Source organism: Dermacentor andersoni, chromosome 9 (genome assembly GCF_023375885.2).
Source record: "Dermacentor andersoni chromosome 9, qqDerAnde1_hic_scaffold, whole genome shotgun sequence".
Classification (NCBI taxonomy): Eukaryota; Metazoa; Arthropoda; class Arachnida; order Ixodida; family Ixodidae; genus Dermacentor; species Dermacentor andersoni.
Genome location: NC_092822.1, coordinates 98,910,176 through 99,052,130, shown reverse-complemented (window position 1 = coordinate 99,052,130; position 141,955 = coordinate 98,910,176). Strand labels below are relative to the sequence as shown.

The 141,955-nt window shown below is 43.9% G+C and overlaps 3 protein-coding genes and 1 pseudogene across 5 annotated transcripts; 3 read left to right on the top strand and 1 right to left on the bottom strand.

Annotated features, from left to right (window-relative positions):
- Nucleotides 1–10,794: 10,794 nt before the first annotated feature.
- On the top strand, nt 10,795–23,865 carry LOC126528435 (uncharacterized). Of its 2 annotated transcripts, none has more exons than XM_055069324.2 (4): nt 10,795–13,320; nt 13,647–13,719; nt 19,275–19,423; nt 22,245–23,865. In XM_055069324.2, exons 1-4 carry the CDS (start codon nt 13,282–13,284, stop codon nt 22,542–22,544), a joined length of 561 nt encoding a protein of 186 aa, XP_054925299.2. In that variant the 5' UTR covers nt 10,795–13,281; the 3' UTR covers nt 22,545–23,865. The 2 variants fall into 2 exon arrangements, with proteins under 2 accessions (XP_054925299.2, XP_050032282.3); XM_050176325.3 differs by having other exon boundaries at nt 10,797–12,571.
- A 26,397-nt stretch (nt 23,866–50,262) lies between these two features.
- Nucleotides 50,263–107,527, top strand: LOC126527884 (uncharacterized). Of its 2 annotated transcripts, XM_050175730.3 has the most exons (4): nt 50,263–52,975; nt 63,139–63,422; nt 72,737–73,100; nt 94,017–107,527. In XM_050175730.3, the coding sequence occupies exons 1-4, from the start codon at nt 52,648–52,650 to the stop codon at nt 94,061–94,063; spliced, it is 1,023 nt and encodes a 340-aa protein (XP_050031687.3). In that variant the 5' UTR covers nt 50,263–52,647; the 3' UTR covers nt 94,064–107,527. The 2 variants fall into 2 exon arrangements, with proteins under 2 accessions (XP_050031687.3, XP_054925298.2); XM_055069323.2 differs by lacking the exon at nt 94,017–107,527 and having other exon boundaries at nt 72,737–73,490.
- Nucleotides 107,528–108,851: 1,324 nt separating this feature from the next.
- On the top strand, nt 108,852–124,961 carry LOC126528432 (uncharacterized). The gene is made up of 3 exons (XM_050176320.3): nt 108,852–115,185; nt 118,026–118,115; nt 119,931–124,961. The coding sequence occupies exons 1-3, from the start codon at nt 115,050–115,052 to the stop codon at nt 120,689–120,691; spliced, it is 987 nt and encodes a 328-aa protein (XP_050032277.2). The 5' UTR covers nt 108,852–115,049; the 3' UTR covers nt 120,692–124,961.
- Nucleotides 110,409–110,590, bottom strand: LOC126528658 (U2 spliceosomal RNA; annotated as a pseudogene).
- Nucleotides 124,962–141,955: the final 16,994 nt, after the last annotated feature.

Here is a 141,955-nt window from a genome sequence, read left to right as displayed (position 1 = left end):
GCTTGTTACACGCGATCTGAGCACCCAGGAAGCAGTTAAATGAGGGAACACAATCAGCAGCTGGATGAAGGAAGGTGGCGGGGAGGTGCACTGGCCTACCCGCCATTATAATTTTCTCACAACAGCTCTGCCATATCTATGTTCTGATTTTTTTTACGCAACCTGGTTATAACAAGTATCGGTTATAACAATAGAATTTTTGTGGCAATTTAATATAACTGGGTTTGGCTGTATTCTAATGTGAATGAAATGACATGCCTACTTTCATTTTTGCGTGTTATTAGGACATGACAGCTGGTTTATGGTTTCCATTGATGTAATTTGTTCTTATCTTTTTTATAAGGATTCGGCTGTCTTTTGACAATGTCTTGCAATGAGTCTTGAAATTTTTAGCATTAAGTTTACTTGGCTGATTTTCAAAGAGTTAAAAGTTTGTCATAATTAGTTGGTGCTAAAAAAATGCATGATGAAGAGAGTTATGCTAAAAATTTCTGCCGGTTCTTTTTTTTTCGATCAGCTTTAGCATTGCTGAGGTGCTCTGAAGTAGTGGTTGCCGCAATCATGGTGGCTGCAGCTCAGGGCAGGCAGGCTCCTAAACTCACTGTTGCCAATAAGAGTCTGAAGGTACACCTTAGCAATTATATTTTTTTAATCATATAGATTAGAAACCTTTCTGTTTGGCTGAATATAAGTGGGACATAAAGACAGCAGGCAGCTTCCACGTGTCGAATGCATTTCAGTATTATGTTATTTTGTGCCAAGGCGATGCTATGAATTAATGGGAAAAACCTGAAAAAGAACTAAACAAGGCATATTTCATTCAAGAACGAAGAAAGTTTATTATGTAAATGGAAAACGCTGAAAGTATGTACAGGGTGGATGCACTGGGGACAGAAAAGGGTGAGCTAACAGCTAGGTGATGCAACAGTTGTTTCAAGACTAGATGCATATTCAGGCTTCCACCAAATCCCTCTCTCCCTGACAAACCAAGAGCTGATGGCCTTCATAACATCAACTGGGCGCTTGCACTTCACGATTCTCCCATTTGATCGGCATAATGGCAGCACCTGAAATACTTCGGAAAAGCACATGCCCGAAATCCTGAGCAAACTAACAGGAGTCGTCTCACAGGACTAACAGGAGTTGTCGACTAATTCTCGTCTTTATGCGCAATGAAGCCGAGCACGACAGAAGTGTTGACACGATGCTCAAGTAGCTGTCTCCTCAAGCCTCCCAGCTCGTTGCTCTTCAACAGTAATGACTACATGATTCGTCGACAGTCTCCACACCACTGTCCGATGACTGCATCCGACAGACATCCAGCTTGGTGGTGTTCATCAACTCATCCACATCACCTTTGCTGCAGAACATGATCAATGCACGCTGCTTCAGCTGTTTAAAGTATTGCACTTCATCGATACAACTGTGAAGGAAGTAGGGAAAGGAGGAGGCAAAGGTCGAGCAGGGAGATTACTGCGGTCAGCAGGCTTTGGTTCCGCCACTCACAAATTGTACTTTAGGGATGCACGGCATGATTGCGACAGTCATTTCCTTGCAGAAATTTGGACGATATCTTAAGAACTTCTTGTGACAGGGGTTTTCTTTCAAGTAGCTTGGCAGCAGCATTCCTGTCTGTTACTCCTTGAGCAAAATTTTAAAAAAGCAGCTTGTTAAACTTCCTGGCAATTAACAGCAGCAGCTCTTCTGCATTTGAGACCTAATCTATAGTAACAATTTCGCCATCATTAACAGGCATCACTTGTGGCGCAGCAAATGCATTGTACACAAAGACACAGTATTACGAGAATTAGTCGGACATTGAGGATGCAACTGGCAAGTGATAGTGCACCTGACACAAGATACGTTGGAAAGCAACAGTAGTCCCACAGGGAAATTGCTCACAGCTGAGGACGATAAGTCATAGTTCGCAACACGAGTATTTTTTATGATTTCTTCTCTCTGGACAGCTGGAAACAAATTTTCTGGATTCTTCTACTTTGTATTTTGTGATGGCATCAGGCATCAAGTGCAATACAATACTATAAGTGTTTTGGCCTAGACAATTTTATATGGACGTGTAATGCATTGTAGGAACGCCCAACTGATAACTGACCAGCCTTACAGGCCTAAACTTGAAGATGCCTTGCCACCTGCATAGCATAACAGTCATAGGGTGGCACGCATCACTCAAGCGACCTTTAAATCATGATTCCTTTACTGGAGCAGCTCAAGTATTGGAAGCAACAGCAAGCCTTGAGCAAATGGATATACATACCAGATCCTGCACTAAGCCAACCAGCAGCAATCAGCACTTGCTGCTAATCGTTGTCAATGATGCACAGATAGCAGAAGCTGTAAAGACAGTTATAGCACAGTAAAACAAATTAGACAAATGAGGGTATCGCACATCCAGGGATAGGAGCCTAGAACACTTCAGTACGTAACTGTCACAAAATGAAACGTGCTCCTCGCGCAACCGGGGGAAAATGTTCTTATATTGTAAACATCACGAGTGTGTAGAGCTCGTCTGGGTAGTTTGTTTTTTTTTTTTTTATTGCGATAGAGGCTTGCCCTTAAGGCATAATTCTTGGAGCGTATATGTGTATTATATGTGTGCTGTGAGGCCTGTGTTGTGTATGAATTGAAGCAGTGTTTTGTGGAATCTGTTGTCATGTATCCAGCGGTCATAGCTGGTTGTCACACTGTAGCGGAGGCCGGCTTGCAGTAGGAGACGCGAGCGTTCCGATTGTAAACCCGTACATGTCCATATTAGGTGGTATGCATCTGATTCCACCACAGGAATGGAGCAGTATGGACACGTAGCACCCAATGGTAAATGCGACCAGTTCCACCTTGAGACAACAGCCGGTGTAAGGGCCACCCCGGCCCGAAGCCTCCTAAGCACAACTTCCTCCGCCCTAGTAAGATGAAGGGGGAGGGAGCAGACACACGGTGGGATAAGAGCGCGTGTGTCCTGCCGGAGAACATTTTTACGGGCTCGCAGCGAGTTACGGGGTTGGGGTGGGAGGGGAATAGGTGGAGGATCAGGATTAGGAGGGCAGTGTGCCTGCTGGTCAGCAGCAATGTTGTGAGGGTTTGCTGAATGGCCTTGAATCCAGTGTACCTTGACGCAAGTAGCTGTCTTACTATTCATAGTGTGTATTCTCTCGCAGATTTCCATCGCCTTATCAACCTTCTTGAGTTCCTGAATAGCCGCTAAAGAGTCAGTGAAGATATCTAGTTACTTGATGGTAGGCAGCTTAGATGTCGCATCTTGCACAGCGTCATGGATGGCTTGAAGTTCCATTACTAGAGCGCTGGCTTCCGTAGATAAATAGCGGTGGTGGCCGCTGATGAAATTATGCGTAGTACTCAGGAATGATGTCCTTCCGCCGTCCGGGAGAATGGCAGCATCCGTATAGACTTTGCAGGTGTTAACGCATGATGCATCGACGTTGTTGTGTTCGTCAATAATACCTGTTGTATCGCTGCGTCGTAACTTCGTTGTCTTATTAGTTGTGAAGCTGGTGAATTCCCAGGGAGGCATTGGACAGGGCTGATTGTCAATCCGAGAGCCGCGGTGAAAATGAGCATGCAACGCAGCGACAGCCGGAATAAGTTGCTTTTTTATTTCACGTGCTTTTTCACGTTGCAAAATTAGCTCTGCAATTGTGTTGAGCTGGGCATGTTCCTGTAAGGTTGGTATCGGAGTGATGCGGGGCAGTGCTGTGATTGTGCGCATAGCATCGCGATTAATCGTCTCCAACTGTGCCAGCTGTGCCAAAGTCAGCCGTTGAAATTGTGCTTGATATAAAATTCGTGGCTGCAAGACTGCACGCACCAACCGTCGAGCTACGTCAGTACGAGCTCCAGCTGCTTTTGCTGCAATGCGACGAATAAGGTGAAGTGTTTTTGTCGAACTCTGTCTGGTTTTACGGAGCCAGTGGGCACCACTGCCGGATTGGTGAATATCGAGACCTAGTATACGGACCTCAGAAGCCTCAGGGATTGTCACTGCGCCGAGTCTAAATGTGAAGGGGTGCTGCGTGATTCTTGTGCGTCCTTTCTTGTTGGCCACCACAACATAGCTTGATTTTAGGGCGGAAATGTCCAATCCTGCTTTCCGAGCGTAGTTGTTCAGCACATCAAGGGCTTCTTGAAGCTGTTGAGTTTGTCTAGATATATCTTAATGCACGGACCACAAAGTGACGTCATCCGCATAGATTAAGAACCTCACATCCGGAATCCGATGTAGTTGCCAGGCTAGAGGTATTAAAGCAACGTTGAAGAGAAGAGGAGCCAGAACCGAACCTTGTGGGACTCCTCTGTTCGATGTGAAATATCCTTCTTGCCTTCCATCTACTCTAATCGCAAATGTGCGATTCTGAAGGAATGAGTAGATGAATCTTATCACCCGCGGTGGAAGTCCCAGGTCGATGAGGTTAGATATAATGATTTCATGGTCGATATTGTCATAAGCTTTCGTTATGTCTGTTGCTACTACCGTGCGCACAGCATGACTGTGTGGAGAAACCTGTAAAACATCGTCTGATAACATAGAAAGGCCGTCTTCAGTTCCCAAGTAAGAACGGAATCCAATTTGAGCAGGATGATATTTATCGTGGCGTTCAAGCCACCAGGAAACTCGTGTGGCCAGCATCTTTTCAGCGAGTTTGCAGACAGTTGAGGTTAGTGAAATTGGGCGTAAAGACTGCAGGCTATTTGGAGACTTTCCTGGTTTCGGAATCGCGACAACAAGTGAATGCTTCCAATCAGGTGGAACGTTTCCAGTCTCCCATACTTTATTAATAGCCTGAAGAAGTGCGTCGAGAGCTGCTCCTTCCATGTTCTTGAAAACCTCATAAGGAATACCATCGGGACCAGGTGTTGTTCGTTGCTTCGAAGTTTCAATCGCCGCTATTAGTTCGGCCATGCTGAAAGGGCTGGATATTTCGGATTTGGAGGTTGTGGCAGACTCATCAATATCGGGGCAGTTTATAGGTGACGCTTGATCGTATTTCGGGAAAAACGCTCTAGCAGCGTGTTCTGCAAATTGATGTGGCGAACTCTGCATCGCTAACCTAACGCTCGCTGCAGGGTCAGGTTGCTTATGACCGCGTTCCATTGACCGGAACGTACGCCAAAGTGCTCTGTTTCCAATGCCCGATCCAAGATTCTCGCACCACTCATACCATCGTCGTCGAGAAAGTTGCTTTTCGTGCTGACGCGCCTTCGCCGCTATATGGTTAGCACGTGCACGGCTACCTGGTGCATCGGGATTCCTCGACGCATACAATTCTGCCTGACGTCGCTTTGCCCAAAGTTGCAAAAGGGTGAGGTCCGGTTGAGGTTGTTCCTCGTCAACTGTGGTCACAGTGGTGTTCCTCCGTAGCAGTTCTTGCAAAGCGGGAAGAATTTCTGAGGGCTCTGAGGGTACTTCATCAATCGATGATTCCCGAAACTTATCCCAATGCGTGACTGTTACTCGTCGTCGAATTTTCTTTATGCACGTTCTGTGCAAACCAATCATTATTGGCATATGATCACTGCCCCATGTGTCTGGTTCCACCCGCCACTGCGGCATTCCAGGACCCAACCACCACGTGAGGTCTGGAGCGTGTGTTCTAGATACTGCGGGTACAGCACAGGTAGCCACAGCGTGATGGTTCAGCAGTGTAAAAGTGGCATCGCTCATGATGTTTTTAACTTGGTATCCTCTTCGGGAGTTGTACTTGTACCCCCATTCTGTATGTGGGGCATTGAAGTCTCCACCCACGAGAATAGGAATTCCCGGGTACGTAGACCGGAGATGGGCTATCCACCCCAAGTTCAAACGTGTGCGCTGCGGTCTGGCGTAGAATGACACTAGAATGACAGGAGTCTTCACTGGTCGTGTTAGGACCCCGACAACTTCTTGATTACCACTACACCATGGCTCCAGGTCAATCACTGTGTGAGCAATATGCGATGATATATAAACTGCAGCTTTTCCCGGAGCTGAAGCCATTGTAGTAGCACGTCTATCTCTAATAGATGGGTTATGATACCCATTGAAATTGGATAGGGAGCATAGCTTATTATGCTCTTGAATAAGCAGTGCCCATACATGTAGCTTATTGTATTGAAGCTTGGTTTTAATTTCTCCTAACTTGGAGTTTAGGCCCCGACAATTCCACTGTAGAATTCCATCCTGTGACAGCTGCTGCAGAGAATTAGCCATGATGCAGGCAATTCTGAATGAGCAACGTTAGTTGAGCAAGTTGATCTAAAACTGCTGTCCAAACAGCTTGGTTGACCTGTGGTGCCGGACGGGATCCAGGCGTAACGGTGGCATTTGCAGTGGTTGATGCGTCACGTGTCGGTCCTATTTTCTGACGACGCAGAATTACCAATTCTTTATGTTTGCGTAGTCGCTCAATCTCTCTGGCCAGTGCGTCTATCCGAGCGTCAATGTCATCATGGTCATCATCTGACTGATGCAGAGGTTCCGGTAATTTCTGTTTCTTTGTCTGCGACTGCTTGCCACGTTTAAGAACAGAAGAATACAGTTGTGTTTCTGGGGCTTTTTCCTCTTCTGCCAAGAGCATCTCTGGCTCTTCTGCAAGAACCTCATAACGATTGTGTGTTGTTACTATAGTCGTTTTTGGTACAGCCTTTCGTATCCGCATTGTGGCCTTCTGTTTAGTCGGACAATTTGTGCTTGTCATATCGTGCTCATCAGATTTACATAAGCCACATCGATATCGTGGTTGGCCTTCTGGTGTGAGCTTTTCTGGATCAATAGTACGCTGTGGGCAAAATGCCTGCATGTGTCCACGTTGAAAGCAGCGGTAGCAGAATATTGCTCGAGGGAGGTAGGGTTTAGGTCGCAATATGCAACCATAGTAATAAAACCGTTCTGGGATACATTGAGGGCCCTGTACCGTCACTAAGCATGTACGGTTTTTGCCCATGAATCTAGCTGCGAGCACCATGTGTGTCGTGGAGGTCAATTCACGACATATTATCTCAGGGGTGTCTTCTGGGTCAATGCCATAGACAACACACCTCTGTATATTAGGGCCCGATGCAAAGTAGCACTGCACAGGCAGGTGTTGACCTTCTGACAGCGGGATAGATGTTAAAGTGCACATTTTCTGCACATCACTGAGAGATGCCAAGTGCACAGTGATCGAGTTGGTAGATTTGTATGCTGCGAACCCTTTGTATCCGGTGGTTTCAAGAGATTGGTCGATGACCCTTTGGACATATTTTGTGGCTACTGAAGTTATGTCGTAGCATGAAAGGGGCCGTATATGAACTCGATATGATTGAGAAGGGGTGGGCGTTGGGTAAGACTGAGGGGAGCGGGCGTAGGGGAGGCCGTGGAGGAATTGTCTGGGGTGGCCCTTACCTTTTTTGCCGGTTGCTGCGATGCAATGGCGTCTTGTTGAAGCACGTTGATAGGGGGACCTCGCTTGGCTGCATTCGTCGAACCGCCAAATGGCTGCACGTCCATAGGGTCACCAGTGTCCGTCGGCACGACTGCGGATAGGTTCACATGCACATCACGAAGAGGACCGTCCTTCGGTGTGGCATCTTGGGTATTCGAGCTATCGGTTGCACACTTCGGCTGCATAGTTGGCATGGATGTTGTCACGCGCAGCAGTCCAGTGGAAGGTACAGATGAGGAGCTCACATCTGGCACAAACACTTCTTCTTCGTCGGGCGAGCGCGGCGGCTCGGCCGCACTAAGCCTAAGCGCCAGCCGTGCTTGTTTTGAGTCTATCAGACGAGCAGGATCCGTAGGACAAGGCAAAGAAGGGTCCTCACCAGAGTCCACAGGTCCCCATAGGCTTCCGATGAGCTTCGTATCCGGATAAGGGCGAGATTTTCTTTGCTGCCGAGCAATTTCCAAGGAACACAAGGAAACCACGTCTGCGTGGAAACGTCGTCCGTCTGGGTAGTTCGTTACCCGTAACGTAACGCCGAGCAACCAGTTGCCACAACTTGGCGTGCGGACCTCTATTTTCTCTCTCGCGCCCGCTCTTACTCGCGCCTGCGCACAAACGGTTGGCGATCCCTCAAATGAACATCTAGTTGGGGTCATCATCATCATCATCATCAGCCTGGTTACGCCCACTGCAGGGTAAAGGCCTCCCCCATACTTCTCCAACTAACCCGGTCATGTACTAATTGTGGCCATATTGTTCCTGCAAACTTCTTAATCTCATCCGCCCACCTAACTTTCTGCCGCCCCCTGCTACGCTTCCCTTCCCTTGGAATCCAGTCCGTAACCCTTAATGACCATCGGTTATCTTCCCTCCTCATTACATGTCCAGCCCATGCCCATTTCTTTTGCTTGATTTCAACTAAGATGTAATTTACCCGCGTTTGTTCCCTCACCCAATCTGCTCTTTTCTTATCCCTTAAAGTTACACCCATCATTCTTCTTTCCATAGCTCGTTGCGTCGTGCTCAATTTAAGTAGAACCCTTTTCGTAAGCCTCCAGGTTTCTGCCCCATACGTGAGTACTGGTAAGACACAGCTGTTATACACTTTTCTCTTGAGGGATAATAGCAACCTGCTGTTCATGATTTGAGAATGCCTGCCAAACGCCCCCCAGCCCATTCTTATTCTTCTGGTTATTTCAGTCTCATGATCCGGATCCGTGGTCACTACCTGCCCCAAGTATATGTATTCCATTACCACTTCCAGTGCCTCGCTACCTATCGTAAACTGCTGTTCTTTTCCGAGACTGTTAAACATTACTTTAGTTTTCTGCACATTAATTTTCAGACCCACCTTTCTGCTTTGCCTCTCCAGGTCAGTGAGCATGCATTGCAGTTGGTCTCCTGAGTTACTAAGCAAGGCAATATCATCAGCGGATCTCAAGTTGCTAAGGTATTCTCCATCAACTTTTATCCCCAATTCTTGCCAGTCCAGGTCTCTGAATACCTCCTGTAAACAGGCTGTGAATAGCATTGGAGAGATCGTATCTCCCTGTCTGACGCCTTTCTTTATTGGGATTTTGTTGCTTTCTTTATGGAGGACTTAACTCTTCTAAAGGACTACGGTGGCTGTGGAGCCACTATAGATATCTTCCAGTATTTTTACATATGGCTCATCTACACCCTGATTCCGTAATGCCTCCATGACTGCTGAGGTTTCGACTGAATCAAACGCTTTTTCGTAATCAATGAAGGCTATATATAAGGGTTGGTTATATTCTGCACATTTCTCTATCACCTGATTGATAGTGTGAATGTGGTCAATTGTTGAGTAGCCTTTACGGAATCCTGCCTGGTCCTTTGGTTGACAGAAGTCTAAGGTGTTCCTGGTTCTATTTGAGATTACCTTAGTAAATACTTTGTAGGCAACGGACAGTAAGCTGATCGGTCTATAATTTTTCATGTCTTTGGTGTCCCCTTTCTTATGGATGAGGATTATGTTAGCGTTCTTCCAAGATTCCGGTATGTTCGAGGTCATGAGGCATTGTGTATATAGGGTGACCAGTCTTTATAGGACAATGTTCCCACCATCCTTCAACAAATCTGCTGTTACCTGATCCTCCCCAGCTGCCTTCCCCCTTTGCATAGCTCCCAAGGCGTTCTTTACTTCTTCCGGCGTTACTTGTGGGATTTCAAGTTCCTCTAGACTATTCTCGCTCACATTATCGTCGTGGGTGTTACTGGTACTGTATAAATCTCTATAGAACTCCTCAGCCACTTGAACTATCTCATCCATCCATATTAGTAACGATATTGCCGGCTTTGTCTCTTAACGCATACATCTGATTCTTGCCTATTCCTAGTTTATTCTTCACTGCTTTTAGGCTCCCTCCGTTCCTGAGAGCATGTTCAATTCTATCCATATTATACTTCCTTATGTCAGCTGTCTTACGCTTGTTGATTAACTTCGAAAGTTCTGCCAGTTCTATTCTAGCTGTAGGGTTAGAGGCTTTCATACATTGGCGTTTCTTGATCAGATCTTTCGTCTCCTGCGATAGCTTACTGGTTTCCTGTCTAACGGCGTTACCACCGACTTCTACTGCGCACTCCTTAATGATACCCATAAGATTATCGTTCATTGCTTCAACACTAAGGTCCTCTTCATGAGTTAAAGCCGAATACCTGTTCTGTAGCTTGATCCGCAATTCCTCTAGTTTCCCTCTTGCCGCTAACTCAGTTGTTGGCTTCTTATGTACCAGTTTCTTCCGTTCCCTCATCAAGTTCAGGCTAATTCGAGTTCTTGCCATCCTATGGTCCCTGCAGCGCACCTTGCCGAGAATGTCTACATCTTGCATGATGCCAGGGTTCGCGCAGAGTATGAAGTCAATTTCATTTCTAGTCTCACCATTCGGGCTCCTCCACGTCCACTTTCGTCTAATCCGCTTGCGGAAAAAGGTATTCATCATCCGCATATTATTCTGTTCTGCCAACTTTACTAATAACTCTCCCCTGCTATTCCTAGAGCCTATGCCATATTCCCCCACTGAGTTGTCTCCAGCCTGCTTCTTGCCTACCCTGGCATTGAAGTCGCCCATCAGTATAGTGTATTTTGTTTTGACTTTACGCAGCGCCGATTCCACGTCTTCATAGAAGCTTTCGACTTCCTGGTCATCATGACTGGATGTAGGGGCGTAGGCCTGTACTAGCTTCAATTTGTACCTCTTATTAAGTTTCACAACAAGACCTGCCACCCTCTCGTTAATGCTATAGAATTCCTGTATGTTACCAGCTATATCCTTATTAATCAGGAATCCGACTCATATCCGACTCTCCGCTAAGCCCCGATAGCACAGTACGTGCCCGCTTTTTAGCACTGTATATGCTTCTTTTGTCCTCCTAACCTCACTGAGCCCTATTATATCCCATTTACTACCCTCTAATTCCTCCAATAACACTGCTAGACTCGCCTCACTAGATAACGTTCTAACGTTAAACGTTGCCAGGTTCAGATTCCAATGGTGGCCTGTCCGGAGCCAGGTATTCTTAGCACCCTCTGCTGCGTCACAGATCTGACCGCCGCCGTGGTCAGTTGCTTCGCGGCTGCTGGGGACTGAGGTCCGGGGTTTGATTGTTGTGTTCATATAGGAGGTTGTGGCCAAGTACTGCACCAGGGTGGCCAATCCTGCTCTGGTGAGAGAGTGCGTTACCGGTTCTGGTCACCGGGATCAGGCCGCACTCCAGGCCTGTTTGTGCAATTTTCTCAACACACGGTTTTTTTTTCCGGTGGAGAATCGCGCGGCACCGGTATTCGAACCACGGTCCTCTTGCACGCGAGGCGGATACTCTACCGCCCGCACAGGAGTTGTACGCCTCATTTAACCTACAGTGGGATAAATTAACCTATTTTGATCAGTCAAGGTGGACCAATCTGAGCTCGGTTATACCGCACGGATGGCACTCAACTAGAGAACCTGGTATTTATGACCTGCACATGTGTGGCCATACATAATAGAGATTTTTTTCCCTTTTTTTTTAGGAGGGTCCCTGTACAGTGATAAACTAAAAGAAAAGACATATTAAAAAGGGGGGAAGAAAAAAAGGGGAAAAAAACAAAAAAAACAAAAAAAGGCTACGTGAATTTAGGATGGGGAGCGTGGCCACCCTAGCGTGGCGCCGCCAACTGCCGCCAACTTGTATGCTCAGTGTTGCCGTTCGTAATTGCTATCCTAAAACAGCAGAAAAAATTAAGGCAGACACACTACCTGTGTAATCTACCGTATTAGTGTTATTACAATGTCGATAACGGATGCAAAGTTACGCACATATGACATATTGTTAAAGGCGGGAGCATTCTATTTAGAGTGCTCGACACTAAAGCACTGAATGGAGCGAGGCCGCCAGCCCAAAAGCAAGGTCCTCCTCTTCCCCCGCCCCTTTTCTTCTTCGTGTGTACAAGGTGCCGTTCAAACATGAACAAAGAAAGCAGCGGACGTAGGCATAATGAGCCGACTCGTGCGCTCGTCCATGCTTACCTTTGAAGGTATTGCCAAGCGACAGTAGCAGGGAAGTGAGTTTGTCTACCTGCTCGCTCACCACGCACACATAGCATGACACAACTTCACAGCTCACAAAGCGTTGCAGTTGCCATGACGCTCATAGCAAAAAAAAAAAAAAAAAAAATCAATAGCTTTTGCATATGTGGTTCTATCTTTTCAAACTACATAACAATAAAGCGAAGTGATGCAATTATGTGTAGATATAAAATGTGCCTTTGGCTATTTGAGTTTTCAGCATCTTATATATTTATTTGGTCGCTTCATTTATTTTTTCTTGCACTGAAACTGCAAACCAAAACCGCGGGGCTGCGAGCGCATGGTGAACGCAACGGTAAAAATAGAAAAGACGCAATAATTCCTTTCCCATTTCTTTTTTTTTTTGTCTTTTGTGTGCGCGAGTGCGTGTTGCGTTTATCCTGCGCTACAAACATCGCAGATCGCGCGCTAACGCCCTCCAGATTCAGCATTCCGAAACTGAAGCAACATAACAGACCGCATCCCACATACATTCCTCACTCAAATTTGGCCAGACACATCGCTTGTCGCATCACGCGTCCTAATGGCTGCGCCCATGCAGTTTCTCTCGTGCGTTGTTTTGCCTCTGTGATGTGGTTTATTCCGAGCAATTTTCTTCGTTCATCGACATTGTCTTGCCTGTTCCAATGTTTTCGACAGTAACGACAACATCAGCGCGTCTGTAGTGCCCATAATTTTGTCTTGCCGGTGACAAATCGCTGCAAATTATCGAAAGGATGTGTGTGGTCTGCTGTTGTGCGCTCGGTGTTTGATCGCTGCAAGGAATACTGTGATCCCTTCCACTTGTCGCAGTTGCTTTTGGTCATGAATATGAATGCTTTTTTTTACTTTTCTTGCGAGTAGCTTGAAGTCAACGAAGTGTTGACACTATCTTGCTGCATTTGTCGGCACGCGACTGGCAGCTGAAGAACCCCTGTGAACTGTCTCATATGTGTTTTATTTCTTTTTGTTCTGTGACTTTCCCTTACATACAATTCTGCTTGCCGACTAGGAAAAATGCATAAGTGGCTTTTTCATAAAGAAACCAGCCCTGTGACGAGACAACCAAGATCTTATTTCTAGTCCGTATGAAAGCTCGGCACGGGAGCGTTGGCATCAGTTCACTTGTGACTAAAAACAACTCTTTAATGAGGTTTGATTTGATAGTGAGGTTTTAGTAAGTAAGTTGTTCTATTCTCATAAATGGCGATCGTGCATTCTGTTAAGTCGCCGTTAGCGTAGTTCGCTAATTTTCGAAGTTTTCTCACATCTGTGGCCAAATGCTACCTATGCGGGCGTCTCCAATTGTTACCTTTAAGGTATGAAGAGCTTCTTAATTTGTGCATATAGGTTGCTTTGTGACGAGTTGTCCGAGATCACGAGGCCTCCTTTCATTTTGTTTTAAGAAGTGAATATTTGGGGAGCGTTAACGTTCTGTAATCTGCCCTTTAAACCGTATCCTTCTCATGTCTTTGGGCAGAAAGAACGTGCATTAAAAAAAAATCCTCTGTATAGTAAAGTGCACTGCTGTTTACACAGAAAACTTGGCAAAGTGTGGTCATTAAACTTATAGGATGGACCAGACATTTTGAAACTGCTGAGCGTGCTTGTCATCCCTAATGTCTGTACCTTCTTTGTTTTTCAGGTAATGGCATGTGACTTGCTACGAGCCTACAGGAATGCTGAAAATTTCATTTGGTGCTGCTCTACTGCCCTTCGTATGTGTCTAGTTTCAGGAAAACACTTGGAAAACAAGGCATTCTGGACTGTGACAAATGGAATCTACGGGCCTGTCCTTATAAATAGATATTAAGAACGCTTATGCTTGCGAAAAGGCAACTAGTTGCTTGTTATAGGACACGCTGATGCTTTGGCATTTTCTCGTCTGAACTTTTTGGCTTTAACCCTCTGACTCTACTTTACCTTTAAACCTTACTCAAAGAGATGCAAAAATGTTGCCCAATTTTCGTTTAGTTCCCCGAGGAACTAAATGAAACATGAGAAACTTAAAGAAAAAAACATAGAACATGAAACTAAAGAAGCAATAAGCATACTCATTGAAAAAGTATTAAGTGTATGGGCTGCACCTTTTTCTCAATAAAGACATGAATAACAAGCCTTCTTTTGAGAAAGACAGATTTTTTTTTTTTTTTTTGCTATACATAAAATTCTTCAGTAGTATGCGTTCAACATTTGACAACAAGTGCAAACTGCAAAATGACCTGCACAAGTGCCCAATTCCAGCACCAGGCAGTGGAGCTCGTCCTTAGAATATTGCTGCAAACTGACAGGACGAGCGCCGCTATGAATTAGGGGTGAAAGTGATGGACACTTCATAATTCGCACCAACTGCTTGTTTAGAATGTAGACAACCTCAAAGCGACTAAGAAAGAGACGTTAGTTACTAAGATAGGTCATAGGTGGATTCGAGGGGATTGGATGTGGGTACCTGAGCATATAACTTTCCAGGCAAAACTAGGCAGGATTCTTCACTCTGTTACTTTAAAAAAAAAATAGTTCTTACCTTTTCTCCTGTGCCTTATGAGTCCACCCTGCAGTGTACACATTCTATGTCATGTTAATGTCATTGCAGTGAGTCAATGACACTTTGGTGCTGATGCTTTACTGATAACCTCCGAAAATCAAGACCATGACAAAAACGATATTATAACATTGAAGCGATCACTTACCATGTCCAGTATTGTTTTTATCATCATCATGTTGTCATCTACATCCTGCAGTCTCCACTTATGTGTTTTTGTCATAACCATAATTTATACCACAGCCATGAAAAGTCCTGGTAATAGATTGTTATGTAATTGATTTCGTTCCACATGCTTATTCTTATTTGCACTGCAATAGGTGGCTGATGGTAATCAGAGTTTACAGCAATGACGGCAATGTGCAGGAGCTGTTGTGCGACGCAAGTGAACACACCTAATCATAAAAGAAGCATGACTCCTCACTTACGTATCAATCATGTTTTACGAAAATGTATGTTTGTGTATTTATGTGGCAGCTCTTTGTACAATGTGTTGTGTAGATATGGGAGATGTTAACGGCGGCTCTCCGTCTCGTCTCCTCACCTGTCCATGCTCAAACATTGTATGTAACTTGCATTTCTCAATACATTTTTATATCATGTTTAGGTAAGGTACCTGTGAAAATTTGAATGCAGAACCAGGGATGCGGACAACACACAAAAGCATTTCTACATCATCTACAATTCTGAGTGTGTCACTGCCTGCTTGCGTGTTCAGCTTTTACTATGCTGAACCAACTTGCCATATTGGCTGCTCTACTGCAGAACGCACCTGACCTGCCTGTTTCGTCCAAAATAAATTAAAAGTATGCTTGCAGCAGCTATGCTGCACAGAAAGCGTAAATGTTCTTAGAGGAAGGAACAGTGACACCTTCTATCTCTGCTGCACTGAAATTGCTGCGCTCCATGTTTTAACGTAGCAGAGATCTATGATTGATAAGCCTTCCTTTTGGGCATGAGATAACATGTCAGTGTAAAGGTGCATGTGGATGAATAGAATTTTACTTGGCAGTATTGTTTACTGCTTCGCAGCTTTTAATGGGCCCCTAAACTGTTAATAATTTTTTAAAGATGAACAGATTTTTCGGTCCCTTCACACATGACACCAACAGATTCATGTACAGGCATGGCCACTGCTAGCAGAAACATGGGGACCTGTGGCATCGCTCCCCAGAAGGCACCGGAGCCTTGTGAAGTCTCGTGGCACAGGCACGTTCAAAGCAATTGGTGAAAAGCTCGGTGAGCTGTCCGCTATGGTGTGATGCATGTCAAGGGGCTTCACGGGGCGCCGGTGGTGGCGCCATGCAAAGCCCTGCTGTGGTCTCCCGTGTTCCCTCTAGCAGTGGTTGTGCCTCTACGTTACATCACCAGGATAAATTAGTATAGATTTCCAATGCTTAGCAGGAAAGAAAATAAAACAGAAAGCAACGGGGTGGAAGGAACGCTATGCTTCAAATGACCTTGGCTTGAGAAAAACATTACAGCCTATAATGACAGGCAGGGGTACACCCAGTGCACATGCCCGTCACAACTTGTAGGGAATGTGTAACACGCAGCCGCTGACAAAGACGATAAAACATTTTATTTGACAGTGCAAGCAATGCTGTCCTCACACAGCCACCACCTTCTTCTTGAACGTAAATTATAGATCACCAGGGTAAATGCTCTCGACTGCTCCTTATACAAGAAACATCACTTCTGATCCACCTGCTAGCACACGTTTGCCGCACAGTCGCACACCCGATGTTTCTCGTCGTCTCACTTGACTTTTGTTGTGCGCAGTCGACTAAGTTCACATTGTGCAGTGTGTTTGGTACTGTGCATGCTTTGGTGGCAACAGCATATAGCTGAGAAGTGCACAGTCCTGACAAGCCAATTAAAGTTGATCGTGCTTCAAGAAAAATTTGCCCACAGGACTTTAGGTACTCGCATACTGTTCATACATCTCTTACAGAAGTATGTGGCAAGGAGAAGATAGCACTTATGGGGAGAGTGGCGAAGGCTCACTCATCTTTGAGCTCCGAGTGGTTTATTGCCTCTTTAAGGCTTTGTACTGCCTTTCGAGTAGATGGCCCAATTACTGTCCGAAGTGCAGGGTGCAAGGCCTCAGTATTGTTAAGCTAGCTCATCATAGCTTTATGAAATGTGAACAAGTTTTTTTTTTTTTTTTTCCTCCTTTTTTTCTCAAGAACCATCGAATAGCTCCTTTGCTGGTGTCTCATTGTAGCATGCACTTCTCCACTATTCAGAATGTATTCTTGCATACAGAGGTGGTATAAGTAGTTACAACTCAAAAGTAGTTCATTGCATTGTTAAAACAATAACCAGTGAGAATCATTCTGGAAATTGAAAAAGCAATTCCAATACAATGGTGCTTCATTTTAACACCGAGCACCTCTGTAGGGACAAGACTTCTTAACACTAAATCAGTTTAAAATTCGTAGGTATTTTTGCAAGGTTTGTTTTTGTTTATTCAGAAGGAAAACGTTGATTGTTAACGAATAAAATAAAAGCCAAAGGGTCCCTCCCTCATTGAATCTCTCTTGCAAACTGCTGCATCAGTGTGACATGGATTTCCAAATATTCTTGCATGTCTTGGTTGTTATTGTTTGTAGAAAGTTAACAAAACTCGCTGGTTTCAGTGCTTGATTTTCTTATAAAGCAATGTTATTCTTTTTTTGTCAATGAAATGCTGGCTATAGTACATTACAGTCCAAGAACACAGTGCCTAGTACGCCACTGCACAACTCAAACAGAATTTGCATTGTTTCACCATCCATTTGCATTCTCTCATTTTCGAGATGTAAACTCAGAAGTGAAAATTTTTCAGTAGTGATGCCCCAGAAATTTTATTTGCAAGTGTAAGCTAACGTTGCTTTTAATAGACCTTACCGACTACATGCTCCATGCGTAGTAAAGCCAGCCAACTTGCCTTATTGTTATTTAATTATTTAATTGTTTATAGATATATTTATTTATTTATTCAGTTTACCCTACAGGCTTGGAGGAGCATGGGTTGGGGGTGGGGGGGGGTTACAGAATAATGACAAATATTTAAGGCATAAAAGGGAACTACATAGTAGGAGAAACAAATAAGTTTGTGCATTGGAAAGAAAGGAACACTGGTAAACATTGGGAAAGATACATACAAAGTCAAGGGAATACAATGCAAAACAAAGGCGAATACAATACAAAGTCGTACGACATAGTCGAGCGAACATGTCAAGTTCCAAAAGTTCACGAAATTTGGCAGGATCTTTTATTGAAACAATATTATTTGGAAGGCTATTCCATAGTGCAATGGCACCTGGTAATGCAGGGTTATTAGATGACTGTGTGTGGCCAAAAATGCACCTGGAACAGATGGTTATGAAGTCAAGTAGATGTGGGAGAAGAAATTTCAAGCGACAAATGGCTGGACCATGAGTTATAGTAGTAACTAGTAACTATAGTAGTATTTATGAAAGAGGCATACAAGGGCAACAGAGCGGTGGGAATCCAAGTCCGGAAGGGGAACATCTCGTTTAATTTAAGTTATGCTAGACTGACGACTGTAATTAGAAGTTAATAAGTGGGCAGCACGATTTTGGTTGGATTCCAATTTATTTATTGGGTATTGTTGATGAGGACACGAGATCGATAAAGCATATTCAAGTTGAAGGCGTACAAAAGTTTGGGAGGCCTGTTGGCGGATGGTAGATGGTGAAAGGTGCAGAGGACAATGTAAAAACCCTAAAGTTCTGTTAGCTTCAGTGCATATCTTCTCGATGTGAGAGCTCCAGGCAAGATTACTACAACAATAAACGCCAGGATATTTGTAAGCAGAGTCACGAGGAACTTCCACCGAACAGATTTTGTAAGGAAACTTGGGATATGATTTCATATGAGTGAAGGAAAGAACACAGCACTTAGATGTGTCAAGTGTCATTTGCCAATGGTCGTACCACTGATTAACTAGGTGAAGGTCATTTTGCAAAGTTAGATGTTCATCATGACAGTTAATCGTTCTGTAATTTACACAATTATCCTTGAAAAGTGATATGCAGGAGGAAATGTTGCTCTGCAAATCATTGATAAAAATTGGGAAAAGAAGAGGGCCTAACACACTACCTTGGGGTACACCTGATGTTACAACAGATGTGGAGGAGCTAAAGTTATTCACAGATACAAACTGTTGCCGATTAGATAAGAAATTGCAAAGCCAGGATAATGTTAATGAGTCAATCCTAAGAGCAGATACTGCAATCTTATACAATATCTCTGAAGAGTGGTACAAATACAGTAATAAGTGTTGATAAGTTTTGCTAAGCACAATGTAGGAAAAAGAATTAAGCAAAAAAGAGGAAAGTACTTGTGGAAAAACGACACAATAAGAAGCTGCATTTAATAACACGTTAAAGATTGCTGTGTAGTGATATGTTCCGAGAGGTTACTCGAGTCTATTATTGTTCATGGAAAATAAGAATATTCAGAGCAATTGTTACACAGGGCGAGTGGGATAATTGACAGGGAGTACTTGCTTCTTGAAACCTTGAAAAGTATTCGTGAGACATCATTGTCACAACAATCGTATAAAAGCTGAAAAAATAATTTTAGGCACTCGCCTACTTTTTTACCTGTCACATCGCAGTTCACATATTGAAGTATGACCATAAATATTGCAAATAGATCCAACAACTTTTTCCACATCTTTGTAATTTGTTTACATTTTCGTGAACAATCCGCCTACAGACGCAGATGCGCCACAAGCTGCAGACACCTTGTCGCCGGTCGAGCATTCCAGTAGCCACTTGGATCCCTGGCAGTTGCTGGACGCCAACGGTCCGAACGAAGAGATGCGGGTGGTGCATGCGAGTGCCTCTGTGCTAGAAGAACCAAAGGTGAGCATCAGTTTCTCATCATCAGTTTTGTCAGTTTCCCTGCCTAAGAATGAATGACGTAGCAGCGAGGAACTCGCTGCCTGTAGCTGAACTTTCCTTTCCTCATCTCAACTTCTCACACCTAGCACATCACAGCACAACGTAGCCATGGGTACGGGCATGCAACGAGATAGCCAAAAGTACAGGTCCCTACTTTTTGCTAGGCTAGTTAGTTCGTACTTATTATACTGTGTTAATTAAGCATAGTTGAACAACATTTAGTTCCTACAAGCATACAAGAAAGGTGGCTTTGTCGTGTTGGCCACACCAGGTGTTCAGTGAAAAATCTGTGCAAGCAATCCCCAAGAACTACGTCCAAGGAAAGAGCTTTGTCAACAAGGTAAAGGTCGAGGCAATCTCACTGAGTAAAGACCTCCAACTTGCGAAATTATTCAATGCCATTAGTGCCCTTAAAAATGTCTCCTTGTTGGCGATTAACAAAAAGATTAGTTGTTATTAATGTTCTTACCTGTCCTTATTGTACTTCGCTGTGTACTGTGTAAACACGTCATAATAACCAATAATATGTGATAGGGACTTACCTGATTAGGCAATTCTGATGTCCCTCGTGTGTAAATGAAGTCAAAAATAAAGGGAATGCCCTCACCACCAAGGTATTGCAGGTGTGAAGGCCAATTTAAGATAAGGTAGTGTGGGATGTTTTAACCCAAAAGTATCCTTTAAGCTATAAGCCAATCATGAGAAAAAGAAATTGGTGTAAATGTCATAAAAATAGGGGCAGGAGCAGCTGTCAACAAGGTTCTTGGCATGAAAAGGTGATGTTTGTGTGGTGGCAGGGGAGTTTCTGACAAATAAGTCCATTACTTTAGCTTATTTCACTGATGTTTGATGTCTATTTACATATGAAGGGAAAGAAAATGAAGATGCAATGAATGTCAAGGACAGATTCATGGTTATGTTGGTGAGAGGACGAGAGGTCCAACAGCACCTGGTAAGGTGTGAGAGAGATAAGAGAGATGTTGCAACACACCAACTCAAGTGAGACTTGAAAAGTGACAGCAGAAGAGAAATATAAACCAGGCAGATGGGTTGAGGAAGAAAAGCAGGAGAAGTGAGAAGAAAAAAAATATGGGACACAGGTGATTCTTTTATCTAAAAGATAGGAGATGTTATCTGCCATTGTAGGCATATAAAAACAGAGATTGTACGCCCCCCTTATGTTCTTGATAGCTTTATATATTCTTCATAGCTGCAAAAAATTGCTGCCAGGAAGGAGATTTCACTTTCTTTCAGTGTATGTGTATGAACAAGGTTTGCTTTTTGTCCTCCTTGAAGCCTGGCCTTTGGCACCTTTTAAATCCTTGAACGGTCCTTGAGTTTTGAGTCAAATATTCTGTACGAACCCTGTACACAAGTCCCTTCTGCACAAGAAGCCTGTGAAAAAGAGATGGAGAAATATGAAAAAAAATAATAATAACTACGGCAGTTCTTGACAGCTCCTGACAGACTGGGGCCGCTATTTCATATCAACGGTTGTCCAGGACGTCTTCTACTCCTGCACTACAAAACACAAGTTGACAACGGTGGACCGCCTTCAGACCAACAGCCTCACAGTCATAATAATAGAACTATCAAAGACATGCTTGCTATCATGATTGGGATGCTGCTCTACCCATTGTAACATTTACCTATAATTCCTCCTGACAAAACTCTGCTGGTTTTTTCTCCATTTTCTCTCTTGCACGGAAGAAAGCCCACGCCGCCATTTGACACGCTTCTCTTCCCACCGTTCCTGACACGTCGTCAGAGCATGCCTCTGATGCCATCTTCAGAGCTGTAGAGGCATGCAAAATTGCCTGCCCGTGCCTTACCGCTTTACAGGAAAAGCAATGACAATTCTATGATGCCCACCACCGTGATGCCCACTTCAACCCCAGTGATATGGTCCTTCTTTGGACAACGTCACGGCGAGTTTGTCTTTGCGAAAAGTTGATTTTGCCTTACTCTGGCCTGTACTGTGTCTTGCGCGAAGTGACCGAAGTCACGTATGAAACCTCGTCTCTCGATTCCACCGTGTCTCGACCTTCCACAGATGTTTTCCACGTCACCTGCCTCAAGCGATGCCAATCGGGACGATCTAGCAAGCGCTGAGGCGGCACCTTCGCTGCCAAAGGTCTTGTTACCAACCGCTACCAGAGACGAAACTGAGGACAGTACAGATTACGATGGCGCTCGCTGGTGTCACGTGAACTGTCTTCCATCTTCAATGCCAGTGAAGGCGTTGTAAATACCCTCTAAATATATTTTAAACCCCTCTTCTCCCCGTAACAATATCCTTGGGACATCCATAGTAGGATATCAAAAAAGTGGATGTCCGGCAGAGGTCCCATTTGTCTCCAAAATGGTGCATGGACATTGAGACATGATTCAGATGTCTTTCAGACGAAGTGTCTTTGCTAGGTGGGAAGCAATCCATAGTAAGCAGTAAGGTAGAAAGATAGGCGAGTTGGAAAGGATGCGTACTTATTAATCAGCGTGAAAACAATGAGTGCTCGTTTTGTGTTCTTCCAACTCTGTGTCTTTCATTGTTTGCACTGATTAATAAGTATGCATAGTAAGCAGTGCATAAACAGACAAGGACAACTAAGGAAAAAACAGGTAAAAAGTTTCTGCATTTCACATGTTTTCCAAAACAAGAAATAGAGGTGCTCGAGCTCAATGTTTCTCACGATAACGATTTTCATGCTACACATGGGAGTGCATCGAGAGTTATGCCATTAGTATGTTAATAAGGTGCTGTGACCTTTGCCCCCCTTTGCAGCCTGTGGCCAGCAGGAGTAACCGCAGCACGGCAGCCATCCTCTCGGCGCGTCCTTTTCAGTGCCACTACTGTCCGATGGGCTTCGCCAGCGAGTCTGACCTGGCTCGACACGAACGCACACACACGGGAGAGCGGCCCTTCCGTTGCACACACTGCTCGGTGTCATTTTCACGCAAGGACCACCTGGGTGTGCACATGCGCAGCCATACGGGTGAGCGGCCCTTCAGGTGCGACCGCTGCACCAAGGCTTTCACTAGGACAGACCACCTTCGGCGACATGTCCAGATGCACCACCCTTGACTCACTGCTTTCTTCCAGTCACAAGGATGGTTTAAATGACCTGCACAGTGACCCAAAGTGGAGTGCCGACATTCTCCACGGAAGTTCTTGTGTGTGATGTACACCCGGCCACAAAATATTACGAACCGTGAAACCTGAGAAAAAGCCGAATATCTCGGCAACATCACAACGCAGCCTGGTATTTGCATTTCGGCCCTCGACTAGAATGTGCTAACAACATTGTCGTATACAGTTTTTCAGGCTACTGCTGCAGGCTGCTCGGAAATGGAACCTTTTCTAAGATCCCGTGGCCCGTAATCTTTTGTGGCCGGGTACACATGCTTGCGTGATATGGTGACAGAGTGCGAGTCTCATGCCCACGTGGTGCCTCAAGCACTGACATCGAGTTTGCTAGACATCTTGCTCTGCTCAATTGGCCAAATCTACTCTTCTAGAGTGCAGAATCAATCACTGGTAATTGTGTATGCAGTAACTTTGCGCCATCCATTGAACTACATTGAACGGTGTTTTTATTCCCACTTTTAAATCTAAATCAGCCTCTGGTTTCTGAATTTCCACAAGTGCAGTCTGCAGAAACTGAACTGCCTTTACCTCACTGTTTCGAACCAGCAAACAGCGTACAAGCTACTGGAACGAGCTCTGCGTTAGGTTGTCTGTACCTTGATGTTGCTGAAGCAGGAACTTCGGTCCCATTGTGGATACGGTATGGCAACACATGGCCAGAATCACGTCCACACATGTGCTGTAACACTGTAGTGTGGTGCCACATATACTGCGCCGAACAGTCCAGGACCTCGTGCAAAGGTAACTCAACGTCATGCCTCAGACAATTAGGTGCCGCAGTGCTGGGAAAACAGGGACCACTTGCTAATGAGACGCCATGTTAGGGTGGTGCTCTAGAGCCTACCTGAAGTCTATTCTTGCTGTCTTAATCACTGCCATGATCGCACTCTACCAGACGGTCTACATGGAAGTGAAGTACAGGGCTTGTAGTGATTGACTGCCCGCGCATTACACTCTTCTCCGTGCACTACAAACTGGGTTTAACTTCACCATGCAGCGTACTGCTTGAACCAACATGTTAATTTTTTTTATTGCAATATCACTCATCCTGGTGCCACTAGCACAGATTGGTTTGGATGCCATTTGTTCTCACAGGCATTGCACAGGCGCAATGTTCAAACAAAATGTTTATTTGTAAACTTACAGAGTGTCATATTATGCCTTTAGTATCCGTTTTTGAAGGTGTACAGATATGAAAATTGTGTGTTGCACATTTACAAAAGAAAAGAACAAATAAAAAGGAGTAACCTGTCCTGTAGTTGCTAAAATGGTCAGCACACTTATGCTCTGACAGGCTTCAATTTTGGTCAAGCTAAATTAAGCTTGCCACGGGGCTCCAGTCATAAAAATACAACAAACAAGCCAACAAATAAGGACTGTTGTCAAGTGACAAAATAAAGTCAAATACCTAGAAGGTGCAGATTATATTATACAGAACACATGTCCGTCAATTACAAAACTGTAAATTCATTGTCTCAAAATTCGCTCTACCTGCCATGGTTGCTCAGTGGCTATGGTGGCCACATTTCGATAAAGGTGAAATGCGAAAACACCCGTGCACTTAGATTTAGGTGCACAATAAAGAATCCCAGGTGGTCAAAATTTCTGGAGTCCTCCACCACAGCGTGCCTCGTAATCAGAAAGTGGTTTTGGCACGTAAAACCCCATAATCTAATTTTCTTTTTCAAAATTCGCTCTCATTCAGAAAGCGCCTAGTCATTGTGTAGGCTGCAATTTTCAAGGGGAACATGCAGCTCACGATTACCAGAAACCAACACCAACCTCCCAGAGCTTGCCACTTTCAGGTCGTTACCAAGTCAGCCAAGGCATTACTACTTCCTTCAAATCAGTTTTGCTACCACTGCGCAGCATTGATTGACTGGGAAGTAGAAGCTCTCACATTCTTAATAAAAAAAAATTGAATTGGCAGTAGTTATTACAGTGCACGAGTGCTGAGGTCACGCCCACAGACAAGCATGAAGACACCATAAGTACCTATGGTGTTTTCACTCTTGTCTGACATGCTACGCTTAAAGGGCCGTTTACCAGATTTGGCCATTTTTAGCAAACAAGTGTAGTGTATACATAAAGTGCCGACTATCGCGTCTGCATATTTTTACGACACTGCATGCCACAAGAACAGCGGAAATTTCAAACCGAATGCTGCACTCTTTCCCTCTCGAGGATGCCCACTTCACGCTAAAGGGTCATCGTCACATGCACAGAGGCCTTTCCGCTGTGCATGTTTCATCACTCAGCATGACTAATCATCCAATGTGGAAGGCGCAACGCCACAAGAAAGGAGGCGGGTTTGCTAAAGCAGCTAAAGGTGTAGGGAGAGAGTGCAGTAACGCTTGCCTCCTGTCAGAATGGTAATTGGGCAGCTCAATGTCTTCTATCTCTTCTAATAATGAACTGATCTAAAAAGTTATTTCGGTAAAATTCTTCTTAGATGGACTGCTTCCTGTCTCTAACCAAAATTTGCAGTGGGGCCTGGTGAGGAGCCCACATTTAAAGGTGTACTGTCAAGACATTTCCAACGTTTTATTTTTTAATGTTTTAGCATTCTCAGGGTATTTCACGCACTTTCCTGGAGCTAGGTTTGTATGTATCTATGGATGTATCTGTCTTCCCGCCTACCTGAGTCACCGGGTAGCCCATGGTTGAATTGGCGGCACATTGGCCCGCTGTGCTGAGGGAACAGGGTTCAAGACCAACCATCAGACCAGCTTGGGTGACTGAGCATGTGGCAATGTGTACATATGTTCCGTTCTTCAACGAATCTCTTTCACGCTGACGTGGATCACTGTAGATGCCGGACTGGATAGGTACCATTGTTCAGTTAAACTCTTTGACACAGACTTGGAGCACCGGGTATTTGGCACTGGGTCTGTGCTCGTCTTCAGTGAACCTTTTGACAAGAAGTTGGGTCACTAGGTATGTGCTAGTAGGTGTGTGGCACTATTCAATGAACATCTTTGATGCCAACATGGGTACCAGGTACGTGCGACTTGGAATGTTCCACTCTACAATGATAAAAATGATCCCTTAGAGGGGCCCTGAACCACCCCTTAGGCTTGATGAAATAACATAGTCCACAGGTAGCATACGCTGTTGTAAACATATCAGCCAAGTTTTGCTCTCATACACGGTGCATGGAGCTCGCAGGCGGAGCACAAAGTCTGCTTTCTCTCAAACGCTCTCTTTTCAAGCAAAAGCCTGCTCTTCACTCTCTTCTGTATGCTTTATTTTGTAATAGAGCAGATTCCCATATGCAGCTGCTATTGGTAGCTGGGATCGGCTATGCAGCATAGATACCGCGGTTGTGGCAGGGTGCCGCCACAAGTCCACTGGCTAAGCGCACGGCAGCTCGCCGAGGATAACTGCAATTTGCTTATGTTCAGCACGTTGTAGGCATAAAAATGGGAAGTTGTGACATTACGTTAACATTCAAAATTTAATTTTAACTGTGCGCCACGGTGACATTTAGAAGACTGAGCGTTATGGGCACGCCCCCCTCCACCGAGCCTTCGCAGTGCAAGACATTGAAGAAGGAACGGGAGCATAGCGGAGGCCGTGTTGATTGCCAATAACTCTGCTTCTGCTGAACACATTGAAGTGTTTTTTGTGGCAAAGTATTTCTGAAATAGCCTATTTTTATTTCAAATGCCTTTCTCCACTTCGATAAAAAGTGGTTCGGGGCCCCTTTAAATTTCTCGTTTCTCCTATGCTAAGCAGAATCAAACGCTTGCCACAAGGGTTCCTAGGACTGCAACACAATGCATTAGCTGGCTACACCACAAGTACACTGGGTATGTGCCGCTTTTCAAAGAACGCTTTTAACACCAACAATTTCTAGCGAGCTGCGCCATGAATGCACTGCGTATTTGCCGCACTTCTGAACCTCTCACCAACTTGGGTCACTGTATATGTGCCACTGGGTGTGCAGCAAGCGAGGGAACAATTCTCAGCATTCTCAGACACTGGTGCCCCATGTTTCTCATCTTGAAGGCCACGTGCAGACTTCTTGGCAGCGCCACTAGGTGGCGCAATGTGTCCAGAAGTGCAAGATAGGAGTTGGTTGTTGCGTAACGTGTTTCTCGGCGTTTGAATGCATCGTCACACTGTGCATTTCGGGGGCCACATGCAGGCTTCGCAGCACAACACTAGATGGCGCAGAATCTTCTTAGAGAAGCGTGAAAGGGGAGTCACGCCTTATACATAACTTGTTTGATGTTGGCAATGCATTGTGCCATTATATTGATTCAGTGCTAATTAACACATTACCGTCGACAGTCATCGTGACATGGGTTCTGCCACAATATTTGGAGTAGTCGCGCTGAGCTTCCACATCCATCAAACACTGTCAACAACTAGGCACAATAAACTTCTGGTGTTCTTTTTTGTATTTGTATTCAAATAAAACATGTTAGTTTCTTTTGTGCATGTGTGTGCACATGAGTGAGCTCAGTGTCATATTTTAGGCCAACGATGAGGTTTATTTAAGGTGTTTAGCTCGTTCTGGCAACTAATATATGTGCGATATGCGTGCAATGCATGTGTCACGTATTTACCCACTAGGCAACAGAGTATCGGATAATACTCCGTGGGTAAATACGTGGCACAAGTAATGACGACGGATGACAATGGATGATGACGACAAGAACAATATGGGATTGCGACTATGGTGTGACTTCAAGTGGATGACTAATCCGAAACAATCGGATGGCGTAATCACAACAGCTTTATGATAAAAGCATCATCGGTATGTGGAAAATGGGATTACGATGACGCAATGATGACAATTAATGCATGGGATGACGATTCTGAAATATCGAGTAGTAAAATGGCATCAGTCAAAAAACGTCAATGGGTCCAACTGGTCATACCATTTGTTAGCAATGGGACTCGTGGAATGAACTGGAAACCAATTGTAACATTACACTTCAATGGTATAGTCATATTGGACAGTTCCAAATGATCATGCCGAATTGGTTCACACTTTTCCGTTGTGAATCACAATTGAATAACGACAGCATAATTACGAAGGAGTGACGAAGGCAGTAATGAGATCACATGTCTTAAACGATGACGATATGGTACGACGACGGCATGACGGAGGTGCAACGACCGCGTGCTTATACATATTTCTCTGAGCTAGTAGATGTCTGGGGTCACCGAGTCGGTGTAAGAGCAGCAGTAAGAGGCTAAATAGACACAGAGGCAATGAATGATAGTCACATTAAAATGTGAAATCGAAATTCACAGGTGCTGCAAAGCCGCAGCGGCAGATGCATCGCGGGCTCCAAGCCATAGATTCCAAACATCAAAATAAAAACCGCAACCACGCCAGAACGCCAACATGGCGGCTGTGTCCAGTCGTCGTCGTTGAGCGTGATTAGTGTGCGCTGCTGTCGGCCCACCGTTTACAAAAATATTGCATCTGTGTGCGTGACAAGTTCTACTCGCCTGAGGCCATTCGTGTTGAAGGGTTCTTACTGCGAAACAGTTGGCTACAAATGAATGCTAACGTTGTGGTGCGACAAGTGTCTGCTTGGTCCAACGTTTATAGTTCTGTAAACGTTGGCTTGGTCATCGGGTCGCTGACGAAGTGTATTCCTCCGGGACGTCCCAAGTGTCGTGCGAGTCGGACCAACCAGTATTTGTTATTACTACATCGTGTTTCTTGTTACGTTGTGTTGGAAATAGAGTATCGCTGGAGACCAGTGAGGTCGGCGCGTATCTCGTCCGAGTCCTGCAACGCGTCGGTCTCGGATTCGGCAGAACGCAAGTACCGGCGTCTTGCTTTTGTGATGGCTCTGCCGTGGCATTGATAATTATGCGTCAGGAGCAGCTCGCTGGTGCCCTCGATGTTCACTTTCTCGGCTGGGTTTAAGTGCAGGCCTTGTCGCACGCATCGTGTGCGTACTTGACTGCGTTCGAGCTGTACCACGCAGACTGTTGGAGTCTCGACGTCGGCGTCAAGAAGCTGCCGAAAGCCGCGCGCCGAGGTAGCGGGGCATACATTCCCTTCAACCTTGTACAACATTTGAAAACAAACGAGTGGGCGGTTTACAACCTTTCTCCCTATCTCAGTTCCTCGGAAAAGCGTTCCGAGGGTCGATCGTGCGATGCTAGTTGTAACATTATTCGCGTCGCATGTTTGGCCAGCTGAAAATTTACGCTTGGTAGGAACGTTAAGTCTATAACCGCTTGTTTCAATAGCATTTTTGTGTTCACACTAATGCGTGACTATAGCAATTAAAATAGTCGCTGGCTTGTGCCACATCTCGCTGTGTGACGTTTCAGTTCTAATCTAAAGCATCTAAAACAAATCTTAATTTAGCAATATATGTTGCAGTTACGCTAACGTTTCCTCCGTCTGTAGCGTGCGACCGGTGAAGTTTTCTATGAAGCTTTCCCAGGTAATAAACATTAAAAGTGCATAAACATCCGGCCTGTCAGGTTTCATGATATATACTGCGCTTATAAAGCGTTGTAAAGCCTGAATTTCTCGCACGGTTTCTACAACGGGCACCATTCGGGCCTCGTATGTATGGCAGGTTCAACAGTGTTGTGCTTTATGGCTATTTAGAGATGGGATTACATGGAGTGTTATTGTGGACTTACAAGTACCACTTTATGAGCTTTCAGGTCTGCACATCATACTAGCAGCATGCCTGCTCTATTTGCTCAAGTTTCACATAAATTGGCATAACTTGGCATTCTTTTTGGAACCCCTGTTTCTGTTTGTTGCAGTAAACCACACCTAGTTTAGCTGTATAACCCTGAAGTGAAACAAACTTTAGCAGAGTATTTACTAAATATTTGGCCTCTAGTGCCACCTCGCATGCTCAAGTAATCACTTTTACAACTCGATTGACTTCTGTCATGTTTATGGACTCCTGATAAGCCAGAGGGCCCTGTTATTGAACTTTGCCTGAAGCTTGCGTGGGATGCTAGGTAAAAAGTTTTTGCCTTCTTACATTGTTGCACATGCCAAAGCATCATTTTTCGCTCTCCTAGGGGTTCACTGAATGCGTTTACAGAGTTGGACAAGAATAGCAGATAACAGAAGAAGAAAAAAGGAAGCTTTGATGAAGCCTTTTCGTCTAGTGATCTGGCTAGAAAGGAGCCAGCAGATGCCTATTTGAAATGCTACCTGGTGTCAAGGTTGCAGCTGCCGCTGTTTCCATAAATGTATGTGTTGGGCCGAAAGCATTGTCTCGAACTGAAACCACTAAAATGAAGGGTGTAGAAAAGTGTCAGCGCTGGTCTAATCGAAATCACTATATCATAAATGTAAGAAAAAGAAAGGCATGAAGTAATATCAAATTTGTACTTATAGAAGGCACAGGTAAAAAAATAGCAACAGCATGTATGTGAGAGCCTATGGTAAACAGGTGCTGCAAATGAATGCATTGCAGTATACATAGGTTGCACGTGACGTCAGTTCTCGTCTTCCGAGGGAACATGTTCACGACACTACAGGGAAAAGAGCTTTTCAGGATTCTGTTCAGGATTCTGTCTGACATTCGTGTACTTTCTTCGATATACATGAACTTGGCAGCCAGTGGGCACAGAACAAAAGTGACATATCAGGCAGTTTGGGCTGGGCGATTGAATGATTAACCTTCTTATTAATCAATGAAAGCTTTAATTGTGACAAATCTTTTTATTGCAATTATTCGGTTAAGCTCGCGTGTCTAAAATCAGGCAAGCGCTGGCATTGTCGCCCGCACTTCTCTTGCTCAACCGCAAGGTAGAAAAAGAGTTCTAAATGTACCCGCCGTGTTGGCTTATGGTGTTTTGGTGCTAAGCACAAAGTAGCGGGTTCAATTCCCGACTGTTGCAGCTGCATTTTTAAGGAGGAAAAATGGAAAAACATTGATGTATTGTGCATTGGGTGCGCAGTAAAAGAACCCCAGGTGGTTGACATTAATCCAGAGTCGCCTGGTGCAGCATGCCTCGTAATCATGTTTTGTCTGAAGAAAACGAGTAACAGCGCTGAACGAGAGGACGTGATTGAGAAAGACAAAGCGCTGAAGTCACATTCCGTTGTTCATTGCTGTTACTCGTTTTCTTCAGACATGTACCAACCAACCCAAGTTAACACGTCATTGCAGGGGTTTTGGCACTTCAAACCTCAGGATAACACCTTACTTTTCTTCGGTGCTTCAATGAGGTAGGAGGTGTGGCTCATTGCGCAGAGTGGGCTCAATTTCTGCGCTGTCGTTCAAGTAATAATAAAGGCAACTTTCTATTCAAATAATGAGTTTTTTTTTTCTTTCCGGTAGGGGTATGTATTGTAGTAAATCACTGGGCATTGTTTTCTTTCTTTTTTTTTGTTTATGTACGCAAATGGGATTAATCAGGCTTAAATATAAATTGATGCCCAGCCCTATTGACAGTACTCACCAGGGTTAGGGACATGACAGGTTAAAGGGAGTGTTGACATGGTATTCCCTACTAAAATATTTTTTTATGTTAGACAACGCACTTAGACCTCTAAACCGCAGAAAAAAGGTATACTACAAGCATCAAAGTACCCTAAATAATTCAAGATAATACTTCTACAGGCAGTTTCAGATTAGTTTCCCAGAAGGTTACTGTGTCGTGATACCAAAACACAGATGGTGGTCATGGGAAGTGGGCGGGGGTCAGGTTGTTTTGGCACTCACTGCTGCTTGCTCAGTTAGTTGCCTCTCGTGCTGCTTCTTGTGAGACCTGATATAGCGACATTGCAGTGTCCTGCTTCCATCTGACCACCTTCTACACCATGACGTCATGGCACAGCAGAAACGAAAGTGAAACTGGCTGTAGAAAGGCTCTATGATTAATTATGTAGGGCGCTTTTAGGCTTACAATTATTTACAAATTCTTTACGGCTTACGATTACAGTTCAGAGGACACCACTGTTATTTAACGCAAAAACATGAAGAGTAAGAAATATGTCAGTTTATGTGGTCTTGTTGTAAGTGTTCATGCATGCTGACATTATGAATTGCCTTGTGCCACATACCCATTACCTGTCATTTCAGCACTGCACTTTACATGCAGTTAATTTTCCAGAGAATGAGTAGAAGGAGCTGTACTGCATAGAAGTTGTCATCTAGTAGGCCATTGTGGTTATCCAGGTTAAATATAGCGGCCATTAAACCGAATAAAAACTAAAGAGAGACTGGACTGACAGAAGGAAATAGATCAAGCACTTTCCTTCTCTCTCTCCTGTCTGCTGCGTCCTCATTCGATTTAAGTTCATCATGTACCGACCAGCCCAAGTTTGCATTTCGTTGTAGTGCCCATTGCGGAGGTAGCAGTAGCAGCCAACTTTGCCACAGATTACCTACACCCTGCATCTGTGGCCCAGGAACGTGTCTTGCCACAGTTGGAAGTTTGTTGGGTCAAAAAGCTTTGTTGGGTCAAAAAGCATGGCGGGCCATTTATGAGGCAAGGTATGCCAAATTTTGAAAACTGCTTCAGTATTACACAAATCTGTGCATATCAGCTATGCGGTACGATATGTTGATGAAATGTGGAGAGTTGGAAATGGCCCGCTGGGATGGATTGATGCCCACAGATGCGAATGTTGCCCAGTCATTAGGTTCTTTCTATAAATCCATAAGCCAAGAGCTACATTTGGTGTTTTGGCACAGGTCTGCCATTGCTATCAGCAAACATTGCATTCCTGTGTTTGACATGACCTTTTTATATACGTGAGCATTTCTATGCCTACCCAACAAGAAATATGTCCGTTTGTCACGTAATATGAATGCAATGGCTCATACCCTCCCTGAACAATGGCTCATACTCCAGTAAGCAAGCAAACAAACAGTGCAATGGCTCATACCCACGTAACGCAGAGGCTACAAGCGCTCAGCAAAGTGAAGCGAACAGTGCATACAGTCATTGAAATCACCCATACAACACACAGAACAACATATGTTTCAATAAAGAACAAGCTCAAAACAAGCACCCAAACCATCAATAAAGCATTGAATATCCCCCCTCAGCATTGTAGTCGTCGTTTTGCAACAGCTTTGCTGAATGTCCAGGTTGATAATGACTAGATCATGTTCAATATGGTTGATAAGGAGTGATGAGTGTTGATAATGGTTTATGCTGGTTGAGTCGAGTTTTATAACACTGACAATGAAATCGGGCTGCGTGGAAATGAGTAGGTGGCACAACGCTTACCCATACTGAAACAACTTCCAGAAGAGTTTATGCATGAATTTTTTACTTGCATTTCTCAATCAGCATCAAAATTCTTTACTAATGGCTGTTTTGGCACCATTTGTAATTTCACTAACATTGTCAACTGCTACGTTGCCTCACATCGATGTCTGTGGTAATGGCAACATTGCATCTCAAGAGTTTCATGCTGTGACATCCGTGCAATCTATGTATATGATGTCACTCTTGTGCTTTTGATATTTTAATACAGTTACTATTTAGCATCCCATTTCTAATACACTGTTTCATGTGAAAAAAAATTTATGTATCTTTTATATCATTCATCCAAGGAAGACGGGAAAAGCAGCTATGATGGTTAGAAGCTGCTACGTAAGTTTGTGCAATGTGTCACACATCTTGCCTATGCTCCAACCTGTAAGTGCATTATAAATATACCCATTTACACGTGTGCTTTCACAGCAAAGCCAAACTAAAATGCCTCCACCATAATGCCCTTGCCATAACTGTTTATGAAGGCATGATCAAGGTTGCATTTGCCAACACATTTTCAGCACTGCTTTTCATATGGTTTTGTTTGCGGTGTCTAGGGGTTCCCGGACTTAGGTGCAGCCTTTAAGAAAACCGCCGAGACCATGCCAAGAATCTGGATGAGGTTGAACGCCCTGCCGGCGTAGCCAGGCTAGCTCTGACCGCTGGGCATTTGGTGCATGCGTGCATCTGAGCCCGGACTGACCTGAACCATGTGCAGTAGCTACTTCAGCAACTGTTTAGACATGCCCCACACATGATACCAACTATCCCACCTACATGTACACCCAGCAAATTTTTTTTTGCTCTAAATCGGGAAAGCTTCCTACTTTTGTCATGCTTGCGCATCATTCTTTTGCATTTAAGTAGATCTAAGAGTTGTTTCCGATACCTGGATGGAAAAGGTGCAAAGAATTTTGTTAGAAAAGATTGTTGCAAGGTTGTATCACAATTCTGAACAAGTTTTTAAGGGATGCTGCAGTCCTTATGTAGTTAATAAAACGTAATTTTCAACAAAATTTACAGGTCTATATACAGGCATGGAATAACTATGCAGTTTTAATTCCTAACAAAACATTTGAAGCATGTGGTAAATTGCAGTTTGCCTGGTAGTCAACTGGGGAAACCACACCATGCAAATTCCAATTAATGTTTTTTTTTTGCAAGCTCCAGAAATTCAGTGTAATCACTTTGCAGCTTAAAAGGGCCCTGAACCATTTTTTATTGAAATTGAGAAATGCATTTGAAGTTAAGATAGGCTATTTTGGAAACACTTTGCTGCAAAAAGTACTTCAATGTGTACGGCGGAAGCTGAGTTATTGGCAGTTGAAGGTAAGGTCCCTTTCACAGTGGTCCCGCTTCGTCTTCAAAGCCTTGCACTGTAAAGGCTATGGCAGTGCGGGACGTGTCCACAGCGCTCCGCCTACTGAGCGTCACCGTGGCGCACAGTTAAAATTTGATTTTGGGTGGTCACACAGACGCCACTGTTTCTGATTTTGGCGCCTACGCTACGCCAAGTGCAGTTGATCTGAGCAAGCCACAGTGTGCTCAGCGAGTGGATTCGCCACGGCACCCTGCAGTGACTGCGGCAGCTACACTGCAGCTACATGCATGGAAGGGCCTGAGTGCGCGCTTGCTCTTGTATTCTCCAATCTGGCTGTGCTATGTGGTGCGGACTGGCTTTGCCCTACACCAGCTTCAGCGATGTAAAGTGGCCACATTCAACTTGTGCAACTTGAAGTGCTGTCAACAGCTCAATACAAAGTGAAATCTGCCAAGAGTGGCCAGGAGTGAGCACGGGCTGGCAAGCATGTGTCTGGTCAAGTTTCACGTGGTTCAAGGCTAGTTGAGCATTCAAAACTAATCGAAATCAGTGAGACCCGATGGCTATGACACTAGTGAGCTGTCTGGCCCAAGTTTAGTTCCTTTGCGAACTGCCGCAGCTAAGCTTGAGCATACGATAGTTGACTAGCAGCGTACAGTAGCAGCAATAGTTGGTCACCGCAGCATATGCTATCTACTAACAGCATTTTTTTTTCACCAAGCCCGAGGGATGGTTCAGGACCCCTTTAAAGAGAGGGCAAAAAGGAATGTTATGCTGTATTGATAAATTACTTTCTAAGAATAACAAACATTTTTACAATGACCGAAGTCTTGGTAACCTGGAAAGATGCAAAAACGAAAAAGGGCAGGAGTTCCCACTGTGACTCCTTGTGACGGCAATGTTTCGACAACAACTGCTCAGGGTTATATTTCTTGGTGGCCAAAATCGCAACCTAACATAGCCAAGAAACCTAACATAGTGAGTTTTACTCAATGCTTGCAAATAAAAGCTGCCCTACACATGTCGGAACACATTCAAATAATGATGGACATAATAATTTACTGATTTTTGGACACAATATTAAAAAAGGGTGAATTTGACCTTTATTTCAAGGCAAACAACCAACATTCTTTCACCGAATAAATGTAGGTTGAGCCTCGTAAGAAATACTCCACTAAACCAAACTTATGGTTCGTTTGGCGGTCTTGTACTGCACTTAACCTTTTTTGGAAGGATGCTGAGCCCCTTGTAGATTAGAGAAAAAAAAAGCCTTCTCAAAACGGTGTGTCTAGCCATAGTCTCCTGTATATTTTAATGCCTGCCCAGTCACGCCAAATGCATGGGAGCCAGTAGTCAATTTTGGTGGCACCCCATTCCCAGTCGTTGTATACCTGTTGTTGCTAGAGCATGGGAAACTCAAGGTGGGCATTGCTGTCACTCCATTTTTGCTCTTCAGTTTCTGCATGAGGTGCGATATAGGATAGTTGATGATGTGACCCTAACCATGCCTTATAAACTGCTGACCAACTACTGGAAAAATGGTGCCCTGTCAGTGAGCCCTGGATCTGGCGTCACTTGACTGTCATTGAAAAATAAGCAGGAGGTTATGGTCTATTTGCTCCCACGGCTGAGTAGCCATCAGTAAGGGAAGGGGCAGCCGGACCCCCCAAAATTTATCTCTCCCCTCCTTCTTCCATGCTCCTCTCTCAGCTACATGGAGTGCCCTCTTGCACCCCCATTTAAAGTGTAGAATTATGCTCGGTAACCCTCCCCCCCCAGCTCTCCAACCCCAGCAGAAACATGGGACCAGAATTCTTTACAATCCTGGTTGTTCTCCCTGTTTGAACGTGAGCGTACCTTCAAGCACTCTGAGATAGAGCTCAATGCTTGCAATAGATCTGGCAAATATGTTCTGAGTTCTTGATTTTAAAGAGCCGAGTGTATAATAAGTGGGCTGTCAGAGCAACCAAACTAACCACTCGAATGTACTATTAGAGCTGCACTTTAGCGTCCTTTCAACGATTTAGCCAGCCATCTGGTGAGTGTTGACACATTTTTTTATGGCGTTGGCTGTAACACATTCTTTCAGTTTAGGGCCACACTGCAAAGCTAGCTACCTCTCACTGAAAAAAAAAAGAGAGAGAGAGAAAGGATTACTGTGCATAGGCCCTGTCTATTTATTGACTTGCCTATACTTCTCATAGGGGGGTGTTGAAAGTTACCCTATGCCAGCATTGACTGCCACCCTTGACTGTTTCTCTACTGTTATCTTTTGGAATATCCATATGAAGGGGGGTGGGGGGGGGGGGGCACGCATACAGGAAGGTATGCAATGCCATTAGAAAATTCATTTATGGCTCCCGCCGGCTAAATTGTAAGTGTTATTGTTTTTATCAGTTGCTTTTCATTTTGGTAGTTGGTTTCTTTTATTAAAGCACATAAACGACACTATCTGCTTGCCTGACTGTTCAGTCATGCTGCCTATATTATGTTGTGCTTCATTATTCTTTTATTAAAGCACATCAACGACACTATCTGCTTGCCTGACTGTTCAATCATGCTGCCTATATTATGTTGTGCTTCATTTCATTTATTAAGCTCTAGAGGAATGCAAAAGAGAAATGCCAAATCTGTTTAGATGCTTAAGGTATTCTTTCTAAGCATGGGGTTTGAGTACTAGAAGAAAAGATGAAGGCCAATTGTATTTTCTTTTTATTTCATGGAAAAATTTGAGCGCCATTATGCTGGACATCATATATCTCAAATGTATTTTCTCATACTTCCGTAGGTTGGACCATAGTAAGAGGCCCCAAAACTTGCGAAGTTCTGTCTTTGGCCAGTTTTGAGTACAGTGTAGTTGACTTCTAATAAATCACTGGCTTCGAGCCGATAACCTCAAAATCTATGACATCACGGTATGTGGGAACTTCAAGGTGGCATTGCCACTTGTCTTTCATTTTCGCATATTTTCTGGATTTTGTCAAACCTTTCTGTTATGGTAAGTAAGGCTTTTCGTGGCACTGGAGACGTGTAATTTACTTATGCAGCCAATCCTATATTTTCTCTCTGGTGTTCCTTTAAAAGTTGTGAGATTTTTGGCTACCTGCCATGGTAGCATAGTGGCTTTGGCATTTGGCTACTAACTCCAAAGGCGCGGATTCCCGGCCACAATGGTCGCCTTTCGATGGGGGCAAAATGCAATAACACCCGTGTACCGTGCAATGGGTGCACATTAAAAAAGGCGTGGTGTTCAAAATTAATCTGAAGCCTTCCATTATGGCGTGCCTCACAATCACATTGTGGTTTTGGCATGTGAAACCCCACACTGTTATGAATAATATTTTCGTCTACTCATTCCTTTTTTGTGTGTGTGTGTGTGTGACTAAATGAATGTCCTAGATCTCTAAATCATAGAAAAAATGCTGGCACACCTGAGAGCAGCCACGAGATGGTTAGGTGGGATGCTTTAGGCCACAGGGACGGGTCTCAATGAGCTTATTGAACTTGTGTTATGCAGATTGCATTGGCATTCATATATTCATGGTGTCGCCAGGAGCCAACAGCAACTAAATGGTACACAACCACAACAACACCTTTAAAATTATATTCAATAACTAATGCGTTTTTACCTGCACCATTCCTCCTAAGTGCATATGCAGGATAGTTTGAGGTCATTGTCATGTCTGTGCGAGTTCATCCTGCTCATTTGCGATGTGCAAAAGTTCCGGTGCAGTGACATGAGCGCACTCTTGGTGAGCATGGCGTGCTTTTTGCTTTTGCAGCTTGCAAGGCTACGGTGCAAGTTGGCTCGAAAAAGTGGACAGTGCATTTTCTGTGCATAATGTTTGCAGTAGCCCATTTTGTTTGTCAACCTTGTGGCTGCGCTCGTGCTGCAAGACTCGCCTCCTTGTGGACATTGTGATCTGCTGTACGAACGTTGTCAAGCAACAGCTTTGCCACGCTTCCGGAGAACCTTTCAACCGAGTTCAACCTATCAAGCAAACTTTTCCTGTGTGTTGTGATAAGACCAAGTTTTGCAGGCCTGTGTGTGTTCATAGAGTATTTCTACTCTCTTTGATGTGCCTCTGTTGTTTAATGGTTACTACACCTTGTTTCATGCTTAGCAGGCAATGTTGCGGAAGCTGTAAAAATATGGCGAATCTTTCCAGAAGCTCATGCAGGTTGCCTCATAGCTTTTGGCTACTTCTAACAGATAAGAAATTTTCCCTTTCATGGAAGTAGTACAGTCTCACTCTGTCCATATTGCAGTGCAGTTGTATTTGGTCTGCGATGCTTTCTATGGCATAACATTGTTGCACATTACAACTACACTCAAAACATTGATGTGTGTAGCTTTTTGGACATGCCTGAGCTTTTGGTGGGTAGCATGTGCTTCCTGCACCAACAATTTAGTAAATATTGAGGTGTCTGCAGAGCGCAAGAGACGAGGACGGAAGAAAGGACACAATACAGGCGTTTGTCTGTGTTGTCTTCTGGCTTCGTATGGTTGTTACTACATATAGAGCCCCATGGTTGTATATATATATATATTAATTCATTGGTTTTAAATTTCCTTACAGACCTCCTTTCTTCTTTCCTCATCTTTTGCACTGTGTAGACACGTTGATATTGCATCACCAACTCGCCCAAGCTTCCACTTCATCAAAATATGGCAAAGTGTTGTTGGTACTTTTTTTCTGTAGCCTTGCTGTAGCACTTCGCAACTGCAGGTACTCATAATTAGTTTTACACCTTGTGGCCATACTTCTTATAGTGGTTCCATAGTGCAGTGTGCTTGCCTGCAAATTGTTCATTGTGATGTTTCTCACTTCTGTTTTTTTTTTTTTGACTGTGTTGCACTTATATGGACAGCTAGCGTAATTCTTTCCATTGTACCTCTCTGAACTACATCATATACAGTGATGGTTTTTATTCTGAACAAAGAGAAAATGAAGATCTTGTGCTTAAAGCTGCTCTACCTTGTTTTTGCTCAGATTTCGCAACAAGATTGCATTTCGTGGCCTGAATCACCCAGTAAAATAGTTAGCATTCTTCTTGGCCTGACTTGTCCTGACATTTAAGTTGCCAGCAGTTGGGAAACCAGTCTTTGTCATTGTACAAGCTGGTTCAGTTCGCCTGCAACTGTTGCTTTCGAAGGTTCTGCTTGATGAATCCGGGAAGCATTGATACCAAGGGTTTGGAATTTAATGATCAGAAGGAAAGAAAGTGATTGTGCAGCAAAATTTGAGCAATAACAAACTAGTGGTAATTGCAAAATCTTGTTTTGTAAGGTTGCCAGAATAAAAAATGTTGGTCATTGCATGTTTACACAAATTTATGCACGCTGAGCACACCTGTACTTGTGGTCAATTTTCCATAGCGATGAAGGTGCAAGCTGCGGGGTAGGAGCACCTGCACAGAAATCGATTTACCAATAACCTAAAACAAAAGTTCTTGCCCTTCAGGGCGTTTCTTGTCCCCAAACAATTGTCATCTATATCCAGCCTTCCTTTCCTTTCTTTAACACTAAACGATCAGTACTTTCGGTGTGATGGCTGTCCCTCTTGTCAGTTTTGGTGGATGGTTAAGCACATGTGCTAAACCTAGCTCGGGGGATGTTTGCTTTTTATTAAGAATATGAAGCTTAGCATTACTTCAGCCCTTACTTCATAGTTACTTCTACTGTTAAAAAAGAAAGTGTTTTCTCCCTGTTCTTTTATTTTGCTTCATTGTCTTCTGGCTTCGTATGGTTGTTACTAAATATTGAGCCCCATGGCATTATGTATTTATTGATTTCAGATTTCCTTACACACCTCATACGCGGCATTGAATTCTCATTCCTAACTGGCCAGCAAGCACTAAAATTTGTAATTTAATCTTGAACAGTAAGAGAGAGTAAACTTTATTGCCAAAGCCCCAGCTCAGGTTCACCCACTTTGTATCGGTTGTTGTCTGCCAAGCTGGGCTGTTTGATCAGCTCAGTCGTGGCTTGTATGTATTTGGAGGAGGAGTCTATCAGCCACTTCTCAAGAGTTGCAGGCCAACGGGTGGGCATAAGTGGTTGAGGCTAGGTGAGAGAAAGCGAAAGCCCTTTTTCACCGCTCTTCTGGGTAGAGATGAAGTCATTATTGGAACGTCTTCAATTCTGAACGGAGCCAAATGGGTGCTGCTATGTTCCCGCCTCCTATTGATTGTGGTGGGCATGCTGTTTTCCCACAAAAATATAAATAGCAATGAATATATATATATTTTTTTCCAAACAGCATGCTAATGACATTTAACAAAAACCTCCGTTATGTGCAAAACAGTAATCGAATCTTAAGACCACACTTGGGTGTACTGTCACACACGTGCCTCTGTCCTGCAGCTTTGAAAGTCTAAAAGTGCTTCCATGAAAAGTTGTCCACGAATTCAGGAGACAGCAAGTATACTCTGTCGACCAATCTTTTGTGACAAAAGTCACGGTTTTGCCCAAAAGGCGAAGTGTTGATTGCGATAGCAAATATAGCAAATTAGTAGACTGCGGTACGAAGTACGGATAGTAGTTTTATCGGCCATATAAACCTAGAAACATTCGCTTACTGACTGAATTAACAAGCATAGTGTCAGCACGCACACGCAAACATGAACACATCACACTTGATGAGCGCAGACACTCCCTATAAAACGCTGGACGCTGGTGGGAGCAAGTGCGGCAGTAGCAGCAAGCGAAGTGACCTTCGTGCGGTCTATTGCTTCAATGCAAGAGCGGCGAGAACACAGCGCGCACAAAGGTATGAGCCGTCTGCAGATCCCTTTCAAGTTAGGCGTGCACGACCACGTATGGCCATGCAAAGTACGCACTTGTTGGTGGAGTCGAAGCCGACGCCCCCCCCCCCCCCTTTCTACGCTGCCTCCACATTTTCCTCCATATATGGGGCGCGAGATTGAGCCATGATCATCGGTTCCCCTAGCGCCCGGTCGCGAAATGCGCAGTTGCTGCCGAAGCGTGACACCACCCCCACTCCCTCCCTCCCATCCCACCACGTCCTTTCACGCAACAGAGACTGCACATTTGCTCTCCGCTTTCTCCATGCCCGCCAGATTGAGCCGCGGTCGTCGGCTTCCCCTGCATACTTTCACTCGCACATGCAGCATATGATGTGCAGCGACGGTGTTATCGCCCTTGTACTTTATGATATAATTGCTATCGCAATACAACAAACATTTAGCAGGAAGTTACAGTATTGTTGCTTTGTTTGCCTTTGTGGCAGTTGTTGCTAAATGATTCTCTTTACGATATTACCTGTGCCACATACCTAATTGTACAATGTTGAGTATCTGGCTTGTTTGCTGTAGCACCTAAAGGGAACTGTGGCGAGTACCTGAGACCCTTTTCTTTAATGTCACAGGCAAAAACTTCTGCTTAAACCCTTTTGCTCACAGCTGAGAAGGACCAGTTTATGCAGACCTCTCTTATTTCTGATGCATTGCTTGCAGATGGCGGCGAGCTTCAGTCCCTGAAGGAAATGACCTTCAACCTACCGTCATCACGTCACACGACCACGTACATACGTAGCCGCCTGGCCACAACAGTGGTCCGCGCACCAGAGACGTTGAGGCGCATCAACAGCCCCTTCAGGCGAGAGCTTCAGCGCATCAGGGCGGCGGCTCGCTACGGCCCCGCACCAGTGTCATCCAGCGGAGGAATGGCTGTGCCGGAGCGTACCACGGCTGCGTCCGTGTTGAAGCCTTTCCATTGCCACCTCTGCCCGAAGAGGTTTGCCCGTAAGCACGTGCTCGAGAACCACATCCGGACGCACACAGGCGAGCGGCCATTCAAATGTCCATCGTGTCTGAAGGACTTTGCGCGCAAGGACTACCTCAACTACCACGTGCGGACGTGCCGATGCAGGCGTTAGCGTGCCGTGCTGGCAGGGAAAAACATTGCGTGGTAGCCTCTCTGCAGTGAGGTTTGAGCTGAGCTGAGAAGTGCACATTTGTCCGTAACCATTGTACAATAGGTGTAATGGGAAGTATTTGAAGATTTACTAGCAGGCATCCCTGGAAAGACTGAGGCTTTAAATATAAACATAGTGAAAGCATGGATCGCACTGGTTTTTGGATTTTAATGAACGAGATTTGACAAATCCTTGTTCGGTGTGCTAAATTATTCAAGCTGCCGAGAGGGACGCTGCATGATGCGAGTTTGAGACTCGTGTGTCAAAAGCAAAAGGAAAGGAGTCTCTGGGAGCCTTGATTGCTTGCATACTTGTGGACAGTATCTTTGAAAGCCACAGCCTGGCTTATTATCTTTAATAACAGATGAGGCCGATAAAGATAACCCTACACGAATATTGTTTTCCAATGCATTTTCAAATTAGAACACACTCATTAGAACTTGGTGCAGGCGAAAACTAAAAAAATTTTCGGTGTGGATAAATTCAGTGTTCTAAATGCTGTGTGAATTTACACATTTTGCCGCATTTTAGTAGAATTCTCTGCTAGTGGAAACCGATGTCTTTAATTAGGCTTAGTCTGGTGAACTCATCCCGATTGTGCCTGCCTTGTGTATTTTGTAAGTTGCAGTGCATTGTGCCACTCAAAACAACCTATTGCTTTTGAAAGCTGAAACGTTGGAAGAATGCTAAGTCTTTCCAGCTGTGTAAATATATATATATATATATATTTTCTTTTTATGTTCAACACAGCATATTAAGTTGACTTAAAGAAAGTGCTATTGAGATCGTCATATAGCACACGTAGTACAAGAGTCACTACAGGGTTTTGGATGAGTGTTGACACAGCATGGGGGGGGGGGGTTACGCCTTTAAAAACTTTTTGAGTTAGATGAAGTTCTAATCTCTCTGAACCGTGGGACAAAAAATGCAAACCAATTTGATGCCTTCCATTATGGTGTACCTTACCGACTATGCATAAAGACCTCTAGGACGTAAAACTGTATTGCCTGCTTTGTGGGACTGTGTTACAGATGTTCATGCCTTGGGAAAGTTGCTTGCATTTTGAAGTGCACTAACATCATCGTTTCTTGTAAGGTCTCCGAGGTCAGTGATGAAAATCTAGCGCTGTATTCTAATCGTCAGCTCCAACTCTTGGGCGTTCATTTACATAGTCTTCCTCAGAACATGGCTACATTGGCGCTTCGTATACCCACCGCGTTGGGTCACTGACTATGGCATTCTGCTGCTGACCACAAGGTTGCAGGTTTGATTTCCAACTGCAGCAGATGCATTTCAATGTGGTGCAAAATGACTGAAAAAAAAAAAAAAAACACTCCTGTATTTGCTAGGTGTCCAAAACATAAATGTGCAGAGGAAATGGGGGTCCTAAAATTAGAGGTTTTACTTTGGCAGTGCAATGATCACTACATTAGATGCTCAAAATGTCCACCACCGGCTTGAGGACATGTCTGCACACAACAGTGCATATTTCTGAGCCCTCAGAGGGGGGTTGCTGCAGTTATCTGTGCAGTGTGTTTTGTAATGGCTGTGTTACTCCTGCAATCTGTGAAGATTTTTATTGTGCACCCATTGTTTGAGTTCTCCCCGCAGACGTTATCAGACGAACTACAGGTTTTGCGCTATGACATAGCAAGCGAAGATACAGAGCGATTCACATTTATTACATTTTGTTTATTTCCTCATACATAGTCACTTTTCAGACACCCAGTGGAGTTAAGTGCATGTTAAGGAATGCCCGGTGGTTGAAAGTTAAATTGGGAGTCCTGCACTATGACTTCTCTCGCATACCTAGTGTCATTTTGGATTTCTAAACTCCATGAATAAATTATAAATCAACCAATCAATTTGCACTGCATGTCCCTTTTAGCCTTTGTCCTCACCCCCATCTGGTTAAGGTGAAACAGCAAAACAATGCAGTAAACTCAGTACAGTTCTTTTAGGGTACCATAGAGTTTTGTGGTAAACTACCTTGAGAGAAATCCGGTGACACTGTCTGTACAAGATCCTTAATAAGTGCTGCGACTATGGAAATGCTGGGATATAGAAGTTTTGCCATATGTTACGTGTGGTTTAGGCTTTAAAAATTGCCAACGGTGTGTAAATAGAGCTTTCTCGGAATTAAGTTGTTAAATGAGGTGTTCTTTTTCTCGTAATGCGCCTTTTATTTATGGTTACTTGCATGTAATGCAGTAAAATCTTGTTAACCTTATTCTCGTTAATTCAGAAAATCGGGTAATTCAGACATGTCCTGTAGTCCCGATGTTTGTACTCAATATTTGATGGCATCAGACTCTTGGTAGTTTGGATGTATTTGGCCATGCACGAGTTTATTTGCACAAGCTCGAAGTATGCAGTGTGCTGCACATATCTGATGAAAAGAGCGCAAACAGTGCTAGCGCCCAACCAAAATAGAGCGGCAGAGTCTGCATCGCTGTAGTCGGAACCATGGAGGAATGACAGAAACACCTTGTGCCTCTCTTTTTTTTTCTTTTGTCTAGAGCTATGCGTGGCAGCACCACATTGGCTACATGTGCCCTCGGGAGTGTGTAGTTGACATCCATGGTGTTAGCATCATGACCATAGATTTGCCTCCAGTGGTTGTGGCAACAGTATATTTGTTTGCATCGGCGCTAAACACTGTGGAAGCTGTCCAGGATGAAAAGCAATGCTACTGCTGCCCACGCACTGACCTCAAGTTCCCCAGCTGCATTATGGCAGATGATTAGTTGTCGGTCAGCTCTCTCCTGACAAAGTAATAGGCATGTTTGCACAGTAGTGAAAAACAGGTCTGTTCGGATGCAGACACGAGGTCCTCGCCGGCTGCAAGTGCTTATCACTCACGAGGTGACGACAACTGCAGCTTATACGCAGATTTTTTTTGCCATATGAAAACAAAGGTTGTGGATTTCTTTGGTAAACGGAAGTACCTTGATGTAGTAAGCATTTCTTCAGGTTCCAATAAATCAATTTTAATAAGTAAGCAAAAGAACAGTAAAAAACTAATTGAGGCTGGTGCACTGTGAGTGAGAAACTGCTCATTCTGCCTCTAAATTTAGTGACCTGTGAGTGCTGCATTTCATACTTTGGGTACTTGTGCACCTTAGCCTAGGTACTTTTGTGTTAGTGACTATACTTTATATTATAGTAGAAGCACCTCATTACATGCTGTTATAATGCATCCTAAACCCCCATAAATGCCAAGCGAGTTCGCCGCAGTGAATGGCAGGGTATCGACATACTGCATTGGAAACATTGCAATTGTGCACCAATAGCTTGGTGCACGAATGTTTCTGCATTCTGCCCCCAATGGAATGGCGCTACTGTGGCTGGGAGGGAAACCTGTGACCTTGTGTTTAACAGCGCAAAGCTGTAGTTACCAAGTCGCCATGCTGGGCACTTTAGTGCGGTTATGTCTGCTGCAGCCACACTTTCATAGGTTTCAGGAAATCAAGTTGGCTGGTGTGCAGAACTGTCATGCTTTGGAGTGCTGACTTGCAGCATAGCAGAAACAAACAAAAAACAAACAAAAATAAGAGCGAGGGACAGGGAATGCTGTCATGACAGAGGGCTGTCATTACACACTGTTGCATCTCCATGAGGGACTGCAGCGACAGGGTTAGTAAGAGCCGAGTCACGAGTGACGGCAAGCTCTAGCGGCTGTTTTGCGGTCAAAATTTATTGTAGCATTCGCAGATATATTGTATAATTCATAGTGCCCAACTCCTGCAGAATTTTATTGTGAATGGCTCATATTTTAAGCGTTGCATATTTAATCTGGTTAGATACGTGAGGGATATGCTGAATTCCTTAGTGTTGGGGCAAGCATACAGGGGAATTATGCAGTTAACTTTTGTGCTGCTATGCAGATTTTCATGTACGAACTCTATGCGCCCTTGAACACCGCCATGGGGTGTACCATGGTGCCACCATGGTGCCACCATGGTATGTGGCATGGCACAATGGCTCAATAAACATTGCACCATCTTTGAGGCCGTGGCTCATCAGTAGGGATGTGCGAATGGTGAATTTGAATACGAACATTTAAGGAAAATGAGATTTGATTGTCGAATTGAATATCCAATATTTCCTCATATTTATAGCAATGCCTTCTTTGATGCTATTCCTTTTCGTTCTTTGCGAGTGATTGTAGTGACGCTCTGCCTGTGTTATCATTGGAATCAGGCGATTGTAAACAAAGGCTGATAAGCGGGGAAACTAATGTAGCAGAAGGAATAGCTACAAAAGTGAGGTCCTTGTCCTCTCCCTGCACAATGAGTGAAAGATGGGCAGGTTGGTTTGGATTTATAGCTACAGTGCGTATCCTGTCTGTTTTCCTCATTGCTACTTTTGTCTGTGTTACGTTGCACTGTCAAGCATAGCAAGGTCTCCAACACATTTTCCCTGCTTATCGGTAACTGCCAATGATTTGAGCAGTAAGGCCCTTCTCATGTACTCAGCTGAATGCTTTTCTACCCCTGCCGAATTCTTTCCACATGCTCCTCCAAAGGCTGCTTGAGAAGAAAATTACCTTGAACATTTCTGGAGCTCCAAAATAGACTTGTTCTCACCTTTTTTTTTCATGTGTGTTTATTTTTTGTATGTGCCTGTTGCGAGAGCATTCAGAGCATTTGCTGTAGCAGTACAGTGCATCGAAAAGCACTCCTTATACCTGAACTAATTTCAATAGATAGAGCCTCGAACTTGTAGAATTACCGAAACCTGGTCATTATAGTTAATAGATTGCTATAAATGGGATCGTTATAAATGCATTCAACTGTGCCACAGGGCTGTATGTTGCTTTAAATGAATACAAGCAAAGTGAGATTAGCTAAATAATAATACTTGCTCTGTATCTATTGCACCAACAAATTTGTAGGCTATCTAAAATCATGTAATCTTTATTGAGTGACTGGAAATTATTCAACAGAAGCTTGCTGCTTCATGCATTCACTCAAGAAATGGCCCCCCTTGGCAGTTATTGTAGCTCTCCAACATCAGAGTTATTGGGAACTGTGGTCATCACTTGCATCAATATTTTTCCCTGCATACTCCAATTAACTGTTCTTATCTCTTATATTCAAATGTAAACAAGTATCGAAGAATGTTTAATAGTGAATTTGCAAATTTAATACAGATTGAATGGTGTGATGTTCGATTTTGTATTCGAAATTTAGTTCTTTTGGGCACCCCCTACTCAGCAGCAGTGACCGGCACATTCATACTGACGCATAAAAAAATGGGTTGAAGTGCGTATGGCAGATATTCCCAAGGAATGAGCAGCGGCTTACCAATGCCCTAGAATGTACAGGCATGATACATCCTGGCACAAACAATTTTTTGTCAACTCAAACTTTTTTTGATGTCATGATTGATGCTGAATATGCATATTTTCGGTCACTGAATTGTGATTTGTTGGAAAATTTTGCTTGTGATCGGTATCATGTGAGGAGATAGTCCACAGATAGTCTGTGTGCAGTGCTGGCTGGGCATGGTATCAGCGTTTTTTTAAGTAAGGTACACAGACGTGCAATTCTGTTCACATAACTAGTGCTGCAGTTTGTTTGTGAGAATGTGTGCTGAAATTTTACACTGTATGTCTTGCTCGATGCACAAGTGATGTGAAATTGGAATGATTTAAGGTAGGACGGTGCCTCTGCATTCTGGAACCTTGTAATAACTTCTGCACTACTCGGTATTTTATTTGCACACCGGTGTCTAGGTGTAGTCATTCTAGGGTTGCATGTACTCTGAGTGCTGATGAATTTGTTTTTGTTTTTTCTGATGGGAGAGCAGTACGTTGTGCATGTGCTTGTTCAGTTTAATCATTACTGGGCATTGAGTTTAAGCACTGTAAGTCAATTAAGCACATATACAAGATTGAACTCTAAGTGCTCATTGTGGTGGTCCGTGTGTCTTAATGGGGCTTTTCTGTCAGATCTCATATTTTTGGGGTAGATAGCCGAGGTCGTGATGCCAATCTTCCATGAAGTGTGCATATTCATGGCATTTTTGAGGATGCACATTCTTTGGTCACTGCATTTGGTTAGGTCTGTGTGGGTTGGGGTTTTTCTGGAATAAAGTAGTTGCCTATAAACACATTTGTTGTCTTACATCTGTTCTTGCTAATTTGTTTAGCAGTCTGAAAGAGTCAATCTGAAAGCCGCCTATGCGGATTTGTTATACTGTTGTGCATGGCATCTCTCATGCTGTGTATTGATATGATAAATGTGTCCTGCTGGCACTAGGTAGCGCGTGAGGAGTCATTGCATACTTTTCTTGATGTTATAGGTTTGATAAGCGTTGCACTATACTACCAAACAGAGACAGTGTTATGATGGTGAACTTTGTCTTGCATATACAGTGCAGGGCCTAATTTGGTGCCTTCTTTCCTGCAGATTGCTCTTCTAAGCATGTCTGCAAGGGGATTAGTATTTCATTTCCAATATGCTCTGTTTGACGGGAAGACCAGAGGACTTGGAGACTTTTTCAGCCTATCAAAAGCCTTCAGGCTGAACAGATAATTGTTCAGGGTATTATTTTGTGTATTCACTAATCAGGTAACCTGGGAGTATGCAAGAAGCATGGGAGAGATTAGCCAGAAACAGTTGTTGAGCACTTTGTAAGGAAAAGTAACCTTGATCACATTTGCATGTGGAAAGCAGAGACCTTTGACTGTTAGGTTGCTGTGGTCTACCTCACTGCATCAGTTGTCCTGTTAGAAAGGAGGATATTGGTCAGAGTGTTCATGCAAAATCGCTCACAGTCTTCTCTCTTTCCCAAGGAAAATCGCTTGTATTGTTGTAGCTTAGAATATGCACTGTTATGGGCTGCTTACAGGCCTTTACATAGCTCACCATTTTTTCCTGCAATGCTGTAAATGTCTACAAACTGCCCTTGTAAGTCTTGCTAGTTGGTGGTCCATTATCTTTTGATTCCTTGTGTCTCGTCTTTCGTGCATTGTACTTAGAAGATTCTATCAGTTCTCGTTTGTTTTGCTGCGCAGTAGTTGATGAGTCTGAAATTTTTGTTGCCTTGGTGAACGAGTGTCTGATCTGGAGCACATAGAGCGGTCACAGAGTACTAGCCGTAGGGGATACATTGGTTGTGAAGATTTGGGAATGGATTTATTCATGAGGTTTAATGTCTCAAAGCTTCCCTCTAAGGAAGCAAACAGCTTATGCTTGAGAAGTCGGCAGGCTCATTGACAGGGTTGCTTAGTGTTGATAGGCTGAGGCAGCAGGCAGAGACTGGTGGACTTGACAGACTGGTGAGCAGAAGTTTGCCGCAGTGACAACTAAATTGTGCTCAGAGACAAGATCCCGAGAAGCTTTATCGTGTGGCGAAGTGGGAGCACATTGCAATATCTGCGGAAAGGCCTCAGGTTACGTATAGGCACTCTCACACTTGCCAACTCTCCCAAATTTGCTGCAGAGTTTATGAATTTTGGCTGATTTTACCAAGGTTGCATCAAATTTGACAAAAAGTAAGCTCCGTTTGCAAAAGTTTTGCTTGTCGGCCCCAGAACCTTCCATTGCGAGTCTTCCGACGATAAAATGATGCAAAATGTGCATTTTAAGATTATCTCTTTTATTTTTAAAGTTTGCTTTGAGGGACAAAATGTTTCACACATGCAAGCTATATATACACGTATAGTTGATTATGTCTTATGAAATCTAGCAAGGGGGGTCTATGGTGTGGACCTTAGATCCACAGACGATAGTCTGGTGGGCAGCTCAGGTGTATACCCACGTATGAGAGGCAGTGGTGCCTTGATGAACGCTGTCCAAGAAATTTCCACAGCAGTCGTGGTAGATCTGTGAGGGCAGCTTAGTGAGGACAGAAGGGACAAGTCGCACTGAAGGCTGTCCTATGGTCCTGAATCCACAGACAGTTTGCAGCTGGTGTTAACGTAGCATCCGCATGTATCTTTTCTAGTGCAACCTGCTCACAGTGGAAGGGAATGGGCAGGAGGTCTGATTCGCACAGAGGTATCAATTTCTTAGAGCAAGCTTATAGAGAAAAGTACCTAAAGCACGAGAATTCAGCAGCGCCAAAGTCACTCAAAAACTTGCTGTGATGTCTGAAGACAATGCATTACTTGTCAGTATTTGCTGCACCAAGTCTTTTGCCACTTGTGTGTTGCATCTGAAGGCGAGTAATCGTTAATAAACGGCATAGTCATCCTTTGAAAGGCTTGTGCCCAGGGTAATAAGCTTAAGAAAAAAATGCTTGCCGTCCTCGCTTTCCCTCCCCGTTCAGCGTTGTGCCCGCGGGATTTTGTAAATGATTACCTCTCTTATCTTTGTGAAAGAGTATACAGATACTTCACTCTGTCCTGTCTTTCTTTTCACTCTTCTTGAATTTTGCGCAGTATGTAACTTGTTACTTGTTCAATCACAGATTAGCAGATATGGATACTGCTCTGGTCCGATCCTCCCAAGCACCCCCCCTCCCCGCCCCCTGCATCTTCTGTGGTGAATAAGACTTACCATAAGCATTATTTAATACAGGACAGGGATGGGTGGAGAAGTAGTGAAGGAGATGGAGGCTGGAATGTATTATGTAAGAGGTATGATAAGATGATGGACGATTCGAATAGATCTCATCAACTGCTGCGTAGTCATTCTATGTACACTCCATGGCAGTCTGCCTGACCAACTCTGTGCAGTGAAGGCTGCAGGTCACGCCAGCCAACCAGGACAAAAAACGAGATGAAGGGCTCCTCCATTGTCTGCCTATGATTGCCCTCCGTATGACACCGACCAAATAGAAGCTTAACGGAAAGATTGGTGGTGGAATATGGGTGATCACCCCTTCTTCTCAGAAGAAACAGCTGGCTCTTGTTACTGATTGGCTGACATGAGCTCTAGTTGTCGCTGCACCACACGGAGTTGGCGAGACGAAGTGTAGGAAACTGGCTTTTTCTTTTATCTCACTTTCTAGCTATAATTTTTTTCCCCAATTAATGGAAAGCAGTGTGTTTGACTAAGCAAAATTAGTTGGCTGCTTTATGTGACGTGTTTGTGTGATGCAGTGTTTATGTGTGAAATGGTTTGGGTTGTGACTGCGTCTGTCTGTGCGTTAATGACAGGAGGCAGATCTGAGTGCTTTAATTTGTTTGTCCTGTACCAGAACTCTGTGCAAGTTCTACTTGTACTGTGTGTATGATTTTTAACGTCTGTCCATTCGTGCATGTTTGTTTCAGTTAACTAAGTGTTGTAACCAGTGCTGTCTGGAGAGTGCAAAGTTAGCACCTTTCTTCTGACTCATTGAACCTACTGCTACAAGCACGGCCAGGGCAGTGTTGTAAAAACTGTGCTGTAATGTGAGACTAACGATAGGATGTGAACAAATTCACATCCTGCTCTCAGGGCTCATTCGTACTGGTGACTCACAGACATCGTGTGACAAAGCTCATTGACATCGTGTGTCATCGCTGACAAGCTGAAGTACTTGCTAATGGCCACTTTGGTCGAAAAGTGACTGTTTTGGTTTAGTTGCTCGCTGCTCCATTTTCAGCCGTGCATTGCAAATCTACTGAACCATCAATGGTGCAGGAACAGGATGTCCGTATATGCTGACGCTTATTTTACGCACCGATGGCAGTTCGAGCAGATGTGAATGGCATCAATCATGACACATTTTGACGTGGTGACTGGCAGGTAGCCAGTCACACATCAAAGGCTGGTATGAAAATCGGTCGCCATGTGTTGCCCCTTGGTTGCCAGTCATGGCTGGTCGTGCGATCCCTGTCTGTTGCTGGTATGAATACGCCCTTAGTCTTGTGTCTCAGCATGTTATTCTGATATGTGCAAGGAAAAACTGGACCAGCACAACAACCTGTTGGGCAGCCTTATCTCTCCACATTTAAAAAAAAAGAGAAAACTCTTTAGTCATGCTTTTTACTTGTTCAAATGCAGCTGAAGCATCATATGAATCTCGGAGCATGGTACATATCTTTAGCATACAGTTGTCTTAGCAGTTTTTTGGTCCCTTGGTCAGTGCTCAAATTTGAAGCAGCAGATAGTGCACTTTCTCAAGCAGATGGTGCCTTTCTTGGCAGGGTAATTTCACAAGAGAAGGTTTACAAATTGTTTGGTAGACCCGTCTACCTTTGGTTAAAGTTCAACTGCATATTAGATGAATCATTATGAGTCACTTGAGCTCAGGAAAACTGTAGCATGGTTTCTTTAATAGCTAGAAGGGGCAGTGTTGATGCATTTGCATAGACATGCCATTTGTTCACTCAGCTTAATTAAAGGCCAAGTCTGAATTAATCAGTGTACCACATCATTTTAGTCATCAGCACTTCTGTTGGTGCTAAAGCTGAAGTATATGTGAAGTGCTGTAAAACCCCTGTAATGCTATCACAGGAATTAAACATAATAGCTGGAGACATGCTGTTAGTTTTTTATGGACCAGATTTAAGTAACATCATAACTTTCAAATTGTATTGAGTAAGTAACGTCTTCGTTGTCGTCTGCCCTGTGTGTTTGAGATTAGTCCTATCGAGGGAGTTGTTTGACGACTCATGAAGCCCCCTTCTCTCTCAGCATGGCAGCAGCAGGTTCTGGCAGCCTCTCCGACAGACCCTTGGGGCACCAGCGGCACTGGCTATGGCTCTGGCTTTGACCCTGTGCTGCCACCAGCTGCCAACAGTGGCTCACGTGAGCCTCAGGACAGTGGGTCCAAGGCAGGCCGCCTGCAGTGCCAGTACTGCTCGAAGCGGTTTGCTTTCCGCAGCCAATTGGTTCCGCACCAGCGAATTCACACGGGCGAAAAGCCTTTCAAGTGTCCCTACTGCGGCAAGTGCTTTGCCTGGAAGCACAGCATGGGGCTGCACATGCGAATTCACATGGGTGAGTTGTCATTTGTTTTGTCTGCGGTAAGAATGCATGCAGTTTGCATACCAGACACATAACGAGCCGGTCGCTGAAGTCCTTGATGGTATCTGAAACTCAAATGTTTGAACCAATCAGGAGATATGTGACGAACCTGTGACAGGTGCATGTTTAAGAACCTCAGGTAGTCGAGTGAGTGAGTGAGTGAGTGAGTGAGTGAGTGAGTGAGTGAGTGAGTGAGTGAGTGAGTGAGTGAGTGAGTGAGTGAGTGAGTGAGTGAGTGAGTGAGTGAGTGAGTGAGTGAGTGAGTGAGTGAGTGAGTGAGTGAGTGAGTGAGTGAGTGAGTGAGTGAGTGAGTGAGTGAGTGAGTGAGTGAGTGAGTGAGTGAGTGAGTGAGTGAGTGAGTGAGTGAGTGAGTGAGTGAGTGAGTGAGTGAGTGAGTGAGTGAGTGAGTGAGTGCGTGCGTGCGTGCGTGCGTGCGTGCGTGCGTGCGTGCGTGCGTGCGTGCGTGCGTGCGTGCGTGCGTGCGTGCGTGCGTGCGTGCGTGCGTGCGTGCGTGCGTGCGTGCGTGCGTGCGTGCGTGCGTGCGTGCGTGCGTGCGTGCGTGCGTGCGTGCGTGCGTGCGTGCGTGCGTGCGTGCGTGCGTGCGTGCGTGCGTGCGTGCGTGCGTGCGTGCGTGCGTGCGTGCGTGCGTGCGTGCGTGCGTGCGTGCGTGCGTGCGTGCGTGCGTGCGTGCGTGCGTGCGTGCGTGCGTGCGTGCGTGCGTGCGTGCGTGCGTGCGTGCGTGCGTGCGTGCGTGCGTGCGTGCGTGCGTGCGTGCGTGCGTGCGTGCGTGCGTGCGTGCGTGCGTGCGTGCGTGCGTGCGTGCGTGCGTGCGTGCGTGCGTGCGTGCGTGCGTGCGTGCGTGCGTGCGTGCGTGCGTGCGTGCGTGCGTGCGTGCGTGCGTGCGTGCGTGCGTGCGTGCGTGCGTGCGTGCGTGCGTGCGTGCGTGCGTGCGTGCGTGCGTGCGTGCGTGCGTGCGTGCGTGCGTGCGTGCGTGCGTGCGTGCGTGCGTGCGTGCGTGCGTGCGTGCGTGCGTGCGTGCGTGCGTGCGTGCGTGCGTGCGTGCGTGCGTGCGTGCGTGCGTGCGTGCGTGCGTGCGTGCGTGCGTGCGTGCGTGCGTGCGTGCGTGCGTGCGTGCGTGCGTGCGTGCGTGCGTGCGTGCGTGCGTGCGTGCGTGCGTGCGTGCGTGCGTGCGTGCGTGCGTGCGTGCGTGCGTGCGTGCGTGCGTGCGTGCGTGCGTGCGTGCGTGCGTGCGTGCGTGCGTGCGTGCGTGCGTGCGTGCGTGCGTGCGTGCGTGCGTGCGTGCGTGCGTGCGAGCGAGCGAGCGAGCGAGCGAGCGAGCGAGCGAGCAAAGTCGAAAAAGTTCTAAAGTCCCCCGCATGGGAGTGAGATGCACAGGAGTGCTGACTTACCTGATAAAGCATTCCAGCTAATATCCCGGCAAGCCAGATTCCTTGTGGCTCAAGCCACAGCTGGTGCAGAAACTTGTTACTTGCATCCAGAGCTGCGTAGCGTTGCATCACCTGCAGTGGCCCATGCATGACGAGGTATGCAGCGATGCAAATTTGGCTTTCTGTTGGCTAATCGCCTGTTGTAGAATGATGCTTGCGTTTCCATGTTACCCATGTGGCATTGTGTGCGTGTGTGCTTTGACCACTTGTCACCTGCTAAATTTTTCAGGATATTTCGTTGGTTTTAAACACGTGGATATCTACTACTGTAAGTGCCAGTGTCATGGTAGTAGCTGTTAAAGAAATTCGATTTTGTACATCAGTATGTTTCTACTAAATTTACAGTTGAAATAACATATTGAACTTAAAAGCTATAAACAATTGCATCACGTTTATGGGCATTCAGCATGCACTGAGAGAAAATCGGATGTAAAGCTTTGCTTACTTGCATGTGTTTACATATTTTGCCTGTGTTCATGAACTGCCATTTATGGCATGCTTCCACCTGTGTCATGGCATACTATTTCAGTCTGCATGCTTTATATTGCCATATATACTTGTGTAATGAATACACTTGCTTAATAAATGCACCCTCAACCTTGCTTTTGAAAATTTTGGATCTTTGTTTTCCCTCGCAGAATAATGGCTCCCCCAACTTTGCTACTGTGCAATCCCATGATCAAACGGCCGTGCTGTAATTTCTCGTAGAGACTAGAATCTTTTGCTCTCGCACATGTGCAAAGCAAATACACTTATCAATGTCCATCGCTGTGTTGGAAATGCATGATAATGATGCCACATCAAAAACGCCGAGATAATGTAAACAATATTCTACAGTTAACTTACCTATGTAGGCTGCACAGCCATGCTAGCAGCAAACATGCCGTTGCAGCACACCTGCAGGGGCACTGGTTTGATGACTGAGAAGCTGACAGCAAAGAGAGAGAACACTGGTGGCAAGCGTTCAGTAAGAACAGACTGCAAATTGTCTTGGTTGTTTGGGACCTGACAGAAAGAGTGACCATGATAACGCTCAGTGTTCTTACCCCATGCCTGCCACCAGTGCTGGCACAAAAGCACCTGGCGTAATCCCTCGCAGAATAATCGCTCCCCCAACTTTGCTACTGTGCAATCCCATGATCGAACGGCTGTGCTGTAATTTCTCGTGGAGACTAGAATCTTTTGCTCTCGCACATGTGAAAAGCAAGTGCACTTATCTATGTCCATCGCTGTGTTAGAAATACATGATGATGCCACATAAAAAATGCCGAGATAATGTGAACGATATTCTACAGTTAACTTATGTTGGCTGCACAGCCACGCTAGCAGCAAACATGCCGTTGCGGCACACCTGCAGGGGCAGTGGTTTGATGACTGAGAAGCTGACAGCAAAGAGAGAGAACACTGGTGGCAAGCGTTCAGTAAGAACAGGCTGCAAGTTGTCTTGGTTGTTTGGGACCTGACAGAAAGAGTGACCGTGATAATGCTCAGTGTTCTTACCCCATGCCTGCCACCAGTGCCGGCACAAAAGCACCTGGCGTACTCGAGAGAGAAAGAAACTGCAACTGGCTCGCTGCAATGCAGTTTATGGACTTTACTCTGACGTAATAGGAGAGCATGTGTGCACAATGCACAGCTGGGCTCCATGCACGGGAAAGTCTAAGTGAAAAAGGGGAAGCTGGCACTTGGTCAGTATAGTGGGCATAGTTGGGCATAATGTCGAATTCACATGTCTGTTGCTCACTTTCTGCCCTCTTTGGTTTCGGCGTGTGTGATGGGCCTCAAGTCGAGTTAAATGCCTGCTGAAGGACAGAGAATTTATCTGCTCACAAAATGAAAATGCTGATAAACTTTGACATGCCCATGACCAGTACTGTTAAGAAAAAAAGTTGTACGCCGCATGCTTGTCAAGCAATAGGTGCTGAAATGCAGCACTTCAGCATCGTGCTTACGATCATAGCAGACAGCTGGAAGTGGCTGTGAGAATGAGCTGTTGTGGCACCACGATGTGGATGAAGCTGCTAGTGACCTGGACAACAGGTCTGGTGGTTCCGACGTGGAGTGAAGTGCAATAAAAACTCTGTTACGGTTTGCAAATAGTGTACATGTATTTTTGCTGCAGAGATAAGTTATCTAATGCAGTTTTCAAATCATTACCGGCTTACTTATCAATTTTTGCTGTTTTCCCATAAAGTTGACTACGCATAATAAATGCACCCCCCAACCCCCCCCAACTTTGCTTCAATTTTTTTTAGATAAGAAGTGTGTTCATTACGTGAGTGTATATGGTATGTGTGCTCTGCGAACCAGGCTAACATCTCCAGCTACAAGTTAAGCTTTCAATTGTGTTTACTACACACCAGGGCTATACAGTCGAACCCGACTATCTCGAACTCGTTTACATCGAATTATTCTATATATTGAACAATTTCTGGACACGGTATAGTTACAGTGAATATATGTTGCAAAAATTATGCTTACATCGAACAAAAATAGCAGCAACTCCCAATATATTGAACGTCAAGCGGCGGAAAAGTGCCCCCAGAAGTTGGATTTCTCTCGCGGTGGCAGGGAAACCCGGCAGCGCAGCTCCATCCAACCGCTTTCCCTACCGTGACCGTGCTGCCTCGGATGAGCTGTCGACACCCCCCTGCAAAAAATGATCCTGGCCTGCCCGCAGCGCATGCACAGACAGCCAATCAGAGGCTCTTGTGCTCTCGTCGCACAAGACGACGAGAGTGCGTTGTCTCGCTGCTTTTGTGGTTCATTGTGTGTGCCCCATGGGCCTTGTTACAAACGGCCTGCAGAGGTACCGACCTACAAAATTCTTCCAGCCCACCGCGGCTGCGGGGCTGGTGATCTACGGAGAAGCGACCGCCGAGTCAACAGCCTGTTGGCGCCGGCATGTCTGCTGCGGCGACTCGCTTTAAAGGATGACAATACGTCAGTCCCCAGCCCTTCGGTGCCACCATGTCTGCTGCGATGACTTGCTTTGTAAGGACCACGATGCGCCACGTCCCCAGCCGTGCGACGCCGGGATGTCTACACGCATTCGGCGGACCAAGTATTGTTAGTTGATTTGTTGTCACCGGTCACGGTTTGTTTGAAGCGGTGGAACTCCAGGAAGAAGTTTTGTGACGCCGTCTCACGGTTCTTAGAAGTTGTTAGTCAATGGACAGACGCGGCGGCCACTGTCTGAGGAGTCGACACTGGGATCAATAGGCGCCTGCTCGGGGCAGGACCCTTCTCTGCGAGAACCCTGTCATGTCGGTATGGTCAGTGAAACCTGTGCGGAAGTGAGTGTGTAAACCCTCCCCCTCCAAGGTGCGTCGGCGACGATGACTTTGGACACTCCCAGCGGTCGATGGTTGAACGGCTGCTTTCCCTCGCCTAGGTATCTAAGGAGGACAGAGTGTATTTAAGGAGCCGTCGTCGGCTGTTCGGTGTGCATTCCTATTTCAGTCATGCTAGACTGATGAACTGTAACATTCTCATGTAGATATTGTAAATAAATCTCATATATTCCTCATTCTCGATGAGAACAAGTCTCTCCCTTCAACGTCGTCCTCAGCGTGGATAAGTTGGACGACAGCATGGGCCAGCTACAATCTAGTTCATGCCCGAACCCAATCATTACAGCCTTCTCCCGCAGTGTTGCCGTGATAGAGTAGCAGAATTCGCCTTTCGTCGTGAAACTCAAAATCATAAATCGGGTCGAATGCGGTAAGAAGTCGGATGTCGCCGCAGTGTACAAGATTCTGAGGAACACTCTCAGCACAATCTTGAAGAATAAGGGGGAGATTAGGGCTAAAGCGACCAAACTCGCGACCCAGTGCCCGTGGCGCCCGATGCCTACGCACGGCCGTGTACGAGTGGTTTGTCTGAAATTGCTTCTGTGTGCTCGGTGATGACTGTAAATTCTGATGAATGCGACGAAGCCGTTGCCGGTGTTGCTGAAGTTTGGAGCGAGCTGTCAGAATTTCCGGAAGCTGTTGACGAATCAATGGTGGACAAGTTTGTGAGCGCAAATGATATATGTGTCGCAAACAAGAAAGCCCGAAAACGAAGACTACATTGCCGACATCGTACCAAGCAAAAGTGAAAGTGGGCACAATGAGGAAAGCAACGGCGATCCTTTGCCCACATCCTCCGTAGTGATTGGTGCGCCCGCACTAGTCCGGTGCTTCTGCGCGAATGCGGAAGGTTGCGGCCTCAGCTGCTCAGACTCCTTAGACAATGTGGGAAAGTGCGTGTGTTGCAGACAGCGAAATTGCCCAAGCAGAAGAAAGTGCAGGACTATTTCGTCCGAAACTAAGCTAGTTTCATCAATAAAGTGATTTTATAAATGGTGTGTGCTTTTATGGCATTCAGTTGTTTGGCAGGCTTATATTGAATTATGCTTTACATCGAACTGATAGGCGTTTTTCTGCGAGTTCGATATACGTTTCTGCGAGTTCGATAGGCGTTTTTCTGCGAGTTCGATTGCGAAGCAGAGTTCAGCCAATGTTTATGGTTTCGCACGCTTATGTTGCGATAACAGTATCTGTATCTTAAATACACAATACATTCTTTCATGTAGTATCAAGAATACAGATACTGATGCACGTCTTGCCATATGTATCATGATACAGATACTGATACACATGTTGCCAGATGTATCATCGTACTGGTACAAGATACCCAAAGAGTACCTAAGATAGTATCTAAGATGTATCTTCAATACTGCCCAGAACTGTTACACACTAAGCCATCTAATTCAGCGACTGGTGGCAGCAGTGGCCTAAAGATAGCAAGTGCAGGTGCTACGGAACACCAGCGCACCTTTGTTTTATGCTGGAACTTGGCTTAAAACAACTGCAATATCATTAAAGCAATGGTCACGATCAGCTCTCAGATCGTGCACAAGGATTGGCAGATAAGTGTGTACTAGGAAGTATACTGCTCAAGGCCGTAAACGAAACTCTCCGGTGAGCAGCTACAGATGTCCCAGCCCAACTCAAAACATTGTTGCCGTCAGAGCTTGAGTCTGGTTTTCTGTCATCTTCAGACTTGTAGCTCGGGTCCTTACCTTAGTACTTAATTCAGGCGCAAGTGCACCTTATTTCTGAACGGGACATTTTTCTCGCAGCGCAGTAGTCCGGGTCGCCGCTGCTGTGCGAGCGACTTTTGATAAATGCGTAGGAACACCAGCAGCGTCCCTCATCATGAAGAGAAGTGAAAGTAAAACTCTTGGAAACTGGCTGAAAATGCGAGGTCCACATGTTGTACATGCGGTGGACCTTAAGAAATGTACTTTGGTGAAATAAAACTACTGGAACTCTAAAGCAAAGCTCACTACTGAACAGCTGGCATCATTTTCTATTAATTATCACTGCTCAATACTGTCAGATGGCAAAGCTGAAAACATAATTTGATTCTTCACTTGCTGTGATTCTTTTGATCAAAAAAATGGGTGTTAGGGCAGCGTAATCACGAGCGGCATGCTTCGTTCTCAAGCACGGCAGTGGGTGACAGCCACACCCCTTTTCACTACAAAAAACACACACACATTAGTTCGCGAAGAGGTCCGTCAAACATTACAACATCACCAGAGTGGGAAAATTTAAACTGATTCTAAATGTACAAGCCTGCACTAACCATTGGGTGGTGCTAAGTGCATAAAAAGCTACTCAAACATGTCGAAATCGCTGATTTAGGGCATCAGTCACTGGTGATCGATATGAATAGGTGTGATGATAGAGGTACCTCGAATTTGTAAAAATGGGTAATTTTCAAGATAAGTGGAATTTTAAATTCACAAAAATATAAGCTCCTGGCCGCATATAAACCGCATAGAGCTTCTTGAAATAGGCACCAGTAATCGCTAAATTTCTTACGAAAGCTCAGTATACCAGGAGTGGTATTTTAAGCAATCACTTTTGTGAGATATTGTGTGACTCGGCACCCAACACGTTGAGCGTCTGCATGCAACAGCGATCCTCACACACAGTTTACCTGACGTGTCCAAAGCCTAGTCATGTGAAATATTGTTGAATTCGCTCTAAATGTCAGCGATTTGCACTGCTTGGATGTCAGTATACTTGTGCAATTTTTGCATTACAGTGTAACCCAGCAGTGCAAAAAGTATGAAAACCTTCGCATCGTGAAATTTCCCATTATTTTCGTTGTTGAGATTTTGAGATATACGGAGTGTGGCACAAAAGCATTTTGAGATAAGAGGTGAAAAATGCATGGAGTTGACACCAAGCCGGGAAAAAATTTCGACTTAACTGACATTTCGAGATGTGAAAGTTCAAATTAATGAGGTTTTACTATAATTTTTTTCACTGGATGGTATGCAAGGAGTGTAGACACACTTTCTAAAATTAACTTAGGAGCTGCTCAACAAGTGCATTTCTAGTCCTCGTGTGTGCTTGAATGTGGAAGTAGAAATTTGGTTAGAGTGCATCTTGCAAGCACTCTGTAGTCATGAATTGCAGTTTACCAGTACCCATTATTAGGAAAGTGTATCCAATCAGTGCATTCTGCTGGTGCTAGCTTATACAGCTGAAGTTTGACAGTTAGAAAAACTTGAAAGAAAGCTAAGCTGAAAATGTGATTAAGCACATTCTTGTTTCGCCCAGACATTGGTGGAAAGAAAGCAACATGGAGAGTCCATGTTAAAACCTTTAGCCAGCGTACAAGGTGAACTCAGTTGCCTGTGACAATAGGAATATCAAACTCTTTGCTTAAAAGAGCCCTGCAATACAGATTGAATATGTATGTAGTTTTTATTCACTGTTGAATAACAGTGGTAGAACAAAGCAATCCTGCTGCAGCCAATGTTCCGACAAGGACACTTGTCTTTGCCACGGCACTAATGAGGACAAGACCCCTTCTTGTAACATAGCAGAGTGTAGGTGTAGGCCAGTTGGTTATTCATGAATTTGGGAAGTTACCGCAAGAAAACATGAGACTTGAAGATAGGTACAACATGAAGCGGTAACACATAAAAGTGCCTACTTTTGAATCAACTGGCCTACACCCACACTCTGCTACGTTATATTACTTCAAAAGTAGGCACCTTTATGTGTTACCGCTTCGTGTTGTCCCTTTCTTCAAGTCTCGTGTTTTCTTGTAATTTCCCAAAATCGTCAATAACCAACTGGCCTACGCCCGCACTCTGCTATGCTACATTACTTCAAAAGTAGGCACCTTTATGTGTTATCGTTTCGTGTTGTCCCTTTCTTCAAGTCTCGGATTTTTGCTGTAACTTCCCAAAAACCATGACCTTTTCTTGAAATGGTTTCGGCTACATTCCTTGTTTGACTACTGTTGACCACTTCAAGCCTACATAATCATCTGAACCACTGACTTGCTTGGATTTTAGTCACTGCTGTGTAGCACAGGTCTTAGCATTTCCTCAACTGTCATGGCATACGCAACTCTGCATACACTATAGGCACTTGGCAAAAATGCTGAAAGTTACAATTCTCACCGTGAGCGCACTACTTAACACCTTTTAATCCTGCTACCTCACGTACATTAGGCATGCTGTCAATCCTGATCAATCAGTGAAGTTGGCCAGACTACAATGTGCTTTACATTGTACGATAGTGGATCCACACGGCCAGTGAAGGCATTGTCGATGGAAAGGCCAAGTGTGTGGTACTCATCAAATAGTGCTTCAGAAGTATTTGCAGAACAACTTATGCCATCAGAGCTATCAGCTCCAAGCACTCTCTTCCTTTCTATCTTGGTGGCTTTTCCGTTCGTTCTTCCCCACAGTTGTTCAGGTCTCAGCCACGTGGTAGAGAGCTTGGTGCGATCAGCAGGCTTTCCTCTTCTTTGCCGATAAATTTTTTTGTCAACTGCCACTACAGCACTGACATCACACTATTTATCTTAGTATAATAGCATGCTCCAGGGTGAATACTTACGTTGACATTAACAGCATACAGCAGTGGTTGTAACTTCTCATGCTAATGAGCACTGCTCGGGAGGATGAATTTATTTTTTAGTTCGTAATACACATAGAATAAAGTGCAAATGTCTGTATTATATTTTGAACAATAAGTATGGTATGCTGAATAACAGCAGACTTACATACAGTAATCTCTTTGAATGCATCTCAGATACCAAGGTTTCATTGCCAGTTCACACCACTTACTGTCTTTTGTTACCTTCTGTGCCAATTTAAAATGATAATTCCTGCTTAAATTGCAAACAGCATGCTCAATTCTATCATTATAAATCATGGCCTTTTCATGACCTGATGATGACCTTCTGGCCGGTTGTCAGTTCCTCTAATATTGAACACCACCCGCTGGTGTCCAATAGTAAAGCAATTTAAACACCCTGCTGGGGTTTAAATTGCACTTCAGCAGCCTCAAAATATTGCAGTTTGCATTTTCTGAAGTATGAAAACAGGGGTGCGCATTAAATTGAGGGCATTAGATTCTTGGCTTCTGGCCATGAAAAAATCAAGTGCGCATTACAATTGAGTGTGCATTATAATCAAGTAAATAAGGTTGTAAGAGGATCCCAAACACAAAAGGCAAATTCAAGCTTAATATCCACCAAAGTCTTATACAACAGTACTGATTTGAAAGTGGCAGGAGCAAATGAGAAGTTTGGGTGTAGGAGCCAGGTGTGTGGTTAGTTATTTTAGCCGCATGGTCGACAGTTCTGCTTTACATTTCCTTCCAGACTCAATGCGAGCACCCGTGCGTGGAGTGGCGATGCGCGCATCCATCGCACAGCCCTGGAGGTTCCCACCAGCGTTTTCTGAGCTGGTGATGCCAGCGCAGCAGACGAATATTCCGCGAGCTCAAGTGGTTGACGAACCAACATCTGGGGCATTGCACCAAGAAGGGCAGATGCTGCGGGGTCTGCTGGCATCTGAGACATCGTACCCTGATCAGCAGCAGGCTACAGGAGGAGGGGGAGGTCTGGATGAACTGACGCCACTGTCGGAGTCCGAGGGACCACAGGTAATAATGATAATGACTTTGTTCATGCTCCATTTTATACTCTCCAGGCAATGCTGTGCAAGCTACGCATGTGTAATGTGATCATAGAAGTCAATAACGATAATGACTTTCATACTTAGCAGGCAAAGCCACAGAAGCTACGTTAGTAGTGCAGTTGAAATCTCACTGCACGCATTTTGCAGGGCTGTCTTTTTTAATCCTTGATGTTTTGAATACTTCTACAGATAAACTATTTCGTATTACAACTACAGGGTGCGCCAGAAACACCTTTGGCTCTTGAAAATAAAACAACACTTCAGGGTAAAGTGTATATGTTTATTTATTCACAAAAATACATTGTTCTTGTTGTGGAGAAATAATGTTTCGCTATTTCTTGAAAATTATGTTTACAAAGGTCAATGCTAGGAAAACAATGACAGCCTCCCACTTCATTAATAATGCTGTCAGTGCATAGCATAGAGAATGAAAACATATTGATTTGGTTATTAATCATGCAATAATTGGTCCGAAGCCTAAATTTTCTATTTTCCTTTAGCACTACAGTCAGCGACCGATTTTCAGACGCCCCATTTTTCGGATATGCCCTATAATTCGGACACCTTCGCGGCACCACTACATACCCCATAGAGTCAATGAGTCAAGAACGTCTGAAATTCCAGATGCAAAAACCTTCACCGACAGATTTTCTGGACTTTTAGCCGTGGCGACAGGTCCGAAATGGCATTAATCGAAGCCACCACCGCCGCCATTTTGATTATCTCGTCGCCTCGAACCGGCGCTCTTGCACCCTTGGTCACCCCACCCAGGGCACCCAGGGTTAACGCTAGGCCTAGCCACTTCGACGTTCTCTACCAAGTTTCTTGCTGTTCGATGCCGTGCGGCGACTCCGCCTTTGTAATTCTGGCCAATGTCTTCGAAGCACGGAAAGCAAGATGCATTGCATAATGCCGGTTCCCGAAAGTCAGCTTCGCCTCGATACAACCGTGTTACGCGGTGAAACACCAAAAGTATTGCGTTGAAGCATACCAAGTGTGGGAAGGGGCAATTGTTGCGGTACACGTGTGGTATGTATCCCTTAATTATAAGCACATGCACCCGCCGTCCCCTATCAAAGTATGAGCACCGATACGCCTAATAACTGTACTGACAGGCCTTCAGAGCTATTTCGAACGTGCCTGTGGTGATTTGAGCCTTTGGGTGCAGTAAAAGACATGCATTAATCTTAGTGATTGCCCGATTTTCAGATGTTTTCGCGGCCCCTATGGAGCCAGAAAAATCGGTCGGTGACTGTATTCTAATGGGATAAGCAAACGCCAGCGTGCACGGCTGCATCTCTTTTTGTGCATGATAATCTGTAAGGTTTCTCATAGGCGACAGTTGTGTCTCATTGTTAAATGGCACTTCACTAAACGACATTGCAGGAGGCTAAGGCCCAATGCTTATCAACTGTGGATAAGTACTTGGAACATCTCTGACGTTTTCACGACATGGAGGTTTCCGCTGGTTGCATTGTTATCTCTCTCTCGTGTGATCAATAGTTCATCCTGCCAAGAGAGCATCATCATCACCAACTTATTTTTTATGTTTGACTGCAAGACAAAGGCCTCTCTCAGTAATCTCCAATTGCCCCTATTTTGCGCTAGCAAGGTGAAATTATGTCTGCAAATTTCCTAATTTCATCCCGCTTGCTAATTACTTGTCGTGCTCAACTGCGCTTCCCTTCCTTTGGCACCCAGTCTGTAACTCTGATAGACCACCAGTTACCAACCCTACACTTTACAAGACCTCCTCTGCTCTATTTTTTCCTCTTAATGTGAACTAGAATATCGGTTACCCCTGTTTGCTCTTTAATCCACACCTCTGTCCTGTCTTTTAATGTTGCACCTCAAATTTTTCATTCTGTCACTTGTTACGTGGTTTTTAAGGGGAGGTGAGGGTCAGAGAACCATGATTTTTTCAGAAATATTTTGACTTTGTGTTTTGTATTCCTCCAAGCCTCTTCTTTTATGTATTGCAATATCAAAGCTGAAAAGCAACAAGTTAGTGAACATTTTAAAACACTCGTGGTGGTTTGTGAAAGTGCGAATTCTTCGACTTTTCATGAGGATGTAGGCCTAACCCTCTTATCTCGGAGCCTACTTAGGCAGTGCCACATTCTTGCTGAAAAGGCAAAAAAAAAAAAAGAAAGAAAAGAAGAATTGTTTCCCCGCCGAAGCCTAGTGTCACATTCTTTTCTTTTTAACTTTCAAGTGTGTTTTTGTCAGTTCTTCATTTTGTAGCATTTTTAGAGTTTGTGCATTAAAATTTGTGCGCTTTATGTAGCCTCATCATAATAAAATTTAGCATGCTTACGCTTTAACATGTCCTGAATTCAAAGAAACAACTTTCAGAGCTTTCCATAAACTTATTCAGTACAATAATTTCAAAAGTTTCTTCGTTGAGAATGATAAAACTGAAACACAGACTTAAGGACAAATGTTGCACTATATTTTTGCTTTATTGAATTCTGCTATTCATTGGGAGCAGCATGAGCTACTTTTTAGTGTTTTCTTGTGCTCATTGTTATCGCCTAAGCTCGTGCAAAAATTCATTGTTTTTACAAATGCATGGTGTGCAAGAAATTAACGAAATTAGTTACCAGAAAACTAAGAGCAGAATTGAAAAGAGGAGCTCAAACTCTCTAAATGGTGAAAGTTTCATTGAGCTGTCACAAATATTTAAACAAGAAGCTTTCTGAGTAGATCTGCCCTTAACTACTTCTCTGGCTTTATTGTCGACTAAAGGAGTTGGCACTCGACGTCAGTGATTACTATTGCTTCAATGTGGATGTTAGCCCCTTGGTATTGAAGTTGGAAATGTTGCCCAGTTTTCTAGGTGTCTGGCTTTCCTATTGTAATTGCGCACCTCAATAACTTTGTCCTTGTGGATTTATTCTGTCTACCAAACCTGAGTTCAAGCTTACGAACATGTCTGTATCCACAGCAATAATTATACAAGCTCTGACTGTGCAACAAAGCAATTTACTTAAAGGGGCCCTGAAACACTCTTTTGAATGTAGTAAGAAAATGTTGCCAATCCGTAGAAGAAGAGGCTCCTGTGAACATGTGAGCCAAATATTATTGACCTGCATGCAGCAGGGAACTTGCAATGTCCTGTCAAAAACAGCGAAAAATTTCTAACTCTTCCTTCTGTGGTGTCGGCATGCAGCCTCATCGCAAGTGCAACTGTACCCACCAACAGCTACTTGCCGAGTTACATGTACTGTGATCAATAGTTCATCCAATTGCCCCTATAATGAAACATATTTATGAAACATATTTATGAAACATAGTTATGCCTGTGATCTCAAAAAGACAGAAAAATTATTGAATCATTGCACTGCCGGTCTACGCACAACAGTTACATGTAGCTGTGTCTGCTGCGTGTGGTCTCCGAGATAGCACCAGTGTGCTGCAAAGTGTAGTCTACAGGGACAGCCATGGGGTGCCGCGATGAGTCCTCTCGCCGCCGAGGCACTCAACTTTCGGGTGGTGCTTTGCCCCTTGGCTTCTCCCCCGTGTAGCTTCCAGCGTGCTAGCGGAGATGAAAAGAGAGAGGAAGTTGTGCATTAGTGCGATAACTCTGTTTGTACTTGAAGGATTTGAAAAAAATTGCCGGCATGAGATTTGCAAGGCAGCAAATTCTTTAATACTAACATCATTTTGTGAATAATAGAAAGGAGCTACCCTTAACCACTATTAATTGAAGTCGAAAAATGCATTTGATGTTAAACTAGACTATATCAGAAATACTTTGCTGCAATAAGTACTTCAATGCATTCAGCAGAAGCAGAGTTATTGGCCACTAAAGGTCGCATATGATCCCGTTTGCGATGCTTCCGCTCCTTTTTCGATGACTTGCACTGCAAAGGCTACGATAGAGTGGGGCATCCCCACAGCACTTCATCTACTGAACATCATGCACTGGGACGTGCAGTTCAGATTTGATTTTGGATGTTTATGTAGACACCACTACTTCCAATTTTGGTGCCTACGGCATGCCAAACACGGCACCCTACGGCGGTGATGATATCTATGCTGCGTAGCAGAACGCAACTACATGCAACTGTAGCGCATATGCGCAGAGTTTGCTTTGTGCGCGACAAGGCTTCAGTGTGCACTCGCGCTCATATGCTCCAGTCTGGCCGTGCTACGTGGTGCGGACCAGCTTTGTCCTGCCCCAGCTTGACTGATGGGTGGTAGCCACATCCAACTTGCACATATTGAAGCGCTTTCGATAGCTCAATACAAAGTGAAGCTTGCCAAGGCGTCTAACCAGGAGTGAGTGCACATTGGCAAGTGTGCGTGGGGTCTGACCTTAAGTTTTGCATGGTTTGTGGCTAGTTGAGTGTTCATAAGTCGAAATTAGTGAGACTCGACGGCTACGACATCGATAAGCAGGGTCACCAAAGTTTAATTCTTACGCTGGCCACCACACCTGAGCGTGAGCAGATGATAGTTGGCTTCTTCCGGAAGTACATAATTGTAATCGAAGTTTGATAGCAGGTATTTGGTTACTTCAACCTGTTTATTAAACTGCGTAAATAAATAGACACGGTAACTGTTGGAAGAAGTGCACTGATGCAAGCATCTTTCTTGATTGATGTCACCTATCGGCCAATAGCAACCGCATATGGGAATCTGCTACATAACAAAATAAAGTGCCCAGAAAAGAATGAGGAGCAGGATTCTGTTGAAAAAGAGAGCGTTCGAGAAAAAAAAAATGACTTCGCGCTCCGCTTTCCAGCTCCATGTACTGCGCACGACTGCAAAATTTGGCTGAGATGTTCACAGCAGTGTATGCTATCTGCGGACTATATTTTTTACCAAGCCAGAGGGGTGGTTCACGAGCCCTTTAAGGCTAAACCACACATACACATGCCGGCACGTGCAAATTCGTGTCAGTGCACCTCCACATGGTGCATATATGGTGCGGGACAACTGGTGCAAGTCGAAGCGCAGCACGAGTGCAGAGATATGTTCCAGACAGATATGGGCACTCGGTCTGGCTCACATCACCATGCACCTAACGCCATGTTGTGTGAATAGCCAAATGTTTGCTATATGTACGACATGGTTCGAGTATGCGCTCACACTCGTGTGCTTGTCTGGCTGCGCTATGTGGTGAAGAGTGACTTTGTCCTGCACCAGCTCGACCGACGAGTAGTACCGAAATCTAAAAAGAGGTGAGGCGTGCAGACAGGACACAAGAGTAGAGAAGTGGACAACACGAACGCTTCTCTACTCTTGTGTCCTGTCTGTGTGCCTCACCTCTTTTTTGCATAATGGATCCTTACCAACTAGCTCAGCTTTCTGTCATTCTAAACCAAAATCTAAATTGTATATCTTGAAGCAATATCAATAGCTCAATACGAGGTGATGTCTGCCAACATGTCTAACTCTATACCAGCAGTAGGCATGCACTGACACGCATCTCTTGTAGGTTCAAACCGTTATTCCTCGCGAGGCACGGCAGGTGCAAAGTGCATAGATGCGATCTTGCGCGCTTTGGCAAGCATACATGTGGTCTGAGCTTTACAACCCTTGCGTAAAGTAACTTCATCCATAGGCTCCACTACAACACATAATACCCACACAATAGTGTGGCCACACAATGGTGTACAGTGTAACCCAAATGCATTAGCATTAGCAATGTCAAAGTGGGAAAAAAAGTCTATGCATGTGAAGTGAAGGAAGCCGCTCATGTGTTAGATGTGGAAAGGGGATGGGAGAGCTTGAAGGAGCATGTGTGGTGTGTATACATACAGTGCAACTTGACAATGGTCTGCTCCGAACCACTGTCAGTTGCACTTCACTCCTCGAAGAGGTAGGGCGTGTGTTGAGTGAGATCCCAAACAGCACTTTGCAATGTGTTCAATGTGGTTTGAATCATGACTTTTGTACCTCTAAGAGGTACAACTTAATGCTGCCGCATTTCTCTTGCACTTACCGCTAAATCTCCACGACATTTTTTTTCTTTTACACTGTACACCCACCAATAAGAATTTTCACACGTCTGAAAAAAATAGGTGTGTGTTGCTCGCTATCGGCAGCCTTTGTCACGCGTATCAAGATCACCTACACCTATTTGGAACTTTCAGGCTCCCTACCACCTGGTGCACTTATTTTCATGTGCAAGGCCAGCTGACGTGTCTCTATGTGCTATTAAAGGAGTGCAGGCACCAAATTCTCCTATGATTATTTTTTACTCTTGGGTGATGCACAGCATCTAGGCGACGGTACTAGCAGTCAGCATATGCATTATTGTGTCCCCTAGAATTCAATGTAAAACAATTTCTCTCTCACAATTTTGGATTTCGAAATTCCCGCCTGGTGGATAACCTTTATTAAATGACGTAAATCGTGAGTACCTGACGTCATGGAGTTTACGTGAACCACCAAAGCGCTGATGACTACAAAGTCGCCCGTCGTGTGCTCAATATCACACGTGTACTCACGCTTGCTCATGTCAAAGCTAGGTGGAAGACGCGTACTTGCATCTCGCGACTGTATTTCGGCAAGTGTATGTGCAACAGCACTGAAAATGCATCGCTACCATCGTCTCTAACGTCTCACAATTTTGCTCTCAACTATGACATTTTCATTATAGCTATCACAACGAGTCTGGAAAGTGGTGCCATGTTTAATTTATAGACTTTAAGATTGAAATAACTGACCCAATTACCTAAATTACCTGATAAACTGAAGAGGCACGGAGGCACACTCCCTGCACTCATTTGTATTGGTATAACAACCAGCAGCTGATGCACCATCAAGTTTTATATGCATTTTATGGTAAAATAAACAACTTACTTCAATGCTCCCATGCTACGTTATCGGTTGTAACAATTTAATCTGGCTACGGGGCATGTGCTGCAAAAGGAAAAAGAAAGCAAAATCCTAGGGAAGAAAAAGGGGGTGAGTCTCTTTGTCAGATTCACCTTTGTGTCGCACACGAACCTCCTCCCCACACAACATGCCTTAGTCGCATTGCCTTGAAGAAAAAAATGTGAGCTTCTTTGTTACACCCATCTTTGTGCATGCACCTCCTATGGAATGGCTTTGTCCCACTCCCATACTGTCTCCCTTCTACCCTCTCTCTGGCATTAGAGGAGTAAAAGGGAAACCGGAGAGGGGCAACTAAGGCATGCCATATGGGGAGTGCACGGCATAAAAGTGGGAGTGGCGAAGCGGCTTGTCATTTTTTTGTCTTTTTCCTGAATTTCACATTTCTTTTTGGCATAGACACCCAGCAGCCAGATTTACTTGTTATAGGGAATAATGTAGTACGCAAACATTGTACAGTTGAAACCACTTATAACAATATTCAAGTGCCACGAAACTTCTATGGTTATGGCATAATTTTTATAGCTGAGTTGCATGTAAAAAATCAAAATAGGGAAATGTCAGAGCTGTTGTGAAAAAACTATAATAGTGGGGAGGCCAGTGCTCCTCCCCACCACTTTCCTTCATCTGGCTGCTGAGTGTGTTCACTCGTTTAACTGTTTAACTCTGTTTACTGCACACTCTGATCGCTTGTAACAAGGCGTGGCTTTCGGCGTTCAAGAATAGCACTGCTATAACAACTGTAAGTAGAGTTCATGGGCAGCAAGCGATATGCGAGCTCTGCTGAGGCATCGCTTTGGTTGCCCCAAAAGGGGCCCTTTAAAAAATGCGAGAAGGTTGCTGCAGCAGCCTCTCAGCTTGAGAAATCCAGAAGAAACGCTGGGGTAAGATAGCCACAAGCATCTTACCGTCCGCGTACTTCTCGCTTGCTTGCACGAGAAAACCCCATGCCCGTCAGCCTTACTTGCTTTATGCAAAGCTAGTTGGCATCCTTCTCCAAGGAATCCAGGTGCTTCACATAGTGTAATGGAAGGTTCCTCCCGAAAACAAAGCCCCGGAGGGACTGAATAATCTGCCGGGCCTCCTGTGAGGACAGCATTCAGGCGGCCTGCCCTACTGCATCATCGCTGCCATTGTTGCCGTCGCTATCTGATGCAAGCACATTCACGACGATCGCCTCATCGGTTAGAAGCACTTAGTTTCCAAATCTATAGCAGTGCGCTTTCTTTTCACCGACAACATTGTACATTGCTGTTGATCAGCAGGCGGATCAGCTATCTTCCATTTCGGTGATGAGTGAAACGAGGCTAAGAGATCACATGGCCAGGAACGACTTGACACAACCAGCAAAGACGAGCGCGAGGGACTTAATCTGTTGGCAGACCTGTGCAGAATGAGTGCCGAGGGAGTAATCTGGAAGCAGCGCAGTTGGCGCAATCCATTTGTGTTCCGGAGGGTGATGCGGCAAGGAGCTATGGGCGCAGCCGATCCATGTTCAGAGGGGTGGAAGGGCGACGGGAGAGAGGCGCACAAGGCTTCTGATGTAGAGAAGGCTGGAAGGCGAGCGCGTGGTGGCTGTTGGAGCGGCGGGCCATTTTGCAGCAGCTCAAATGTCTCTTCCCTTTTTTTTTTCAACCATTTCGCCTTTCATTACCTTTCGGCATGGACACCCGGTAGCCAGGTGTACATGTACATTTTATACATTTCAAGCTTTATGCGGAGAACTTAGACGCGTCAATTAATGATCAGAAGGACCTACTCTTACGACTCGGTACGTTTGTGCAAAATTGTCAAAATCGTTTCAGGGTTTCTTTAAATGGAATTTTCTTTATATTTGAATATTGTTATAAATGGGTTTGACTGTATCTCTTTAGTGTCTTTTTAACCCGAAGACGCAATGACTGCATTCGTAATAAGATGAAAGATTGGGTCAGTTGGTTTTGCATCACGAGGTTATAGCAGCACAAACTAAAATATGTGCACAAAGAAAGAGACACAGGGGTTTTAGTTTGCACTGCTATAACCTCATGATGCATTTGTAGGTATGGTTTGTCAGTCCCATCCTCACCAGTTGATTTGGCTACTCTCACATTTGTATGCCTACCCGGTAACACAATTGTCTTCATGTAATATTTATTAGTATTTGTTATGAAAATAGTATTAGTATTAGTTATGAAAATTAAAAACAGGAAAAAGTGCACACGGGAAAACCGTATGCACTTTTTAAAATTTTCATTTTAACTGTATTCTTGCATTGACTGTTCTGATGTTGCACGCTATTTCATTGTATGAATAGTGCTTTTGTTACGCTGATGCCTTTCGTTGCTTTTTTGAATAATGCCTGCTTTATGTGATTGTGACCGTAGTTCCCTCTTCAACCAATGCCTTCCTGTACGCCTGTGAGGTACTCACAAATGAATAAATAAATAGACGCAGCAGCCCCTGCCGGCGGAGCCACTGCGTTCGGACGAGCTTCCAAATGACCGGGCCGGGGGCAAGCCTCCGGTCGGCTGGTACCGGGTGCCCGGCGATGGTCGGCCCATGTACGAGTGCCATTTCTGCCAGCGCAAGTTCGGCTGGAAGAGCAACCTGATGGACCACCTGCGCACGCACACGGGAGAGAAGCCCTTCAAGTGCAGCATGTGCCCCATGGCGTTTGCGCTCAGCTCCACCATGGTCAAGCACCTGCGCACCCACACGGGCGAGAAGCCATTCAAGTGCTCGCTGTGCCCCAAGCGGTTTGCCCGCCAGGACCACCGGGCATTGCACATGAAGACACACAGGGCAGACACCGGTGAGCTCTCTATGGCAGCACACAGCTGCGTTAGCGTCACTCCCGGCCATTTCTGCGATTGTGATGAGTGCCTTAGCCTTAAAAAAACAAAAAAAGAAGGACCAGTTAGAGAAGGAAATAACGCTTGCGGGACACCTCAAGACGTTCACCATGGTGCAAAACCACTAGCCCATCAGAAAGCCATACACGTTTCTGTGAGTTGTTATAGCTGTGTGAACATTAAGGTATTGGGCTAATTGTGGGGTGGATTCAGTGTGCATCTTATGACCAGCGTGAAAGAACAGGGGACAGGAAAGAAAAGAAAGCCTATCTTTCATCTTCAATCTGTGTTTCCTTGTGCTGGTCTTGAGATGCGTACTAAATCTGTACGGACCATGTTTGATCTGTCCCTTGCGAACTCCTGCCACTAACCTGCTCTAGAAGTGCCTTTCTTTTACCTTCATCACCCTTCTGATTGGTTGTTCAACTGTGATGGCACAATGCATAGCGACTGCATCTGCTCCTTCCTATGTGCTCTGTCTCTATGATGCTGCTTCACCTCCTTTCCACAGGATGGCTCTGTAGCACCGTCTGCATAGCTGTGGAGGCAACTGATAGCTCCTTGCCACAGATGGCACTGGTGTGAGCTTAACTGCCGGTGCGGCTAAGTCACCAGCATAGTTCAGCAGAGTAAGCGGATACTCATTCACATCCACTCACCAGTATTTTTGTGTGCCATGGGCTCACTCATACTCAAGTACACTCACACTTGTTGGCACTCACTAATGCTCATACTCACGCGCGCCAACACTCACTCACTTCCATTCACACTTACCGGCACCCACTCAGGCTCATGCTGACATCTATTCTCACTCACTGGCGCTCACTCACTGACGTACAGTAAGCCCTCGTTAACTCAAACTGATGTGTCAAAAACAACGGTCAAGCCGAAATTTTTTCCTGGCTCAGTGTCAACTCCATGTATTTTTCACCTCTTGAAATTCTTTTGCGTCGCACTCCAGATATCTCAATATTTCGTCTGTAAGAGTGTCGGGAAAAAGTCACTAACCAAAGTTTTCCATACTTTGTGCGCCACTGCGATATCATCGAAAAGTGACAGGACTGCGAGTTTGTAGTGAATTCCTCTTGATTCTACGCCACTCTTATCATCCGCCATTCATGGCCGGCTGCAATCTCACTGATAACAGACACTTTTAGTTTAGTGCTGCTACGATTCTGCTCTGCTCAGATTTCGCAAGCTGAGACACTGCAGGGAACTGCATAGATTTCGCATTTCATAAACACCTCTTGCCAAGACGCGAGCAAGCGCAATCAGCTTAGCTGCAAAATGACTGAGAAACCAAGTGAACACGCTCCGCTCAGTTGGATACTAAGTGGAGCGCTAAGCGAGCAGTCTTGGCGCTGTCGGCATGAGTGTTGTGCTTCTGTGGAAATTTCAGTGTTGTCATGACGCAGTGACCTGGAACCAGTTTCCATAGGGAAGGTCAGAAAATCGTAAATGTACTGAAATGTGGTCATTATAACCGATAGATTGTTTATCTGGGAATGTTATAAGTGGTTTCGACTGTATAACAATGAGCTGCCAATGCATATTCAATTTTATATGCGTTCTATTGTAAAATAACCTGCTTACTACGATGCTCCCATCCTTCATTATCAGTTATAACTATTAAATCTGGCTACCGGGTGTGTCTGCTAAAAGAAAAAAGAAAGCTATACGTACCCCCGAAAGCGGGGAGCCGCTTTGTTATGTCCACCTTTATGCTGTGCACCCTGCATGACATGCCTTTGTCGCATCCGTCACTGGCCTCGTATGCACCTCTCCTGGCTCCCTTCCACCCTCTTGAAAATGTCAGAGGGGTGGCAGGGAGACTGGAGAGGGGCAACAAAGTGTGTGGTACACAGCACAAAGGCGGGCATAGCTATGCGGCCCTCAGGTTTTTTTTTTTTGTTTCCTGGATTTCATGTTTCTTTTCTTTCTTCTGCAGACACTGAGTAGCCAGATTTAATTGTTATAGCCAACAATTATCATCGCCATCACCAGCATATTTTTATGTCCACTGCAGGACGAAGGCCTGTCCCTGCGATCTCCAATTACCCCTGTCCTGCGCCAACTGATTTCAACTTATGCCTGCAAATTTCCTAATTTCATCACCTCACCTAGTTTTCTGCCGTCCTCTACTGCACTTCTCTTCTCTTGGCACCCATTCTGTAACTCAGTGGTGCACTGGTTATCCATACTTCGTTGAACTCTTTGATCCAGTTGGAAAAGATTGCCTGTGACATCCATGCTTTAAAATTGGCCACATATTTAACTGCCGTTTGCTTCATTCTCTTGAAGAGTCTGGGCTGGGCACTTTTCCCGATAACTAACGGAATTCGTCTGTCACTGCTATCGCTGTTGGTGCAAAGCAAAACCACCACGCAGAGTTTGCTTTGCTTGCCACTGTTGCAGTCTTCTCCCTTAAGTGCCAGCTTGCGATTTGGCAACATCTCATAAAACAGAGCCATCTCATCAGCATTGTAAACGTCGGCCACCTCGTAGCAGCTCAAAATGCCAGGCCACTTCTCGGCCACTCGCGATGCAGAAGCATCGCTGTCCATGGAGGCAGGCTCGCCGCTAATAATTTTCCCGAAAACTCCATTTCGGCTCTTAAAATCTTGCAACCAGCCGTCGCTAGTTTTAAAGTCCTCATGGCTCAGGATAACGCAAAATCCTTCGCTTCCTGCGGCAAGATCACGTCACTTATCGGTACGTTTTGTGCCCTTGTGTCCAAAAACCACGTGAACCCAGCTTTGTCCACATTGAGGGCGAGAGAAACATGGAGGTCATCGACAACTTCATTATTTTTTTCTTTGAACTTGTGCCCAACTCACTGCACTGCGAATGCTTTCTTTCGCATTCAAGATGGTTGATGGGGTGCTGGCTGGGATGTTGAACCGGGCAGTGACATCCTTCTTCTTCTCGCCCTCGGCAACTGCATTCACAAGTGAAAGGGGTACGTTTTGTGCCCGTGTGCCCAAAAACCACGTGAACACAGCTTTGTCCACATCGAGGGCGAGAGAAACATGGAGGTCGTCGGCAACTTCATTCTTTCTTTTCTTTGAACTTGTGCCCAACTCCACTGCACTGCGAATGCTTTCTTTCGCGTTCAAGATGGCAGGTGGGGTGCTGGCTGGGATGTTGAACCGGGCAGTGACATCCTTCTTCTTCTCGCCCTCGGCAACTGCATTCACAAGTGAAAGGGGTACGTTTTGTGCCCGCATGTCCAAAAACCTCGTGAACCCAGCCTTGTCCAGATCGAGGGCGAGAGAAACATGGAGGTCGTCGACAACTTCATTCTTTTTTTTCTTTGAACTTGTGCCCAACTCCACTGCACTGTGAACGCCTTCTTTCGCATTCAAGATGGTTGACGGGGTGCTGGCTTGGATATTGAACCGGGCAGCGACATCCTTCTTCTTGCCCTCAGCGACTGCATTCACAACTGAAAGCTTGTGCTTGAAAGACAAAACTTTCCGCTTCCTTGCCAAACTCATTTTTGAAGTGAACGAACACCGTGAGAAATGTGCGATACACTGCTGAAGTTAACACTCATGTCATGTCCACTCTCACATTTGCACACTTGCCACCATGCCACGCCAACACGCATAAGCCTTAAAGAAAAAAAAAATGAGAACGAAAAAAGAAAAAGGCAGGCAAGCATGGTTGTGACACCTGGTGTCATGATGCATAAGCATAAAATGCAGAGGCTGATCTGCTTGTGTGGCACTAGGGGAGCTGGCGGGTTTTATCATAGTCATCATTGCTTTGGATCAATTGCTCTGGCTTGCTGTGGTTGCATGCATTCCTCCTGTGATCGGCTGCTTGCCTTATTTATCAATTGCAAAAGTTACGCATTATTTACCCGAATTTTCAGTAGAGCTACTGCTCACGATAATGAATGGTAAACACAAAAAATTTGTTACACCAAGGTCGTCAATTGCCACAATGCCTTCATTATGTGGAGGTCAGAAATACATGGGTATCTATGGGGATGGCGTTGGGGAATGAAAAAATTTCGTTAAGTTCAGGATTACGTTACATAGAGATTCATTACATCTAGGTTTAACTGTATGTCAATGCGATTTTTTCTTGCAACTTGAAGACGACTCCAGTAAGTGGGTTCAACTGTATATGTCAAATATGCGCTGCACGAAAATTTGAGACTACCGAATCCATATATGGACTTGCTGTGCCATCTAGTTTATTGTCTAAGAACTAAAGTTTCATTCCCGGAGTAGTTATTGTTTCTTTTTTTTTCTGAGCGGTGGTGAGTTTTAACGGAAGCACAGAGTGTGGTTCATATCGTTTGATCGTGAAGATTACAGACACTTTGGCTGCCGGACGTTCACACGAACAACGTTCTTCTGGTTCTGTTGCATCCTCAAGTGATTGTTTAGATGCGTCTGGCAGCAGTCACTCTGAGGATGAATGGAGTTCATCAGATTTTCGTTTGGACGATGGAGATGAGCTTCAGAACCACTAGGCGGAAAACATTTTCTTGCAATTCATGTTTCTTATGATTTATTCTGTTGAAACTTTCACAGGTTGTAGACCCTTTTCACGGAACAGTTTGCTCCAGAAGAACGAGATGGTGCTACTGGTGGTGCGCCACTTGTTGCCTCAGTGAAAGTGCACAAGTACGAAACCATTACCACATCTGTCTGATAGTGTGCGATAAGCTGTCAGAAATGCAACTGATTGTTCGCTAGCGCCCTGTGCTCCATTTATGCTGCAAAAATCTGGAACGGTAGAGAGAAGACGTATGCAGTAGTTGACTTCAAAGATAGTGACTGGCATATTAAGGGGGGATGTGGCTTTCGCATCGCGCGAAATGGCCTGAAAAATCTATTTTTCAAGGATCACATTTTCAGTTTCTATAACTCTTTCTCTACCCCATTCCAAAATATCATCCCTAAAAAACAGATAAATGTGCTCTAAAAAGTTTGTGGTATCAGCCAAGGCGACGAGAAGTTTTGCGGCAATTGTGAAAAGATGGTGTTTTGAAGTCATGATATCTCCACAACAGCGCAACCAAGCGCTGCCATCTTGGTTTCATCAGAAAGAGCATTTCTCTAACTCCAAATTTGCCACTTTCTTGGCCTTTCGGAGCAAAAACAAACGCAGAAAAAGCAAAAGTTCTGAGATCTTGCGGTGGTTCCTGATTGGCGGCGCGTGTCACGTGACAGCAGCGCGCTGCCCCATTGGTCTCCAGAGCAGTTGCCCCTGGCAACAGCGTGCGAAGTGCCGTCACATCATCTGTTATTCCCGTAGCTAAGTTATCCATCACCCGTATTACAAGGTACTGCATAGTTTCGCTAGTGGCTCTGAATGAGTGCGTGGTATAAGTTCGTGTAGGATCTCGGCTCTAATCATGTATCGGGCACAGTACGAAAAGAAATATAAAACTGCACATCGATTTGCCAGCCGTAAGCGCAAGTCTCCGATGCCCAAAAAGAAAGGGTTGCCAACAGCTTCCACTGCCGACTCTGCTGATGTTCAGTGCGTTGCGAACATTGTGAACACGCAGCATTTCCTTCCATGCATAGATGCTTCGAACCTGCAACCAAGCACCTCGTATGTTGACGTCTCAGACCCACGACTGTGCACTTCACACACTGACGTCTCGGACCTGTGGCTACACACCTCGTGCGCCGATGTCTCGGACCCGCAACTACGCACCTCATGAGCCGACGTCTCGGACTCCCAACCAAGCACCTCGCGCATGGGTGAAATGCAGTCAAAAATTGGCGGTACAATTCAGGCTCACTTGGAGCCACATGATCGCTAGAAGCTTCTCGTGGGTGTGCCGAGACAGAGCAGGTATAACTCATTTCTGTTTTGGCGACCAGGAGAAAAGTGAAGCAACAGGCGAGAGTGACAGTTGTGCCGATGTGGGAGCTGGCAGAGGAGTTTTCGGTTGTGCAGGTCACAGCATTGAATGCCTTGTACAAGAATGCTTTCAGCCGGGACTGACTCTTCATTTGGGAACAAGGCATAGGTTGGCTGCACGAATGTGATTGACCTGCAATGCCTGTGGCATTGTTTCAAGTGAATGGTCATTGCTGTGAGTAGAGGGTAGTAAGGCTTTTGATGTGAATATGCGTGCAATGCCAGCAATCAAAACTACCGGCAGAGGGGCAACTGCACTGACCTGCTTTTGGTCAGTAATAGATGTTTCACACAGAGGCTTCCGCCATGAGACCTTCCAAAAACATCTGCAATAAAAAATTTAGGCCTGCTGGTGAGGTAACTGCAGCAAGTCTCTCTTATGATGCTGTGTCAGCCACGCTGAAAGTTTACAGCAAAGTGGAGTCGGCATCCACAAGAAATGTGACCGTAGTCTACAACGGGACATGTATGACATGGGTTCATGCATCCCATATTGGTGTAGGCACAATAATTGAATATTTCACTGGGCTGGTGCTTGATTGCATTGTCCTCTCAAACAGATGCCATGGATGCATGCTTGGGCCAAAAGAAGACGATGAAGGCTACAGTGAATGTAGAGAGACTCACGTGTGTCAAAAGAACGATGGAAACTCAAGCCGAATGGAGGTCGAGGCAGCGTTGCTCTTGTTCAGAAGGTCACTAGGAGGAATGACCTCCACTACACATCTATTGTTTGTGATGGGGATAGTCATACTTTCCAGTCCCTTTGTGAAGCCAAGGCGTATGGCTTCATTGCATTCAACAGAGAGGGCTGTATCAATCACGTGAAAAAGAAGATGGATACAGCCTTGAGAACTCTTGTCTCAAAAAGCAGAAGAAATAAACCAATTATGACCTACCGAAGACCTAATCAAAAAGCTTACCAATTATTATGGCATGGCCGTACGTAACACTAGTGGTGTAGGTGATATGCAAAGGGCCATAATGGCAACCTTCTATCATATCACTTCAACAGATGAAGAGCCTCATCATGAACTCAGCCCTCCAGCTACACTGAGCTGGTGCAGACACTGGGCTGCAGAAGCTGAAGGTAAGGCTCCGCCACAGCACAAGTACAAATCAGCAACACACGTTGCAGCTGCATTGCTACCAGTGTATCAGGGCCTCTCGGATCCTCAGCTACTCGGCCATTGCCAAGGCAGGAAGACTCAGAATGCAGCCAAGAGTCTCCACTCTGTCCTACGGTCTACCAAAAGAGCAAAATGCTTCATTGATTGCAGCGGAGACAGCTGTCAATGAGGCAGCCTGCAAGTACAATGCCGGAACTCTTTGTGCACACAGAAAGCTTTGTGCCTCACTTGGCATTAAGCCAGGAAAGTATTCTCTTCAAAGAGCCACAGAAAAGGAGGACCTATGAAAAAATGGCATTGAAAGAACATCAGATAAAAGGTTACATGCCTAAGAAGCCCCACGTTGCTAAGGGCACCAAAGATTACAATCCTGGTTCATTTTAGAAGAGTGGAGGAGAGGCGAAACTTCAAAAGCCTTTTTTTTTTTTCTTTCAGAACTGTTTTTTGCCTTCTGCTCAGTTGCTGGAACTGGTTTCTTTGTTACCGTTTAGCCTATTTTGACTGTTTCTTTCTTGTCATGTATCTGGGGCGAGAGTGTAGGTCATGACAGTCTCGCTTTCTTATCTTGAATTTTTTTATAAATTTATGATGTGGCTATTCATTCACCCCGAAAGTGTGTCTGATGAGAACGTAACATAAAAAATGGCATAACATAAAATTTGTGTTGAAAAAAACAAAACAATACTCACGACCTTTAGCATGCATTCAGCTGTGCAGTTAATACTCAACAAGACTTCCATCACGTTTTTTAAGCTTACTAGGCTCTGCAGAAAGTGCAAGATAGAAAAATGTTTCTCCATAAATTTCAATAAAATGTTTGCAAGGTATTGCTCTGAAATTTGTATGAAAGCATCAGGGAGACATTCTAAACATTTGTGCCAATTTTCATCAATATACATGAAGAAATAAGGAAGTTGATTTTCAATGCCATGTTGCCCCTTAAGGAATACAATGAATCATTGTGACCAAGTCCACATACTGAATGCCACGTAAGGACTGCCTGTGTTGCTGCCCTTTCACAATGCATTGCTTTCCTTGACGAAAAAAAAATCCGCTCTTCTGCCAACATTGTGTCGCTAACCTACGAAGAAAGAACCTCAAACTCAGAATGTTGGCATGAGTGAATATATCACTTGTTACACAGTGTCAGAGAGTAGCACCGCTTCCTGGCATAGTAAGCATCCACCAAGTAAACATCCACCCTAACTCACATGCAAACTTATGCTCACTCTATTGCCAACGTATCAAGAATAAATGAATAAGTGAATGGGTGCACACTTGAATCAATGCGCTGAAGCATGGGTGATGGCGACTACGCTGACAACACATGCGTATTTGAAGCTGAACATTTTGTGACATTCCACAGGCAGTAAACGAGTGACTAGTGATAATACGTCTTTGCTGCAACATACCGTATTTACTCGAATCTAGGCTGGCCCAATTCTAAGCTGACCCCCGAATGTCTAAAGCCAGTAAAAAGAAGACAAAGAAAAAGAAAACCTACCTCGAATGTAGGCCGTACAAAAAAGTAAGTACAGCGTTCACAAAATGAAAACAGCGTTTATTAAATATGAACATACCAAGCTCACTCTGCATCATCATCGCTGCTAGCCTCGTTGCTGTCTTACTTATTGCTGTCATGTCCTCATTACGGCACATGCAAAAAGTGTCTCCCGTTGCCCCTTCCAACAGTGAATGTTTTTCTCGTCAATTCTGTAGTCCGACCCAGCTTGAACATTTGACGATGCCTCTACAGCTAGCACAACTTTTCATTTGCAAGTAGCACTATAGTGGCATCACCTGTTTGGCACCATTACAACAAAGCCACACTACACACTGTTACAACACAGGTCAAAATGGTGACATCAGTCATATACTTTAGTACTGGCACGGCTAGTAGCGGTGCAATACTGACTTTTCTAGATGGTGCTAGTTATGCACCATATTTATCATCTTCAATTAAAAAATGGCATGTTCTTTAAGATCATCTAATCTAAGCCAACCTTAGAGTTTGGTATACGATTATTATTAAAAAAACTATTGGCTTAGGTTCGAATAAATATGGTATCACAAAGTATAGAGCACTTACATTCCATGCCCCTTTTGCGAAGCAGGAGCAAATCGTTTGGAACTGAGTGCACCCTCAAGTGTTTAGGCAGAAAGTAAACAATCGATAGTGACGGCATTGAGGAATTTTACTGAGTCAGAAATGTGACATGTGTCTGCTTCAAAGTGTTAGTCAAATGAAGAATCGAGAGAAATACACATTCATCTTGATTTAATTCATATGTGGAAAGTTTGGAGCACTTGAAATACATTTTCAGCGTCACTTCTTGTACGGGCACTGTATACGCTACTTGTGCCATTTGCACAATGTGTAATCAGCTCCAAAATCATTTACATGTCCTCTGAAGCTGTGGCCAAAGCTTCGTGTCGTCCACCCAGTCACTGTCCATGATATCCACTGAAACATACATCTAGTCAGGCGCACCGGCCTCATGGACTTCCATTGTAAACACAAAGGCAGCTGAGGCAACCAATAGACGCATCACCCTTGTAATAAAACATAGCAGCACCCATGGGATCACCGTGAAAAAGGTCTATAGGCAGTTGATGTAAAAACATTTTGTGTGTTTGAGATCTCTTCCTTTGTTTTTCTTCTTAGGTTATCAATGCAAAATGCAAACATTTCTTCCCTTTTTCAATAAATTTTGTTTTTCACAAATATTACATACGTCCTTACATTTGTTTCTAAATTTATATCTTTAGAAAGTACAATTATTTAGCTTTCGATTTATATATAGCATGACATTGTAACCATGATAATATAGTCAACAACGGATTTTTCGGACATTCCCGATAATTCGGAGGCCTTCGCGGCACCGCCACATCACAGTCAATGTATAAGAACGTCCGAAATTTCGGAGGCAAGACCCCTTCGCCGTCCGATTTTCTGGACATTTTGCCGTGACCGCAGGGCCGAAGCGGCATTAATCGAAGCCACCACTGCCGCCATTTTGATTATCTCTGCCTCTATCTGGCGCCCTCGCACGCAGATCCGCTGGCAGCCGTAGCCACCACCGCCGAAACTCTAGGCTTAGCTGCTTCGACGTTCGCTACCAAGTTTCTTACCTTTAGGTTCCGTGTTTTTCGTTGAAACAATTCACCGCTGTAAACAATGGCGCCGTCTCCGCCTTTGTAATCCTTGCCAATGGCTTAGAAGCTCGGAAAGCACACCCCGTTGCACAATGTCGTTTTCTGAAAGTCAGCTTCGCCTCGATACAATTGTGTTACGCGGTGAAGCATACCAAGAACGGGAAGGGGCAATTGTCAATAGACACGGTATGCATTCCTTAATTATAAACGCGTGCACGCGCCGTCTCCTCCCACAGTACAAGCACCGATATGCCTAATAAGTGTACTGGCAGGCCTTCAGAGCTTTTTCTGATGTGCCTTTGGCGATTTGAGCCCTTGGGTGCAATAAAAGAAGCATGCATTCATTCTTTTTTTTGGGGGGGGGCTACCTAATTTTGCGGACGTTTTCGCGGCCCCTGGGAGTCCGAAAATTGGCTGTTCACCGTATAATTCATTCATCATGGCACATATAGATACCTGGAAAAACTCTTTATTTTCAATCTAAATTTACAAAGCACATCGAAAATGAGCATAATAAGCAAAAAGAAGAAATATTTCGTGCAATATTTTTCAGCAATACAAGAATAACACCAGGCAGAAAACTGGAAATGGGCTTCACCTCAAGCCACCTATGGCTTCTCTTGGAATTAGGAATTAGTATAGGCAGCTATCACCATGTGTGAACCGTAAGGTATTTGCATTGCATCGTGTGTGCGACGTGATTGCAGCTGGAGATCTTGCATTGGTCTGTCTCTTCTGACCGTGCCTTCAAAATAAAGCCAGTCACGTGCCAAACTTCTTCCTCGTCCTGTTTGCTCTGTACCAGCAAATTGCACTTGCTGCCCATCATTCAGTATTGGCCAAAGGCATTTAATTAGAAATTTTGTACTCAATACTCAAACTCGGCAAGAAACAAATTTCTTTCTGTTATGTTGCCTATAAGCAGCATTTGTCAGTAAAGGATTAGTAAAAAAATAATAATTACTAAAATTTTTCAGGGATGATATATTGAAATGGGGTAGAGAAAGAGTAATAGAAAGTGGCCAATTTTCCCATGGTAAGAAAAGAGTCAAAGCTATGTCCCTATTTTAAGGGGAGATGCACCTAAAAGATCAATTTTCACTAATGATAAATCTAACTGCATAAGTTTATGCATTTTGTAGAATTCAATCTCCCATTTTAAAAATGTTTTTAGTTTACCAGAATCTTAATCAGTTGTTTTCTTGTGCCCCTGAAAGTGGAAATAGTAAGGTTTCTTGTGTAAGTGTGGAACTTTATATCATGACTAAGAGAAAGTTATAAATTGCAGAGTTGTGTTAATAGTGATCTTTGAGAGCAAATTGAATATGAATTGAAAAGAGCCGGAATCGAATATAGAATAGTTTTTAAATAGTGAACAGCCTTTGTCACAATTAATATAAAAGGATGTTCACACATAGTATTCTTGAAATTATTATGTTTCTATTACACAGCACGTTATGAAGCATTGTTTATTAAAAGCACAAATGGAACATTGGGAGCAATCAAGTAGTTTCTTTGCATGCACAGGTAACTTCAGAAAGTGGGAATGATCGCTTTATTGCCTGTAAAGTATGGCTACGTAAGTGACGTAGCCTGCTTCCCTACGCAATTTGTCGTGTTCTATGTCTATATGCCCACGCGGGTGAAAATTTAATATACTCTTGCTTTAATTTTATGTTTAATTGGGCGCAGTTGATGTTTGGAAACATTCTAAATGTATTTGAAGGACATTTGCATTTAAAAATAGTGACTTTAATTTGCAGACCGAATCTAATAGGACACTAGTCGATTCATTATTGAAAAATTTCTAATTTTCACACACCCCTATAAAATTGCCTACATTGTTCCACATAGTGTACAGACTGCAATAAAGCTAAAGAATTAATTTTGGTTTGCCTCAATATTTAAATAAGAAATGTGAAGTATGAACTGCCATGTTTGAGAGTGTTGTTGAGTGGTTTACCAAAATGCACATAACCATAATTGCCGAAAATTAGTCACCAACCAACAATTTGGTCTCAAGGAATGGCCAAAATGCCTGAATAATCAGGAGCCTGAATTACTGGATTTGCACAAAAACAAGGGACTTTATTCCACAAGTGGTCAAAAAATGATGTGCCATATTCTTTGATTGTCACTTTTGTAGATACAGCCGAACCCACTTGATATGATATGTTGGTTCTAACAATGAGAAGCTGCTGCACCGTCAACTTCTGTATGTTTTCTATGGTGCAATAACCCACATACTACAATGCCCCCATGCCACATTATCGGTTATAATGATGAAGTCTGACTACTGGGTGTCCTGTCAAAAGGTAATGCAATGCAAAATTCTTGAAAAGAGAAAGAGAAATTCAAGCTGCTGCACACCACCGTATGGTGTTTTCTAGCCTTCTCCGCATCACCAGCCTTACACTTCTCTCTTGCATCACCCTTCCACACCTCCGTACACGAATGGGCTGGGACCATAGCTCTATGCCGTGCCACCCTCCAAAATACAAATGGACTGCACCAACTTCACTGACAGTGCTGGGTGCTGCTCCCAGATTGCTCAGTGGCCCCTCATGTTGCGCAGTTCTGCCAACAGATTGAGCTGCTCGTGCTTGTCTTTGTTTGTTGTGTCGAAGTCATTCCTGGCCGCGTGGTTTCTCAGCCTCGTTTGACTTGCCGTCGAAATGGAAGATAGCTGATCTACCCGCTGATCATTGGCAATGCACGACATTGCCAGTGAAAAAGAAAGCACATCGCTATAGATTTGGAAACAAAGTGCTTCTAATCGATGAGATGATCATCGCGAACATGCTTGCATTGTATAGCGACAGCAACAGTGACAGCAACGATGGCAGCAATGATGCGGTAGAGCACTCTGCCTCAACATTGTCCTCACAAGAGGCCCTGCGAAGGATTCAGTTCCCCTGGGGCTTCGTTTTTGCGAGGGACCTTCCACGGCACTAAGTGGAGAAGCTGGATCTTTTAGAGAAGGACGTCGGCAAGCTTCACGTAAAACAAGCAAAGCTGACAGACATGGGGTTTACTCGTCCAAGCCAGTGAGAAGTACAGTGCAATCCGCTGATAACGATATCAAGAACGAAAAATCCGATCGCTATAAAATTATTGCTACATCTGGACTGCCGTTAAAAAAGAAGAAAAAAAGAAAAGCTGCTGCACATACTTTTGTTGCTCTGAAACCAAATTTGCCACTGATGATAAAGAATTGACATTGTAGAAAGAAGGCTGTAAAAAATAAGATGTTTGTTTATACCTCTAAACAGTGTGTCAAGCGTTAGGCACGCTGAAATAGTCATAAATCTGCACTTGCTTTTGCAGAAGTTTCAGGTTTGTGACCACGGTGTGCATCATGTCCAGCGGCAGTGCAAGCACTGGTGGCTATAATTTAACGTGCATGAAATCAATGAGCGACTCTATCGACGACAGTACACTTTGCGTGAACATTGGGGTCGGTTTCAAAGACTGGCCATTGTCAACCTCATCGCCTCCATTGCACAACACTGCCATCGGTCGCGACAATGATCCCCCCGTCGGAGATTCTTTGCAGAACGAGGCAGCGCTATCTGCGCTCAGAAACTCCTCCATCGAAGCACCGCCTATTTTATCGCCAGTAGCAATGTGCTGCCACAGTTCGGCAATGTCAGCGGCTGCCACCTTGTTGTTTTCACACATGGGGGTTTTGCCCTTGCGCACAAGGCCTGCCGTTTCTGTTCATCGGCATGGTCACTGGCCTTCATGAGTAGTGAGTAGGTCTAGCCTTCATGATTGTAGTGGCGCTCGCGGTTTTCAGAATCATCGATATTATCGACTGTGTCAGTCTTGTAAAATTTGCAGCTTCAGCTCGAGCGACACAGCTTTGCACTTTGTCGGTGCACCGACCACTGCTTCCGCAGCGCATTTTTTTTCGCACACCCCGAGGAAGAGGGGGAGATTGTAGAAAGGGAGCGCAAGCATGGTTCGCTTCTCGCATTTTCTTTCCCTCTGGACACTCGCCAGCGACATGGACGCGAAGCAGCTGGCACCATCTTGTGGCATGCCGGGCCAACTCGCGATGCTCTGAATCGGCGTGCTGGCGGGATGCGCTGCACATTAATGGCGGCAAATGTCAACTTGCGTAGGCAGACTTCTCGCACCGTCTCGGTTAAGGGAAAATTAGTAAAGCAAATTTCACGATTATTCTGCATGGAAAACGCCACCAAAAGGCAGAATTTCGATCGTTATATCTGACATGTGGTGAATAACATATCATTATATATGGTTTTCTTCTCAGAGCCCTAGTGCATAAATTGATACTCTGATGTCAACTCATCGTTATAACCGAGATATCGTTATATGTGGTATCGTTAAAAGTGGACTGCACTGTACATGGCGAAATACTTTTGGTGATCTCGTCCCAGCATTTCTTCTGGAATTCTCAAGCTGAGAGGCTGCTGCGGCAACATTTTTTCATTCTTTAAAAAGCCTTTTTGGGGCCACCAAAAGGATGCATTGGTGGAGCTCGCGTGTCACTTGCCACCATGACCACGCCGCTTGTGGCCCTGCTTTGAATAGTGGTGCCATTCTTGCATACCGACAGCCGCGGCTTGTTACATGTGATCGGAGTGTGCAGGAAGCAGTTAATCAGCAGCTGGATGGAGGAATGTGGCGGGGAGAAGCATGGCCTCTCCGCCATTATAGTTTTCTCACAACAGTTCTGCCATCCCCCATCTTGATTTTTTCATGCAACCCGGTTATAACAATGATAGGTTATAACAATGGAATTTTCTTGAATATTGTTATAAGCGGGTTCGTCTGTACCTTGAATTTTGGATCACTGTAACGCCAGATGCATCGGTGTCTGCAAGCGACGGCATTCTTGGCACAATGCCCAAGCATGTTGTGTTATCACCGTGCAGAAATGCTGTTGCCCATAAACATACCCGGTACTAGTCATGCGAAATACTCTGAAAATGAAATATTTTTTTAAAAGTGATCGTCTGAGAGCACGACCTAGGTTTGTCAACGCACGTTGCTGTGCACCCATATGCTTGCCCTTGGCTTAGACTGTCTGTGGCAACAGTTTTTTAGCAATGCCTTTTATGATATTTCTTTTCATGCTTTTAGAGCTTCTTCAGTGGTCAGAGCAATGCTCCGCATGCGTTATCTACAGAATCAGCCGGCCATGAACAGTAGACAGTGAGAGTCGCATAGAATCAAGCGGAAAGTATTACTACAGAATTGCGGCCCATATCTCAGCCATTGTCATGCTGTTGCTACAGATAGAAGAAAGCCAATGCATGCACCAAATTCTCATCAGCGACTACTTGATCCACTAGGCCTATTAGTTTCACTTCTGCAGAGTGCTGGCGATGTCTCGAAACAAAAGTATCGCTATTTCAGCTTGACTCAGTGGTCTTATTAGCACACTCTTGTGCAGTCAGAGTCCAATTTATAACTCAACCTTCTGTAACGTGTCCGAAATTGCAGTTGTCTTTATACATTAAGCCTGTGGGGCTAGTGGCATTGCTGTGGGACTGTATGAATAATCAAGCATGTTCAAATTATCGGCTGTTGACTGTAACTAAATTTTGCATGCATATGCAAAAGGGTGTGTAGAATGCGAGTATCTGGGTCTTAATATAATTTTCAATTGGCCTTGTACCCAGGCTTTAAAGTATGGGCTGATTCTGAAGGGTGTGGAAATATGTCTTTAATGAAACAAGTGATGAGAGCACTGTGTTTTTAAGAGCTTAAGACACCTCCTGTCACGACATTCGTAGAAAAAAATGGTATATGAGATGCACCTGTGCACAACATTTTTAACTCGGTCTGCATGAAACAGGATTACACATGCTTGCACGCTCATTCTGAAATGTTGCACTAAGACTGATATCTGGGCACTAAACTTCCGTAAACAAAATATTTATGAGCTGTAAATTCGAGCAGAATAAAACTTGAACCACCACTCCTCTTTGGCACAGGAAATCAACATTTATTGCACCCACCAGGGTAGCACATTGTCTTTGGCATTGAGCTGCTAAGCCCGAGTGCACAGGATCAAATCCCGGCTGCAGTGGCTGCATTTCGATGGAGGCGAAATGCACAGACTCCCTTGTACTGCACATGGGGCACACGTTAAAGAACCCCAGTTCATCGAAATTAATCCGAAATCCCCCACTATGGCATGCCTCATGATCGTATCGTGGTTTTGACTCTTAAGACCTCATAATTAAATTTTTTAAAATTTATTGCACTTCACTTGAAGCCGTTGAAGGCTTTATCCTTTGACTCACTGTCAAAAAGTTCAGCCATTTCAGCTGGCAGCATCTCGCCGTCTTCGGCCTCTGAATAACTTTCATGCAGCATTGTAAGCGTTGTGAAGCATGTTGCTGGTGTTCCCTCTTTGTAGTGGTGTGCTTAGGATCATAAACACATGAACAGCGATCATATCTTGCCTGAACACACAGCTACAAAAACGAAATGTTGACTGGAAGCTGGAAGCACTGTGACTACTGCTGCACTGCTTCTCGCACGAGCAACTGCTGATGATTATAACCAAGTGGTGCTTTTTTTTTAACAGGTGGCTTTTAGGCTCCATAGCATAACAGTAAAATATTCTGATGCCTTTTCTTATTTATCATGTCAGTTACATGGCTTTGACTGTTACTTTAGGAAAAACTAAACTGTTAGACCAAACTAGTATGCGTCACCTCCAATCACAAAGTCACATATCACAGAGGCCACAATGACGGCCTTTAATGCTGCCACCATGCTGCCTACACACTGAGCCCTAGAAGCTTCGAAATTTGTCGCCTTGGTCGTTCCACTGCTAAAAGAAGACTGAATATCATTCAGAATGCCACTGTGTACATTTTCTTGTATGCATAAAAAGAAATGCACGTATGATGCACACCTGGTTTTATGCACTCAAGAATATTTTGGATAAAAAAAGCTACTGCTGATACACAGGACAGTATGGTATTAGAGCGAGGAAGGAGGGACAGCAGAGTGGTGTGACATATGGAGAGGCACACAAAGGAGGATTTGCTGGCGGCTTGTACAAGCGTGCAGTGAACATGCTGGGTATCGGAATGCTGGTGACCTCATTGATCTGGATATACAGTCAACAATCAATTTTTTGGATGCTTAATAAATCGGATGCCTTCGCGGTACAGCCACGTACGTATTCATAGAGTCAATGTATAATAGCGTTGAAAACTTGGTATACAAAAGCCCTTTGCTGTCCGACTTCTCACACTTTTTGCTGTGACTGCAGGTTAAAAACGGCATTAATCGAAGCCACTACCGCCGTCATTTTGATTCTCTCACAGCCTCGAACCAGGCTCTCACACGCCGATCCGCTGGCATCCGTAGCCACTACCGCTGCAACGCTAGGCCTAGCTACTTCTACATTCACTGCCAAACTTTCTGCAGTTCGGTGCCGCGTTTTTCACGGAAAAAAATTCGTCTTTGTCAGCAATGGCACCGAATCCGCCTTTGTAATCCTTGCCGATGGCTTCGAAGTGTGAAAAACACAGCACTTTGCATAAAGCTGGTTCCCAAAAGTCAGCTTCGCCATTGTACAGCAGTGTTACGCGGTGAAGCTTACGCGATGTATTGCGGTGAAAGATGCAAGGAGTAGAAAGGGGCAACTGTCGCTTGGTACACAGTACCTATTCCTTTATTAAGGTGAAAGCCCGTATGGCTCATACTCCCGATGGCGTTAAAAAAAATGCATCATCTGGTCCGATGGTACAAAAACTGTCATCATCAGCAATGGCTCATGCCCCCTGAAGCAAGCAGAAAGTGCAATGGCCCATCCCTCTTGTAATGCAGAGGCTACAAGCACTCAACAAAGTGAAGCGTACTGTGCATACAGGGTTTTTCTGTAAAGTAATGAGACTGCCTGCTGCACGGCGCTGCAGTCACCAGTAGCGTGCTCCCTGGAGGCGGGATTTGTGGTGGGGAGTCTAAGCTAAGTAACACACTGTGAGGCAGTCTCGTCTGAGCTCTGATGCCGTGAGGATCTGAACTGGCACAAAAGCTGTCTTCGAGCTATTGTCATGGCAGGAAAGGTAAAAAATATAAGAGCATTCACTGGAGCAGCAGTTAATTGTGCTTTCACCTGGGCAAAACCGCTTTTGAAAGGCTTGCCTTGGTTAACAAGGCTTACAAAGATGATGCCCTGTCAAGGGCCCAGGTTTTTCGATGGTTCAGTGAGTTGAAGAATGGACAGGAGACTGTTGAAGACATGGAGCAATCTGGACTCTCTTCAAAGAGTTGTTTGGATGAAAATGTGGACAAAGTAAAAAAATCTCCTGGGCTCTGACTGTCGTTTGAGTAAGATTAATTATCGAAGATCTTAACATGTGCAAAACAATGCTTCACAGAATTATTTCTCCAAATTTGAACATCCAGAAGGTTTGTTTGAAATTGGTGTGAGAAGTGTTGAGTGACGAACAAAAACAATGACGAGTTGATGTTTCCCATCGGATGTTGATGCAATTAGAAAGGGAACGGTGCTTTTTATGCAGCGTAATAACAGCCCATGAATTGTGGGTGTTCCAGTACGGCCCTGAAATAGACACCAAAGTTCGGAGTGACAAACTGTGAACTCCCCACACACCAAGAAAGCAAGAATGTCGTAGTCCAAGGTAAAGACGATGTGCATTGTTTTTTGTTTTTTTTTTGCAAGTGTGGGGGGGCCCACAAAGAACTTGCACCTCTGGGACAAACTGTCAACACCGTGTTCTACAAAGTCCTTGAGCACCTTCACAGAACCTTAATACGGAAATGACCAGAGATTGCCAATTGCTGGAAGCTCCACCACGACAACGCTACAGCCCACACCGCCTTTGTTGTGACTGCCTACCTAGCCCAGATAGGGGTTGCAACCTTGCCGCAGCCACCGTACAGCCCCGATGTGAGCCCAGCAGACTTTTTCCTGTTCCCAAAGCTCAAGAGAAGCCTGAAAGGTCACCGTTTCGACAATGGATGTTCCCACCATCCAGCAGGCTGTCGCGAAGTCTCTGAAAGAGGTTACGGCAGATAACTTCCAGGGAGCCTTTGCAGCATGGGAATCACGTTGGCAGCAGTGTAACCACGCCAAAGGAGTCTATCTCGAAGAATTTTAATAATATGTTCCGATCAGATGAATAAATTATTTTTACCCGACTCAGTCTCATTACTTTATGGACAAACCTTGCACATTCATCATAATCATGCATACAAATAGAAATGCGGCATCTAATTTAGTTGTTAAAAAAAAAAACATGCGAACTTCTCAACGGCTCAAACCCCTGTAAGCAAGCAAGAAATGCAATGGCTCATATCCCTGTAAGGCTGAGGCTACAAGCATTCAGCAAAGTGAAGCGAACAGTGCATGCATTCATTGACATCACCCATACAACATACACAACAGCATATGTTTCAATCCCCTGCTGAAAGGATGCAATGTAGTGTCGAGAAATGTTGGCACAAGTCTGACCCCGCTTCATAAGCGTGCGAAGCCACAGCTAAGCATTGAAAACGAGCGGAACTACGAAAGCAGCAATGCGACGATGCGAGATGACGTATTACCAAGTGTGCAGCAGGCATTTGCTTTCACATGTTACAGGAGTGTAACATGCTGCCGAAATTTTATACGCGCGTGCACCTGCCATCTCCTGTCCCAATATCAGCACCGATACACCTACTTAGTGTACTGGCAGGCCTTCGGAACAATTTTGAACATGCTTGTGGTAATTTGAGCCCTTGGACTGCCCAATTTTTCAGATGTTTTCATGGCCCCTAGGGAATATGAAAAATCAGACATTGACTTTAACTGCATATATGCCAACTTTTATTATTTATCACAATGTGCCCTATCGTTAAAGCTTGTTTACGATTGTTGTAATTTTAGAATTTGTTATTCGCATTTAGTTCAAAACAAAACTCATTTAAAAATATTCAATGCAGTTACTGAATGAGGTTTCAAAGCGATCAATTATTCTGACTTATCTGCAGCTGCTTCACCAGCTTTAACAGCTAATGTATCATGGTTGTAGGCATTTATGAATAAACTTCACAAAAATTCTTATTTTCGGCACATAGCATTATAACTGCGAATCTTTAATAAACGACTAACATATTAGTAATCATACAAATTTTAGTACGTTTCATCAATTTGTTAATCTTTTTGTTTCAGCTGTAGCATCTTTTTAATTCTGAGGTTTGCAGGTCTATAGTTGGTTGTGCAAAAGTAATAGTTGTGATTAGCATAGACATATGCATGTATTGCATAGTTAAATAGTGATAGGTATGGTCAGTGTGCGGTGTGTGCAACTGGGATAGCAGCATGATATGTTATGTAGTGATTGTGGTGTTAAAGTGTTATATTTAGGAGCTACAAACAAAAAGCAGTCGTTCTTCTGTTGTGTTTTAGTTGGACTGTAGCTGATGTTGTAGACTCATAGACAGCAGCAGTATACTATATCATAATGTCGTATAACTCACTGATGACTGATAGGAAAGGTGAAACGGATGTCAGCAGATAATAATAAAATGGTAGGATCTCATAATGCTAAAGCATCACAGTCACAACTGTAATCTATATTTGCTGACGGAGATTGACTTGTTTTCCGTCTCTAGTACCCCTTTTAATGCTTCTCGTATCTATCACGTGAAGGCCGAATGTGCTGAAATTCTCTGAGTGCCCTAAAATTCTTACAGGTGGCCGTTCGGGGACCAGCACTTCCAGCAAGCCAGAGAGTGACTAGGAAGGATAGTCTGGCCAGGTGAACTGTTAATTTGGGTGTGGCAGTTTCGGTGAATGTCTCGTTTGTGCACTCGCCTTCCGCAACTTCTGAACTGCTCGTCGGAGGAGTCATTTCTGTCAGAGATGCTTTGTACATGCCGTTCCAAGATCAAGTTACCAATGCAACTGCGAAGTGAGAAGGATTGGTGAGAGAGTCTGCCTCGAAACATTTGTTGAAAAAACAGAACTCTCAGTATTTTGCTGTTGTTGTGCTTTGAAGTGGAGAGACGTTTTGTGTTTACCTCAACTGTAACATTCTCTCGCATTGCATGATGCCCTTTTCAAATACTAAGGGTTTGTTGAAGAGCAGTCATTGTACAGGGTGGTTTACTCTCATATGAAATGCTGTTGTTAGCTTTCAGTTTCAAGTTGTTTCGGTTTATTTTGGACAACCATTGCCCAAGAAGTCGGGGCTTAAGGCAGGCCCCTGTCAGTCAGCCCTCATGTGAAAGACAACTAGAAATAGTCAAAGTGACATTTAAACCAGAAGTGACACATACGACAACAGTGTAGCTACAAAAGCTCTTAGCAGCCTATATTTGTAAGGAAGACCAGACGACAAATGTTTCATTAACACCTGTTTGCTTAATATATTATATGTGCTGTTTTTTTTACCTAAATAATGATAATGCTGAAACTTTATGAAACTGAATAATTCTGAGGTGTATGCATTAAGAGTAGAGGACCCTGTACATGTGTGCAAACCATGCTTTGGTTAATGAACAGAAATCTGCATATCAGTTATAACACCCAGGAATGAAGCAGTGTCATAGAGTTGACCACCCTTTATCATCTGTAACCTTTTTGTAGCAATGTAGAACCTCAGTCTGTAGAATTTGTTAAGTTAACTAAATATTTGTTCCCCTAAAATTTTTCCTTAGATTTCCACGGATTTAGTGTAATTAGACATGCATTACCTGTGGAACCTTGCAAAACGATGCGAGGTGTGCTTCGACCAGGCAAGTTTCAGGCTCTTGATGGAGGCAGCTTTTAATGCGACATGTGTGATAACTAGCTGTAGAATTTTCATTCCTGGAAGGGTTGCATTTCCTATCTTTGTGCTGCTTCTGCTCTGTATTTCAAAGTGTATGACCTGTACATAGCTTGCACTCCCATTACAGTTCTCGGAAAAGAAAATTTATATAGACCATGCAGATAACAGCATACAGCAATGTTTTCATTGTTTGCAAGAAGCCAAGCTTCAGACAAAAGCTCGCTCTGTATTTTCTGTTGCCATTTCTTTCACGGCTGCTTTAATTTTTTCATGCTGTGTGGTTCCAGTGCACTGCACAGTGCATGTATGCAGAAATTTTTGACTTTGGGGGCTGTTTCTTGGCAGTGCAAAGCACATTTCAAGTGAAGCTGCGCTTGAGGGTAAAATTGTGTGTACCTTTAACCTTTACTTTGCAATTATTCTTTCATTTTGCCATTTTATCCATTAAAGGAGCCCTGAACCACTTTTCTTTCAAGCCTCAAAAACACCTTGAGAGAGAGAGAGAAAGAGAAGGGAGGATGAAAAGGCAGGGAGGTTAACCAGACTGGGTCTAGTTTGCTACCCTACATGTGGGGAGGGGGATGGGGGAGTGAAAGAGAGAGAAAACGGGAGTCTATATAGCACTTTCACATGCACAAAGTTAGGTGCAGGATGTCTACAGTCGGGCACTCAAGCTTGTTGCCTTCAGGTAGGGAAGAAGAGCTCGAATTGCTTTCTGGGTTAATGAACTGTGAGGCCAGGCTCCCAAGATCTTTGCTTCTATGAATGGCCTATCGTCCAGTCTATTCAAGGCACACTGAAGAGTCTGACGTTGGTTAACCACCTTGGAATAAGTATGGTGCCTCCCTGGAATATATTAACAAAATAATTTTTTTGAAAAGACCTAGTACGAGCACAGATACTTTGAGTGCAATACTCATCTTCCTCATTCCCCTTCAGCGACATCCATTCTGAAGGAGTGGGGTGGTGCCATCTGTGGCGCCCTGCAGTGGCCGAGATATTTACGCTGTGTAGCAGATGCAGGCGCTATCTCTGCATGCAACTGTGGTGCACGGCAGGGGTGGAGTGCCCGCTCATGCTTGTGTACTCCGGTCTGGCCATGCTATGTGGTGCAGACAGACTTTGCCTTGCACAGATAGTAGGCAAATCCAGATTGCACATATTGAAGCACTGTCGATTGCTCAATACAAAACACGTCTAGCCAGGAGTAGCCGGGAGCGAGCGCGCGCTATCGTGCGACCGTTGTAGATGCTAACCACCCTTTCTCATGAAGTAAAGCAGGGTAATTACGTGTGGTCTGGGGCTTCAGGCTTGTGTCATTGGACGCTAGTTTGGTGTTCAAGACGAATGGCAATTAGCGAGATCCAATGGATATGACACCAATAAGCAGTGTGGGAAAAGTGTCATATTCCTGCATGACAACAATGACACGACTACATGCAAGTTGCCGGCAGCTTCAAAACAGGTGAGAAGGCCTGCATTTGAAAAGAGAGTGTTTGAGAAGGAGGTAACTTCGTGCTTCATTTGGGAACATCACATTGCACTCAAAACTGCAAAATTTCACTGAGATGGTCACAGCATGCTGTGCTATCTGCAGAATGTACGTTTTCACTGACAGACGGGTGGTTTAAGGCCCCTTTAAAGGGTTAATGCAGTGCCGTTTATGACATTTGTGAGTTGCAGGGCTGGGCATTGATGAAAATATTTTACTAAAGTATCTGGAATAATCCTAATAAGTAAATAATTGAATAACCCAATTTGTGAATTTACGTACAGTTTATGTACATATGGTACTGACATGTCTTTTGTACCTAAATTGAATTAAAACCAAACTGTGAAATCTTGACATATTTATTTGATATCATATCAGTGGCACCTTGCTTGAGTGAATATGGGTCTAGCATATAAATCTCACATTGACACAGTCGTAAGTCCAGCTGCATTGAGGGTATTACTTGTCCATTTGTCTTGGGCAGTGGGCTTGGACGACTTTTACTTCGGGAAACAGGCAGCCACTGTCTTATATGCATTTTATGATCGAGAGAAGTGGACGGAAGACAGCGACTTCCGTAGCTCAATTGGTAGAGCATCACATGTGTAATGCGGGAGACATGGGATCACTTCCCACTGATGGCAACTTGTCTTTCCATCCTTGTTTTATTCCTGTTTTCTTATTATTTAAATTAAACTTCTCCGACATTTTCCTGATCTTCATTGTCTGTTGCCTTCATGTAGTTGGAATATTGTAGCTCAATCTGTCGTTCTCCTTTTTTTGCTGTTAAACAAAGCATGCGGCAGCGTGGGTGCCAACGCTTGCCTGATTTTGCTCGCATGAACTCAAGCAATGAGGTACAGTTAAAAAAAATTAATTGCAGGTAGAGTACTAACTGGTCATTCTAAAGGCTATTCGACCAATCACCTAATCCTATATAGGGGTGTGTCTGGTATGAAAGGGCATCTCCGTAGGAATCCTTTAAAACAAAAGGTACAGTAAGCCGTCGTTATAATGAAGCCGCTTTACTCAGATCATCGCTTCGTTCCAAATTTCTCACTGTCCTGACCCAAGCACATACATTTTAAGCTGATTTACTCGAACCAAACCAATAAGTTGCTCCTTGTCCAGCGAACTGTCAAGGCACATATGCGCACTCACAGCAGCGCTCAGCACTTCTCGCGCTGCGTGAAGCATTTTGCACCAGGCAAGCGAGCAATCCTCTTTGTCGCCAGCTATGTCATTGCGCTGCCTGCACACCCTTTTCTTCCATGCTGCACCCGTGTGTAATCAGCGGCGAGCAGTTGCGCACTCACGGCAGCACTCAGCGCCTTTCGCGCCTAGACCCCTTGAATAAACTAAAGGTGGCGACATTCCTTCTCTCCTGGCCTCGCCTCACTGCTTGCTCTTTGTTTGTTCTTTTTGATCTTTTTTGAGCATGCTGATTCGTCACAATAGCTGAATCCACGATCACTGCGATTGCGGGGTTGCACTCCACGATCAAGAGCAAACCGTCATGGCGCCAGCGCAAGTGAGAACAAAATACCATGAAAATGAAAGGCACCGCGAGCAGCATGCGGATGCTCGCACGCTTGTTTCTGCAAAAACGGCATGAGCACAACCATGCGATCCCACTCCACCAACAGGAAGATGCTGATAAGCCCCAGAACTCCTCACCTGCCTTTGCTCGCTGGCTCGGGCGGCAAGATCAAAGAATGTCCCTACCTCTAGTTTTATACAGGGTGCTTATTTGCGCTGCACAAGCGAACGACCCTCTCCGTCAGCACACCTTTTTTCGCCATGCTGCGCCCGTATCAGTGGAGAGAGGTGGTGCCATGGTGCCGTGGAAATGGTGTGGAACGGAACAGGCAAACGTTGCTTCACACCATCTTTCGCATGCCCGGCATGCTTAAAGTCACCCGAAGCAAGACCCTATTGGCTCCCTCCTGCAGCTTGCTCAAAGGAGCCAACCATAACCCAGAAATTCGCACCTTTGTGCCGATCGGTCGCATCAATTTGATCGTTCAATGAAATTGTGAAGTTGTAGCTACCGTTGTCGTCGTCTTGCTGGTGTCATCACACGCATGCATTCTCGCCATGATTCTAGTTCACTGTACTTGCATCGCACACACAAATACTGAATTTACACAACCACATGGGTAAAACGTAACACAACACAAACACACAAACTGGTTACGCTTTGCGGAAGCCTAAACAATGCTACACAGCCAGCTGTCTGGGAAATACATCGCATAATGTTTGTTCACACAGTGTATGGGATCTGCGCAATTTTGTGGGCGAATGTCTTTTATTGAATTGTGATAGCTTGTGCTGGGTCATACAATTATATTAAATGTGAGCATTACCAGGCAGTCGCTATAGTTGTAGGAAACATGACAAGGGGTACTCACCGTGTGTCAGTTTTAGTTGTGTGTGTGTGTGTGTGTGTATATATATATATATATTCTTCAGGTGATTTTGCACTATTCAGATGGTAAACTTTAAGGAGCAATGTATTAAGGGTTAACATAGGTTAAGAAAAGGATCTTGGTCTAAGAATTACAGTTAAACCTTGATGTAACGAGCTTCAATATAATGAAATTCTCGATATAACAAAGTATCTAACTTTTCATGACCTCTTCTCCATAGAACGTCATGTATTTAGAATCTCAATATAATGAAGTGTCCTTGTATGCAATTTCAACATAACGGAATTTCGCTTCCACCGCAAACGAATGCAGAGACAACAAATGGAAACTTCTGCAGACAGAGATGGGCAAATGATTGAATTACAAGCAACTGCTTGCAAATGCACCTCTCAAATTGCGCGCAGTGTGGAAAGAGTGACCGCCAAAGTGGATTTCTGGCACGCATCTCGGCCGCAGCTGCACATGGCTGCAAGCGTGGCTGAGCACATACGCAGCCGCACACGGTGCTTTAGAGGTAATCTGCCATGTGCGGAAAGAGTGGCCATGCCGAGATGGCGTCTTCCCGCGTCTTTAGTATTGGAGGTTGCATAATCTCGACTTTCGGTGACTTGGTGGAGCAAGAGGCAGATGAAGCGTTCACTCCATGCTCCCGGCGCTTTTCTAATAGCGTTGTCCCAGTGTGAGCGACGCTATCAACCATGGGGGTGGAGTGCATGTGAAAGTGTGACTGGCTTCACCTAAAGGGGCTCTGAACGAAGTGGAGAAGGCATTTGAATTGAAAATCGGCTATTTCAGAAATACTTTGCCACAACATATACTTCAGTGTGGTCAGAAGTGTGGCGTAATTATTGGCAATCAAACACAGCCTCCGTTGTGCTCCCGTTCCTTCTTCAATGCCTTGCACTGCGAAGGCTATGGCGCAGTTTGATGTGCCCACAATGCTCCGCCTTCTGTATGTCACCATGTCGCACAGTTAAAATTTAATTTTGGATGTTAACATACATGCCATAATTTCCGCCTTTGGGACCTGTGACACGCTAAACATAAGCCAAACACAGTTGTCCTCAGCAAGCCGCAGTGCACTTAGCCAGTGGACTCGTGGCGGCACCCCGCGGCGGCCGCGATATCTACGCCTTGTGCTTGATTAGCTATCGGCCAATAGCAGTTGTCTAAGGCAATCACGAAATAAAGCTTCCAATGATGAAATAAAGCGTGCAGAAGAGAGTGAGGACAGGGCCCTCTGTTGAAAAGAGGGCATTTGAGAGAAAGGTGACCTCGCGATTTGCTTGTAAGCTCCATGCACGCTGTAAAACAGCAAAACTTCGCTAAGATGTTCACAGCAGCATATGCAACCCGTGGACTACGTTATTTCACCAAGCCCAAGGGGTGGTTCAGGGTCCCCTTAAAGGGTCCCTCACCAGGCCACATAGCAAATTTCGGGTATACGCTAGGAGTTCTGCCACAAAAATTTTTCAAATTGGTTCATTAATAGCTGAGATCAAAATATTTCAGTTCCACAAACCCTTGATTTCAGGAGGCAAGCATCACTGCCAAGAGAGACATCCTCTCCACTTGCTCTGTCTAGCCTCAGCAAGTGAAATTCCTTCCCTGCATTCTCCCGTACCAGACCTCGAGGATTGCATGACGTATACATCGCAGGCCCCGCCTTCATTTTCTTTTTCTCTCCTCACTTTTTTGCAGCGCAGCGCACTTCCGCTGACGGTGTCACGTGTGAGCTGTTGCAATTGTCTCGTTTCACTCAGCGCACGATTTTGTGCACTGTGCACGAGGACACCTGACTAGCAGCATAAGTCACTGCTACACGAATACTGAGCCATACACAAGCAGATTACAGAGCATAATCCTGCGCTGCAACACAGTTGAAAATGACATAGTTTCGGTGTATGTGTGCGCTTATGCACTACATGGGAACGAGCAGCCAAAACAGAAGTGCATCTCTCTTGCTGCAGTCTGGTAAAACAAGAACACACAGACATTCAGTTTGTGCGTTTTATTATACCTAAACAATGATTCCTCTATCGAACCAGCAGATTACACAAAAAGCAGATGTTGCCTTGAATAAGTCTCAATGTCACGTGTCACTATGAGTGATGTCACAGTGCGAACGCATGTACGTAGGCACAATAGCACATATACGTCACTTGGAGCATGTCGTCCGTGAGGAGAGGGGCAAATGGCTTTCAGTTTGAAATTTCAGCTCTTTGCATGTCACATAGTGATATAATACTTAGCAAAAACGATCGTTAGCACGCATTGTATGCAGTGTGCTTGTCAGCTCAAAATGGCCAGACCTGGTGACGGACACTTTAATTCATACTGCCAATGTGAAGATATCGTCGACATGGCATGAAACTGTATCATTCGTCGCCGACTCCTAATTCATCAAAATGAATTGTTTTCTCATTCAAACTTGCTTTCTTCAATTGCTCGTTGGATAATTCGGGAAATTGTGCAGCCCCCTTCCGTGCCAGAAAAATCAATCGACGACTACTTATTCTCATAAAAGGTCGAATTTCAATAGAAAGAAATTTCGATATAACAAGCAAATTGCAGATTTTAGCTACTTCGTTATATTGAGGTTTAACTGTAGTTATTTGAGCAGCCATAACCATGTTTCAGGCCATGCCGTATTCAAGGCAAGCTGAAACACCCATATTCCAGTATTCCCACGGAGGCACTATCTATTCATTAGGAAATATGCATAGCTGGTGGTGTCAGATTTCCTTCTATGTAATAATATAGGCAACTTTGCTGCCATAGTATTGGTGTAGCAGTATCATTCTTTGCCGCTAGATGGCCCCACAGTCATCTCACTGATAAGGTTCTTCCTCTTTTGTTTTTGCCAAAGGCATTGCTTAGTTGTGATGTTTATTACTTTATGAGAGTGATTAAAAATGTAGAGACAGGTGTTTTGAAAACATGAAGGTAAGACGTTCATGACAGTATAGTCTAGCTTTCAAGCAAGTCTATTTTAGAGAATTTATTTACAGTTGCTGTGTGTGTGTGTGTGTGTGTGTGTGTGTGTGTGTGTGTGTGTGTGTGTGTGTGTGTGTGTGTGTGTGTGTGTGTTTGTGTGTGTGTGTGTGTGTGTTTGTGAAATTGGGGGCATTTTGATAATCTCATGGGTTTGTTTTAAAGGGGCCCTGAAAGACATATTTTATACAGTAGGAAAACATTGTCGATATGTAAAAGAGGCTTCTGTAAACATGCGAGCCAAATATTACTGCACTGCATGCAGCAGAGAATTTATTATCTTGTGTCAAAAACAGTCAGAAATCTCTAGCTCTCGCCTTCACAATGTCGTCATCGTAAGCACTGAAGCCCCTTAAAGGGTCCCTCACCAGGCCTCATAGCAAATTTCGGTTATACACTGGAAGTTGTTAAGTGTCCTCTAGAGAGCATTCTGCCGCAAGAATTAAAAAAATTGGCTCATTAATAGTCGAGATAGAAATATTTCAGGAGGCGAGCTTCTCTGCATAGTGAGACTCTCTCTCCACTCGCCTCGTCTAGCCTCCGCTAGCGCAATTCCTTCCCTGCATTCTCCCATACCGGACCTCAAGGATCGCGTGATGTCATGGGCCCCACTTTCATTCTTTTTCTTCTCGCTTTTCCGGCGCTGCGCACGAGCTGTTGCAACTGTCTGGTTTTGCGCAGTGCACGATTTTCCGCGCTGTACACAAGGACACATGACTAGTGGTATAATTCAGTGCTACACGAATACTGAGGCAAAAACGAGTGGATCGTAGAGCATGATAAAGCACTGGAACACGGTAGAAAATCGCATAGTTTCGGTACCTGCACATGTGACAGCACGACCGTGTGAACAAGCAAATGAAGCAGAAGTACACCTCTCTTGCTTCGGTGTGAAGTAAAACAAAAAGCATGCAGATATTCCGTTTGTGTTTTATTATTTCTCTAAACTTCAATTTGTCAGTTCAGGCAACAGATCACACAAATAACAGATGGGGCCTTGAATAATTCTCGAAGTCACGTGTCACCACAAGCGACGTCACAGTGCGAACACGTGTACATAGGCATACTAGCACACGTACATCATTCTCCGGCTTGGAGCGCGGCGGCCGCGAGGAGAAAGGAAAACAGCATTCAATTTGACATTTCCGATCTTTCCACAGCACAGAGTGATGTAATACTTTGCAGACACTATCGTTGTCGCACAATGTACGCTCGGCACTTGTCAGCTTGAAATGGCCAGACCTGGTGAGGGGCCCTTTAAGAACTGTTGGCTGACTTTGTGATCATGAGAACATTCCCAGGAGTGCTATTGCTAATTTAGGGTAAATAAATGAAAAATATGTATGTCTGCACATCTCCAAAAGACAGAAGAGGCATTTTGTCTTTGCATTGCCAGTCCACACATGACAGCTGCGTAGAGAGAAAAGAGTGAGAAAGCTACTCATCAGTGTGATAACTGCATCTAACCCCATTTAATTGATCTGAACAAAGTTTTTTGGCACGAGTTTCGTAAACTGGACTGCTTTAATAGTAAGGCTGTTCCAGGATTTGTTAGAAAAGTGTTTCAGCTCCTTTCAAAGTAAAGATGTATTGCTTCACCACAATACAGAGGCTTCATTCCCACACTAGTGGCAATGATTTGGTTCAGCTTCATTTGTTTGTTGAGATTCATACACTCCTGCACTGTGGAGTTCTTTTCTCACAACATCTCAAAAGTGTCAGTTCTTCAATGAAATCATCATACATTTTTCTTTTCTATTGGAATCTTAGAAGAAACTTCATCTGCCACATGTTAACAGGGTCGTTGTGTTAACATGCAGGTTAAGCATGGCGACCACAATTTATTGAAATTCTTTAACGAAACTGTCAGCTGCTGTCTGCCTTTTTTTTTCTCTTTTAGGCTATGTACAATGTACAGTAATGGTACGCTCTAAGTGGGAATACCAGGTTAGCACATTGTCGTTGATTGTAGGCAAGATATCATATGGAGGCCTGCAGACTTTGTATTTATAGATGCCTGACAAATTCTTCATACAAGATGCTTTCTCCCAGTAAAGTAGAAAATCATTGGTGTTGTGTCTGCTTTATTACAAATTAGGCATTTCCTCGCAGATTGAACTACAGTGGAATTGTGATAAACGGAAATCGCTTAAACGAAGCTGGCTCCTAAACGGAACACCATTCTCATGATTCATGCAATTGTATTCCACTTTGTCTCTCAGTAGATGGAACTTGTGATAAACGGAACGAATTGCCCTGGTCCTTTGAGGTTCTGTTTAAAGAGAGTCCACTGTATACTGTAGACGATGTATGTTGATGTGTGTGAAAAGTTGTTGGAGGACAGCTGCGTTATTTGTCAGCCACTGTATCAACAGTTGTTTAATGCTTATGTACTCTGAGTATTTATGGGCATTTGGCTATAACAGCACTTTGCTCAAGGCTTCAGCACATGAGATGTCGTTGCATGCAGGCAGAACGAAGTGGAGAAGTTCAAATGTTTTATGACCGTTATTTGCTCTGTATGTTCCCGAAATTTTATACTAGGTCTTCTGACCATACTAATGATGGCATCTATTGGTCGCAACACCTTCTGCCCCCTTTTCCTGGGTCTCGAGCTTTTCACTTTTCATCAGTGCAAGCCTGAAACGTATATTCAATGGTGAGAACAATTTCTTTTCCAAAAGGCTATTCATAATGCAAAGGATTTCACCTTGAGCCTCTTCTAGCATCAGTGCCCTCTTAGTTCTCTTCTGAGGGGAGAAGCAATAATGAAGTGAAAAAAATTCCTCCAGAACCCATCTCTCGATAAATCTCAATGGTAATGCAATTAGCAGTGAAGCAATGTAGCAATACCCTATACTGCCGCCGCTGCAATGCTTCATGCCCGAGACACGCATGCAGCTGGGTTCTTCACCCTATCTTCCTTTTGGACAAACTGTGCCATATATGGACGTCAATGTAAAGTACGCGCATAGCGCGTGTCTGAATAAATGGTCAGATTGTCTGAATATATGTGACGTGGGTTACATTTCGCGCAGCATCAGAGAAAATTTAAAGGATTTTTCTTGTCATTGAAGGGCAGCACCTGCCCATTGTCGCATGCTCAGTGACCAGCGGTTGGTTTCGAACCCGGTCCCCTTAGCACGGGAGCCTGGTGCTCTACACATTAGGCCATGGACTCTCCAGTGACCCAAGTTGGCAGGAAAACGGTTCGTGATATCATGGGAAGTGCTTGAAGTAACCCAATAATGTTAATTGCATTAAAAGCTTGTTGCAAAAGCAATTTATGAAAAATAAAGTCAATTTGTTCCACTTAACAGCTTTCTCGTGGCTCGTGGCTTTTCACAGTTCTTTTTCACTTAGTGCAACTGAAAGGAAGCTTGCTTGTTGCTGAGGATGTTGTTCTGTATATTCAAGCTGCTCTAACGTAATATCGCTCTGTAAGAAGCTATAAACACTTGAATTTTTTTTCTTTTTTACATAAAAGCCGTTGCGAAAGTGAGGCTGCCACTTGTGTTGTCGCTGTGATGTGCCACTGATGTGTTGTCTGCTCTGAAACATTCCGAAATTATGTCTGTTGCCAAGCGCTCTTCGCTCCACAATCTCTGGCACCCGATGGAGCAGTAAGCGCACCATGATTGCATCGTGCCCACGATGTTTTCATTTGTGCAAAAGAAATAGCGCAAGCTAGAGAACCCTGCAGGAACTGTCTCGGTGTGACTGCCAAGATGCGGGTGTGAAAAGAACAACATGCATATACTGTGCACATTGACCACCACAGAATGCAATTCATTTCGTCCCCCGTCACTGTTGCCAGACTGCTGTACTGCTCAGCTGTTACATATGAAAAAATTCAAACGCAAGCTTTCTACCTCGCCGAATGGGCTTATATTTTGCCAGTTTGCTGCGGAATGCATGCAGTTTAACATGCAATGCATAATTCAAGCTTCAGAAATTGTTGTCGGCACTTTTTTCACTTCAGGGCGCAATTGCCCTTACAGCAAACACTCATTATAATGAAGTCATCAGAACAGGGCACGGGCTTCCTTATAAACAGCACTTTGTTACAAGAGGCCCAGAAACAGCCATAGTAAGGAAACAAACACACTGTAAAGGCACAGAAGCTTGTAAAATGTACATCGAAGCAAAGCAACACTTGATAGCTGCTGTGACTGTATTTTGCGAGATTCTTTGTTCACCACAATGGGTGGGGGAGGACGTTTTGCATCATCGCATTTGCATTTTCTTTTTCCATGAGTGGCATCTTATTGATATCCATGAAAACAAAAGCACTTGAATCAGTGCATTGTGCCACTATTAGATTACCTATAGGGCAGTTGCTTGGGGATAACAAAGAAGCTCCAGTTGAAGCTAATGGCTGCTCAATGAGCTATGTAGCAAATAACAATAGGCATAATTTTAAGAGTCGGGAGGATGGCGATGTGAACTAGTAAACTAGCTTTTTTTCTAGTTTCGAGTTCTTCTAGGTCATGTAATGCATAGAGCAGATAACCGGGGGTCTATTAGAGTTGTAGGACTAAAGGCACAACCACATGGCTCATGCACTGTGTTGATACAAAACACCGTGAGAACGCAGCAGCGCTTGTGTGGTGGGGGTCTACCTTTAGTACTAGTGCAGTTTTCACATTGAAAAGTTAACTGTAACGATGAACACCTGTCAACTTGCTCATTTCACCCTACTTCCCAGGACTGTTTATTTGTTGTGGGGCAATCCTGGCTGAGGCAGCTGCATTCGAATGGGAGTGGAATGCGAAAGTGCTCTTTTATCTTGTGTTGGATGCACATTAAATAACCCCGGTGGTCAAAATTAATTAATGCCTTATAGTTAGATCATGGTTCTGGCGTATGAAACTTTAGAATTTTTTAGAGTTACTATTCAAGCAAAGTCTGGTACAAATACAATGGAAATGGGCTTAAAGTTATGCTGGTAGCTTCATCTTAGCTGCACCACGTGGTCTTGGCAAAAGTAGAGCTGGTTGAAATAATTGACTGGGCACTAAGTCGGTTGCACACATGCATATGGCTGGAAGTTAAACGTGGGCTGCTGCGACGCTCATCTAGTATCAGTGTCACTCAAAAAATCCAGGCTTCACACTGTTATGGTTCGAGAAGAGCTCCCCGAGACATGACTTTGAGAATGTACTGTAATAAGGCATTCTTGTTGGTCTTTACGTGTCAGTAGAATTAATATAGTAGATGATGCAGAGGGGTATAACTAATTATTACGGATGGTATTTTTCTTATTTTTTTCTTCAGCTTCGTGTTATTGCAAGAGTGTTCAGTGATGAGCTGTTTATTGTCATGCAAAGGTCCCGATTTTTTTCTTTTCTCTCTCTCTCTCTTTTGTTGCTTTTTGCTTTGCATAGAGATCCACATGAATGTTTTTTCTTTAAAGGTTTAATCCTTTTTGGAAGGTTTCATTGATGTGTGAACAAGTGTCTGCATGGTGGTGATTGTCTGCATTGTCTGGTGATAAATAAACAGCACAATTTCTGACTTTTGCTCCAGTTACATTTTTTGATGCTCTTCCTGTAACTAACGTAAACATGTTTCCTACAGCTACCATGAGTTTGCTGAAAATGGCTTCAATGACTCAGCAGTTTGGGCCCTCATCATACTAAATGTGTTCCTTCCTGATAACAATTAAGCTATGCTAGTTGACACAGTTGTGTGGTTGTATAAATGCCATTGATGTTAAATGCATTGAATTAGCTGATTCAGTTCAAGCTCATTGACAGCAAACACAATCAGATCATGAACCTGATGCTTGATGAAAAAGAAAACAATCTTATTAAGAAATGTGGTCTTGCAAAACAGAGGGTTCCAAGTGTGGGTGTAAGATTTGTTCCATTCACCATGTTTACCCGTTAAAGCTAGCATGCAGAAATAGTGCCAGTGCACTGATCGACACTTTCTCGAGTTCAATAGAAGTATTGAATGAATGCACTTTGGACATTGTGCAGAAGGGGGAGAAGAGTGGGAATATGTTCCTTCTGTATCTAGGCTATGATGCTTCAAATGCCGGCAGAACATTGCAGGAACATTGAAAGGTGTGAGGAACATTGAACACTGGTGCAGATGCTATGTGGTTATGATACATCTGCTGTGCATCCCAGAATCTGCACAAGTGGCTTCAGTGCTGATATTCACCTGTGCAGCATGATGGTCTCCACATGGCTACAACACCTGCATGCATCAACATGTGAGTAGGGGCTTTTCATACTCAAATGGTCCTTTAGGCTATACATACCTTGCAGATATTAGTTCCTGTTTAGCTGGTGGTCCCCACATGGCTACAACACTTAAGTACATCAACGTGTAAGTCAGAGTCATTGTATCCAAATGGTCTTGTAGGCTTTACAGATATGTATAGAGATGCTAGTTCCGGTTTAGATGTTGAAATCGATCGTGGCTAGTTGATCACCGCAGACGTGGTCTCATGGTAGCGCACTTGCTACAGTCATAGAAAGTCGTGGGCTCCGTTCTCACTGCTTCTGGGCACCCATTTGTTCATCACCATGGCCACAAGTGCCCCTTGGCCTGGAGCTCGGGTTCAGAAGGTGGTACACTTGGGAAAGGAGCCATGCCTTGAAAGCCTGTGGAAATTGTTGTGTGCACAAATGTGACATTCAATGAAAAGAAGGTGTGGGGCTGCTTTCATTTGCAGCAGTTTCTATACACACGCATGTTTCATTCTATTGAGTGCAGCGCTGCCTCTTTGCATGTGCTTTGCTCTTTCAAGTGTAAGCAGTGCATATCAGCTTTCCTGCGAAAGGCTTGCTATCGGCACCACCGCCTCACCAGCCAATGATGACTTGTTTTCCTCTGCAAAGGCAAGCACAATCTGTCTTTCTAAAGTGACACTAGTCTGAGGCATCTTCCTAATACTTATCTTTCTTATATTTTTCAGTTGTTTAGATTTAACGTCTTACCTAAAATTTGAATCTTACTGTACAAGTACCAAGGTTCACAGTAACGAAGCTACTGAAATCCAACATTAGCATAGGACAGTCAATGAAACATTCCTGCTACAAATGCAGAATGGGGTGTCATGCAGAAAGTACGAAGTACTATTAAGGAATAATGCAAATGCAGATTCACACGCAAGAGTCATTTGCTCTGAATCTGAATTTTTTATGATCGGACATAATCATTGGAACACTTGGAACATCTTGTTTTAGCTAGTTTACCCCCGTTCAAATTTACCTGCTGTTAAGTAAAGAATGCCACCTAAGTGAATTATCACTTCCATGACATGATAAGTGATGACAGTAGTTAAGGAGAATGACAATGACATTAATTCTTCTGAAGTAAGTTAGGGGCCACAACCATGGCGTATCACCACAGGACAAATTGCTAAGTAGGGGTGTGCCATTCAACAAAACTATCTAATGGTCACCGTGAAACCTGTTGTATACTAAGCTTTGACTTTGTCAATGACCTTAATTTTTCATATTTTCTAACCGCCATTGAGTTAACCGACAAATAAAATCATTCATGCAAGTTGTCCCAGCTGCTCTGCTTTCTTACAAGCACTGCTCTTTGTTCACCTACTGTCGTCACTGTCAGTGTCCAGATTCTTGTTATTTGGTGCTCTTGCTTCCTGTTTCTCAGAGTTTTTGACACATGTGCTAACATATATCTATATAACCACATTTTTCTTGTTCGTGCTTTACGCTGCGCATGTTTTTCTGTGCTTCACCCTAGCACATGAAGTGTACAGTGGGAAGCTTCCTATCTTGGAGCACTTGCCTTCTGCTTGAAGTTTTCTGTTGACTGTTGTTGTCACTTTCTGTTGACTTATAGCTGGTACGCACTCTTGATATTTATTTATTTTTATTTATTTATTGTACCTTCAAGGCCAGAAGGCGTTACAGAAGGGAGTGGAACAAAATACAGAACACGACAGACGACAGGTTATAATAATAAAAGAAAATTTTAAATGCAGATTATTGAAAGACATTGTCATGGAGCTGTGTAAAAGAAAGACAACTGTTCGTAGAAAAGTGATGAAGATCTTTGCTGGAGTGGTTAGTGCATCACCTTGTTTGCATATGTGTTTGCATATGTGTAATAGTTTATGGGCACATTTGTGTCATGTGCTTCCTATCTCTAACATTTGGTGAAGGTGCTTGATGATGACTCGCGATCGAATTCTGCAGTGACATCCACGTAAGGTGAAGCACAAAAGCTCCAGAAGATGGCTTTCCATGTCTTCTTCATCAAATTTCCACGCACAATCTTCATTCTTGGATGGTTCTGTAACAAACAATATACAATTGAAAATCTTTAAGTGCTTGGGGACCTCCAAAATCCTTTGTTACTACAGCGAAGCTGTATATGGCTAGTTTCCAGCAGATCGATGTCACTAGACCAAAAACCGTGGGCCGATCCCGAAGATAGTGCAATACCAGGCCGACCCGCGGCAGAGGTGAAGCAGTCTTGAAGCACTCTGCCAATTTCCAAAAATAAATTTAATATCTTGGGTCCAACTACAACCCATGTCGGATATTAAGCTGATAAGAACAAATAATACACTTTGACCTGCATCGGCCATATCTACGTTCGCACCGCCCCGTCTCTGTCGGCGTTCCAAGCACTTGCATGTCTCCTTTCCTTTCTTTCCACCCTCCCATGGTGGCAGTCCTGTCGAAACATCACGCGTGTCTAGTTTCCTTCGGCTCCTCAGGGTGACGGTCCCACCATCCATGCAAATGTATATAAAAATCATGGTAAATGAGTCTGTACCTATGTTCAGAATTCTGTGTCACCTCTGTGTCGTATTCTAAACAGCCTTGCTGGTCATCCACCTTCAGAGAGTGGAATGGCTCATGATTTTCAAGTCATTTCGTTGTAAAGATTGCTCACTGCATTGCTAATAGAGCTTTCTAAGCATGTCCAGCAGAAGAAAATGTTAATTTAACATGAATTTGAGACACACTTAGGGAAATAAGTCACTCTTCAGAGCACTGCTCTTAGGCGCCCATTCCTGCATTGACCATCAGCGTCCCTCGGTGTCCCTCATAACTGAGCGAATGAGTGCAGCGAAGGATGAAAGAGCCAAGCGTGAAGCGCAGCGGCGGATGAAATACGGAAATAGCGAAGAGAGTGCGAGGAGTAAAACGGAGGAGGAGGGTGCAGCAGTAAGTGGAGGAGGAGAGTATGGCAAAAGGGCAAGGAGGAAAGCGGAGTGCCATACGAGACATGCTCAATGGCGGCAACCAGGAGTGCGGAGAGTGCTATGGAAACGAAGCGCTGGTGTGTGCTTCGGTTCCTCTGTGCACGCGCTACTTCACGAGTGCAACCGCTGCTAGAGAATGCACTCCGCACATGCCATGTGTCCCCGTGTTCCCGGGAATTCTTCCCGAACAATGAGTGATGCAACCAGGGCAAACGCTCCATCTGCCACTGCTGTTAAATGAGCTGCCCGAGCAGAGACTCAGCGCGGCCATCAAGAGGACCCTGTTGTTCAGAATCAAATTCTTTGCCACAATATATCACAAATCTTGACCATCTATGCAGCTGCGCTCAAAGTTCACATTAGGCAGTATCATAGTAGAATTTTTTGTGTGTGTGCATGCTTCATCTGACCGAATTTGCAACTGCAACCGACCTAATGGCACCGAGATTCAGGGTATGTTCCATGGCGAAACTTCATAGCTGTGCAAGGTAAAGCTGCAGATCATTGAATGCTGCTACCGCCTCCCTTGCCATCAAAAATCTTGGTTCTTTAGCAGGCTTTTCATTACTGTTACCTTTTCTTGGCATTAGTGTCCTTTCCACCATAGATGAATTTAATGACGTCGTTGGTCATCAGTTACAATTACATCATCATGTCGTCATCAACTGTGATGTATTCATCAGCCGTCGCACCCACTGCTGTTTTAAAACAAGCTGTGGACAAGTTACGTAATTCCTGGAAAGGGGCAGCAGGGCCTACACTCACTGACATTGCATGCTCATCAGATGCATTGCTTGCACTGTCATTTGTGTTAGCACTGAGTGAAGCTTTAGTGGCTTCTACAGAGGGTACTGGCAGCACCATTCTAAATTTCTTCATTTTACAGGCACATTTGTTTTAGGAGTCTTCGTTGCAGAGGCATTCACAATACATACGAAAAACAGGAATTTGGCCACAACATAATTAATCCTTCGTTATACATGTCATTTTGTTGTAGAGGCATTTGACTCCATGGAAATTCTTTTATGCAATAGGTGAGCAGTTTAAACTAAGTTTAAATAGATTGGACCATAATTTTTCTTCCTATTTATAGGGAAGTTATTAAACAAAACACTGGAACAATTGTAGTCCATGCTGCAGGCTCTCTGCTAGAATATTAAGACCTGCATGATCTCACCACAAGGTGTCGTAACCTTAGCAACGGCAGCACAGGTAGGTTTTACCTGTACAAATGGAAGTGGCTGCATGTTTAAGCCACTCTGGGTAGCAGCAACTGCCTCAGAACTGTTGAAATGTGCCTGGACTAATAGACGCACATGTTAGAAAGGGCCTTTAAAAAGTGTGGCACCTTCAGCTGCTTACAGTAGTCGAGAAAGCAGGTACTTTGCCATGTAGACAGGGAAAAAATATAATCATCACCACCATCATCAGCTTACTTGTGTTAAATGATTACTGACATGAAACTTTTGTGTCTGTTATCTTTTTCTTTCCTTGTTTAGGTAGTTGTCAACTCCATAACTATAGTATTAAAGCCTAGGTTTTTTTTTAGAGCATCACAAATAATAAATCACAGCACCTTTTATACCATCTACTGAAAGTGTGTCCCACGGGCTGTGTAGCTTAAGCCGTAAGAAAGGAAAGCTGGCAGGCCGCCAAAAGTGGGTGTAGCAGTCACATCGTATCACAAACAACTTAAGAGCTGGCCAGTCAGCTCGGTGCTGTGGTTGAAGGCCATACAATGATTAGTCAAAAGTTGCTGAATTGGCCCTTCCACTTGTTTGCTTCTACTGGAAACCCGCAGGGAAGTACTCTGTTCTCTTTTCCTGTCGAATGTTGAATGGAGTTGGCTTTGGGCTGCATGGTCTAAATGTGTTTGCATATGCGCGTCAGTGGTATCTCGTACCACAAGACGCTGCAACAGGTTTCGATGCTGTGATTGTTCTCCTGTGTCTTATATAAAGCCGTGCTGCAGTTGAGTGCATTTGAAGTGGTCGCAGTAAAAGGCAACATAATTATTTGTTGTGTTCTCGGGGAACTGAGGCTCCACAGCGCAATTACTGGGCTGAGGCATGTCTAATAAAGCAATACTGACAAGACAAATTTTCTGTCAGTACCTAATTGCAGGATAAAGTCCTTTCTCGGTGATCTCCGTTACACTCCGACTCTCCATTTACACTCAGTCTTCGTTACACTCCGGCTGTGTATGTCCTATGCCTGCACACTTTCTAATCCCACTACCTAATCCATCAGGCCCTTTTCTTCCCCTTTGCACTCATTCTGTCACTCTAACAAACCGCCATGTAATGTCAGTGTCACTCTAACATGTCACTCAAACATGCATTGCACGACCTGTCAGTTTCCATGCCTTAATCTCAACCAAGATATCACCAAATGTGTTGCACAGATCAATGAATAGGGCCGCAATAACTTTAAAGGCTAGTTGCATGCCTCTGTTTTACAATTTCTTCTTTCTCTCCAAGGTATCCCGCCCACTGTCCATCCTGTGATTCCAGTGGGTCAGAGGTGCTCATCACCTGTGTCTGCTGCTGGACTGTACAGTGACGGATGAAACGCAGTGAACATATCCCTTGCGGGGCTTACTGAGAGCCAGCATCACATTGTGCCTTGTACAGTCAAACCTCAATGAACATGGATATAAAAAATTATCAAATATAACAAATTGTTAATTATAATGAATTTGATGTAACAAAGCAAATGAAAAATTGTCTCACCACTATTACAGTGTGACAAATACATGTTTATAGCGAATATCAGACAGAATTAAGCTATATTTGTGCCAAATGTGGCTTTTTTATAAAGAGGTGGAACTGTACAGTTTCTGAACTGCGGTGGTCCATCAGTATTTTTCTTATACTTGTATTTTTAGTTGCTACAAAGGACTCTTTATGGACTCATCTATGACAGAAGCACTGAAGGAAAATGTGTGTATATGTTCTTGTTTTGATATTTGCATCTTGTAAGTATCAGATATATTACTCATGGGCAAGGTTGTGTATCAAATCAGCAAGTAAGATGGTATATAGTTGGTTACAGGTATTATGGAGCATGATATTATGGTGCAAATTTGGGCAGGACTGAGAAAAACACACAGGAAAACTGCCAAAGTCAGCTTGTGTCCTTTGTGTCTCACTTTTTTCTGCGTTTCTCACTCTGTCCTGTCTGAATTTGTGCCTAAAGCCCTGTTCTGTAGTATTTGCATCAACTGCTTTTGAGGCAGATATATTTTCCTTTTGTCACTTGCCTTCACATGTTAGAATGTGCTGTTTCTATTGAGAATGGCCTCATAGGGGAAGAGAGGATATTAAATGACCAGGAAAGATACAAATTATGGTTCCAGACTTGTTTTCTTTTTACTTTTTGCCTTTGTTTTTGTCTTTTGGGTCATTATTTGCTTGCATGTTCAGGGTTCTTACTCAATAGGTCAAGCTGCGACTCTGTTTCTCCATTCTGTATATATCTGGTAGATCTATTTTTATTGCATACAGCTTGTGATGGTAAGCTTGAAATGGAGTCTTTTTATTTTGTTTGTTTGTTTGTCAGTCTTGTGGCAGATTATATTAGCTCAGGTTGGCCATGAGCTACTATGGTTCGGTGGCCAATAGATTCAGAGGTGTGATGCCTTTAGTGTAATAACTATGCAATATCTTGCGACCTAAAAGTATGGAATTTGATGTTACATCAAATGACATTGATGCATAGCTTTATCTTTCTTTGATATGTGACACACTGCTTCGTGGTTGCAATCTTGAGTGAATGACTCTAGCCTTTGTAGGATTGCCTGTTATGTATTAAGCGTAGTATGTTAATTTATCAGTGATGATAGCCTTTCTTGACGACTGTGTAGGACCCCAGGACAAACAGGTGCCGCTAGAATGCTCAAGAAATACTGCTGGCAGGGTCAGTCCAGATGTTCTTTCAAGCAGAGGCCCTGAAGTTCACGCTGAGCAAATAGGTATTGTAGCCTTCTTCACTATCAAGTTCTTTTCACTCATGTTGTTGAAATTAGGCTCTTTAACTTATGCATATTTGTGACGCACTCTGTGGTGACTCGGACATCCGCAGCTGCCAGGTGATAGGAATCAGTGTTTGATGCCCTCCTTTCGCCAGTGGCCGTGCAGACAGTGAGACGGGAGCCCTAAATCATCAAATGTAACAAGTTTTCAAATGGACCAAACAACTGCTGAGCACAGGCTCTCATGCTCACTATATTTACAACATGGGTAACGATAGCAAAAATTTCAAGAACACAGAAACAAATCGACAAAGCCTTCGGGGAAAGCTTGCTTTAATGATTACAACTTTCAATATCTAGACACAACGTGCTTAAATTTACATTTCACGATGACTCCAAAGAAATTGGCATGTTTGCTGGGCCAATGGCTGTCTCTTGCTCTGGTTTCACAGTAAGGTCGCTCAAGGTGTAATCCACAGCCATTTATGGACTTTGGGCCATGTCAGTCTTCTCAACCTTCTCCCTACTGTAAAAGGGCTGAGCTCGTCTACACTGTTTGTATCACTTCTTGCGAAGATGAGCTGGGCTCCTCCTTGCTGAAACACTCACTCCTGCCGGGGCTGCAATCAAGCTACCCCAATTAAAAAAACTGTATTAAACATTCTTATTTTTTTATCATTTCTGGCCAATAAACTCCCCAGGAAAAGCATTAATGACAACATGCATGCTGTCACAAAGCAATTTGAATGATGAGGGCTTTTGAGAACTTCCACTGCAGCAGTTCAAATAAAACTTGCTCTTTGTCTACTGATCTCAGCGAAATAGACCACCTTCTCAGGCAGTACTTCCCAAGAGAGTGGCTTGTTGGGCTAGTGGTTGCATGGTTATACTAGGAGAATGCCAGCAAACTTGAAAGTAGAAAAAATCGAGAAGCTGACATAAACAAAGCGACAAGAAGGTGGACCAGCCACCTTCCTATCGCTTTGTTTATGTCTGCTTCTCAATTTTTTCTACTTTCAAGTTTGCTGGCATTCTCCTAGTACTTCCCGAGTGCTAACTGTATGCCTGTTACTTACAAGAAGGGAAGTTATGGAGTTTAGTGCACAAAGCAAAGTTGTGCTGTTTACTATTCTGAAGCCAGAGAGCAGCTTATAAGGGATGTCATAATTCAGGGCTTGGGTTACTTTGGACTGTTGGGGGAGCACCTAAATCTAAGTAATGAGCATTTTTGCATTCTGCCACTATCAGAATGCAGCCTCTATGACTGGGAATTACACTCGTGACATCATACTCAGAAGCAGGTTGCCTTAACCGGTGGGCCAACATGGGTGTCAATACAGCTGAAACCAATAGGGAGATACCACATGAAAGATAAATGCTACATTGACTGTTTAAGTGCTTGCTGTTGGAGGCCTCCACATCCGTTACTAGTGGACGAATTAAAGAAAAAGAAGAGCTTGCATTGCACAGTGTTCCCATATATCTTCTTAGACATGTGATTATGCTGGTAGAAGACCATGAATAAATGCTTCGTTAACCATTTAAGAGGAAGCTTTAGCTCGGAGCCAACTCCGACGTGGCCTATTCGAATACATGTAAAACACAAAAACATTTTTCTGAGATAACCCCTGGGCTGATTTTAATGAAATTTGTTGCATTTGAGAGAGAAAGTTAAATTCTAGTGACTGTTGGAAGCGGAATTGTGATTTAGAGCCTTAATTTTGTTAGAACAAGTTTCAAAAATTCGAATGTTTGAAAAAAATAGAAGCACGCAGTTTACAGATTCATAGCTCTGCATCAAGAACAGATATTGCAGGTCTGTAAATGGCATCCATTAGACCATTGAAAGCGGACAAATTCAATACGTCATTTTATATCTTACGTGAATTTCTTACATTGTTTACAAGGGTTCTGCAAAAGCTATATTTCTACATTACTAAATTTTTGAGATTCACGTATAACATATGAATTTTGTCTGCTTTAAATGTACTATTAGATGCAATCCACAGAATTATATTATCATTTTTCGTTGCTGAGTTACAGAGTTGTAAACTTGGTAGTTTCGTTTCCTGAAAATTTTCAATTTTAGCCAATTTTTAATAAAAAATTGACGATCTAAATCAAAAATTGGAAACCAACCGTCACTAGATCTTACTTTTTTTCTTTTAAATGCGACAAACCTCATCATGTTTGGTGCAGTGGTTGCCAAGAAAAACAAATTCTCCTTTTACATGTATTTAGATAAGAGCATCCGAACTAAAGCTTCCTCTTAAGAGCTCGACATATAAATATTTAAAAAAAAAAAATTATTTTCCATTTAAATGGACAAAATGTACTGAAAATCGGCATAAATGAGGAAAACAAGAAATATTTTGCAAAAAGTTTTTGAGCACTAGGGTGGCAATATCAGGCAGAAAATTGGTAGTGGACTTCACCCAAGACATCTAAAGCTTTGTTTTGAACGTGTACATACAGCTCTCAGTGCATGGGAATCTTAGGTATACATTGCGTTTGCTTTATGTTATGCGTGTGATGCCACTGCAGCAGAAAAGTCTTGCATCGATCGGTGTCTTCTCTGACCGTGTTTTCAAAAGCAAGCGAGTCACGTGCCAAGCTTCTTCTTCTATGTCCCGAGTCCCTGCTCTAAGCCAACAAATGGCACTTGCTGCTTGTCATTTAGTGTTGGCTGAAGACATTTAGGCAGGAACTTTGTGCTTAATACTGAAACTCGGCAAGAAAAAAATTTTTTCTGGTGTCTTGCCTATAGGCAACGCTCGTTCATAAAGTTGAATAGCTTTTTGACTATGTGAGTCTATACCTGTCCTCTTTCTTTTCCCCAGTCTTGATCACTGTGAAGCAAGAGCCTCCGTCATTTGAAACAAATGACGATGACCCTGATGTCAAAGTATCACAGCCTGGATGGCCTAATGGTGAGCATGAGATAAAAAGAAATGTGAGGGCTTATTACTTTGCTACCCATCAATTCAAAGTTTGTGATTTGATTTTGCGTAGACTTCAACACTTAGAGGTGTCCCCTGCAACATGCCTGAGAAAACTTGTTAGGTGGAACTGATAGCGTTATCACAATGCAGTGATATTGTGTGCTTCTTGCTATGGATGTGACATAAATATGCTGCATCACTACGATTATTAGTTATAAATGTAATGTGTAGTTTGTGTTCGTGTGATATCATGGGTACTGCTAAAAAAACTAAGACATTACGTTGTACAGCCATTCTAATAATCACCTAATCATCACGATAGCAACTTGGAACACACTGTAACCACAGAAACAGTACCATCAACACGTTGGGCCCATGGCACTTCAACTTCCACCTCATGGAAGCTGCTATAACAATAGAAGACGATGCAATAAACAAGTTGAGAAGGTTTGGCTACCATGGCATACTAACTTCTGCTATAAGCGAGAAGAAAGGGGTTAACCAAGGGGCCCAATTTGTATTAGTCATATCTTAAGAAGCCAACAAACACTGACAACATAAGGGAAATTACTTGTGCTTAATAAATGAACTGAAGAAACGATAAATTAATGGAAATGAAAGTGGATGAAAAAACAACTTGCCGCAGGTGGGGAACGATCCCACTTGTTTGAAAAGTGGGTTTTGGATGATTTATTTCTTCATACGCGGAAACAATGTTAGTTTTTGCGAAAAAGAAAAGAAATCACTTCTGTTTTTCTATTTTCCTTGCTAAAGTATACTAAGATCCAGCTCTTTGCCCATGTTACTTCAACTTGGCACAGAATGCCTTGGAACATGCAATGTATAATGTCCACATGTGCTTGAAGGCACACCTTTGGCCCTTTGACATGCGGGCCCAAGTCCAGCCTGGGCCCGTGGCTTCAAGCCCGAGCCCAGCCCGGCCCCACGTCTTCAAGCCCGGGGCCATCCCGGGCCCACCGAAGAATGCTTCGGATGGCCAGGCCCGGCCTAGGCCCGGGCTGACCCAAAATCCCAGGCCCATGCAGTGCTCTAGTGTGACCAACCAGCCATGTCCATGCTGTCAAGCTGGACATGGCTGCATCCAAACCAAAATAACCATCCAAACCAAACCAAGCATCCAAACCAAAATAAACTGTTTTAAGCAGTGAAACCCAACACTGAGATGTTGTGTACGGGCTGAGAGTATGTCAGGACAGTTGAGGTTGACTTCCCAGCTGCTGAGAGAGAACCTTAGTTGTGACAACGTTCAGGCCTCATACAGATGAGCTTGCTATCAGTTGATAGAAATAGCTCATATTAAAAAATATTTACTTATGTATGCATCTCCTTTTCATTAAAATGTTCGACTCAATTTGGAATGGGTTTTACCATTTCTTTCGCTGTGCATTTTACTAACACCTTCCTTCTGTTTTCTTTTTAAATAAAATAGATATTACTCCTTACTATTAAAACTGGATTAAGTCATTTTTTTGTTTCAGCATGCTTACTAGAGAGTGACAGCACCATACAACGTGGTGTCAGCCTGTCTTGACATAAAACAAAGTTCTGGCTCATTCAGGGAATTTTGCAAAGGTGCTCAGGGAAAACCTGGAAAACTCAGGGAATTTGGAAATGTCAACTTGGTAGACACCCTGCTTTGCAGACACTTGCGGCTTTAACTGGACTACCGAGTTCTGAATGATATTCCTGAACTTTTGCTTGGAATCTGTGACCATGGCATGTCTTCCACCAAAATTGAATATGCCAATTTGGTTTCTTGACTTAGCTGTTGAACTTTTCCAGCAACCACCACCCTCAGGTCACCAAACCCAGAACACATTACGCAAGTGTGGCAAATGGATACGAGTGACCAGGGTTATATCTACATGTGCCACCTCTGTCCAGAACGCATTTGTTCACTGAAAGAGCTGCAGCTTCACTTGCAAAGTCATTACCTCTACCAGAACGTGGTGCCTGCCGCAGAGATCTCGGAGGCATCTCATGAAGAGTCTCTGCTCGAAACCAGGTTAGGGGTAGTCGAACAAGGTGTGGCCCTCCCCGAGGTGCAGCATATAGCATCTGGAAGTTGCAGTGGAGAGTCCATCGAGCCTGTTCTTATGGAACAGCATGCTGTTGCTGGAACACTAAGCGATGAGTTCAGCGTCGACAGCTCCACCGCCTGGAATATTGAGCACAGCTGCCACCAGTGTCAGGCTAAGTTTCCCTCAAAGGAGTCGCTGGAGGCACACCTCTGCGCTGAAGGCCAGTCGTGCCACTTGCCCAAGAGCATTCTGTGCCCCACTATGTTTAGCGAGCAAAGCCCCTTGGCAGGCCACATGAGAAGTCGTTGTGACCGATCGTCTGACTACAAGTGCCCCGTCTGTCCTGTGGTGTGTTCGTGCGTGGAAGCGCTGACGGTGCACCCCAAGTGTCATCTCAAGGGTCGCAAGAAAGAATGGATGCTCGACGTTCCTAGATGCCTCTTTCAGTGCCATCTGTGTCCCAAGACGTTTGACACTATGAAGGAACTGTGCGAGCACAAGTCAGATCATGCCCGAGTGTAGTGAATGTGCTGCTTGGGTGTGACTGTGATCTGTTGTCGTGCCTTCAAAGGGCCCCTCTGGCACCTCTTCCTCAAAATTGAGGACGCACTTGAGCGACTACAATACCTTTCAATGAATCTATTCCTGCAGATGTCCTGCAAGATGTCATAATAATGATGTAACACATAGCTTGTTATGTGTTCAATGCGCGAGGTAAAGCATTTGTCCAAATTTGGGTAACAATCTTCTATGCCATAGTCTCTCATAGCTCGTGGAGCTTGACATGTTGGATTGCCTACAGAGTTGGGACTGATTACTTGCACCAGGAAGTTCTGTGTTATTGACTAGCAGCATAAGCAGAATCTAAAAGAATAGCAATTTTGTTATTTTTTAACCAGTAAGTGGTTTATTATCATTTCAGTTCTAGAGTTAACATTGATGCGTGCTTGAGGATTTTGCCGAGTTGTACATCACTCAGTTTCTCTTATTTGATGGCTTCACTGCAAGTGTGATTTTCTTGATGCACTCCTTCTGCATTATAGGTGAACAGTACCTTTAATCACATAAACTGCAAAAATGTTTCATCATTTACCCATCATCTTCATTCACTGTGCCCTGAAGGCCAACTGCAATAAAATTTTGGGCCGCTCAAAAAGCCCAGTTACTGTAGATTTGGAGGAGCCTTCATGCATAATTTGAGATACGAGCAGAAGCATTATGAAAAGATAGAAAAAATAGCCATTTTTGATACTGAAATTGAAAAAAATGCTGCCGGGGGGGCTCTCCGGAAGTGAGGCATGACCTAGAGTGCATCTCAGAGGCTGCATGCTGGAACTTATGTCATAGTGAAAACCAGGTGCTTCCATTGTCTGTTTAAGCACTGTGTTAAAGGTTACTAAGAGGAGAACTATACAATTACCACACCGTGGCATTGCCATGAGTTCCATCGTGTTATACACTACTGATTTATAAGAAATTTGTTTTGTAATTGGCCTCTAAAGTCAACTGCAAGAAGTCTCAGATGGTGTAAAACGCCTAGCTTCAGTTAATACAGGTACAGATAAGCTTCTCTGCAAAATTTTATGTTTGAATTATGAGGGAATGGAATCACTAAAAGCTTTCAGAAACTGGTGTTTCTGATACCGATACGGAATAGAAAGCAATAATAAACAGGCACTGTTACTGCTCGCAAGGAGAGATTCCTGACCCAGAGCAGCACTGTGAAAGATCTCTGAGGCAGCATGCGGGGATTGGAGTCATGTTCACTAACCACCAGGTGCGCCAGGTGTCTGCTTAGGTGCCACCTTAAGGCTGATAATTAGAAAAATAGACAACAACAGCCCTGTAGCTTTGCCAAGGTTGCCTCAATCGCAGTACTACTCATTTGTAAGCAATTAAACCAAAGTGAAGTTTTGTTGCAGGTGACCTTTAAAGGCCTCCTTCCAGATTTTTAAGATGTTTTGTTGACTCCTTAGTCTTGGCCAGAGGTTGCCAGGGGATTTAGTGCAGCTTTAATAGATGAACTCTTTGTAAGGGTGGCCCTTTTAGAGTGAGAGCTCACTTGGGATTTCGTTTTGTTGGCTTTTGCAGCCATGATGTGTTGAGGTGACAGGTGGAAGAGTATGATGTTTAGAGCATGAGCCATAACAAACAACTTTTTTCATTTATTTTCGGTTGGCAGGTGTTGTCCAGCACAAGATGGTGTCGCTGCTACACCATCAGGAACAGTGTGATGTTCATTTGCTTGGCACCAAAGCTTCTGTTTTCAGATAACTATCACCAATACTGGAAGTGTTTTGCCTAACAAAAGACAAGAAAATAGCACAGACGATGGTCTCCTAATCAAGGCAACAAGCAAGTAACTGCGCAAATTACCTCACAGGCCATGGGCCATTTGCCAACCAATAGAAAATGTCTTGGTAAACTCAAATAGTAGTAATAATAATAATAAGCTTTTCTAAAGTCTAAAGGAGTGCTTATTGTTAATGTTTACACAACAATCTTAGGCTTTAAGTGTGATATGTTGGGTGGCAAGTCCTGGTTCTGCCATTCTCAAAATTATGCCAAATCTTGCAATTTTTAGAAATTAAGGAAATTTGCCGTGTGTCCACGCTGGCCTGTGCCCGCACCAAAAGTGTATTGAACATGTTTTGTTTGTGGTTCAGCCTTACTAGTTCCTCTGCCTCCTTAAAATTGACTATGATGTTCAGTGATGGAGTCTGAGCATACATTAAGCCTGTACTACAGTTGCCATTTTATTAGATCTGCTTCAGTGAATTGTAGCCTGGAGCAATTAGCTTTATCTATAATGACTTCCTATGAGACCTCGATAAGTGTAATGTTGCTGTAGCTATGACTAGGTTCCAAATTGAGCGTGCTATTTATGACACTTTTACTCAACTTAGGAGCCTCTTTTGAGAAAGTAGGCTGGGCATGCTAGTCATTTCCAGTCAGCAGAATGTTATTGTCAATATGTGTTACGTCAGAAGTGATGCTTGTATCTGCCTGTCATCTTGGCATTGAAAGTACCGAATGTTGAGCTTATTAAATTAGGGAGGCAGGTATGCCAAACAGTGGCATGCCATGCTACCACTACCTCTTATTTCCGGTGCATAATGGGTAGTCCCACTTTTGAGCATATGAATTTGTGCTGCACTTGATGCACATGTCGAATTCGATCATGTTAAAATTGGGATTACATTTGTTATGCACTTAAAGAATTGATGCCTTATGTCGTAGTGAGTGAGTTTTCCATTAAAGAAAGAAGGAAACTAGCAAACGTTTTGTGTCTGCATTCCGGATGTCACACTTGTGCACACTGAACCATGGCTGCTGCAAAGGCATGGCACAGTGATGTCAGTTGTTTCCAGGACAAATAATGGGTGCTGGTGAAGGCTCCAATTGTTATTATCTGGCTTGAGGTGCACTGGCTGTATAGATAATCTGGTAAATATTGTTAAAAGATCCACAGCATTGCAAAAGATTCTGCACATTGTCCAGGCTTTTAAATGTGCTCTCACCCAAGGAATGAGGCTTCCTTCACATTTTAAGCACAATTCACCTTTTACAACACCATATGTAACACTAGCAAGATTTGATGACAGCTGTCTTCCACATTATGCACTTCGAGTGTGTAAAATCATCCTATACTGTGAGATATGGTTACTGTCAGATATTTAGCATAAGGAACCCTGTTATAAACAGACTGCACTCATTGACCAGTATAACATAGTCCAGAAGTGCGCATGTAAAAATGATTAATTTCTAGTACAATAATGCTGATACTCCACCATGCACCAAATATGGTAATGTTAGCTACTGCTGGGTAATACTGCAGCAGAAATATTAGAATTTGGGGCATTTCAGCATTGGCTTTGTGAGCCATTGTAATTCTCATGCCTTTCCATGTCACAATGTTATGGAGTTACTAGAATGTGGAAAATATACCTCAGTACTTCTTTAATGCAGAGCCCACCACTACAGACTCTGCCAGCTCATGTATTGCTCTGGAATATTGTATTGTATTGCCCCGATCAATAAATCAAGCGATCATTCATGCTACTTAGTTTTTGCTGCTCTTGTGAAATGACACATTACTTGGAAGTAGCAGCTGGACTCTAGGGTAAAGCAGTTAATGCAAACAAAAATAATGGGAAGGAAACAGCGCAAGACCGTGATGCCGTGATGTGGCTGTGATGATCCAAATGCTGGTGGAACACTGTAGTTCCTTAGGAACATTGCAGAGTGTGAGGAGCATTACATGCCCGAGCTGGGTCTGGATGAATATGGCAAGCTTCCTGCACATCCTACAACATGCACTGTTGACTCCACTGCTGGTATTCACCTGTGGCTAGGGGTCCAGTTTTGTGAAGTGCTGTGTTTCCTGGATGATTCCAACACCTGTAAGGGCATCAGCGTATAAGTCGGAGGTCCTTGCAGACAAATTGTCGTTTAGGATAGACACACACCTTTGAGATGGTCTTTGCTTCTGTTGAAATTGGTATGATAGGTTTGGCTTATTTTCTTGTGCTTTTTTTCATCCAGAGCACTCGCTGCTATTAACACTTGTTCCATGGTGTGTAGTGTTTCCAAACATTTTACAAAACTGTTCACTTTCCTCTTGCCCATTTCTGATGGGATGGGATTAATGGCAACTGGGAATTGTAAAAGGTTGTTATTTTATATCGTTTTAAATCTGTACATGCCTGTCTATCTTGTCAAGAGCTTTGCTACCTCTGATTGTGCTTTGTCCTTTCAAGTGTTGGCAATGAATATCAGTTTTCCTGTGGAAGGCTTGCTGTTGCCACCGCCTTCTCCCCAGCCAATGATGACTTGGTCACCTCTGTAAAGGCAGGCATGATCTGTCATTCCGAAGTGACGCCAATCTGAGGCACCTTACCCACCCCCTTAATCTTTCATTTTCTTAGATTTAGCATAATTCTCGAACTATTAAGTTTATTGGTCATATGAGTAGCCAGGTGGACAAAAATAAAGCTTGCAAGACCTGCATTACATGATCTGCAAACTTCACATCTTACAGTAAAAATCTCAGCTATGATATTGGCCAGCCTCATTTGCTGTTAATCAGACCCAGTATGTTGTAAAGTTTGACCTTATTTTTTATTGTAACTTCTAATTAAGCATCACACTGAGTGGCCAATTTCAGTGATTACACCGGCATGGTGGTATTCATGCGATGGCTGAGCCACTGGAGGAAGGCAAAAAGAATAAAGAATAAATGGGTTGTTAGAAAGTGCAGCCCCGGGTTGGTTGTACAGAGGGCTGAACAAGTGCTCTGCTATTTTGAGGCTTCGTGACTACAGTGTCCATAAAGACTATATTGTGTCTTTGTATTAAAATGTCTCCTTTCTTTTTAGGGTATGGAGACTGCTCAACCTGTGCCTGCGGTGGGCTGGAGGTGGTCCCTACATTGACTTGTGTGTTTATGGACTGTGTGTTTGATGACATGCAGTGAATATAGTTTTTTCGGGGCAGGGTGCAGGCAGGTCCGTCGTACACTTGCTCAACTGTAACATTTCACTAATACTTTTTACATCAAGGTGTTTGGCTTGTGCAGAGGACTCCTTGTCAACTTGGTAATCACTGAAACGAGATGTCTGTGTGCTTTTGTGTCGGTGTGTGCATTGTGCATATCCACAGCATCATAGTAATTGTCAACTATATTTTTCATGGACCAAGTTGCTTTGAAAGGGTTTCCTATTGCCTTTTTCTCTCACTTGCTTGTGCATGCTCGTGCATGCTGTCTTTATTGAGACCGGCCACTTGATGTGACTGAAGAGGCATGACTGATGTCACTGAAGTTTGATTGCACTTTGTAAAATTGCTTGTCTTGCAAGAACGTAATTGTCCAAGCATGAGGCAACAGCCGCAAGAGATCTGAAACTTGAATCAGGCAAACAAGGGAAGGGAAGCCCTGATGAAGAGAAGTTTCCTTATCGTATTGTTGGTCCCGGGGAGATATTCTGTAAGAGTCCACGTAGTAGACATGCCCATTTCATCTGCTGTGGAAGTTCTGATTGGCTGTGGCACCTGGCTGCTATGGACGTGCAGCTCAGCCAATCAGAACTTAAGCAGCAAATGAAATGGACACATCCACTAGGTGTACTCTTACAGAATACCTCCCCTTAGCTGAGGCTTCTCTTGTTTACTGTCCACTTTACTTCAGTACTCTTTTATACTCTCTAGCAACCAACACTGTGGATACTGCAAAAGTGGTGTGGTCATCGAAGGCTCACTCAGGACATTTCGTAGTGCACTTTTTGATATGATGCTTTCTGCGGAATAACTAAAGTGGAATCTCATTGATTCACACTTGTATAATTTGAACCTCCGCTTTATTTCAGCTGCTGATGTGGTCCTGTCAAAATTGTGTGTATTTGAATGAGCAAAAATGCCCGATTATTCGAATGCATAAGTGTTTGCGACGGTTAATTCGAACATACTGTGCCCTCGAACATAATGTGCTCTCAGCAGCACGCCAACTTTTGCTGCAGTGCTTCGGACTCAGCAGTGCGACTTTGCACGGGATGCTGCTTGCAAACTTTGATGCAAGTATTGTGTTTTGGGGCATATTACCTGCACCAAGAATTTTTTAAGTTTAGCAGTAAAGTCAAGGTGTGGTTCATATGCAAATTATACCGTACGGTGCGACTTCACAGCAGCGAAAATTTTGCCTAGCAGTGTGGCTTCACAGGAGCACACGCTGCGCTGCCATGAAGCCACACTTGTGCTGCCGTGAAGCCACACTTTGGAACTCTTCATTCATGTGTTCAGTGTGCATGCGCCACCTACTGCAGTGCTGCATGCAAGCCCTCCATTCAATGAGCTTCCTTTAATTTGAACTTAATTTAATTGGAACAAGTTTTTGGGCCCAACTTATTGAGATTCGACATATTTTGTGTATTACAACAACATGTGGACTTCACGTGTGATTCGTATACCATTGTACCCAGTGGAGACTACAGAGTTACACTGATAAGCATGAGGTCACAGGTTTGATTCCCAGCTGCAGTGGCCACATTTTGATGGAGGCAAAATGCAAAAATGCCTGTCTACATTGATATAGGTGCACATTAAAGAACCCCAGTCAATCAAAATTAACACAGTCTCCAACTATGGCATACCTCACAAATCTAATGTGGTTTTGCCATATGATATCCCAGAATTAAATTTTTTTTCAGTGCACCTTTGTGCTTCTAGTATACTGCATGCAATGTCTTGGCCACGAGCATAACCGTGCGCTGTCGCCACTGGTTGCAGGAGCATGCCACACTGCTTGTTCGGAGGTAAATAGCTACAGATATGTGATGCCTTCCATGTAATAGTTGCATCTTATTTTGCAACATAGAGGTATATGATTTAACGTTACATTGAATTACCTGATGCATACATTTATCTTTCATTCATATGTGCTGCACCATTTCTTGGCCAAGAATGCAAGCATGAGACAAGTCTGTCTAGCCTTCGTAGCGTTGCCTGCTATGAATAAAATGCTTGCCATAGTATTTCAGTGGCTTTGGCATTGCTTTACGAGTACAAAGTAGCATGTTTATCTTCAGCCATTGGCACATTCTGATGGAGACAAAATGCAAAATTCATTGTGTGCCGTGCACTGGACGTGTGTTAAAGAACCCTGGGTGGTCAAAATTAAAGTCTCCCACTTTAGTGTGCCTTATAAGTAGATTGTGGTTTTGGTACGTAAAGGCCCAGAATTTAATTACAATGTATAAAACTCGGTATATTCATCGTCTGGGGTGAAAATCCTTTTTTGATGGTTGTGTAGGAACTCAAGGCAAAGACCTGCAGCTAGAAAGCTCACGAAATGCTGCTGGCAGCCGCAGTGCAGAGGTGTTTCAAAACAGATATCCTACAGCCCACTGCGAGAAAACAGGTATTGCAACCTCATTTGCTACTAGCAAGTTCTTGTTCATTTATAGCACTTGAATTTGTCTCCTTGACTTGTGTTTTTTTTTTTTTTTTGTCATAAACGGTAGTGTCTCAGAAGTTTGTGTCAAATGCCGGGTAATGAGAGTCAAGTTGTTTGTAGTGGATGTCCAATGTCTGTTCTTTCTTATAATAAAATAGCACCCCTTTCCCACTTTAGCCAATGTTGTTATAAAAGGGGCTGCCAAGTTCAGAAAAAAAATGCCATGTTTAAGGCTTCACAATCTGTCCAAGCAGCTGCTGTTTGCCTTTGCAGCTTTTTTTCTCCGTGAAAGAAGAGCCACTGTGATATGCAGATGACAAAGCCAGGGACCTTATAGATGAGCCCCCTATAACCATTTTCCTCCCATCATGTGTGAGCATAAGGAAAAGGGGAAGGAAGGGCAAAGAAAGCTTTGCTTAAAAAAAGCTTGCAGTGTTCGCTGTTCCAAATGACGTCTTTGATGTGTAATTATAAAGGCAGGGAACATGTAGAAAACACCAAATAGATGCTCTTTTAATAGCATGTTCAGTGTGTGAGGGTATCTCGCTCTCTTTTTTTTCTGCAGTCTTCATCACTGTCAAAAAAGAGCTCTCATCACTTGAAGCAACGATACAAGACGAGAGAACATTACAAAACGTGGGCCAGGGTGTAAAGCCATCACAGCAAAACACTGCCGAGACATCACATTCCAAACGAACTAATGGTGAGCATGTGAAGGAAGAAAAAAAAAAGCCCTTGTGTCTTTGACTAATTGACTCAAAGCTTCTGATCTTGCTATGGTGTTGGGCTGCTAAGCATGAGGTCATGGAATTGAATCCCGGCCATAGCAGCCACGTTTCGATCTGGGTGAAATACAAGAACACCTGTGTACTTAGATTGAGGTGCATGTTAAAGAACCTCAGGTGGCTAAAATTTTCCGGAGTCCTACACTATGGCATGCGTCATAATCAAATTGTAGTTTTGGCACGTAAAGCCCCATAATTTAATTTTAATTTTTTTCGGATCATATTTGGAGTAGGCTCTGCCATTGCACATTTGAAAGCTCATAGTGTGTGATATGCTGCTGGATTTGTTGCTTCTAGTTTAAACGAAATCTTGCAGGCCTTTCATTTAAGGATTGAACTGTTGCACAGTTTACTGGAGTATCATGATTTGGGGCTTTGTTGAACCTTGAAAGGAGTTCCTTATTGCAGTGCAGACGTACTGTCATTGTACTTTTGACTGTGAGCAGGCGTGTGGAAATTGTTTATTTGCTAAAGGCTTCTCTATTCTGAGCCCATGCCAAGCTTTGTGTACAAATTCCTTTTGTCTTGCTGCTCGCCTAGCTTTTTTGTGGTTTTAGAAACAGGACTGCAGGGTTCAGGTTGCACATACGCAGTAAAACTTTCTTTTTTAATTTCACGGTACTGAAAAACATGTCTGAACTAACCTAATGTTGAATTATTGAGGTTATCAAGAAAACAATAAATAAAGTCTTACTATGTCAACACTCTTTTATTTACTCAATCATTTGGGAAATCCCCTTTCTATATTATGAAACAGCAGTTCGGAAGCTGCAATTCTTGTCATTTCATGACTGATTAGTGCTCGCAGCAGGGAAGGCCTTGTGGCTTCCTTTGTGGTGCGGCCGCGGAGTGAATCTTCATCCAAGACATGCTTTTCACTGTCGCACACACATCCCGATTATTTTTTCACCTGTGAGCTGCTTGCCAACAGATCGTTCATCCATGGTGCTGTACCTGGTGCTCCTCACCCTTGACAGCACCTCCCGTGTTTGTGACATTGCATGCACAACCATTGCACCGAGTCAAAATGAAACTACTGTTTGCTGCAGCTGTTATGGACCAAACCATGTCCGCCATCATACACGGCGACCATGAAGTTCTGAAGGCACACGGCCAACATGCGCATACTGAGTCAAAACGAAACCACTGTTTGCTGCAACTATTCCGTACGAAACCGCGACCGCCATTGACGCAATCATGGACGGCGAGCATGACGTTCTGAAAGCAGGCAGCCAACACAATGATAAATGCAAAAGCTATAAAGGCAGGCACAAAGTGTTTCTGGCATTCCTGTCATTCCCGCACAATTTCTGCTGATGACTCTGGCAATGTGGATTCTGCTGCTTCATTTCAGTTGGATGCTAATGCCGCTTGTGCTGTTTAGCGTTGCACATTTGCGGCACTCTACGCTCGTTGAGCTCCGATGGTTGTCCGAACTAACCAGTGTGCAGCAAAATAAATCTGAATTAACAAAAGTTTGATTCCATTAAATAATGCTTTCGCCCGCCAAGACCAGAGGACAAGTCCAAATTATCTGATTTTTCGAATTAACGAGGTTTTATTGTATTTATTTCTTTACTTATCTGCAGAATACAGGCAAGCCTGGATAGACATCATAGGCTGCTTATAATAATGTAAGTCACTGGAGTCGCAGTTTCCGTGCTATTAGTGGTACCGCACTGTAACCAAAACAACATGTTTTAAAGGCGTTGCACAAAAGGCTTTGCATGCAAAACATGTAGACAAAGCAGCCATACGTGTCCAGGAATGAAAGCATATGATCAGAATGTGCCCTGGCTTTTATTGGCGAGATGTTTTCTCTGTTTTCTAAGTGCCATGCAGCCACTGCAAAGCATTTCGTAGACTCTGCACCAAACCAGAACTTTGGCCGCCGAATCCCAACAACACTGCGCTGGTTAGGCCTAGCCAACGGAAATGTCAAGCAGCATGTCGTTGCTGGAAGTTCGCCCTGTATATATATTTGTACCCGTAGACAAATATGCAGAAATCTGGGGTGAGATCACGTGCACAGGCTGAATGGACAGCAGTGCACATGAGGCAGGGTTCATAGGCTATAAGCTGGCAACTAAAGCAAACTCGTATAGCAAATTTTTTTATGTCTGTGTACTGGCATGAACGGCAAAAGTTTGCATGTGGACAAAGTTCCAAACTGGTGAATTTGCCGAACATAGTTTAAATTGACAGCATCACGGAGTCAAGGTCGCATGCGCCATATCTGCACTTCGCAATGATGCGCATCACGACTGGTGAATCTGAAAGTACTCGCAACATTGAACTATTTTTCTGCGGGGCTGGAGTTGCAGAAAAATTGGTTTAAAACAAGTTGATTTTACCATCAGAGTTTGTTTTTCTGGCCTGTCCGATAATTCAGACATTTTCAAGACTCTGTCCATGTCCAGAAAAATTAGTCGGCGACTGTATTTACTTTCCACACACAAACTGAAAAGCCAAAGAGAGACAGTGCGCGCGCATTTGGGGTCGACCATGTGCCACTGATAAGCGGCACGAGCAAAAGGCTTCTCTGCAGCCTAGGCAACCCCTGCATGCCCACTGAGTCTGCATGCTGCTGCCGTGGGTTTTTTTTTTCATTCTTTCTTACCCTGTCCCTTGTTCGTTCGCTCACTCTGCCTCTTTTCCTCCTCCTCCACATCGCCCTCGTCGCTCTCCCCTCGGCCGGAGCACCTCATTGATAAGTGCGCTTGCTGCCTCTCTTTTCTGTGGGATTTTCCGGCAACCACATTATAACTGGTATTTTGTTCGTGTGGATGCACTATAAGCAGTATGCGTGTATGTTGAATTCTATGGGAAGATAAACAGGAACCAGAAAAGACCACATTATATGCAGTCTTGCACTATAAGCACTTATGTCACAGGTGGTCTGAGCTGTATCAAATTATTGTCTATATCGTACAGTTGTGACATCTCCTTATAAATCATATTCAAAATTATAGCACAGTACTGCATGTATATTAAACTCCTGTTTATTGTCACGTTCAATATATATTGAATACTGCGCCACACTGGACCCCTGCTAGCTTGCTTTTCCTAATGACACTGTGATCACTCGTCGTATCATCGGAAAAACTCATGTTGATGCAACGGCACTGTTTTGAAAGATACTGTCAAAGCATTGAATATGAAGGGCAATACATGGCATGGAGCAGTGTGCATGTCTCAAAATAGGGATGCATGTCTGAAAATGGCTCGTGCAACAAGGGTCTTATTTGTGCTCCATAATGCCGGCTTTACTTTAGTAAGCTTCACCGTACTATAGCTGTGTAATGCAGAGAAGCACACTAATAGATGAAAGAACTAATTCTCGTGCAATGAAGCATACTACCTGCGGCCGTTCGTTCTCGGAAAGAGGATCACCGCACCGCTTCAAGAACACAAAGGCGTCCCAGTCCGTTACAACTGCACCACAAGAACTGGATGGCACTAGCTCTTTTCACTGAGTGGCTCTGGGCATGGGATCGGTAAATTTCCTCTTTTCATGTTCTCGGGAGATTGTCTGAGATGTGCCATGTTTTTACATAAGCTTCAGGTAAGCATATTTTATTTAAATGTACCAACTAGCCAGCATCAGTGCCATAGTTCAGCATATATTATATTTGGAATTATCAATACGCATATCGAACTATTTCAAGATCCTATTCAAGTTCCATATATCTGGGTTCGACTGTATCTACATAACCTTGAAGGCACATGTATAAACCAGTGTGGGAGCAGAAACTGTGACATTTTTACGCTTATTAGAAGAACATAGTGTACTTGATACCTGTATCTATACATACATGCGCAGTATGAGCCAGACATTGCATCATTTGACACCACCATAATGCATTGTCGCAGATGTATCTAAAACAAAACTGAGAAAATTAATATATTGACACGGGTGGGACATCGTTGCCATTGCGCCATTTTGATACCGTGAGGCATGCATGAGGCTTAAGTGAATTGTGTGGCCATGCTGGCTTTGCGACTGTATGATCAACGCAGTAGTTTTATGCATAAAGGGATGATGCATGATGGCGCTCTGTAGACAAAAAATGGCAATCATTGTCCACCGTACTCATTCCTTCATTCCATGCTAGACAAGCAGGAGACTCTACATGGCAAATTTGAAAAACTTACCGTCATCACACAATGGCCCAAATAAAGAAAAATACTTTGAAATCTGTGCCATCACACTGGTGCTCGTGTTTCAGTGCAAAATTGAGAGAGAAACCGTGACCTTCATTTTGTCTTCTAATAATGTACGTAGTTGTTACGACGAAATAAAAAAAATGGGGTTTTGAAAGGATGTTGCCATATTGACATGCGTATTTGCTTATCGGGCGACCGCGTTTCACCTTCTAACAAATGTTGTTGCTCAGCACAGGACGCACCTGCATGTTTCGGAAGTTTCTCAAATGTTGTCAATGGTTCATCCGCTGTCTGTTGTCACCGAACCTTGTGTAATCTGATTGCATGTATGTGCAACACGAATGGTATAGTACTTTCTGGAAGACACGCGGGCCCCAGTGATTGCTCTGGAACCTCCGATGATTCATGTGTGAAAGCCGACGCGCTTGACCCGCTGATCAGATTTTCGATCGTCGAAAATCTGATCAGCGGGTGAAGCGCGTCGGCTTTCATACATGAATCATCGGAGGTTCCAGAGCAATCACTCAATCAATCAAAGCCAACGAAATAGCGGGTGTCTACCTAAAACTGCAAAGGCCCGCCAGTAAACTCACTAGGTGTCTCAGTGCTTGTACAGTGACCGGAGATGGCGCATGTGTCTGTGTAAATTAAGGAATGCTTGCTATGCCCCAAAACAGTGGCACCTTTCCCCATTTTGTATTGGTTTGCTGTATTGCGGCGAAGCTAACTTTAAAAGCACTACTGCCAAGTGAATCAGGCAGCCTGTTTTGGTGTTATGCTGCATTTTGTTTTATTTTACCCGTCCAATAATTAAGCTAGTTTTGTCAGTCCTGTCAGGGTTTAATTAAGGGAAGTCACATGCGCAAACAAAAAATTGCTTCGATATATCCGATACAATGTCGGATCCCACAGTTTCAATTTCGCTATAGCAGAAGAATACAGTCGAACTCGTTTGTAAAGAACTAGATAGTTCTGTGAAAGTGGTTGTTATATCAGTAGTTCGTTATGTATATAGACTCGCCCTTAAACCCCCCCCCCCCCCCCCCCCAAAGTTAACCGCACTGAAGCAGGCGTCAGCAGGTACAATTCGGCAGCACTTTGTTTGGAAAGCCAGATTTTCACTGTCATTTTTGTACCCGGTGCATTCCCGCACCTAGCTACAAATTTGCCCTAGAAACTTCTATCTAAGGAAAGGAATGCGGCGTAGTATAACTCCTTCAAAATGGCTCCCAGTTCTGATCACCTGTCATTTTCATACTTCAAGTGCAGCCATAATTTTTTTATTTCAGAGCTTCTGATATATTTTGCTACAATTGGGTCATGAATGTATTCTGCACAAGAAATTGAACTGTTCTAGTAGGCCGGAAGCATAAACTTCAGAAACTACTTCAGCATGCCGCCATTCTGCGACGGTCTCGGACATCACGGCGTCAGCATTACGACTGCGCATCAGCCACACAAGAGCCGCAAAATTATGTTATCTATGTTGCTTCGGACAAAATAAATGCGATGTTCAAAAGGTAGAATGTGAGCGTGAACCATTGTCAGCAGTCGACAATACATAAATGAAGCGCCACCGAACCATGATTACCTTATAACGGCATAGTAAGCGCCGATCCTGAGCAACATTGTGTGGCGTGTGTGTGTGGTGCAGCGTTCTCGGCGAGTCGGGTGGCGTGAATACAGACACAGGAACGCCTGAGCAGCTGTTCTTATGGTGGAAGGCCATAGATGGTCATTCCAGATTGTTGCAATATGCCTATTGCACTGATGGTTAATTATATCCGAGATCGTTATAAGAGTTCAACTGTATCGGGACTGTGCAGCAAAATTGCAAATGAAAAAAAAAAAAAGCTAAGCTACAGAAAACCACAACTAACCACCACTGTGTTGCAAAACAAGGGAGCTGGAGACTATCTCTTGCATGTGATTAGCCCTATTTGCTATCCTTTGGTGGCACTGGTTAATTAAATACATTTTCTTGGATCTAGTGGCTTACAAAAGAGCTCATTTAAGGTTATAATTTTATAGGTATTTTGGCCTTTACTTGTGGTTCAGATCATATTTTGAGCTACCTGCAAAGATAAATTTGCTTTGTTATATCGTTGCACCTACTTTAGTCAACCAAGGGAACCGGCAGATTTCAGGAAGGGATACTCTACAATGGATCACATCCGTTTCATCAATCAGGAAATCGAGAAATCTACAGAGTACAGTCAGGCTCTGTATATGACTTTCATTGATTACGAAAACGCATAGAGGCATTACATAATTGAGGAGTAATGACCACTTACGTAAATATCTTGGAAAATATCTACAGAGATTCCACAGCTACCTTAATTCTCCACAATAAAAGTAGGAAGATACCTATAAAGAAATGGGCCAGGCAAGGAGACACAATCTCTCTAATGCTATTCACTGCGTGCTTGGAAGAAGTATTCAAGCTATTAAACTGGGAAAGCTTAGGAGTAAGGATCGACAGTGAATACCTGAGCAAGCTTCGGTTTGTCGATGACATTCTTCTATTCAGCAACACTGCAGGCGAGTTACACCAAATGATTGAGGACCTTAACAGAGAGAGTGTAAGAGTGGGGTTGAAGATTAATATGCTGAAGACAAAGATAATGATGAATAACCGGGCAAGAGAACAAGAGTTCAGGATCGCCAGTCAGCCTCTAGAGTCTGTGAAGGAGTATGTTTACTTAGGTCAATTAATCACAGGGCACCCTGATCATGAGAAGGAAATTTATAGAAGAATAAAAATGGGTTGGTTCACATACGACAGACATTGTCAGCTCCTGACTGGAAGCTTACCATTATCATTGAAAAGGAAGGTGTATGACCAGTGTATTTTACCAGTGCTGACATATGGGGCAGAGACTTGGAGACTGATAGAGAAGGTTGAGAACAAGTTAAGGACCGCACAAAGAGCAATGGAATGAAGAATGCTAGGCATAACATTGAGAGACAGAAAGAGAGCTGGAGCTGTTTGGATCAGAGAGCAAACGGGTATAGCCAATATTCTAATTGACATCAAGATAAAAAAATGGCACTGCGCAGGTCACGTAATGCGCTGGTTAGATAACCGTTGGGCCATTAGGGTTACAGAATGGGTACCAAGAGAAGGGAAGCACAGTAGAGGACGGCAGATTAGGTGGTGTGATGAAATTAGGAAATATGCGGGTGCTAGTTGGAATCGGTTGGCGCAGGACAGGGGTAATTGAAGATCGCAGGGAGAGGCCTTCGTCCTGCAGTGGACATAAAATGGGATGATGATGATGATGATGATGATGATGATCCCTCATATAACTATCTATCGGCTTAATCACCGTAATTCTGTGCACTTATGGTTCTCCTACCCTTCCTGTTGAAAGCGTGTCCAGATATAGCATGCATTTTTCAAAGTACCATACAGTTACAATGGACATTTCAAACATGGTCATGGGAAAAATAGAGCACATGCGATGTGAAAAAAAAAAGGGCCTTCTGAAGCACGAGAGGGCTGTGTACTCTTCTTATTGTCACCAAGCCTGAGCTCGGTTGCACAATAGCAAATGTACATTCATCTATGGAAATTATCTGGTTGAACTGCAATACATCTTATCCACGCATGCTTATCAGCGTCTGTCTGCTATAGGCTCCTAATAGCATTAACTCCTTTCTGCAATTGTTCTATGATAACTTGGTGATCTTGTTAGCCATCTGTCCCAAAACGTTAATCATACTTTTTGAAGATTTTAACCATCCATAAATCACATCGTGAAATCTGGGTTGCACCCATAACAACAAATTACTCTGACAGCGGTTTTGTTGATGCATGCCTTTTTTCAACATACAGCCAAAGATCGAAATGATCTGCCCAGCCACATCGCCCTGATTGTGGATCACTCCCACTGCCCTCTAGATATATCATTTTTCATGAATAATTTGTACTGCCATATCATCGCCCAACCCTCATGTAATGCTCCACCTTGAGGGATAATAAATAAATAAATAAATAAATAAATAAATAAATAAAGGTCCAACCTTGATGAAGATACTGCCTTCTAGATGAGCGAGTGCTGCATGCAGATTTTGAAAGCCATGAGCGCTGCAATAATTGCTATTGATCGTCGCAAGACCCAGAGTCTGCGTGAACATGCCACGTCGTGCACAACACCGCTAAGATGCAAAGGCTCAGCAGTTACTCTTCGGTTATCTGGAGACCATGGTTCATAAACACTTCATTTACGTTGTTGCATGCTGATAATTGATCGCGATGACATTCAGCCTTTTCGAAACTTCATGCTTTTTTGGTCAAAGCAACACAGAAAACTTAACTTTACAGTTCTTGCCATGCTTAGCTTCATGTGGCTGATGCACAGCCATAAAGTCCATAATGGTGAGACCTTTGCAAAATGCCGGCATGTATGTCGCTGTAGTTTCCTGTTCCAGCTGACTGGAATGCTTCATTCTCGTATCCACTCAAGTCCCGTCGATTACACAATAATCACAACCTTTCAAAGTGGTTGCTGTGCTCAGGGTTTCAAGTTAGTCAGTCGTCGGAATTGGTCAATGTTTTGGAAGAACTGTGATGTCTGGCTTCATTCTCTAAATGACGTTACCCACAAATTAGGCAGGTTTTGTAAATGAAAATTCGCAATTACTATAAAAACCGAAATATAGATAGAGTTTTCCATGATGCCCCTCATATTATAGCAATCTTTGGAAGAACTTCAATTGTTGTGTTCAATTGGACAAGAAAATAAAATTGTGTAGATCCGAAAGACTGCTGGAATCGATATTATGCTAAGCATTTTGCAGGTACCTGGCTATCTTGCATTGTTAGGGGTCCCGCAAAGCAATACCAGGTAGACCAACATGTTGTGTAAAATGAGTAGCTGTGTTCGTGGATTGCGAGCATACGTGTCTGTGACAACAGGCGCACGATGAGGACCACGTTGAAGATGATCATGTGGTGGCAACGCCATGATTTGTTTGCCGACTATTTGACACAGGCTTATGAAATAGAAATTGTTGCTTTCTGCATAGGTAGTCGACAAGCGGAAGTGAAAGAAACACGGATTGTCAAGTCAGCAGTGACTTCGCAAGCATCGTGCACAGTTTCTGCCGATAACGGCAGTTTTATTCATTGCAAAAGCAGTTCAATTCACTCATAAGCACACGACGAGCATTGCTTTATGAAGCGAAATGGCTTGTCTTAATGTTAGAGGGGTTTTTAGCACTTTGTAATAAGATTACAGCAGAGGAAAGGTGTCGCAAATTTTCGCATGTTTTTAAAGGTAAGCCCACATATAAGGAACTATTGATATAACTACTTTTTGCCGAATACGAAGTTCATTATAAACAGGTTCAACTGTAACCGATAGTATCAGACCCTGTAGTTTCATTTCTAATATAGCATTAGAATGCTCATTGAAATAAAGACTGGTCGACCAAATATTTTTATTGACTTCATTTTATCCAATAATTCGCTGTATCCGTTCGGTAAATAGAGGCTTGACTGTACTATGAATCTACTTTCGAAACTCGTTCGCTCTCTGCCCCCACTTGCTGCACTGGCGATAGCATTGCATTGCCAAGTATGATGTTGCACGGGCGATCCCTGGCCGCAGTGCCCGCGCTTCCATGGGGGCAGAATGCAAAAGCGCTCATGCACCGTGCTTTGAGTGCACAGAGAACCCCAGGTAGTCATAGTTAATCCAAAGCCTTCGACTGTGATGTCCCTAATAACCAATGAAGCATTGTTGGGATTAGGGAGGAAGAGAGAAATCACATCATATGGGGGGCATGCACGCTGAAGTGTTGTAGTGGTTTGCACAGACCAACTGTCGAATGAAGAGCACCGTTCCCCTGTGCAGAATAGCATCTGGTTAACCTCCCTGCTTTTCCTGTTATTCCTCTCTCTCCCCCTCTTGGGACATTAAACCCCATAGTTTAACACTATTCCCCTTCTCTTCTCCACCATGTTAGCCACTGATGGAAGAAGCAGTCAGCTCCCCACAGCGGCCCGGAGGTCTTCCAGCAGCTTGGACACAAGGCGGGCCGGCTCTCATTGGCACAGCTGCCATCTCTGCCCAAAGGTGTTCGCTTCGAAGGACCGCCTGGAAGCACACCTCAACACCCACCCTTCGTACTGTCCTCACAAGTGCGACCACTGCTCCGAGGTGTTCACCAACGTGCGGCTCCTGGAGTTGCACACCAAGTGGCACCACAAGTGTGCATGCCTGTACAAATGTAGCCTGTGCCTGCTCTCCTTCTCGACTGAGAGGTCACTGACCGCGCACCTCACGAGGCCGGACCAAGGGAGCAGCAAGGTCCGGTGCCAGCTGTGCTCGAAGTGGTTCGACAGCTGCCGGGCGCTGCTGGACCATAGGGCGGAGCACTTCGCACCTTGACGACTGCGATGTTGCCGCACTTGCTGCATGACAGCTAATTTTTTTCCCTTGTGCTCCTTCTGCCTCCTTGCGCAAGGCAACTCAGTCGTGCTTTAAGTCAGTGACATTTTCTGCAATAGTTTTTTTAAGCTATCAAGCAGAAGTGATCTGCTTTTGCTCTGGTATCCAGAGTATCAGTTTTACCAAGAAGAGGTTATGAAAGAGAATACATGAAATACTGAGTGTTGCTAAGTAAAACTGTTTCTGCTATACCACTGATAAGAAGCCAACAAACACTGGCACCAAGAACAACATAGGGGAAATTACTTGTGCTTAATAAATGAAATTAAAAAAAAAACGATAAATTAGTGGAAATGAAAGTGAATAAAAAAACAACTTGCCACAGGTGGGGAACAATCTTACAACCTTCACATATCGTTTTTTTTTATTTCATTTATTAAGCACAAGTAATTTCCCCTATGTTTTCCTTGGTGCCAATGTTTGTTGGCTTCTTGTTATATGACTAATAAAAATCAGACCCCTCGAGTAACCCCCTTTCTTCTCGTTTGCTATACCAATGAGTAATTTTCACTCTTATTTTGAAGAGGGGTAGCATTTTGCAGTGGGTTTAGTTTGCTACCACATTTTCCAGCATTACTTGCTTGTTTCATTTGTGAAGAAGCCAAAAAATCACATTTGTTACAGTTATGCTGATTTTGCTACCACTGAACGGTGGTGCCATCTATCACCATTATGGTGAAAGGCACGTTTCACCATATCAAACTGAACCCACTGCAAAATTCTGTCTGCAAAGCTTGAGAAGTAATCAGTCAGCAGTTCAGCATTGAAGAGACGTGTATAACTGGTGCATATCTTTTATATGCAACACTGAGGGCTACATAATAGATTCCTGCCACCATGATGAAACTATGGTGGTACTTGCTGTGCAGGCGCACAAACTGTTGCATTTAAAAAGACCACTCCAGTGTACTTGTATTTATGTTGGTAAAACAATGAGCTATTTTGAATGTTGTGTGTTTTTCTGGATGTTAAAAGCCTACATAAGAGACTCTCCCGGCATGCTTTTCTTTGTGAGCCCATCCTAGAGTTCACGGAATTTCAAGCTAATCTATGTTGCCTGTGGTCTGTTTTGCCACTTTGTGGAAATTAATGGCTAAAATGCCGTGCTGCTGACACTTGCCTGTCATTTGCATTTTATCTGATAGCACATCCGTCCATTCTGCCACTGATTTATTGATAGACAAGCTTGTCATCTTAACATGGAACCAACTGCATGAATGACTGAGTAACTCGTTGAAGGAGTGGGGATGGGAAATCTAGTGAAACATTAGGTGTTAAAGTGATGAAAAAGTGGAGGAATATAGATGAAAAGATGTGCAGTGAACTTTAATGCTAAGATTCCCAGTAAATGCATGTGTATTTAGATTCCCCATGGCATGTCTGATTGCTGGATGTTATGTTGATGAGGGAACATAAGCGTAGATGATTCTCCTCACTAAATTGCTCATTTGTGCTCGGATATCCAATGAAAGTTTAATTTTGCTGTGTGTTTTGTTTAACACCATTCTACGATACTAGGACTTGCCTGTTTCATCCCAAATAAGTTGTAACTACATCACATCTGTGGAATTCCTTGTGCATCGTCTTCCGTTCGACCCCAACGGCACCGGTCGAGTTATTCGGCGAGTTGGATTATACAAGATGCAGAAAAAACGCCAAAACACACCACTGATTCATTTGCCAGTATTTGCTCGATTCTGTCATGCCCCCGAGTCTAATGGGTGACCACTTTTGATTTGTCCAACGTAGAAAACTAACGCATACATGACTTTAGACCTCCTAAGCAAATTAGAAATCCATTGCACACCCGACGTTTTAGCAACAAACATATTTATTGCACAATAGCATTTGGTTTCCTGACGTCAGCTTCGCCGCAGTACATTCATGTTGTGCTGCGAAGTGCACAAACGTCGTGAAGGGCAGTTTTGCTTTTGTAGTCAAGTGCACCGCGCAGGTAATTTTCGGCCCATTTTCCGTGAAAAAAAAAAGGTGTACATTAGAATTGGTTAAAAACTGTAATCAGACATTCTGAGCTATGATTATCGCTTGAAAATAATGCTAGGGCAGGCTGTAAATAAGTATTTTCGACGGGGGGTGACTTGTTCAACCGATTCACTGTCCCCTAAGCTCCGCTGAGGCAGAAGCTGTCACTGGAGGGGTCACTGTCAGGCTCACCATAGGGGTCAAGTACATGCTTGCTGACTTGTCAGCTTTTAACTATCAAGGAAAGGCCAATTTTGGGATCGAAATAACAAAAGTGTGCGGCAATATAGAAATGTATGGGTCCCGGCCGTGACCTGCTCCCCCCCCTTACCCCCCCCCCCCCCACACACTCCTTTTTTTTTTCTTCAACAGAAAATTTATGACATTATCATTCTGGTAGTGCTTAATACACAGTGTTTTTTGTATAGCTGCCTATATGCTGATA

What these genes read in the sequence shown, in the direction of transcription:
- LOC126528435 (XM_050176325.3), top strand. Translation starts at nt 12,038, where the DNA reads ATGACACAACTTCACAGCTCACAAAGCGTTGCAGTTGCCATGACGCTC. An exon ending in GCGCCCATGCAGTTTCTCTC is followed by an intron (nt 12,572 to 13,646) that starts GTGCGTTGTTTT and finishes TTTGTTTTTCAG; the next exon opens with GTAATGGCATGTGACTTGCT. An exon ending in GTGCTGCTCTACTGCCCTTC is followed by an intron (nt 13,720 to 19,274) that starts GTATGTGTCTAG and finishes ATCCGCCTACAG; the next exon opens with ACGCAGATGCGCCACAAGCT.
- LOC126527884 (XM_055069323.2), top strand. Translation starts at nt 52,648, where the DNA reads ATGAAGCCCCCTTCTCTCTCAGCATGGCAGCAGCAGGTTCTGGCAGCC. An exon ending in GCACATGCGAATTCACATGG is followed by an intron (nt 52,976 to 63,138) that starts GTGAGTTGTCAT and finishes ATTTCCTTCCAG; the next exon opens with ACTCAATGCGAGCACCCGTG. An exon ending in CGGAGTCCGAGGGACCACAG is followed by an intron (nt 63,423 to 72,736) that starts GTAATAATGATA and finishes ATAAATAAATAG; the next exon opens with ACGCAGCAGCCCCTGCCGGC.
- LOC126528432 (XM_050176320.3), top strand. Translation starts at nt 115,050, where the DNA reads ATGATAGCCTTTCTTGACGACTGTGTAGGACCCCAGGACAAACAGGTG. An exon ending in AGTTCACGCTGAGCAAATAG is followed by an intron (nt 115,186 to 118,025) that starts GTATTGTAGCCT and finishes TCTTTTCCCCAG; the next exon opens with TCTTGATCACTGTGAAGCAA. An exon ending in ACAGCCTGGATGGCCTAATG is followed by an intron (nt 118,116 to 119,930) that starts GTGAGCATGAGA and finishes GAACTTTTCCAG; the next exon opens with CAACCACCACCCTCAGGTCA.